This window comes from Neovison vison, chromosome 8 (assembly GCF_020171115.1).
Source record: "Neovison vison isolate M4711 chromosome 8, ASM_NN_V1, whole genome shotgun sequence".
NCBI classification, from domain to species: Eukaryota; Metazoa; Chordata; class Mammalia; order Carnivora; family Mustelidae; genus Neogale; species Neogale vison.
In genome coordinates this window covers 121,556,253-121,669,281 of record NC_058098.1, presented here as the reverse complement: position 1 = coordinate 121,669,281, position 113,029 = coordinate 121,556,253, and the positions used below count along the sequence as shown (strand labels likewise).

At 37.9% G+C, this 113,029-nt stretch overlaps 3 protein-coding genes and 3 non-coding genes across 6 annotated transcripts; 5 read left to right on the top strand and 1 right to left on the bottom strand.

Annotated features, from left to right (window-relative positions):
* The first annotated feature begins 3,787 nt into the window (after positions 1 to 3,787).
* Positions 3,788 to 30,788, top strand: SPDYA (speedy/RINGO cell cycle regulator family member A). The gene is made up of 6 exons (XM_044261840.1): positions 3,788 to 3,806; positions 9,609 to 9,861; positions 12,229 to 12,287; positions 14,624 to 14,709; positions 20,125 to 20,296; positions 30,483 to 30,788. Exons 2-6 carry the CDS (start codon positions 9,627 to 9,629, stop codon positions 30,786 to 30,788), a joined length of 858 nt encoding a protein of 285 aa, XP_044117775.1. The 5' UTR covers positions 3,788 to 3,806; positions 9,609 to 9,626.
* A 7,339-nt stretch (positions 30,789 to 38,127) lies between these two features.
* Positions 38,128 to 55,175, bottom strand: TRMT61B (tRNA methyltransferase 61B). Its single transcript, XM_044261839.1, has 7 exons — positions 54,452 to 55,175; positions 48,595 to 48,697; positions 45,432 to 45,622; positions 40,105 to 40,196; positions 39,424 to 39,650; positions 38,638 to 38,718; positions 38,128 to 38,554 (listed from the first exon to the last, which is right to left on the bottom strand). Exons 1-7 carry the CDS (start codon positions 55,160 to 55,162, stop codon positions 38,511 to 38,513), a joined length of 1,449 nt encoding a protein of 482 aa, XP_044117774.1. The 5' UTR covers positions 55,163 to 55,175; the 3' UTR covers positions 38,128 to 38,510.
* Positions 55,176 to 66,015: 10,840 nt separating this feature from the next.
* Positions 66,016 to 112,680, top strand: WDR43 (WD repeat domain 43). Its single transcript, XM_044261838.1, has 18 exons — positions 66,016 to 66,269; positions 74,332 to 74,469; positions 77,200 to 77,321; positions 81,769 to 81,889; positions 82,647 to 82,786; positions 87,640 to 87,742; positions 88,296 to 88,360; positions 90,275 to 90,446; positions 92,444 to 92,530; positions 93,424 to 93,555; positions 95,111 to 95,242; positions 102,840 to 102,926; positions 103,924 to 103,955; positions 105,201 to 105,264; positions 107,496 to 107,609; positions 108,165 to 108,234; positions 110,895 to 110,944; positions 111,047 to 112,680. Exons 1-18 carry the CDS (start codon positions 66,045 to 66,047, stop codon positions 111,239 to 111,241), a joined length of 2,049 nt encoding a protein of 682 aa, XP_044117773.1. The 5' UTR covers positions 66,016 to 66,044; the 3' UTR covers positions 111,242 to 112,680.
* Positions 82,256 to 82,340, top strand: LOC122916674. Its single transcript, XR_006386292.1, has one exon. It is a non-coding gene; the product is annotated as a small nucleolar RNA SNORD53/SNORD92 (small nucleolar RNA).
* LOC122916672 lies at positions 93,014 to 93,093 on the top strand. Its single transcript, XR_006386290.1, has one exon. It is a non-coding gene; the product is annotated as a small nucleolar RNA SNORD53/SNORD92 (small nucleolar RNA).
* Positions 93,857 to 93,932, top strand: LOC122916673. Its single transcript, XR_006386291.1, has one exon. It is a non-coding gene; the product is annotated as a small nucleolar RNA SNORD53/SNORD92 (small nucleolar RNA).
* Positions 112,681 to 113,029: the final 349 nt, after the last annotated feature.

The window sequence follows — 113,029 nt, the reverse complement described above, 5'->3', positions numbered from 1 at the left end:
TTAAAGAAAATCAATTATTCATTGTACAGCTCAATTAGTATATTGGACATTCCTTTAAGACTTTGTTGTATTTGGCCCTTAGACAATCAGTTTAATTGTGACCTGAATGTAAGCTTATACAGGCAAAGATTTTTTGTCTTTTTTTTTTTTTTCCTGCTGGTGTATCTCTAGCTTCTAGAGTAGTGCCTGGCCCATAGTAGGCATGCAAGCTTTTTTTTTTTTTTTTTTTTTTTTTACTGAATGCAAGTGAGTTTCAAAACTTGGTGTTTTGACACCTTGATCTTTTGGAGAAAAGAGCCCAAAAAGAAAAAACGCCCTGGAACTTGTTTTTAACAGTTCCAAATTTCATTTATCCTCAGTGTATTATCAAAACTATCATCTTCATTTGGTAAAATACTGGTAAATATGAGAAGTTGTGGGGCCACCTGGGTAGTTAAATTGGTTGGGTGTCCAGTATGATTTCAGCTCATGTCGTGATCTCAGGGTCGTGAGGTTGAGCCCCGTGTGGGGCTCTGCACTGAGTGTGGAGCCTGCTTAAGATTCTCTCCCTTGGGGCGCCTGGGTGGCTCAGTGGGTTAAGCCGCTGCCTTCGGCTCAGGTCATGATCTCAGGGTCCTGGGATCGAGTCCCGCATCGGGCTCTCTGCTCAGCAGGGAGCCTGCTTCCCTCTCTCTCTCTCTCTCTCTCTCTGCCTGCCTCTCCATCTACTTGTGATTTCTCTCTGTCAAATAAATAAAATCTTTAAAAAAAAAAAAAGATTCTCTCCCTTAACCTTCCTCTCCGTACAACTCACACGCTCTGTTTCTCAAAATAATAATAGTTAATTTTAAAAGCATGAGAAATTGTGTCCAGGTACTTAAAGAAATCCTTCCCAGGTAGCACCTGACAGGCATATTGGGGAAATTGCCTTTTTAAAAAAAAGATTTTATTTGTTTAACAGAGATCACAAGTAGGCAGAGGCAGGCAGAGAGAGAGGAGGAAGCAGGCTCCCCCCTGAGCAGAAAGCCTGATGCGGGGCTCAATTCCAGGATCCTGGGAACATGACCTGAGCTGAAGGCAGAGGCCTTTAACCCACTGAGCCATCCAGGTGCCCTGGGAAATTGCCTCTTGTTCAGAATCAAAATTGCCAAGATCTTTATGGCTCCTTTCTTGCCCCTCCCCCTTTCTGTAGTCTAGGTTCTCTGTTTAATTGACATTAGGGCCACCTTTGTTGTGAGCTACTTCAAATATTTTTAGAAAAGTGGTATAGTGTAACATTTTGTCTTTTAAAAATCCCCTAGTATTTATGAACACTTAAAATTAGGAATCTAAACTTGGAAGTGGAAAGGCTGTTGCCTCAATTTAACAAATAAGGATTGTATCATAGAAGCAAGTGTGGGGAAAGATATATTTTCAGTAAGGAACAAAAAATGAGGTACAGTGAAGAAATGTATTCTAGAGAAAAATTTAATGCAGTCCTTTTTTTAGATTGATTATTGTACCATCCTGATACTTCTCAGGAGTTGTATTGCTTCCAGTATAAGAGAGTAGTCAGCCACAATAAATTCTGGGTGCTAGTGTAAATTCCAGGAAGAAGATTTGACCCAGCTTGGATGAAAGGTGCTTATGACTCCCAACAACTGAAGAAGAGTGATGATACCGTATGAATACATATGCTATCCTTGCAGCCAAGTTGTTTGGGAGGTTGAGTAGAATATTTCCAGAAAAAGTGTGTTGAAAAGAAAATTCAAAGGTGTTCTCTATGGCATACTTTAAGAGATAATTTAGTCAGTCTGAAAATGCATAGTTGGCAAGATGTAGACCAATGGGAACTCTTAAAATTGGTACAACTGGGGACTCCTCGCTGGCTCAGTTGGTAGAGCCTGTGGCTCCGGATCTCAGGGTCATGCGTTTGAGCCCTATGTTGAACATATAGATTATTTATAAATAAAAATAATAAAATTTGTACAGCTACCTGGGAATTGAATTTAACATTTGTAATCTTGCAAATTGTATACCCTAAAACCCATCATTTTCACTTCAAAGCAATTATAGGAAAACTATATGCTGCATGCACCATGGGGCATGTACAAGCAGTAGTGGTTGAATATTTGAAACATGGGCACCAACCAGTCAGACCACCCAACTAATCAGAAACTGTACCAGCTATAACTAATGGGGTCTTACCGAAGCACAGCCACTGGTGACCAAGTCTGTGTACAAGAAGGCTCATAGTTTCCACAGTAGCAAAAAATGACCCAAATGACCATTGATGGGAGTATGGTGATAATTACAGTATATTCATAGAATTCTATACAACAATAAAAAAATTTTTACAATTTCTGCATTAGCATGTTAAAAATCTTAAACTATGAAGAATACTAAGTATTAAATTTACAAACAAAATCTGTGTTTAAAGATACCAGTAAATCTTAAGGGAATGGGAAAAACCAAAGTCCCCTCTTAAGGAAAGAAAGGGGAGGAGGAGGAACACACGGGATCTCATCAGTATTATGTTCTATTTCTTGGGTGTTAGGTCATCCTTTTTCAGTGGGTAGTGGCTTCTCCAGTTTTTGTTTTATGCTCTGCTGCCTGCATATATGTTACTATATATATTCTTTTGTATATATCAAACATTCCATTTTTTAAAGTATGTATCAACACCATTTATGTAAAATTGTATCCATGTGTACACATAATATTTTTATTAAAGAGCTGGTTAATAAGATTGCAAAAACCAGAGCTTTAGAAGGTGCTACAGGAATACAAGAATGGCACAGTCTTGCGCTAAGTACTCAGATGATGGGCAGAAGGCTTAAGTTGGGTCTTAAAGGATGGATATAAGATAGAAAATTTAAGTGAAGGTGAAGAAGAGCACCATATACCCCAGCTCAAAAAAGAAAGTTTAAGAGATGCTCTGAGAAAAGCAAGTATGTAAGTTTGGAGTAAAGAATTAGGTAGAACTGGAGAGATATATTTAGAATGAAAACAAGCGTTTACTAAACTTTACAAGCGTTTACTAAGCATCAGTTACATGCCAGGCACCTGGCCAAGGGCTACAATGAGACCAAAATGAAAAGTTTCCTGTAGAAGAATTTACAGCTTAGAACCGTAGATTCAATGAAATAGTGTAACACCACCGCTGCCACGGTATTCACACATTTCTTCGTTTAAGTGATTCTTCCTCTGTTCATACAGTTATTTAACGTAGCAGTAACTTTGGGCATTACAATTGCTGCCGCAAAGTTAATTTCTGATTCTTTGTCCTCCTACTATTGACGTTTCTCTTGATTGAGTATCTACTAGTGTGTGTGTGCAAGGCGCCCCGCTTGGTGCTGTGAGGTGGAAAGGAGCTGGGAAGACCTGAAGTCCCAGCCCCGCCGGGCCTCTCCATCCAACGGAAGGGAAGGGAAAAGGCTCAAATACAATCCTGGCTTTGATAAACGTTCAAGAGGAAAGGGCTAAATTAGGCGGCCAAAAGAGGTCTGGGAGGGTGGCGGCTTTCTGGCAGGACCGGGCCCAGAGGGTCCGCACCGCCAGGTAAGTCAGCTGGCAGCAGGGTCTCCGCACGCACCAGCCTCGCGGGAGGCGGAGTACTCCAGCTGGAGCTGGGCGGGGGAGCGCGGCGCGCGCAACCTCGGGTGGGCCCCGCCCCCGGCGGCGGTTCTGTGCGCTGATTGGCCTGCACGAGCTTCGCTCCCGGTTGGCGGGAGGTCTCGGAGTGGCCGCTGTGGAGCGAGTGGCGAGCAACCGCCTGAGGCCTCATAGCGTCCGGGGGAGGCTGTCCCGCAGCCCGGCGCCCTCTCCGCAGCCCCAGGCTTTCTCAGGTATCTTCCGCTCGCGCCCTGTCTTCGGGCCTCGCCGGCCACCCTCCAGTTGTGGCTGCGCCTGGTCCCTCCATCCCTCTGGCAGCGGGCCCTGCCGCCCACCGTGTGTGAGGACGGGGTGGCGTTGCGGCCCCTTTCCTACGCGCTTCCGCTCGTGAGTCCCCTCAGGCTCCCTCGCCGCGACGGGAACACGCCCTCCCAGCGTGCGGGGCCTGGGCTTGGGAGAGGGGCGGGGGGCGTCGAGGTCGGAGTTGGGCGGCGAGGGGAGGCGGCTACGAGCGGGGGCGTGGGCGAGCCGGCGCGGTCCCCTCGGGAGCTCGCCGGTCCCCTCCGTCGTTTGGGGGGGCTTCGCGAGCGCCGTGCCCTCGCGCGGGAGGCCGCGGGCCGGCTGCGCAACGGGAGCTACGGAGGGACGACGCGCTCCCACGTGCCGGGCGGTGGCCTCCCGCCGCGGGCCTGGACGGCTTGTCGCTGTCGGGCTCCCCCGGCGCGCGGCGTGACAGAGAGGCCCGGGGGTGGGGGGCGGGGACGGCCCCGGCCAACGTTATCCTCCGGGTGGACCAGTGTCATTCTGCGTCCGCCCCTTCTCCTTCGGCCGCCTTCATCACGTCTTCTTGCCCAGGCGCCACCGCACCGTAGTCGCGGGATCTGAGCGGCTGCATCTCCGTGCTCCGCCTGAGCCCTTCTCCCGGTTTCGCGGTGCCCTTTCCTGCCCGGTCCAGCACGGCTGCAGGCCAGCCAGCTTCGATTTTTAGAAAAGAAACTTGTGAAGTAATTGAACGCTTGAAGACCGAAAAACCCATGCTTTGTCAAAATTGAGATTCTGGGGGCACCTGGGTGGCTCAGTGGGTTAAGCCGCTGCCTTCAGCTCAGGTCATGGTCTCAGGGTCCTGGGATCGAGTCCCACACCGGGATCTCTGCTCAGCAGGGAGCCTGCTTCCCTCTCTCTCTGCCTGCCTCTCTGCCTACCTGTGATCTTTCTCTGTCAAATAAATAAATAAAATCTTTTTTAAAAATTGAGATTTTGCCTGTTAATTAATTTTATTCTCTAACAAAAACGCGTTTTACAATACCTATGGTCTCTGTCACCAATACAATTTTAACATTTAAATTATATTTATTACTGGAGATGAAATGCGGCTGTCATATTCTGACTCTTCTTTCCTTGAAAGGTCCGTTACCTATAAAAAAGATAAAATAATAGTACTGCTGTATTTCGAGTTTTTGCTAAGGGTTCAGCACTGTGCTAGGCACTATCCATATCGTTCCTTTGCTCATTAACCCTACTAAATGTGGATTATTAACAGTATCTAATAATTAATTTTTATTGAATACTAGTATGTACCAGGTTCTAAGAAAACAGGTGTTTCTAGTGTCATCATAAGTGAGGACATGGGTGTTCCCAGGAGTTGAATAACCTAAGGTCACATAGCTAGACAGAATCCAGTCTTAGTAAAGGTCTATTCTCCAGTATTTTAGCATATACTCTCAACTGGCTCCTCCTTCCTTTCTGCCTTCAGGCACACTTAAGAATCCTGTCTCTTGGGGCACCGGGGCCACTCACTCGGTTAAGCGGCTGCCTTCTGCTCAGGTCATGATCCCAGGGTCCTTGGATCAAAACCCCGCATTGGGCTCCCTGCTTGGGGAGCCTGCTTCTCCCTCTCCCTCTGCCTGCTGCTCCCCATGCTGTGCTCTCTCTCTCTCCCTCTCTCTGTCAGATAAAGAAATAAAATCTTAAAAAAAAATCCTGTCTTTAAAAGAAAAATTCTCCTTTGATTATTGTCCCTTCTAGCTGCTGTTCATTTTCTTCTTTCCAATGATTGCCACATTTAGAAAAGGGGAGGAGCGTATGTTCACACCTCCTGCACATCCTTTTGTAACACATCACCTGTCATCCTATTCAGTCGAGTTTCCATTTATTCCCACCACTTAATTGAAGTGTCTTGGTTTATTCACTAATGGGTTGGATTTCTAATCAGATATCAACTTATCGAAATGGCGGTGCTGTGTAATTTTACTAGACTATAGCACCTAGAGCTTGGCTGTGTCTAAAAGTATTCTATAACCATTAGGTGATAAATTAAATTAGAAAAAAAAATTTAAAACATAAGAATAATAGAGATTTTATAATAGCCCCACGAAAACATCCAGCAATTTTGCCAGAATATTTTTCTTCAATTTGCTATATTGTTTTTTAACAATTTAAGTTTTGTGGTTATGATAAGGAAAGATGCTATAGTCATTTCAATAAAGATTCTTTTCTAAGAATTATTTTAGCAAAACAGTGATAAACCCATCTTTCTCCCCTAAAACAATGGCTTATTTAACCACTAAGTCACAGTGTCACGTGCATATTTACAATGCAAATGCTAGACTTAAATTTTTATAAAGCAAAAGCTCATAAGCTGGCTTTGTGTCTTGGCAAGATGACAGTGAGTAGTATTAGACTGCTTATCATGTGTCAGGTGTTTTACACATGACTTCATTTAATTAAAAGGTTTTTAGTGGTTAAAGTATATGGGACTTTGGTGTCAAACAGTCCCAGATTCAAGTCCTAGTTTTACCACTCACTAAATATGTGTCCGTGGGCAATTTTCTTCTTCCCTAAGCCTCAAAGTTCTCATCTAGAAAATAAGGATAAATAATGCCCATTTTATAGAAAAGTTCTGAGGATTAAGTGAGAAAATGCATGTAAAGCTTTTAGCACATTGTCTGGCACATATTAAGTGCTTAGTGTGAGACTATAATTATAAGGAAGTTAAGTTTTCTCTGCCTGCCCTGAAATGCCATTGGATATTGCTCTTAGATTTTTCATATAGCCACACAAGTCCCCAAATACTACTACTATTGTATGGTTCTGTGAGCCACCACCCCTACCACTCTTTATATTACCCCCAGAGAAAAGAAATTATTTCAGTTGCTTAAGATTAACTGTGGTCTATTAAAAAAAATCCAAGATATCCTATTCAAGTGTGAATTCTGGTATGATTATTTTCATGTTGGTGGAGTCTATGTAAAAACTCATTAAAGGATTTTGTCATATGAGCATAGTTTCTCCTAGTTCCTCCTTCTTCCCTGTCTCTTAGCTTTTCCTGGTATGGCTCATATATTTTTTAAAGAGTTTTTTTTTATTTATTTGAGAGAGCACATGAGAGAGGCACAAGCTGAGGGAGTGGCAGAGAGAAGGGAGAAACAGGCTTCCCGCTGAACAGGCAGCCTGACACAGCCTGATCCCAGGACCCTGGGATCATGACCAGAGCCAAAGGCAGATGCTTATCTGTCTGAGCCACCCAGATACCCCCTGAAATGGCTCATATTTTTATTTGCCTTGCATTCTTTTCTTCTTGCCATGAGAACTCTATTCTCTCATTATATCTAAATAAAAAACAAAATTTAAAACTATCTAGGGGCACCTGGGTGGCTCAGTGGGTTAAACCTCTGCCTTCAGCCCGGGTCATGATCTCAGGGTCCTGGGATCGAGCCCCAGATTGGGCTCTCTGCTCCACGAGGAGCCTGCTTTCCCCTATCTCTGCATGCCTCTCTGCCTACTTGTGATCTCTCTCTCTCTCTCAAATATATAAATAAAAATTAAATTAAATTAAACTAAACTATCTCAAGGTGAAATTTGACCAGGAACGTACCATTGATAGCTTCTATCCTTAAGCTCCTCCATAACTTTCCAGCCCAGTGTTTGCTGATTAACTTCAATGAATCTCTGTTTGGGGAATTTCACACAGTTCTTTCTCCATTTCCTCAATTTTTATTTGAAGTATCCCAACACATACATAAGGGTTTAGTGGAATAGTATAAAGCTATACTGTGAACATATTTATTCGATTGACAGTATTTGCATTCTATTTCACAATATATCCATGGTTGTCCTAATATAACAGCACTATTTTAAGTTATTTACTTAATATTGAGTAAAACTTACCTCCTGGGAAATATACCGTAGTTATTCTATATTCTGGTACATTCCATTCCCAAGCCTAGCCCCTTCACCCCAGTTTGAAAAGCCCAAATTTAATTCTTTCTATCTAGTTGTAAGGCTGCTCTTACTTTAAAAAAAAAAGATGCAGATGAGACCTCCAGTTGTCTCCCCAGTGAGGTCAGTAGGAAAGAGCAGAGAGCTCTTATGCAAGTCTCAAGGTATAATTTATCACTCATTCCTTTTTCTGTGGAGTTTGTAGCACCCCCAACTCCATAATTGCCTTCAATTAGGTTGGCCCTTAGGATCTAAGAAGATAGATGAGGTGAGGGGAGGAGAGTGAAACAGAGGAAGGAGAAGTGATTATAGATCAATGGAATATAATTTCCTCTGCCTAGTTCTTCATTACCTAGCCCTTGCTGTCTAATATGTAGCTACTAGCTACATGTGGCTGTTGAGCAGTTGAAATGTGGATGGTGCAACTGAAGAATTTTTACTTTTATTTAATTACTGGAGGAGTATGAAATATTTTTCACTTACACACTATTGTTTTGGTAGGACTACATTTCACTCTAACTGTTGGAAATTTAGCAGCTAAATTGAAATACACTGTACGTGTAAATACATACCAGCTTTCAAAGAGTTGGTTTAAAAATAAAGTTTGTAAAATATCTCATTAATTTTTATATTGATTACACACTAAATTGATATTTTAGACATACTAGATTACATAAAATACTAAAATTCAGGCCATTTGCTTATTTATACAAATGGAATACAGCTTTAAAAAATAAAAAATTACATATGTGGCTCACATTATATTGGACATTGCTGATCTAGCCCTACTATATCCAATCTTACTTTCATTCCTTCCTTCAGCAGGGAAGTTTCTGAGGGTCAGGAAGGAGAATCTGTACCTAACTCCTTGAACACCAAGGGAGGCATGGCTGCCTGGGTCACTGTGAGTTATGGATTCAGAGGTTCTCATTAGGGTCTTAGAGTAGTTTCTTGCTTTGCCTATGCTTATCTGCATTTCCTATTCTATAAATACTTTGACCACAGAAGTAATACTAACTAGTAATTATGTGAACTGATTACCACCAAACATGGTAATGATTTTGCATATTGTTAAGTATTGATGAATTAACTTTGTTTCTAATTTTGTTGGATTATAACACTGTACATTCATGTACACTTATAATCAATCACTCAAATAATATGGTCATACACTTAAACTTTAAAAATTAGAGTGATCAATTTATGAGACTTCCTCAAAGCACATATACCCTACACTTCTTTGCTAGAAATGTTTAAACTTTTCAGTAAATACCAATAAATGCTTGTTGAATAAGTGAATTGTGTAACATCAAGGAATTAACCAATAAAAAAAAATATTTTGTGTGGGACTGCTTTCAATATAAGACTTGATATGATAATAATTTAGTTCTGGAAATAGTTTGCCATAAAAATTTTTAAGTGGCATATATAATAACCATATGATAAAATTATGTCAATAGAAGCAGATTTGTAAAATACTAAGAAAAAAGAATACCACAAATAGATTATAGACTCAGCATAGTTCCTATAATTAATTTTCAAATTTGGTTTTGGGGTCTCTAGCCATCAAAGAAAAATGGTATACAGGATCTTACTGTTGGGAAGAGAAGGTATATCAGTTACCCAAAGAAAGCATAGCATTTCTTAGCACTGAATTCTAAAAGCAATTTCTTACATGGGTCACTATCACAAATAACATTTTAGTAGCAAGTTCAGTAACACTTTATATGAATGCATCTGTAATGTCATCTGATTAGTTGTTTTTATATAGAAATGAACAAGAGTGTGGTAAATAATTATATGTTTTATTTTTACAGGAACTTTGGGAAACCAAAATGAGACATAATCAACTGTGTTGTGAGACACCACCTACTGTCACTGTTCATGTAAAATCAGGGTCAAATAGATCACATCAGCCTAAAAAACCCATTAATCTGAAGCGTCCTATTTTTAAAGATAATTGGCCAGCATCTGAAAAAAATGCACATAATAGCAACAAGTCTAAACGCCCCAAAGGACCCTGTCTCGTTATACAGCGTCAGGAAATGACTGCTTTCTTTAAGTTATTTGGTAGGTTTAAAATATTTTAATAGCGGTAATTGTAAAGTACTTAAAACTGAGAGAATCTAAAGGTCTACTTTACTGTTTTCATAATAATCAAAGAGGGTTATTTTCTATGTCATTTGTGTCTCCAGCCAGTTTGTTTTTGTTTTACTTAGGTCGTTTTTGTTTTTGTTTTAATGTTGGGTTTTTGTTATTTCAGATTGCTTTTGGTTTAGAAGTTCAGACTCATCTAGCTTCTGGACTACTTAAATCCAAGTGTCAAATGTGAATTCTGGGCAATTCAAGTTCATATTATGATTTTTGTGTGACCTAAGTAAAATAGCTACATGAAGTCTCAGATGAACCAATTGACCCAGTTTGATTAGGCCTGAGGTGTTTCGCAGGATTATCAGTGCTAAAACTGAGCAAAGGGGGAAGATTGGTCAACCTCAAGAAGCTTCAGTATTATATATAGGGAATATATATTTTTTAATATTTTATTTTTATTTAAGTATTCTCTTCACCCAACATGGGGCTCGAATTCATTCTCCAAGATCAAGAGTTGCATGTTCTTCCAACTGAACTAGCCAGGCACTTCACATAAGGGGATCTTGTTAAAAATTATGCTTTATCATCATACTCATGTAATGAAATTGAGTTTAAATTTATTTGCTCAGATCACGAGACAATACTACTTGTTAACAAATTTTTTAAAAAAGAAATTTCTTTATATTACTTCTATTAGCCAAGGAAGGGAAGATTTTTTAAGGTAAGGTGGTAAGATATACAGATTAAATAGTAGAATAGATGAATCTGGTAAATATCTGTAGGAATGAAGCAAGTCAAGTAGATACCATAGTCTATTAGATCCAGGTGACAGGCAGAAGTGTATAAGAGAATTAGGGACAAGAGTGTTTGCCCTACTCAGAAGACAAAAATCTTCAGAAAGAAAGGAAGGAAGGAAGGTGGGCAAGCTGGTTAAGATTTTAAAGAAAAGCAAAAAAAGAAGAAAAAATGTAAGTAGAAAAATGTTGAACTACCAGAATATTCCCTGTCAGGATCTAGAATGTTGTTAATATAAATTTCCCTCTCTCTCAGGGGCGCCTGGGTGGCTCAGTGGGTTAAGCTGCTGCCTTCAGCTCAGGTCATGATCCCCAGCGTCCTGGGATTGAGCCCCGCATCGGGCTCTCTGCTCTGTGGGGAGCCTGCTTCCTCCTCTCTCTCTGCCAGCCTCTCTGCCTACTTGTGATCTCTGTCTGTCAAATAAATAAAATCCTTAAAAAAAAAAAATTTCCCTTTCTCTTTAAGACTGGTGCAAAACCATTACCCACAAACGTTTTTATTATTCGTAACTGATCATGAGAAATAAGAGAAAATACCTGGCTCTACTGTAAGTAATCTAAGAAATAGTTGGGTGCCTGGTTGGCTCAGTCAGTAGAGCATGCAACTGACTCTTGATCTTTGGATCGTGAGTTAGATATAGAGCCCATGTTGGGCTTAGAGTTCACTTTTAAAAAATGAAATTAAGAAGAAATTAGTCTAAGAAAATGGTACTTATTCTTGGAATTTCCATATATTTGAGCATATTGATATTTCTAGGATGTAAAAATGAGTATAAAGAAGTATGTTTTGTTTGTTATTTAACTTAAAATGAAGGAGGTGAATGGGAAAAAGCAGATTTTCTCAGATTATATTCCGACAGCTACTCATATATTTAGGGAATATATGTTTTAGCCTTTTAAAATTGAGTGTTTCTGACCTAATTTTGCATATTTTTAAAAGTATTTTTATTAATCTTTTGTCATAATACTGTTTTTCCAAAATTACATGTTAATTATGAATAGCTAATAAATTATGAATCTTCTTTATATAGACATTTTCACTGGTATTTAGATAATAGATAATTGGGCAGAGATAAATAGGAGATGAAAAGAAGAATTCAAAACTAAAAATACCCTGAGATCTAATAGGAGAAAGTAGTAGAAAGAATAAAACAAGTAATATTCATTAAGTCATTATTTACTAAAGACTGAGTTATCTTTTGTCAGATTCCATTTCCACCAGTAAAGATAGATTTTGGGAAGTCATAAAGTGCTAATCTAGAGTTACCCAAGACATCTTTCTCAAAGAGCTATTGGGCAGCAAGAAATCAAACACTTCTAACACTTCCCCTCCAGTCTGAGCAAATCAGGTGGGAAACCCAAGAGTAAAGTAGTAGCTTTTCATACAGTGCTTGCCATGGTTACCAAAGAAATGCAAACTACATTTTAGACAACACTGGTCTGGCCATTTTTGTTTGCTTTCTAAGCACCATTTATAATCTTCTACCTAGAAGTTAATTCTTCAAAAGGATTCTGTTTTTAAAAGACAAGTCATAGCTATCTTTTGTTGTAGATGACGATTTAATTCAAGATTTCTTGTGGATGGACTGCTGCTGTAAAATTGCAGACAAGGTAAATTTGTTAACAGTGTAATCATTAACGGCATTATTATGTTACTAGACCATCAGAACTTTAAAAAAGCCTTATAAGAATTTTTCATCATATTAATTAAGGTTAGAAAAAGAACCTGCATTACTCCCTCAAAGTGAAACCCTTACACATTAATTTTTGAAAGTTTTGAAATTAGCATATGTCAGAGATTTACTTTATACTTGAGGAATTGTAGAATATTACTGATGAGATTTAAATGGCCTTAAGTCCATATTTGTTCTGTTGGAAATAAGAATGAGTATAGACTTAATATGTTTTGATCAGAATTACTGCCTTTTTTAAAGCTGTGGAGAAAGAATATTCTGATATTCATTCCACTAAGGAAGTCTGTTATACATTCTGATATTTTGTAGGTAACTTAGATAAAACAAATCCCAGTAATTTCATAGAGTAAAATTAGTTTATGTTCTTTAAGAATCAGTGTTTCATAAGAGATCATCATGATGCTAACTTACATACATAGGGACCATGATATTTCTATAGTCTTTAGATTTAGCTGAACAGTTATGATTTCAGCTTTGTAAATGCCATCTTAGACCAAGTAGTCATATCAGAAAATTCATTGTGACTCACATCACACTTAATTTTAATGTAACAACCAATGGGAAAGGGATGAATGGAAGACTAGCTTATGATTAAATACTTATTAAGTTAATACTGATGTAAACTTTTTTATTTCAAGCTTAAGGTAGCAAAGATAAAATTAGAGTTTGTTTTTTTAATTTCTAATTTTGGAAATTTAATTTTGGAAAATTTCAAACATATATATCTTGAGGTAGAGAAAATAGAGCAAAGACCCTCCATGTGCCCATCATGTAGCTACTGTGATCATCAGCTCATGGCTCTGCTTGTTTCTTACAATCCTTCCCAAAACTGGATTATTTTGAAGCGAATCTCAGACGTCCTAATATCTTGTCCATAAATTTTTCAAGATGATGTATTTCTAGAAAATGAAATCCTTTTAAACATATTCACAAAGTCACTAATATTTTTAAAAATTAGCAGTAATGCCTTCATATAAAATATCTATGTAGATGTGCATGTGGAGTTGTAGTTTTCAACAGTATGTGCATTACAGTAATTAAAGTTGCTGGACAGCAGGGGGCAGTGCTTTTAAAGTAACTAACTGGCATACCATATCAACACTATTTCAAGAGTTCTCTACTGAAAGTACCTTGAAAATTTGGAATAATCTTTGTAGTCAATCCTATGAAGATAGGATAAATAGGTATTTTATGAGAGGGAATATAATACATCGGTACTATAAGTTGTTTTTAATTTGGATAGATAGGACCTGGCATAGTGTCCTAATACCAGCCTAGACACTTCTTTCTAATAACAAATTTAAAACACTGTTTTCCAATGAAAATAGAGCCATGTATTCTAATTTCTGGTTAGAAGTTATTTTTTAAAGGTAATTTTAAAAAGTGAGTATATGAAATTGCTAAGAGAGTAGATCCTAAGTGTTTTTTTTTAAATTTATTTATTTTCAGAAAAACATTATTCATTATTTTTTCACCACACCCAGTGCTCCATGCAATCCGTGCCCTCTATAATACTCACCACCTGGTACCCCAACCTCCCAACCCCCGCCACTTCAAACCCCTCAGATTGTTTTTCAGAGTCCATAGTCTCTCATGGTTCACCTCCCCTAAGTGTTTTTAACAAAAAGGAAAAAAGATATATGAGGTGATGGATGTGTTGATTTACTTGACTTTGGTATTCATTTCATAATGTATATGTATATCAAATCATCACATTGTAAACTTTAAATATATACAACTTTTTCAGTTATACCTCAATTTAAAAATTGCCACCCTTCAATCAGTCATTCAGTCAACCAATAAATAAAAAGTATGGATGTCTGCAGTTAAGGAGTCAGGAAAAAGTTTTTGTATAGATATATGCATCAAGCCAATGTGGCAACATACTAACGATTGGTGAATCTATGCAAAGGATATATGGTTATTTGTTTTATTATTATTTCAACTTGTCTATGGATTTGAGATTTAAGGTAGGAAAAAATTGGCTTTTAGTTAAAAAAATACTGGCAATAATAAAATTTAGGAGTTCTTCCTAATCTTAATCATGATAAATGATTCAGAACTATTTATCACCATGTACATGGACTACAGAAGTCAAAAAGTAAGGACCCAAATAAGTAGGGAATTCTGTAATAAAAATAAGTCATGCTTTATTGTTTTTAGCTTATTATTCATCTCAAAGATAACTATTTTAAAGCCATTTTACTTATGAAAGCAAAACATTAATATTAACTTTTACTTTTTTCCTTATAGTATCTTTTGGCTATGACCTTTGTTTATTTCAAGAGAGCTAAATTTACTATAAATGAGCATACCAGGATAAATTTCTTTATTGCTCTGTAAGTATGCTTTCTACTAAGTGATTTTTGTGGTTCTTATTTGTAATATACGTGATACCTTATTTAAAACATGCTATTTTGGGGCAGTAGCTGGCTTGGTTGATAGAACATGCAACTCTTGATCTCTGGGTTGTGAGTTTGGGTACCACATTGGGCATAGAGCCTACTTAAAGAAATAACTAAATAAAGTTAACATTGTAACTCATAAAAAAATAAACAGAGGCTTTTTAAAACCTGATACATATCTTTGAACAGGCCCTTTATATATAGAAGACATACTTTTTTACTTCAATAGGATATTTTTATGTTCTTTTCACTGATCTTATCCTGCTAGATGCCTAAGTATTCCACTTAAGTTTGTTGTTTACCTTTTACATTTTTCAGAGTGCTCCATATAAATTATCCCAAATTTTCCTCTTTTGGATTTAGTTATGCTTTAAAAACAAAAATATTCTCTTTGAAATTTCCAGTAAATTCATAGTTAAAATCATCATTGTCCTTTTACATTAAACAGCTTGTGGAAATGCTATAGACATACTAATTGTAGATTTATGTCTATAACATAGAAGTTATTCATATCTGATACCTTTAGAAATGACTTAACTCTTTTACTTAAGACACTGAACTTTGACCAAGGAATATTGTTTGTTTTCCAGTTCTTCCATTGACTTTGTATTAGACAGTTCATACTAACTTTGTAGTCTATTAAATGGTTTTAATAACATGGCTTTCTGGGGCGCCTGGGTGGCTCAGTGGGTTAAGCCGCTGCCTTCGGCTCAGGTCATGATCTCAGGGTCCTGGGATCGAGTCCCACATCGGGCTCTCTGCTCAGCAGGGAGCCTGCTTCCTCCTCTCTCTCTCTCTGCCTGCCTCTCTGCCTACTTGTGATCTCTCTCTGTCAGATAAATAAATAAAATCTTTAAAAAAAAAATAAAATAACATGGCTTTCTGATCTATAGGTCAGAATTCTACTAGAAGCAATGTAATTTAAGAAAATCAATCTCAATCTCAAAACGTTTTCTACCTAAATATAATACTACAGTTGGAAATGTGTGATGTAATTAAAAGGACTTAACTAGTGAACTACATGTGAATACTTAAGGTGAATAGCACAACTGTTAGCACTGATGAGTGAGTTTTAATTCAAAGTCTTTAACTCAGACTCCAAGTGTGAATAGGACTTGAAGAAACTGATCTCTTGTGTTCAGAAGACATACTTCCCCAAGTGTGAGGAAAAATGAACTCTATAACATTTGGTGATGATTGCTAAATTGTGGGGATATAATAGTACTAGCTAATACTGAATGTTATATGCAAGATATCCCAAAAATGATTTTTATAAGCTCCTTGAATCTCCTCTATGAAATACATTATCTAATTATCTTCATTTTACAGATAGGGAAGTTGAGACTTAGGAAGATAAGTACTTTCCAATTTCACAAAAGTTAGTAGTGGCAGAGCTCAGGTGCAAATTCAGGTGTGACTTGCCAATGACCAAATTCAGTGATTAGCCACTGTTTACATATCTCTTTAGTATTATATCTATATGTTGATGCAATATCTATTTTGTAGTTTTTTCCCCACCTGAAAATTAAAAGCAAACCAGAAGAAGCTTTAGTTTTAATTCTTACCAGATTCCTGAAATTGGATTTGTTTGATGTTTTAGTAATCTTATAACCAGTAAAGCACTGTGTCAGTTTACACTATGTAGTAGTATATGCAGTTGCATTTTATGTTGTATAATAAGTTCCATGTTAAAAATAACATGGATTATTAATTTCCATTTTGTATCTAATCATAATTTTTATATAGCATGACTTAATAGTTCTCAGTAAATATTTTCTCAGTTAGCCACAGTTCTACTCGAGTTTTTTTCCCTTCTATGTATTCTTACAACACTCTGAACTTTTATTGTCATGATTCCATATTCTCTTGTACAGTTATTTGTTTCATACATAGTTGCCTCTTTTACTTGACTATAGGCTTCTTAAAGGCAAGGAATGTGTATCTTTTTTGGTTTTTTTTTTGCATCCTTAACATATGGATGTTCTTAATTCTTTATTTGGATAAACATAATTAACTATTATACCAAAAAAAAAAGGACTCTCCTCCAAGAAAATCTACTTCAAATTAGAAGACAACTTACATGTATAAAATACAGATATTTTATCACATTGAGCCTGAAAAGTTGTTAATCTAGAATAGAATTACAATGTAGACAGGATTTCATAGAACCATAGTACATTATAGATAGTCTATGTTTTGCTTAGTCAATAAGCATGAAAGGGGCCAACCTCTGGCTTCTATCTACCCTTGAATAAGAACTCTCAGGGATACTAAAATAAGGAATTACTTTATGTAATTTCAGAGGACATGTTTTTTTTTTTTTTAAAGATTTTATTTATTTACTTGACAGAGAGAGATTACAAGCAGGCAGAGAGGCAGGCAGAGAGAGAGGAGGAAGCAGGCTCCCTGCTGAGCAGAGAGCCCGATGCGGGCCTCGATCCCAGGACCCTGAGATCATGACCCGAGCCGAAGGCAGCGGCTTAACCCACTGAGCCACCCAGGCGCCCCAGAGGACATGTTTGACTCATATAACTGAATGGGTTTAACAATGAGGTGCTTTATATTAAGGTAATATATGTACAATTTTTGAAGGGAGGATAAAGTAATATGTTGGTGTGAATTTTATATTAATGTAACTAAATTGAATATGCGTATAGTTTTTTTAAGGACATAAGTGGATATACAATTAAAAGTAAGTCTTCCTCATATCTCAAGACCTTAGTATCCTTCCTCAAGGATAATAATTCATATGTATCTGTCTAGAAATAATTTTCTATACATGAACCAGTATATATATCACCCAAATAGAAGTGTACTATATACTTCTGTGCCTTTTGGAAATCTCTGATGTGAAATATCTACAAAAGGAGTGTATGAAGTGATATATGTATGTATGTTAAAAGAAAAAGCAAAACAAATACTCATGTACCCATGACTCAAGAAAAGAACATTGCAGAATCTTAGAAGCTCCCAGTGCAGTTTCCCAGATAGAGCCCCCTTCCTTCCACAGGTGGTAATTTTCTTGATTTTCTTTATTCCATGTATAAACCTCTAAATAATATATTGTTTAGTTTTTCCTAAACTACAATGACTATGTAGAACAGTCATGTTTTCTGTTCTTCTGTAACTTCCTTCTTTTGCTTTAGAATTTTGAGCTCCATTAATACTGATATGAGTAGCCCTGGTTCATTCATTTTGGCTGCAGAATGATACTCTATTGTTGCTTATATATTTGATTTTTTTTTTTACAATCTTGTCTTTATGTCCCACTTTTTCTGTTTCTTCCTTCCACTCCATTTTTACCTTCCTTTTGATTGAGATTTTTAAAATTTTTACTTTTTGATACCTTTTGTCCTCTATTTGTTAGGAAATTATGCAGCCTATATCTGTTCTTTTAACAGTTATCCCAGTTACTTATTTTTTTTTAACTTGCTAGATTACTGGTTTATTATAAAAGGATGTAACTCAGAAACAGCCAGATGGAAGAGATGCATAAGGCAGGGTATGGAAAAAGGGCATGGAGCTTCCATACCCTCTCAGCACATCTGATTTCCACATGTTCATCTACCAGGAAGTTCTATCCCATTTATTTTTAATCAAGAATCTTAAGTATTTTAACTCCAGTCACCCCCTTCTCAACTTATATTCTCATTTTGCAATTCTGTAGTTCTACATAAAGCCCTCCAAAAACTTAGACACATTATTATTGTTGTTGTTTTATACACTGAATATTTGTTTACATTAACCCACATGCTTACATCTTTGCTTACTGTTCCTTCTTGCATCTCAAACGTTCCACTTGGGATCATTTGTCTTCCTTTCTTACTGCTTTTAAGAACTTGTTTCCTTTGGTGTTTGTCTATTTCAGTATCTTCACACTTCAGGATCTGTTTCAGTTTATGGTGCCTTGTTCTCTTATGTATTTTGTAATTAACTTTCTTGGAAAGTCATCTATGGGGTTTTCATTGTTTCCAGTGAGAAATCTCTATCCTTATCTCTGTTTCTGTGTTATCTAAAATGTCTTTTTTGTTTGTTTGTTTGTTTGTTTGTTTTTTAAAACTTCCTGAGTCCTCTGGTTTTTTTTGTTTTTTAAGATTTTATTTATTTATTTGACAGAGAGAGATCACAAGTAGGCAGAGAGGCAGGCAGAGAGAGAGAGGAGGAAGCAGGCTCCCTGCCGAGCAGAGAGCCCCATGCGGGGCTCGATCCCAGGACCCTGAGACCATGACCCGAGCCGAAGGCAGCAGCTTAACCCACTGAGCCACCCAGGCGCCCCTGTTTGTTTGTTTGTTTGACCGCTTTTAAGATTTACTCTTTATCACTGGTTCTGAACAATTTGATTATGATGTGCATTGTTGTAATTTTCTTCATATTTTGTGCTTTGGGGTTCATTGAGCTTATTAATACTTTATAGCTTTCATCAAATCCCAAATTTTTCAGCCGTTTCTTCAAATTTTTTTTTGTCCAGCCAGTACCTGTTAGGGACTCCAGTTTCACCTCTATTATTTTTATTTCTTTTTCTGTGTGTGTCCATTTTGAATAGTTTATATTGCTGTCTTCAGTGCACAGATCTTTTCTTCTTCAATATTTAGTCTGTCAGTCCCACTCTATGTATTTTTCATTGTACATATAGTTTTCATCTCTAGAAGTGCAATGGATGTGTCTCCTTATCTTTTTGAACATCTGGAATAAATATAACTGCTTTAATGTCCTTGTCTGTTTCATGTCTATTATTTCTAACATGTTTCAGTTTTGACTGATGATTCTTTTTATTATGGGTCATGTTTTCCTGCTTCTGTGCATGCCTGATCACCCTCAAGTATTTAAGATGAGACAGATTCCCATATGTGTATAAGGAATCTACCTGGGTGTGGGGAAAGAGCATAATAAAAGATTAGAGGGAACAGTGCCTTACATTTACCCAGGGCTGAAAATAGTGCCTGTTCCCACCAGCCAGAATAAACTCATGATTCACAGGGTATTGAGTATAATACTCAGGAATGTCTTGGCTCAGTAGCGGGGAATAAGTAGCCCCAGTCTGAACATTGCTCCAGATCCACCTAACAAATCATAAAAGTAAGACCTGAAAGGATCAGACTGTTTCCAAGTAACTTAACTGCATCCCAGAACAAAGCTCAAGATTTATAGGAATACAAAAATATGCAGAACTCAACAAGGTAAAATTCACTCTATTTTTATTTTTGACCTACATTTCTTTAATTATGAGTAAGGTTGAATGTCTTTTATGTGTTTAGAAGTGATTGTGTGTGTGTCTGTCTGTCCATCTGTGAACTGCCTGTTCATGTCCTTTTCCCATTTCTTTTTTGAGTTGTTGGTCTTTTTTGTTAGGTATCTGGCTAATACAGTTGAAGAAGATGAAGAAGAATCCAAATATGAAATTTTTCCATGGGCTTTAGGGAAAAACTGGAGAAAATTGTTCCCTAATTTCTTAAAGTTAAGGGACCAACTCTGGGATAGAATTGACTATAGGGCTATTGTAAGCAGGCGATGCTGTGAGGAGGTAAGATTTTTTAAGTACTTTATATATGTAATCTCAGTTTTCTCTTTATGTAATTTCCCTTGTCTTGTTTTTTAATGTGCTTCTAATATTTCATTTTTCATATATGTGAGAGTAGACTGTTAACCCTGATGGTTACCATGAGAACAACTTGTATATTACAATGTTGATGTTTTAATTTTATACCACAATAATTAAAAATTGTCATTTGTTTTTCAGAGCAGCCTACTCCTGTAGTAAGTATTTTTGTTTGTGTTTCTATAGTCTAAAAGATCATAAATATATTGGGAAAGAGCAGTATGCACATTCCAAAATATGTCAATAACATTTGGAGTTGAATAATAGTTTCCATTAAATAACGTTTGTGAAATTTCAAGTTCCCAAAATTGAAATGCAAACTGCATGGTCTAAAATTTTTAAAAATTTAAATATGTTAAAAATCATATCTCTTTTCACATAGAATAATACATAAAGTATGTTTCTTTGGTGCCAGATTCTATTAAGATAAAACAGAAAGACACTAAAAATTAAATGATGGGTTATTTTGGGAAGCAAAAGCAAAAATGAACTACTGGGACTTGATCAAGATAAAAAGATTTTGCACAGCAAAGAAGATAGTCAACAAAACCAAAAGACAACTGACAGAATGGGAAAAGATATTTGCAAATGTCTTATCAAATAAAGGATTAGTATTCAAAATCTATAAAGAACTTAATAAAACTCAACACCCAAAGAACAAATAATCCAGTCAAGAAATGGGTAGAAGATATGAACAGACATTTCTTCAAAGAAGATATAAAAATGGCCAACAGACACATGAAAAAAATGCTGTCAACATCACCCAGCATCAAGGAAATACAAATCAAAACTACAGTGAGATCCTACCTCACACCACTCAGAATGGCTGAAATTAAGACGTCAGGAAACAACAAATGTTGGTGAAGATGTGGGAAAAGGGGATCCCTCTTATAGTGCTGGTGGGAATACAAGATGGTGCAGCCACTCTAGCAAACAATGTAATTAAAAAGTTAAAAATAAAGCTACCCTATGATCCAGCATTGTACTACTAGGTATTTACCCAAAAGGTACAAACATAGTGATCCAAAGAGTTATCTGCACCCCAATGTTTGTAGCAGCAATGTCCACAATAGCTAAACTATGGAAAGAGCCCAGATATCCATCAACAGATGAATGGATAAAGAAGATGTGGTATGGATGTGTATGTATATATGTATATATACATACAATGGAATATTACTCAGCCATCAAAAGATGAAATCTTTACTATTTACAATGACATGGATAGAACTAGAAGGTATTACACTAAGCAAAATAGGTCAATCAGAGAAAGACAATTATCATGATTTCACTCATATGTGGAGTTTAAGAAACAAAACAGGATCATAGGAGGAGGGAGGGAAAAATAAAACAAGATGAAACCAGAGAGGGAGACAAAAGACAAACCATAAGAGACTCAACTATAGGAACCAAATAGGGTTGCTGGGTGGGGGTGGGGCAGAGGTATAACTGGGGGATAGGCATTAAAGAGGGCACATGATATAATGAGCACTGGGTGTTATATACAACTGATGAATCACTGAACTCTACCTCTGAAACTAATATGTTAGTTAAGTGTATTTAAATAAAATTTTAAAAATAAAAACAAAAGATGGGTTATTTTATCTAACATTCTGTTTTCACTAAAGAAAAGAGTTAATGTTTCAAACTAAAGAATATTCTAGAGTAGAAAATTAAATGGAAGGCAGTGATCATTGTAAACCTATACTAGTTCAGTGAAGTTTGGTAAATGTGAATTAGATAATGTTATAATGAAATGAAGTCATATCCAGTTGATGATAGGCCAATTAATGGATTAGTGTCAAACTTCAGGGACTATTTTGGAGATGCATCATAGAACTCTTTCCAGAATTAACTTTCTTAATTATATTAATGAGATGAAGATATTAGAAAGCAAGCATAATTGTGGATCAGACTAAGAGGATTATTGAATGTTGGGGGAAATGAAAGGATTCAAAAATAACCAAGAAGACTGAGTAGCAGGCCAAGTTTTTTCAGAATTGAATTCAAAAGAAAAATAAGAAAAATCAGGTGTGTATACTTTCCCCATATTATTGGATCCTCACTAAAGGATTTAAACAACTCATTCCAATTACAGAGCAATGAAAGAGTCCTGTATTGCTGTTTTTTATCACTACCTCCCTAGAGGATAAATTGTGCACCTGTACCATCCTTGGACATGATAGTAGGCCTTATTTGAACACTCTGATTTTTCCAAAGTAAACAAGCCCCATGGTGTACCCAGCTAAGAGCATGGAGTGGGTATCAGAGGCAAGAGGCTGGGCTAGGTAATGCTCACCTCATGGCAGATTGCCCACCCGCTCCTAAGAACGACTTGCACTATAACTGCAGCAACTTAATTTACATGATTAGAGCTGGGGTTATTTCAGTTGCTGGCATCAGAGTGTTAAACAGCCAGAGAATGGTATGGCTTAATGGTGTATATGTAAAAGACTAAAAAGTTTTGGATTGCTGTAAACTCAGTTGTGTAATGAGATTTACAGAAAAGTTTAGTCTCTCAAGACTTCAACACTGACAACAGATCTTTTCCCTAAATCTAGATGTGCATATCAAATTCCCTATCTATATTTCATTATCTAGTAGATACCTCAGACTTGCTGAAAATCCAGTTTCTGATTCCCCCACATAGACCTCCAAACTTAACTCCTCCTATAAGCTTCCACATGTTAATAAATGGTAACTCGATCGTTCTAGTTGTTCAGTCCAAAAAAAAAAAAAGTGGTGTCCTTCACTTCCAACATCCATACCTTAAGAAAATAATCTAGCATCCTACCATTTCTCACCTCCTCTACCACTAAGCCCTACTTTTTTCCCTCTTGCCTCAGTTATTGCCATAACCTTCCAAGTAGTATCTCTTATAATCTTCCTCTCCTGTAGTCTATTTTCATACACCTGCCCGACTAAATCTTTTAGAACCAAGTCAAATCATGACTCCTCTACTCAAAATCCTCCAGAGGCTTCCCATCTCACATAAAGTAAAGGCAAAACCCTTATCATAGTTCTGCCTTGTCTGCCAACTCTCTTACTTACCTCTTTACTTCATCTCACTTCCCTCCAACTACACTGGCTTCCTTGCCATTCTTTAAACACATCAAGGACATTCCAAGCTCAGGATTTTTTTTTAAGGATTTTATTATTTGGAATACTTTTCCCCCAGATATCAGTGTACTTCTCTTCCTCCTTCATTCAAGATTCTACTTAAATATAATCTCAGAGAAACCTTTCCTTACCACCCTCTATCTAGTAGTATCTCCTGAAATGGAATAAAATTGAAGAGTCCAGAAATAAACCTTCATTTTTATGGTCAACTGAATTTTGACAAAGGTACCAAGAAAATTCAACGGGGAAACAATAGTCTTTTCAACAAATGGTGCTGGACAACTGGATATCCACATGCAAATGACTGCAGTTGGACCTCTATTTCACATCATATATAAAAGCTAACTCAAAATGGATCAAAGACCCACCTTTTTATAAAAGGTGTAGTGATAAATCTTCATTATCTTGCATTAGGTTTCTTAGAGATGATACCAAAAGTGCAAGCAACAAAAGAAAATAGAGATCATCATCAAAATTAAAAATTTTTGTCTTTCAAAGAACACCATAAAAAAAGTGAAGAGACAAGTTACAAAGTAGGGGAAAATTTTTCCCAATTATCTGTCCAATAAGGGATTGTATCTAGAATTTATAAAGAGCCCGAACAACTCAACAGTAAAAAGACAACTCAACTTTTTTTTTTTTTTTTTTTTATTTGACAGAGAGAGATCACAAATAGGCAGAGAGGCAGGCAGAGAGAGAGAGAGGAGGAAGCAGGCTCCCTGCAGAGCAGAGAGCCCGATGCGGGACTCGATCCCAGGACCCTGAGATCATGACCTGAGCCGAAGGCAGTGGCTTAACCCACTGAGCCACCCAGGCACCCAAGACAACTCAACTTTTAAAAGGGCAAGGATCCAAAAAGGCTTTTTGAAAGAAGATATACAAATAGGCAAAAAAGTACATGGAAAGATGCTCAACATCATTAACCATTAAGGAAGCATAAAATCAAAACCACAAGGACATATCACTTCACAACCCCTAGGATGGCTATCATGAAAAAGACAAATAGAACAAGTGTTGTAAGGATATGGAGAAAATGGAACCCTCATACATTTCTGGTGGGAATTTAAAATAGTGTGGTTGTTTCGGAAAACAGTGTGGCAGTTTCTCAAAAGGCTAAACAAAGGGTTACCATACAATGCAGCAATTCCAGTCCTAGTTATATACACATAAAAGAAATGAAAGCTATGTCCACACAATAACTTGTACATGAATATTCATAGCATTATTATAAAAGTCAAAAAGTAAAACTCAAATGTCCATCAACAAATGAATGGATAAACAATATTATATATCTATACAATGATATATCACTTGGCAAGTGAAAGGAATGAAGTAGTGATCTGTGTTAAAACATGAATGAACCCTGAAAACATTATGCTAAATGAAAGAAGCCAGTCACGAAGGACCACATATTGTATGATTCCATTTAGCTGAACTGTCTAAAATAGACAAAGCCATTAGAGAAACTAGATGAGAGGTTGCCAGAGGCTGAGGGGAGGGAAAAATGGGGTGTGATTTCTTTTTTTACGGAGTGATGAAAATACTCTAAAATTGACTGTGGTAATGGTTGTACAACTCTGAATATACTAAAAGCCACTGTATTCTTTAAGTGGGTGAATTGTACGGTATTTGAGTTTTAGCTCAATAAGGCTGCTAAAATAACAAGTAGTACCTCCCACTATTCCTCTATATTTCTTTTCCCAGTTTTCTTCATAGCACGTAACCATCATATAATATATTCCATTTCACCTATCTTGCTAATGTCTATTTACCCTTGCTAGAATATAAATTCCAAGAGGGCATGATCTTTATTTTCTTATTGTACTCCCCAGTCCCTAGATCAGTGTGTGGCATATAGTTGGTACTCAGTAAATACTGCTGACTGACAAAGTGAATGGAATGTAAAGCTTGCAATTCTTTTTCATACATTCTTATCTGTGTAGTAGGAAAACAATAAACTATAAAAGTTCTTCACTGGGCTGATTTAGCACTGCTTGTTACAACAGGGGCACATAGATAGGATTTCTTGCGGCTATTTCAACTAGGTCCAGTTGAATCATCGTTGTATATAGGAAAGGAAATTACCTGGACTTTATCCTGTTCTCTTAACTATTCATTTAACAGCTAAGTTAGGAGTAAGACTCAAGTTCAGTGTTGTGGGGGTTGTTATCAAGAAGTATTATATCATTCTTGCCCTGAGGTTTGATGCATTAAAGTGGCAAGACATGTTGTTAGAAATTTAGTTTAGTATTCTACGCATTTGTTAATGAGAGCTAGGTATTGACATTACTGCCAACCCATTTCTTTAGTCTCATCCTAAAGTAAACCCAAGTTATGATAGTATTTATAAACTGGCTTACAATAATTTACATCTGCATCATGCTGTACAAATTCACAAATATTTTCATATAAATTCTTATCCTCACAAAAATATCTGTGAGGGTTGTAGAATTCTCATTTGACATCTGATGAAACTGAGGACTGAGGAGGTTGAGGTTTACTCAAGATCATACGTCAGTTGAGTGGCAAACCGAGAACTTCATCTTTAATGAATTCCCAGTGTTGTTTTCTCTGACAGCTTGCTTCCCACTGCTTATATTGGTTAATTTGGAAAACACATTTATGTCTATTGTGTTATTTTATCTCAGGAATTAAATAGCATTTTTAAAAAGGACTGAAGTAGCATAAGTATTCTCTCTATTTTTCTGATGAAGAAACTAGGGCTTAGAAGGATTGTAACTTGTCCATGGTCATTCATTTAATAAGTGGTAGGGCCAGCTAGTACTTAAATTTGGCACTCTTATATACCACTATCAAAAAACTTATTTCCTCCTTTCAGATAGTATAGATTTTTTAATTCATATCTCTCTCTCTTTCTCTCTCTCTCTCTTTTTTTTACCTTGGTTGTTGCAAAGAAGCTAAGAGCCAAATTGTATACCTAACTACATTAATTCTATCAGTCTTTACTATGGGCATGTCTGCTTGCTCCCTTTAGCCAAAGTTTTCCTTTTGGATCCTAGTTTAATGATTTTTTTTTAACTTTTTGTCAGCTGCCTCAAGTCCTTTTTTGGAAAGAGATGAAGTATAATTATATTGAAAAATATATGTAGGCGTTCTCCAGAAAAGAGTAAAGACAACTTCCCTATTTATTCTGATCTTATTATCATCTTACAATTAGTTTACCTTTTTGGATATCAGCTCCTCTGAGGTGGAAATTATTTAGATTGATGATAGCTTAATTTCTAGATTGGTTCATAGATTATGGAATATGCCAATCTGATGAGAATAAGATTCCAATCCCAGTCAGTTTATGCATGATGGAAGGAAGCAGTTTTATCAAGAGGAAGCTTTTCTCTGTTCTTCTTTCTTTTTTTTTTTTTTAAAGATTTTATTTATTTATTTGTCTGAGAGAGAGAGGGAGAGCGAGCGAGCACAGGCAGACAGAATGGCAGGCAGAGGCAGAGGGAGAAGCAGGCTCCCTGCTGAGCAAGGAGCCCAATGTGGGACTCGATCCCAGGACGCTGGGATCATGACCTGAGCTGAAGGCAGTTGCTTAACCAACTGAGCCACCCAGGCGTCCCTCTCTGTTCTTCTTATGTTGTGATGTATTCTGTCCTAGATGGCACAGTATCATCAGAACTGATATGTCTGTCCGCTACTATTTGATTCCAGACTAGAATTTAGAAAGTAGAGATGTGCTATAAACAGAGTTTTGAACAAAATCCAGTGACCATATGTAGCAGAGACCCAATGAAGGGAAGGTACTGGAAACTGTTAAACTTGCTGTAGTTCAGGAAGAAAGGTATAAACCTACTGCTAAAGATAGTGATGCCAAAGAGAAGTCAGTTAAGAAATTATACTTGTCACTACTCGGTGACCAATTGAATAGAGGGCCCATGGGAGAGTGAGCTTTCAGAGTTATAAGTCCATAGAACAGAAAGGGTGATGGGTTCCATAATGGAAATAGGAATCACAAGAGAAAAAAACTGGTTTATTGGGAAAATAAGGTATTTGGTATCAGACATATGAATTTAAGGTGATATTTGGATAATCAATTTGAATGGTTAACACGTATGAGTAAAGTATGAATCATCACATATAAGTGATTTTTAAAGCTTGGTTGAGTAGATAAGAGATCAAGGTAAATGTAATGTTAATTCTTTGGGGGCACTTGTCAGGTACTGTTTTAGGTACTGCATGTATGTTAACTCTCACAACAATTCTTACAGCTAGCTAGATAACCCTAGAAGAGGAAACTGAGCCACAGAGGGGCTAAATGACTTCTCTAAGTTTACACAATTAGTCAAGCAGCACACTAGTATTCAAACCTAAGCAGTCTGATTCCAGAGTCAGTGTTTTTTGTTTTTTGTTTTTTTTTTTGGATTTTATTTATTTATCAGAGTGAGAGGGAGAGAGCGAGCACAGGCAGACAGAATGGCAGGCAGAGGCAGAGGGAGAAGCAGGCTCCCTGCTGAGCAAGGAGCCCGATGTGGGACTCGATCCCAGGACGCTGAGATCATGACCTGAGCCGAAGGCAGCTGCTTAACCAACTGAGCCACCCAGGCGTCCCACAGAGTCAGTGTTTTTAATACCTACACTATACTATCTTTTGAGAGCACAGAGAAGTAGAATATAGAGAGAAAAACAGGGCTAAGTACTAAATTTTGGAACATTCATCAAAGACACACACACAGAAAAAAATCACTAAGAATGACAAGAGTAAAGTAAAAACTAGGGTAACATTTCTAGTTACATTTCAAGTGCTATTAATGTATTAATGCTTCAAAGAAGTTACTTTCATAAATCACAGAATTTGAGGACTGTAAGTGACCTCTTTCTCATTATACAAAAGACACCTGTAGCCCAGATAATGTAATTTGCCCAAGGTCATAGAACTAATAAAATTAAGACTAAAATCCTGCTTTCTTGACACTCTTAGAGTTTTCCTGGCAATTTGCTTTTATCACAATAATATTCTAATATTTGTATGTATAAAATACGTGCAAACATATTGAAAAGTATACAAGTATGTGTGCATGCATTTTTCTGGCTGGGTTAGCATGCAGAGAGAATGATACCTAGTTTGTTATACAAAGAACGGTTTACAAAACCTGTTTTGTGCCCTTTGCTTCCTAAGTTTCTCTGCTCTTTTCTCACTAGAGTTTGCTATAGGATTCTTTAAAAAATTATGTTGTTGGAAGTTTATAATGTCAGTGGCTTCTAATTCTTAATTATTTTCATCTATCAATAATAAATACAGGATGACAACATAATATTGTGTGGAAGGCATTTGATAGAGAGGTGTATGAGACTAGTCCTGCTCAGAGGGCTTTCAGTAGATTAGTTACATTCATAAAAAAATGCTAAAAGTCCTAATGTAGCATTAACAATAAAACAGTACGATCTAAAAACTGGAGTTTTTAGAAAGGTGGGACTTATGCTCAGCATTGAAGGAAAAGCAATACTAAGATAAAAGAGAGAGGGCATTCCAAAAATGGGAAATGTAGATGTACAAGTGTTGAGGAAGAAATAGATAAATATGGAAGGAATAAGAAATTCTGATTTTCTACTTCCTCACTTCAGGTAGCTCTGAACCTAGTTTTATATTGTTATGGAAATACTGTTGAATTAATATTTTTATATCTACTTTTTAAAAAATATGTTATTTTATTACATGTTTGTTGAAAACTTTTTTGAAGGATTTAAGAAATGGATTATAAAATAAATTCAATCCTAAGATATACTTTAAAAATTAGCATAGCTAGCATTCTTTATGCCATTATTTGGGGGGAGGCCACAAGTACCCTGTTTTCTAAGTGGACTGGTCTCAGTCTGGGGGTTTTAAGGTTTCCATTTTTAACAACAAAAGCCTCCTTTCTTTCCAAGCGATATTTTATACACAATCCCTTAATTGAGGTTCTCAATTGGTGTTCCCATGGCACGTCCTGGGACTTCTAATACAGTCTGTGAAAACCCAGAGCTCCTGAAACAAGTTGAAAATCACCGGTTTAGGCATTAATAAGGCACCGCCTAATTAACAAATTCTACAATTCTCATTTACTTTGATCATTGATAACTCTAACTGAACAGTTTTGCTTAGAAGTAACATTCTAACACTCTGCTTAGAAATTTTAGACACCAAGTGGTCAAAATATGTAGGTATGTCTCCCTGCTTTGACTTCTTAAATGATGATCACTTGCCGACTGCTTACTATGTGATAGTGATAAGGATTTTACACATAACTAACCCTCCTATGAGGCAGATAGTATCCTTATTTTAAATATGAAGAAATTGAGCCACAGAAAGGTTAAGTAACTTACCCAATACTGCCAACAACTTAGCAAGTGGCAGAGCCAAGTTAAGGAACTAAGTCCATCCTGACTCAAAAGGCAATAATTTATCTATCCTTGAAGAATAATGCCCAACACGTAGCAATGAATATTAAGCGTTTTATAATTAATTCCTCATCTAATTCCTGCAAAACCCTCTAAAGGAGCCTCTATTATTCTCTCCATATTACAGATAAGGAAACTGAGGAACAGAGAGGTTAAGTAACTTGTCCATGTTCTTATTCACCATTTCCCTTGCCATAATTGCAAACATAAGATTAGCCTAACATACATAGTTAGAAAACTTAACAATGTTATTTTCAACCAAGTATATTCCAAAGTTAAGAATTACATCTTGTTTTGGACTAACTGTATTATCTATCCCAAACTTAGAATATTCAGAACTGAAAAACCTGGAAGGTTGAAATATTTGAAATAACTTAAGTACTTTGTATTTTCTTAAGGATCCTAGCAGTGAAATCACTTTTAGGTAAAACTGTCTTATCTGAAGATGCCTTCTTCTTCTTCTTTTTTAACATCAAGTAACTTGGGTTTTTAGATCTAGTTTTTAAAGATAGCTGCCTGTGAGTCATATTTTTGTACTTAATTTTACCAAATTTTAAAGTCTTATAAAATTCTAAAAGAAAGCTTTCCATCGTAGGTTATGGCTATTGCTCCAACCCATTATATATGGCAACGGGAACGCTCTGTGCATCACAGTGGAGCTGTTAGAAACTACAACAGAGATGAAGTTCAACTGCCCAGGGGACCTAGTGCCACACCAGTAGATTGTTCACTCTGTGGTAAAAAAGGAAGATATGTTAGACTGGGATTGTCTTCATCATCTTCATCCAGTGATACAGTAGAGGTGATGGAGAAACATTCTCAGGAATCACACAATTCCTTCTCAATGGACATAGTAATCGATCCTTCTCGAGCTTGTAGCTATTCTCAAGGTATGATTTAGTACTACATCAGAATTAGATTTATGTAAGTTATTAACAAATTCAAGTTATTTATTGACCTGTGGTCGGTCCTTACAGGCAGGGATACATAATAATTTTATATACTAGAACAATATGAGTTAAATTAGTGTTGAAAGTCTTCTCCTTTTCAGTTTCTTTTTGTCTTGTGTCCACATCTGTTTTTGTAGTAGCTTACCTACACTAAAAGATTTTTATTGTGACTTATGTTAAATTGAAGCCTAATATACCATGAATCTCAAGTATTTTAAAGTATTAAGTATTTGAAGAGCCTGAATCATTTTCTTTGAAATGTTTTATTGAATATAAGTTTCAAAAAGAAAATAAATTTATTCGTAATCTCACCAGCTTTATCAGTGATTAAGTATGGGTTTTCTGCTATACACTTTTTAAAATTGAGTAATTGATATATAATATTGTATTAGTTTTAGGTGTACAATGTAATGAATTGACATACTGTGAAAGGATTACCAGGATTACCACAATAAGTTAAAGTCTATCACCACACATAGTTTATTTTTTTTTGTGATGGGAACTTATATACTCTCTTAGTAACCTTCAAATATGCAATACAGTATTGTGAACGATAGTCACCATGTTGCTCATTGCATCCCAAGATTGATTTATATAACTGGAAGTTTGGATCTCTTGACCACTTCATCCATTTTGCCCACTGTGCATCCCCACCTCTGGCAAACACCCATCTGTTCTCTGTATCTGTGAGTTCATTTTTTTTGTTTTGCTTTGTTTTTAGATTCCATGTATAAGTGAGATCACACATTCTTTTCTGTCTAAAGTATTTCACTTAGCATAATAACCTCAAGGTCATCCATGTTGTCTCAGATGGCAGGACTTCCTTATTTTTTATGGGTGAATGATATTCCATTCCAATATTATATGGCTTAATGATAGTCTACACACACACGTGCATATATATATACACACACACACATTTTCTTTATCCATTCATCAGCAGATGAACACTTAGGTTGTTCCACGTTTTGACTATTGCCAAGTGCTACAACAAACAAGGGGGTGCAGAAACCTTCTTGAGATAGTGATTTTGTTTTCTTAGGATAGATACCTAGATGTGGAATTGGTGGATCATATGGTAGTTCTAATTTTAATTTTTTGAGGAAACTCTATGCTGTTTTTCCACAGTGACTGTAGCAACTAATATTACAACCAACAGTATACATGGGTTCCCTTTTCTCTAAATCCTCACCAACACTTGTTATTTCTTATCTTTTTGATAATAGCCATTCTAACAAGTATGAAATGATCTTTCATTGTGGTTTTGATTTGCATTTCCCTGATAATTGGTAATGTTGAACACCTTTTTGTGTAACTGCTGGCTTATATGTCCTCTTTGAAAAAAAAATCTATTCATTGGCTCTGCCCGTTTTGTAATTGTGATTTTTGGGGGTTTTTTCCCCCTCTTGAGTTGTAGGAGTTCTTTATGTATTTTGGACGTGAACCCCTTATTAGATATATGACTTGTAAGTATTTTCTCCCATCCATAGGCTGCTTTTTCTTTTTGCGGATGGTTTTCTTTGCTGTACAGAAGCTTTTTTTTTTTTTTAAGATTTTATTTATTTATTTGTTAGAGAGAGAGCGAGCGAAGAGCGAGCACAGGCAGACAGAGTGGAAGGCAGAGTCAGAGGGAGAAGCAGGCTCCCTGCAGAGCAAGGAGCCCGATGTGGGACTCGATCCCAGGATGCTGGGATCATGACCTGAGCCGAAGGCAGCTGCTTAACCAACTGAGCCACCCAGGCATCCCTGTACAGAAGCTTTTTAATTTGATGTAATCCCACTATTTATTTTTGCTTTGTTACCTTTGCTTTTAGTATGAAGTCCAAAAAGCCATTGGCAAGATGAATGTCTCCCATTTTGTTCTAGTTTTATGGTTTCAGATCTTACATTCAAGTCTTAAATCTATTGTGAGTTGATTTTTTGTGCATGGTATAACCACTTTTGTGCAGCGCTCTTCATTTCTTTTGCATGTGACTATCCAGTTTTCCAAACACCATTTACTGAAGAAACTATCTGTTCCTACTTCTTGGTTCTTTTGTCCTAAATTAATTAACCATATATGCATGAGTTTATTTCTGGGCTCTCTATACTGTTCGATTTCTCTGTGGGTCAGTTTTATGCAAATACCATCCTATTTTGATCATTATAGTTCTGTAATCCTATACACTTTTCTATCTTCTATTTTTTAAAAGTTAGAAGCATACTATATCTAGGCTTGCTTTTTTTCATTTTATCATAAAGCATTTCCCCATGTCATTAGTCTTAGGAAACCTGAATTTTATTCGTGACATGGTATAAGTATCATAATATATTTGCACATTTCATTTTTGTTGGGATTTATAAGACTTTGAACAATGGTATCTTAATTAGAAAATAACCATATGAACTAGAAATACTTTTAGTCAATCACACTGTAATTTTCATTCAAATTATATTTATAAAGGTAGAGTATTTCTGACACTTCTCAGTTCTCATTAATACTCTACTAGCAGTGATCCCTTTTACTTCTTATTAAGCCCTTCTAGATTTTCACCCATGTAAGATATAAGACTGAGATTTCTTACGGTTCTTCCTAAATTCTATAATGAGACCTGTGTTATTTCAAAATATCACATATTTATTTTTGTTGTATATTTATGAGATTAACAGTGGCTACTGAAGTTTTATTAAAAGAGAAACTAAACTCTTAAGACTCTTCAAGGTAGGAATCACATCTCAGTCATTGTTCCCCTTCTCTGGCCTTAGTAATCACTAAACAAATTTGACTGTCTTCCCTTGCAACACTTCCAAGCATAATTTTTATTGGTTCACTTGTATCTGAAGGTAAGTAGGATATACCATAAGCTAAATTATAAGATAAAAATTGCCTTTTAGCATCCTTCCCCTCTATCCCAGCAACTTTTACCTGTACTCTTTGACTCTTGTAAGATTTACTAGATGTTTAAAATGTTCCAGGCAATGTGTTAAACATTTTGCATTGATAATCTCACTTAATGTTCACAGCCAACCCTATGATAAATACTATTATCTCTACTTTGCAGATAAGGAGACTGAGGCTTAGAGAGGTTAAATCATTTGCCCAAAGTGGTGGAGCGACAATTGAACCCAGGTCTGTCTGACTCTAGACTACAGCCTGAATTCCTTTTATGCTCTACTGCCCCCTTTCATGAAATCCTTTGATGAAATCTTTTCACCTTTGGTGGTGAAAATAAGCTGCCACAGAAGTCCTTTAGTAGACTACTAAGAACTAAGGAGATGGTGAAAGTACTAAGAACCAAGTTCCTGATGAAAGACTGTATGGAGTGAATTGGGAGAAAATTCTAGGCTCAATTTGAACAGATATTTATAGAAAGCAGAACACGAGTAGTTATGGTTTACTCAGACTAGTGCCTGTAGATATCAAGAGTAGTAACACTATATTTTAGGCTTTGTATCTCAACAGGAAAGCACAGTGCACCCGGGGAAGAAGGGGCTCTGCCAGTCAGTTTGCTTTGAAAAAAAGAGCATGACTTTGAGGGACTGTGGATGAGAAGTGGAACACTTACGGGAGTTATAAATGGAATGTGCTTTTATCCTATCCCTGGTTTAGGATATATACAGATCCTGTACAGGAAGGAACAAGTATTTACTCAATCTTCTTTTGTTCAGAGTATTAAAGTTAAATGTAAAACTTTTGTTTCAGGATGACAGAGGGTAGACAAAATAGAGAAAAAATAATTGACCATACATACCCTTGACCAGTAAACATGTACATTCATTTTCCCTCAGTAGGCATAATTCAATGTGAGCTTTTTGGGGGTGTGGGGGCATTAAGGGTAACACAATCTTATCGGGAGCAGTGGTCAGCCTCTTATTGCCTCAGCAGCTACTGATTCCCAGTAGTGACCTTTGCAAGCAAAATTTTCTTCCTTCAGTCTATATGAGGTGGTTGGAATCACCTAATGGTTTGCAGTTGCAGAAAATTCAATTGATCATTCTACAAGAGACACAAAGAGCCGATGCGCTACTTCAGGCTTTTGTGCTAAAATATCAATGCTTCTGTCTTCAGACACAAGCAAGCAACTTCTTGCTTTTCAGGTAAAAACCTGTTTTTCTGCCTTTAAAAATTTCTCTCAGAACATGTTCAAAAAAAACAAGTTTTACATAAACGTGCTTATGACATTTATTAGGAACAAAACAGTTGTCATTTTGACAAGGTTGGGAGATAAATGAGGCATTCCTTATGAATTTATATACCTCACAATCACCAATCATGTACCAGGCATATTATAAAAGTAGTCTCATTTAACATTGAACACTCCACTCAAGAAGTCTTTAAGTGGCATCATGACGCACTTTTTAGTGACAAACTCAGAAAAGTCACAGTTGTAAGGTAAAACAAGAGCAACAACAAAAACAGCAAGATGGCTCCCAGTTCTATCTGAATATATAGCCTATTTTTATACTAAATGACACTTTCTCTTTACCTTATGCTGTTTTGAGCCTTATGACACTTAAATTAATCTGAACATGAATATGCAGAGGACGTCTCAGATTTTAGAGTGAAGCCAAAGGAGAAAAAGCATATGCCAAATCTTATTCCTGGATCACATAGGCAGGAATGGGACACTGCAACTGTTATATAATCTAAAACCAAGTAATTTTTCCTCAAAAAAAAAAAAAATCATTTTCTGAACTTATTTATTTCAATCACTACAAATGATGTAGTCATACAGGTTTAAAATCCTAATACTTAATGAAGGCATAATGAGGGCTTATAAATTAATGATGTAACGGGCAATGCTAATTACATGATCAACATTTAGGAACACAAAGATTCCAGAATTAATTTTGTAGGATGAGAGACTTGTTAAAGACTTTTTAGAGGAAGTAATATATGAGCTGAGCATTGACTAAGTCCTGCTTTGCCCAGCAAAGGAAGGGAAACGGCTTCTGAATAGCAGATAAAGCTTTGAAAATATATAGCTTCATTCTCTCTACATCCAACGAATCACCAGCACATCTGGTTATTCCTTCACAATACTTTTTACATCTCTGCCTTTCCCTCACCTTGATACTACCTATCAACTCATAATGTATACTATGTGTTACTGTGAAATTTCTAATTCACTTGTTTTTCCCTTCGTTCACATACTCAGATGCTGCTTACAAATTAACTTTTAAAAAAATACCTCCTTTCACATGACTGTAGAACCTTCAGGAGTCCCTACTGCCTCTAAAGTACAGAGTTCAAACTTCCAATTCTCCCATAGTCCATAAGCTATATGCCTAAATCTCTCCCTAGAACCAAAGCAACAAATAAAACAATGCATGATCAAGTATGGGCTTATAGCCATTAGCACACTTTTATTGACCATTTACTGAGTGGAAAAGGTAGAAACTCTGGAAGGTACTAGGAAGAGAGTTGAGTCAGTCACAAATCTGGAGGAGTTTACAGTATGATAGATGACAGCCAAATGTGAATTTAGAAAGCTAACTTTAGAAAACCTCATCTTTCCCATAAGTAAGACTACAAACATGCTTAATGTTCTAGTGGAGACATGGAGAAAGGGCTTAAGCTGAACTACAACCATGTAAATAAATGCTTATTTGCTTATATAGTGATTTTCAATTTAGCTTAATATTAGAATGGACACTGTTAAAGAAGACTTGTTCACCAACTATTGAGCACAGTGTACCAAACAGAAACATAATTCTACATGAAATAGGAATAGGATGGGGCACCTGGGTGGCTCGGATGGTTAAGTTTCTGACTCGATCTCAGCTCAGGTCTTGATCTCAGGGTCATGAGTTCAGGCTTCACGTTAGGCCCAGTGCCCAGCGTGGAGCCTACTTTAAAAGAAAAAAAAAAAAAAGGAAAAGAAATAGGAGTAGAAGGTACTTTTCTCTGCTCTTAACCCAGTCCCTTCTCCAAGTAGAACAACTACAGCTTGCATTCAAAACAATACATGAAGGACAGAATTTTATTACTGATTAAATAGAAGGGCAAAAGAAAGGGAGGTCTGTCCGTCCTTCCTTCCTTCCCTTCTCGTTTGACACAGGGAGAGAGAGGACAGGCAGGGGGTGCATGAGAGGGAGAAGCAGACTCCTCACTGAGCAGGGCTTGATCCCAGGACCCTGGGATAATGACCTGAGGCAAAGGCAGAAACTTAACCAACTATACCACTCAGGCACCCCAAAAGGGAAGTATTTGACAGAACTTAAAATGTACTTCAGAGCTTCTAGATATCTGGCAATGTAATGAAAACTATAAAGTCATTATTACTGTATGAGTGTTCATATAGTTACCATTAAGAAAATGACACCCTACGACTACTCTGCTTATGATTCAGTCAGTTCCTGAAATGCAACCAGAGTGATTTTTTTTTTCAAAACACAGATCTAAACATGTTACCCTTCACTTCACTAAATCATTCAGTGAGACTCTATTTTTCTTAACATGAATAAACTCCTTAAGAGGTCTACAAGATCCTGCATGGTCTGACCCCTACCTATTTTTTTGATCTCTTTCACTCAACCCCAGCATTGCTGGCTTTTTGTACTCATTTTCCGTTATAATTAACTTGTACTTACCATTCAGATTTCAGCTCAATTGTCACTTGCACAGGTAATTACTTAACCAGAGCAAAGTCCCTACAATATTACTCTGTACTTTTTTGGAGCATTTATAACAATTTTAGTTTTATATTTGTGTGATTATTTAATGTCTAGGTTTTTTTTTTTTTTGGACTATAGTCTAAAAAGTCAGAGCTTTTACATTAAAATTTTCCACATAATGAAAAACATGTAAAATATTATTTAGAATATATATATTATTTTAAATAGCTCCAGCCTAAGGGATAAACCCAGGAATAGCAACATTTATCCACCCAGGCACTACCCTTTAAAACCTATAAAACATCTATATTTAAACAATAACCTAACCACTCTTAAGTTTTTGTTTATCTGTAAAATATGGATAACCTTAAAGATGAACTACACATACTAAATGAAAAAATTTCATAAAGTTCTTAAAACAATGTAGGGCTCCTGGTAAATGCTAAATAACTGATATGAATAATAAACCCCTAATTAATTCTGATGTTTTTTCAAATGAGTTAAATTGAGAGATTTTTATCCTGAGAAGGATAAAAGAGATTCAAGAATTGTTACAACTTTCCTTATAATTTTTAAGATGGTTATATCATTATCAGTTTTCTTCCTATTACTTACTATAACCCAGATTTCTTTACTTTTTAAGATAGATAAGAGCCATTAAAATATGTACTTAAAATACACAGATACATAAAATTTATCTTAAAATGCATATTTTATTTTGGTAGCCAATGACCATCAATCAAAGAAAGAAAAGAAAACTAATGTTATGAAGAAAGACAAATCAATGGAGTGGTTTACAGGAAGTGAAGAATGAGATGGCTCATCTAAACCAACTTGGAATCATTAACTACAAAATGTCAAACTAACTACAAGACAAGTGTCAAAATGGGGACATTTAAACAGTTTTGAAATGTTACACATCTTCCTTTAGCTTTTGTTTTTCAAAATTATATGTAAAAGTTATACAAATAATAGTGATAGCTAATAATTCCAACTTATGAAAGTTGTGATTCACAATATAAAGTTCTATTTTGATACTTTTCCATCTTCAAATCACTTGCTGTCATCTGAGGTACTCAGTTATGTTGTGGTTTAAACTTCCTCAGCTTGACAAGAAAAGCTAATTTAAGGAGAGAAAAAAAGTAAGGTCATTACAAAATTAGAAGAAAACACCATTTAATATGGCTTGAAAACCTCACTCACCTGTATGACCAGTTTGCCAGTGTATAGGTCTTGCAATATAGGGAAATGATCCGTATGGAAAATCAGAATGTGATTCTTCTGCTGTAGAACAAAATATATATTACAAGCTATATAAAATATCTGAGAATTTGTTCATAAAATTGTTAAAATACAAATTACTGCCCCTTTTAAGTTTTTTCTCTCAGACATTTTTTTTTCAGCATTTGTTTTGGAGCTACTCTGCTAGTTATCTTACAGAAACAATTTGTCAAGGATTAAATGATAAACATACACGGTTTTATAACCAAATGGATAAGCTTATATATCATCAATCAATGGATATTTGAAAACTTGTTCATGGCCTATATAGTGTGTACACACAACAAAGACCTAAATTTAGCTCTTTGAGGAATTCCAGTAGCATCTTAGAAGTTGCTTTTTGGAATATTAGCTATTTGCATATCAGGTCCTATTAAATTCTTTCCCTTCGGTAATAATCACTGACCTAAATTTAAAATATCCTTTAATATATTTAAAGTATTTCATAAGCCAACCTCCTTGATACAAAAATATTAATACTGTAAGAAGTTCAATACTTCAAAGGTATCAGAGTTTTACATAAAAGGCAAAAAGAGTCATCATTCTGTCCCTTAGAGATTTTAATTTAACAGAATAAATACGTTTCAATTTCTCTACAGAAAAAGAACAAATCCCTGAGAAATAGTTTTATAATCATTGGTCAATACACTCAGAAACCTATTCTCCATTTATTATTACAAACATGTATGAAATAAAATTGAAGCTCACCAATGTCATCCTCTTGAAACATCTCACCTTCAATTCTGATTTTCTTTTGAGAATGTAATTGTAAATCTGTGTTGATTTTAGGTTCTATTTTTTGAGCTAAAGTTCCATTTTTCTGTTTTGCAAGGCAAACCAACCAATCTCTAACAATTACTTCACTTATCTTTTCACATGAGAGAGCAAGTTCACAGATGCGAATTCCATCTAAAAGTTCAATAACCTGTGTGATGCTTTTAGAAAAGTGAAAAAAAAGTACTTTAAATTTCTATTACAATAATAACTTGATACTTATTTTAAGTTCACTATACCTCTTAACCCAAATTTAAATGCTATTGTTAAACCAAGGGGGAAATATAAACATGCAAGTTAGAGCACAAACATGCAATTTCATAGAATACTAAGTAAAAAAATACAGAGACTATGATTTAACAGTATTGTTCACATTAAACTTTTAAAACTTTTTTTCTAAATTGTAAGAAATATGCATCTTATTTTACCATTCAGGTAAAGGGTAATTTAAACAGCAATATATATTAATTGGGACATACATCATTTCATAACAGTTTTACAAGATGACATATATACCTAATTCGGTTACAAAATGAACATTATAGTCAACTACTTGAGATAAAACAAAAGTGTGTTTAAAATCACAATACAAAGAAGAATATCCATATTACTCACTTTGCTAGATATACAGCACACACACCACCCTGTTTAAGATTTGGGTATAAAACAGGCAAAGCAACTTGAGGATTCAACATGTCCAAAGCTACCTGTCAGGGGGGAAAGCAAATCAGACTGAGTTTTGATTAAACAAAGTACAGGTCTTCTTTCTTACTGTGGTATATTGATACGCTTCTGGAAAGCAATTACCTAGTTAAAATCTTCATTTTTTTAAACTCTAATATTATTTGTTGCCATTTTGCTGCTCTCAAAAAGGCATCCTTATTATTATACAGTGTGTTATAGTACTTGACTACATGAAAATCATAATGGTGTGTCTTATACTTGGCAATATCAATAATACAGGAATCTTTCTTCAGCTATATCTAATATACATATATATATACAAATGTACATGTATATAACATGCTTTAGTTCAGCTTTTGGCAACAGAAATTCACATTATCTCAAATATGTATTTCTATGTTCAAAAGGAAAGTTATGAGTATTAATTTCAGAGATTCTAAAATGCAAGAATCCTGACCCTTAGTTCTTTATTTTTCATCCAACTGCAGAATACAGGGTTGTACTCATAAAAGATGCCAAATGAATACAATGAATAAATGAAACTTAAAAAACAAACTCATTTAAAACAAAAATAAATATGGTCAAAATAGGAAATCAAGTGGCTTTTATCGATGGATAACTCTAGAAAGCTAAGAGTAGTTGACACAACATATTCACTAAACTAGAAATTATTCCATTATTTATGTGTGTGGTTTTTTTTTAAGGTTTTGTTTATTTATTTATTTGACAGACAGAGATCACAAGTAGGCAGAGAGGCAGGTAGAGAGAGGAGGAAGCAGGCTCTCTGTCAAGCAGAGAGCCTGATGCGGGGCTCGATCCCAGGACTCTGGGATCATGACCTGAGCCGAAGGCCGAGGCTTTAACCCACTGAGCCACCCAGACGCCCCTAGGTGTTTTTTCAAATAGTATTAATGGGTCATCATTATTAATTCATTCACCAAATATTTATTGAGTACCTTCCATGTGCCAAGCATTTTGCTAAGTAGTAAGGATATAACAGGAGCTTATATTCTATTTCACTTCAAGGGAACATATATTCTAATAAAGGGACAGACATTAAATAAAAATCCAATAAATATGTAAGTCAGAGGATGATAAGTAACATGAAGAACTACAGAATTATAAAGCAGGATATGAAGGATAGAGAGTAATGGAAAGGAAGTGCTATTTTATACATAGGCTGGTCAGTGAAGAGACCTGAAGAAAATGATTAAGCTTACCCTATGGAAATTTAGGGGGGGGAGTATGCTCCAAATGGACAGAACAGCAAATACAAATGTTCTGAGGCTGTAGGATACTTGGAGAGTCTGAGAAGGCCACTGTCACTGCAGTGGAGACAAAAGGGGGAAAATGGTAAGAGATGAATTGTGAGTGTACAATTCAGTGGCATAAGTACATTCTGACTTATTTTTTAAATCTACACATAGAAAAGACCAGGAGAAGGCAAGGAAGGATGATGGTGACTTGCAATAGTAAAGAGCACTAGATGTGATAACCAGCGGGTATATATTTTGAAAAGATAGAGCCAATTAGAATTAGGATCGGTTGTTGGATACCAGAGAAAGAGAAGTCAGGATGAATCCAGTGTTTTTAGCCTAAGCCACTGAAAGAACATAGATGTCATTTTCTAATGAGGAAAATGGTGAAGACCATGGGAGGGGCAGGCTTGGCAGAAATAATCAAGAATTCAGGTTTGGGGGCGCCTGGGTGGCTCAGTGGGTTAAGCCGCTGCCTTCGGCTCAGGTCATGATCTCAGGGTCCTGGGATCGAGTCCCACATCGGGCTCTCTGCTCAGCAGGGAGCCTGCTTCCCTCTCTCTCTCTCTGCCTGCCTCTCCATCTACTTGTGATTTCTGTCAAATAAATAAATAAAATCTTAAAAAAAAAAAAAGAATTCAGGTTTGGACAGGAGTTTAAAATACCTATTAGATTTCAAGGAAAGATCTCAATGACTGAATCAAAGGTCTACAGGATAAACATAAATGGGCTTCTTCAGCTATAGTTCATGTTATTGACAAGGACCAAAAGTCACATAACCAAGAAACTTGCCAAAGCTCTTAAATACTCTGTTCTCCATTAATACTTCCATCCATCCAGTCACTCAAACGAGAAACTTGTTTGGAGTCATCATTTTCTTTACCTTGAATTCTCTTTTGAGAATCTGTGGGATTTTGTTGTTTCTGTTTGGATTAAAATTACTCAGGCCCACAAACCTACCTATTAAGTTTTTCTCAAATTTATCTTCTGCTAATGCCTTCTTAGATCAGGACCTCATTGTATCTTGTTGTAACATTACAGTAGGTCTCTACATAGACTCACAGCCTTATTCTTCCACCAGAATTACTCTAAAATGGAAGAATATACTTATCTTGATGAGTACTGAGCAATATATGGAATTGCTAAATCACTGTATTGTACACCTGATGAATTACTTTAAAATAGGAATCTGGACATTCTCCTCCCCCACTTGGGAACTCATCAGTAGTTCTCATTATTTATAAGAAAGTGTCTTGGGGCACCTGGGTGGCTCAGTTGGTTAAGCAGCTGCCTTCGGCTCAGGTCATGATCCCAAGGTCCTGGGATGCAGCCTTCCATCGGGCTCCCTACTCAGCAGGGAGTCTGCTTGTCCCTCTCCCTCTGCCTGCCTCTCTGCTTACTTGTGCTCTCTGTCAAATAAATAAAAATCTTAAAAAAAAAAAAAGAAGAAGAAAAGAAAATATCTCTATGCCCTAGCTTAATACACATACAAATGTTCTTCATTATGTAGCCCCTTAAGACTGCATTTGCAGCTTCATCTCATGATACTCAATTTCTACAGCCATGGTGTTCCATGCTTCAGAGTCTTTCCAGTAATTGTTTATATGTTTATTTTCTAACTGAAAGCTCCTTTAAATGTATAATTCACTTCTGTCTTAGCATAGTACATGGCACATAACAGGTCTTTAATGATTGTTGAATCAAGAAACAGTGGTTCCCTAATTCAGAAAATGAGGATAAACCCTGGTTAGATGAGTAAGGTACATTCTATTAAAGAGGTGATCTTTGATCTAAACTTTGAGGGGAAAATAGATTTTAAACAGGTAGAGAAAAGGAAAGAAATAATAATGATGAAAATCATAGCTAATATTTCCTTAATGCTTACTATACACCAGGTACTGTTCTATGTACTTTATATGAAGTATCTTATTTAATCCTTAACAACTCTATGAAATATGAACTATTATTATCATTCCTCTTTAATATGGGAGGGGACTGAGGCACAGAAAGATTAAGTAACTTATCTAAGATCATCTTGGCTTTTATGGGAGCCCAAGAGTAAACCAGACTGAATGGATGCCAAAACTTAGTTCCTCTTCTCTCCCTTTCTCTCCTCAGGTAATCACTGTCCTGTTTGCATAGTTTTAAATATTACATATGTGTGGCCATTCCATACATATTCTTTTTTTTTTTTAAAGATTTTATTTATTTATTTGACAGAGAGAGATCACAGTAGACAGAGAGGCAGGCAGAGAGAGAGAGAGGGAAGCAGACTCTCCGCTGAGCAGAGAGCCCGATGCGGGACTCGATCCCAGGACTCTGAGATCATGACCTGAGCTGAAGGCAGTGGTTTAACCCACTGAGCCACCCAGACGCCCCCCATACATATTCTTTTATAATGCCTTTTTTCACTAAGCACCATGTCTTTGAGATATACTGGTTTAGGTATAGTACATTTATTTCACTATGTTAAATAACACTATTTTTAAAGTATTCCATTTGTCCATTCATTCTTCTGATGGCTAGGCTTTTTAAATTTTGTTTAAAATATTTTATTAGGGGCGCCTGGGTGGCTCAGCGGGTTAAAGGCTCTGCCTTCGGCCCAGGTCATGATCCCAGGGTCCTGGGATCGAGCCCCGCATTGGGCTCTCTGCTCAGTGCAGAGCCTGCTTCTCTCTCTCTCTCTCTGCCAGCCTCTCTGCCTACTTGTGTTCTCTGTCAAATAAATAAAATATTTTATTAGCCATTTTTTCTCCTTTTGTTCTCTGTCTTTGTGGTTTAACACCTTATTTGTTCAATTTACCATCATTTTGGATGGTAGGAGTATGACTCCTCCCCCTCTAATTTCTCATACTGGCAATCATCTGACATTATTACTCAAGGCAGTCCATCATATAAATCTGGTAAGGAATATTCTTTTAGATCAGGGATGGTTCAACAGGTTTCTACAAAGCTTCAATGGTATCATTAAAATCCTTTGTGTGTTTCATGATCATCAAGCAAACTTCTGATGACAATTAACCTTCCAGATAACTATAACATTCTGAAGATGATCTATGTAAAGAAATTACTTTTTTTCTGGCCCTTACTGAGCTGTAATATGCAAGCCAAACAAGGATGAGGAAAAAGAACTGTGGTCTTTGTATCCAGGAATCTTGAGTCACCAAAACTATAGGAGCCAGTCCTGATCAAAAAAAGATCTCTTTGAACTTCATTTTTCAACTAGTTTCCCCATAAATGTCCTAAAGAAATCCTACTTTCCAACAGCCAATTAAAAAAAAGCATAGACAACCTAGATCTCAGTCTGTAGTGCTCTGAAATGATAATGGAATCATCAAGGATAAGGCAATTTACATTAGAATTCTGAGCCTCTGAAGCCAACTAAATACCTCCATGTCCCACATCACTACCATCACTGGTCAGCCTAAAATATTCCCTCATCATCTATCCTTTTATCTTCATACTACTCTATTTCTTCTCCCTAACTCAACCTCTCTCTGTTCCTCCTCCTCACAAATCTATCCACTCCACCTTCTGGAGCTATGCTCATAATGCATGCCTCCAACCTCAGTATCTTTAATGAACACTCATCTACATCCTCATGTTAACTGTCTGAAGATGCCTCTTGCCTGTTCCCCCACAAATGAGGACTATTTATTCCCTCAAATCTCATAACATGAGGTCAGGTACTGGGATATGCTCCCAAAGCTGCTCCTAAATTATTATTCCTTTATCCTAGAAATGCTGTGGTTCATGATGCTCAACTACTCCTCTTACTATCTGGTCATTACTCCACATTTATTAACAGCTTTGGCACCTGATTCAGCATATCTCTCTGCTCTAAATTGTACCATAATATTAAAGGAAAATATTCCTCCTACTCCTAGAGACAGAAATGGGGCAAATAATAAAGGAAGAGCATTCGCCACACAAAAGAAGTGTGATCCTTGTTTTCTACATGGTCAGTATTAAATATCATAGGACCCACTTTAGAAAACTTACCGCATCAAATGTTAAAGTTTTTATGTCTTCAGTTGCTCCTGAAATATCCTTATGAACAAAATTCACATTGTCTGGCCACTCATCTACATGACTCATTTTCCATGAATCACACCAGTTTTTATAATTCCTCTTAGCCAATTCATGGTGGTCTTTTCGTGCTTCAAAACTTATGACTCGTCCTTGTGATCCAACTTAATTTAAAAAAAGAATTTATGATATTTCACTGTATTGTATCATTTCATAAAAGAACATAAAAATATTCTGCAAAGGTATTACATTGATGTGAAAAAATAATTCAAATAGTTCAAGGTTAGAAAACTATCCTATCCCAGATCCTTAATCAATTTTCCTCTTCAGAGGAACCATATTACCAGGTATTTACTCTTCGCAAGATACCTAGTGCCAGTGACTTTCCCTGTTTTTAACACACATTGAAACATACATGCATTGTATATACTGTCCTATACTCCTTCCTACTTACCAGTGTTATTTCAGTGATTAATAATCTACTCCATTCCTTTTTTTTTTTTTATATGTTTTTTTTTTAAAGATTTTATTTATTTATTTGAGAGAGAGAGAGACAGTGAGAGAGAGCACGAGCGAGGAGAAGGTCAGAGAGCGAAGCAGACTCCCCATAGAGCTGGGAGCCCGATGCGGGACTCGATCCCGGGACTCCAGGATCACGCCCTGAGCCGAAGGCAGTCGTCCAACCAACTGAGCCACCCAGGCGTCCCTACTCCATTCCTTTTAAGAGCTATTATGTTCCATTGTATGGCTATACCATAGTTTATTTAACTGGTCATCTACTGATGAACATTCAGCTTGTTTCTAGTCTTATGCTACTAACAAACAATATTGCAATGAAAATTGTTGCCTACACCTTTGTATCCATGAAAAGACAAAGTCGTCAAAATGAAATAACAAGCTCAAGAGGTATGTGACTTTTTTTATTTTGAAATTGCCAAATTATCCTCCAAAAAAAAAAAACCAATTTATATTCTACAAACAATGTAGTAAAGTGCCTATTTCTCCATACTTTCTCCAACAAAGACTTTTCAAACTTTTAACCTGTGTCAATCTAAAAACTGAATATAGTTTTATCATTGTAGTTGTAATTTATGTTTCTTTTGTTGTGGATGAAACCCTAAATCCTAGCCCTAATCCTAACCCTTACCTATGTTACAGATCACTACACTTCTATCTTTAGGGTAAATTCCTAGTAGTGCAATTGCTGGGTTGTAGAGTAGCTCTATTTTCATTTCTTTTGTTATGGATGTTAATATGGATGTTAGGCATTTCATATATTCAAAAGATATTTGTACTTTTGTGTGTGTCTGAAGAACTTTTAAACTGTTTGGCATAGTAATAGTTTCTGCAGAAGACTATGCATTTTAATTAAAGGCGATTAATTTCCCACCCACCTCTGTTTGAGGTTATTTGATATCATTCAGAAGTTGTCCTAGATCAGTAAGTCTACAGTTTACTAATGAAAAATTTAAATTCTAGAATATATTTTGAAATATAACTCCAGCTGCAATTCATCATGTTCTGAAGGGACAGAATTTAATGTTAACAATAGCATACACTAAATAATTGGAAAAGAAAATTATGGAGGAAAAAAATCCATTGCAAAGGTAAATAGCAATAATTTTTTGATCGCTCATAGTTTGGGATTATTCATGCCATGACACTCTGACACTATAAATATTAGAAATATGGGCACTCCTGCTCTCTCACAGATTTTTATAAATGGATTTATTAAATTATATATAATATATAATTTAATATATATATATTATATATATAATTTATAAAATTATAAAATGTCAAATGCATTTAGAATTCAGTTACTGATTGCGAAGAAATGACTGCCTTTAACTATGTACAGAAAAGAATAAAAAAAGATTTGAGGAGGTCAGAATGAGTTTCCTGACCTAGAATAAACTGGATTATGATTGTATGTTATGCCATTAGGTGAAAGAGCAAAAAGTTTAATTCAGTATATTTCCATCGGTATTCTTTATACAAGCTACCCACATGCACCTATGACAGCTCTAACAAAGTTTATTATTTAAAAAAGAATGCATTAAAGAGAACATGAATGGTTTAAAAAAAAAAATCTACCCACAGAGAGTGCGGTCACTGCTCAGCGGTCCGTCACTAACCGAGGAAGAACAACTGCACCAGCAGCCAGAGCAGCCAAAGCAGTCCTGACACTCAGAGAAATTAAACAGTCAATGGGAGCAATAATCAATTAGATATTTATGTTTACTGTATACCTCTTGATTTTTGATAAGGTGCTGCCCTCAAGCAATACATTTAAAAAACTGACAATTTTTAGAGACTTTGCAGCTGAGCACCCTCTACATTTTATATTCTCTCCTAATGAATCTTCATCTGGAATTGTTATTAACAAAAACATGTACACATATGGACCAAAAGACAAATACAAGAATGTTTAGAGCAGCACTATTCATAATATTCAACTGAAACGCCCATCGACAGAATGGAAAAGCTATGATATGTTCATAAAATGGAGTAGCTACACAGCCACTAAAAGGGAAGAACTCCCGCTACACGCAATGGCTAAATCTCACAAACAGAATGTTGAAAGGAGCCACATTCAGGGAGTACATACTGTCCGATTCTTTTTATACAAGGTTCAAAGCAAGCAAAACTCATCAATGATGGTAAAAGGCAGAACAGTGGTTATCTTTAGGGAGAATCGATTATGACTAAGGAGACATGAGAACATTTCTGTGATGCAGCAGCAGTCCGTGTCTTGATCTGGGTGATAACTACTTGAGTATGGTTATTAATATTAAAAATTCTTTGAGGTCTACACACTTAGGATCTGTGCATGATAGCTATGTTATGTCCCAGTAAAAAGTTCAGTTAAAAAAAAAAGATGCCTTAAAACATATGGAGAGCACAAGAGAAAGCACAGAAAATGGAAAGAGGGTTAGAGAGAAAATGACTAGAAGAAATGTACAAGGTGGAAAGAAAAACAGTTGCCGGCATTTGGTTTCAAGGAGAATGCTCTCCATCACAGTTATGTGAATATTTTCTAAGACATCTTTATCCACTTAATTTTCTGTTATTATGAAAGACTGAATGTTTTCTTTGCCCATCTAAATTCAGCTCATTTCTCTCGGTCTCTTACCTGCTTTGGATAAAAATAAGCTCATTCCACCAGAGCCTGAGCCAGCTTCCAAAACAGTATCCCCTGGGTGGATATCCATCATCAACAGTATCATACTCATATCCTATGATTGAAACATAGTATGGTTGACTCAGTGTCCAATAAATATGTACTAAGCACAGACTCTTATCAAACACTATGTTAGACCTGGAAAAGAAAGGAGTTGAAAAATAGTATTAAAATCTGGCCCAGCCTACCCAAGAGTTGATATTTTACTTGACGAAATAAGAGATTCAGCAATCAGCAAATAAAGCAGCACTTCAGCATAATACCAAAATTATAGACAGTAAGTAGTAATAGAAGCCCAGAGAATAGTGTTATCAGCAGAAGGCCCTCGCTTAAAGACACAGAGAATTTAAGGAAACAATCACGAAGTAGAAGTGGTATTAAAGAAAACAGAGGTAGAATAAACACAGTTTCCTCATCTCAGAAGAAGAGAAAAGGAGAGAACTGAATGCCAGGCTAAAGCACTTGAACTTGACTTAGTCAGTAACTGGGGCATGTCACCAAGGTAATATGCATGGCATTTTATGAAGATTAATCTGACAGGGAAATGCAGGATATACTAGAGAAGAGAAAAATTAGACCCAGTAAGACCAGTTAGGAAGTATTACATAATCTCTGTATGAAAGAAAATGAACTTCTCATTTAGCATTAGAATACCAGTGATAGATAGGACCTATTTCACAAACACTATAATTGAATTGTTAACAGGAGTATCAGGGATAATAATAATAAGGGCTATTTATTGAAACTTTACCATGTGCCAGGCTTCTTTAAGAATACAAATTGCTTTCAGGACGCCTGGGTGGCTCAGAGGGTTAAAGCCTCTGCCTTCAGCTCAGGTCATGATCCCAGGGTCCTGGGATGGAGCCTCTGCTCAGCAGGGAGCCTGCTTCCTCCTCCCGCTCTCTCTGCCTGCCTCTGCCTATTTGTGATCTCTGTCTGTCAAATAAATAAATAAAATCTTTAAAAAAAAAAAAAAAGAATACAAATTGCTTTCGGGGCACCTGGGTGGCTCAGTGGGTTAAGCCACTGCCTCTGGCTCAGGTCATGATCTCGAGGTCCTGCGATCAAGTCCCGCATCGGGCTCTCTGCTCAGCAGGGAGCCTGCTTCCCTCTCTCTCTCTCTCTGCCTGCCTGTCTACTATGATCTTTCTCTGTCAAATAAATAAATAAAAACTTAAAAAAAAAAAAAGAATACAAATTGCTTTCATAAACTTATTTAATCAGGACAATAATTTGAGAAAACTATCATCATCCCCATTACAAAGACAAATCAAAGATGTTAAGTAATTTTCCCAAAGTCACACAGCCAGGAATTATCTGGACAAGTCAGGAGTAAAACGGATATTGAACTCACAGAGACCACGCTGTTGATCATTAACACTATACCACTTGTTATACAGAAAATTTTAAACATTAGCATGTATTTCAACACTACCCCATCTGAACCTTTGAAAATTGCTAATAAATAAGCAGCACATCTGGTAAGCTTTTACTAGCTTTTCCTTCTCTAGGAAAAGCTGCTGTGAAAATTCTTAAAGAGAAGATTTCTAGGATCCTGTCAAGTCATAAAACATTGTATATTAAATATAGGTTTGGTTGCATAAGAAAATGTTCAACAGGTAAAGTTGTCTATTAAAAGCCAAAATGTATTTTCTGAAATGCAGGGCTAAGGCTTGGGCCAAATGATACACAGACACGTAATTTTTAAGATGTATTAGTCCAAAAGTTTCATTCACAAATGCTGAGTTTTTCAGACATACATAATCTCTCCCACATACAAGGGTAGAGTGGGGAGGGAGTACAATTTCACACAGAAGTAGGAGCAGCTTGAGTAGTCTTAACAGTGGAATATCCTGCAGAAGGCGATTCTATTTTCCCGGATCACATAAAATAAAGAAACCAACTATTATGAAATAAAAACTTAAGCACACTTTAGTTTTTGCTTCCTGCTATTCAGGTTACATGGTATCAATGGGATGAGTTTTCTAGACTGGATTTCACTATATATATTCTAGCAATTTCAGTTCAAAACTTGGGGAGGGGAGACGTTAGCATTTAATCATTTCCCTACCTTTTCCCAAAAGGGATTTAAAGCTATTGGGAGAGTCCTCCAGGGTTACAAACTATCATTCTACTATTGAGTTTTCTGCATTTTTAAAAAATTTTATTAACATATAATGTATTATTTGCCTCAGGGGTACAGGTCTGTGAATCATCAGTCTTACACAATTCACAGCACTCACCATAGCACAGACCCTCCCAATGTCCGTCACCCAACCACCCTATCCCCCCCCCCACTACACCTCCCAGCAACCCTCTTAATCCTGAGATTGAGTCTCCTGTGGTTTTTCTCCCTCCCTGGTCCCATCTTGTTTCGTTTTTTTCCCTCCCTTCTCCCCATAACCCCTCACCCTGCCTCTCAAACTCCTCATATCAGAGAGATGATATGGTAATTGTCTTTCTCTGACTTATTTCGCTTAGCATAAACCCTCCAGTTCCATGTTGTTGCAAATGGCAAGATTTCATTTTTTGATGGCTGCATAGTATTCCATTATATATGCATATATATACACATATACGTATGTATATATATATATACACACATACACAAACACACACACACACACATCTTCTTTATCCATTCATCTGGTGATGGACATCTAGTTTGGCTACTGTGGACATTGCTGCTATAAACATTCGGGTATAGGTGCCCCTTCGGATCACTACACTTGTATCTTTAGGGTAAATACCCAGTGTGCGATCGCTGGGTTGTAGGGTAGCTCTATTTTCTACTTTTTAAGGAATCTCCATGCTGTTTTCCAGAGTGGACTTCAGGTAACAACAACCCTTTCAAACTTCCATTCTTTCCTCAACATGAATTCCAATCTCTTTCCTGATTAATTCAGTAATATAAATCTAACCCTCAGCCGAAAGATTTAGTAAGTAGGCTGCACTTAGGCTTCATTAAGTCGCAACAATTTCTACTCTCCCATTGTTCTTCTGTAAGTGCCACAATCATGCATATCAACAGAAAATATTAATTTTAAAAATTTGGGGAGTGGGAGCGTCTGGGTGCTTCCATCAGGTAACTGTCTTGACTCTTGGTTTCCCACCCAGGTCATGATCTCAGATTCCTGAGATCAACCCCATGTCAGGGTCTGGATTCAGCACTGCGTCTACTTGAGATTTTCTCCCTCTTTCTCTGCCCTTCCCACATGTGCACACTCTCTCTCAAATTAAATAAATAAGTATTTTAAAATTTAAAAAAATAAAAAATAAAATTTGGGGAATGTTTCCATTTATATTTCTACTCCAAACTTAAAAAGTGCTTGATACTGCCAATGTGAAATGTTGACATTTCACAAGTATCTGTTAGGAAGTTTACTTGAAATCACTCCCACAAAAAATAAATAAATAAATAACTCCACAGACCTACTTTTACTATTAAGACAAAGCTATGTAATTCTAACACAGAGACCAGCTTTCAAGTCAATTGAGGTACTCTCTCTCTTTTTTTAAAAGATTGATTTATTTGACACAGAGAGAGAGACATCACAAGAAGGCAGAGAGGCAGGCAGAGAGAGGGGGAAGCAGGCTCCCCACTTAGCAGAAAGTCCGATGCCAGGCTCGATCCCAGAACCCTGGGATCATGACCTGAGCCGAAGGCAGAGGCTTGAACCCACTGAGTCATGCAAGCACCCCTATGAGGTACTCTCTTAAAAAGCATTTCAAATTTGTAAAGGTTGAAGTCAAATTTCCTGTAGCCACCACTTGGGAAATAAAAAGAGAAGTCAACACCTAGAATATCCAGTATTTAAAGTCCTGTGTAAAGGGGGTACATGGGTGGTCAGTTAAGCATCTACCTTCAGCTCAGGTGGAGCCCCCCGCATCAGGCTCCTTGCTCAGCGGGGAGCCTGCTTCTCCCTCTCCTCTCCACTTGTGCTCTCTCAAAGAAATAAAATCTTTAAAATAAGTAAATACATACATACATACATAAATTCCTCCTTAGAATGGAGCACTGTGACTTTTATCTGTAACAAATGGAAAGGCAGAAAGTGCACTAAAGAGTCATCTTTATAACTTTATAAAATACAACTATTCTCTCAGTTTTGTCTAGTGAGAAGGAAAAAAGATGTGGGGAAGCAAGATGAAATTACGAAAGTCTTTTTTTTTTTTTTTTTTTGTAGCTAGATTGAACGGTCAGAAGAGGAAAAAGAAATTAAGAAATAAGAAAAAGTTTCTGTCAAGAGTTTATGGTACCTCCCTGGCCTAAAGCCTCAAAAGGTTTTCTTAGTCTCTTGGTAGATCTTTTAAAACATAAATTGGAGGGGCACCTGGGTGGCTCAGTGGGTTAAAGCCTCTGCCTTCGGCTCAGGTCATGATCCCAGGGTCCTGGGATCTGCTCAGCAGGGAGCCTGCTTCCCCCTCTCTGCCTGCCTCTCTGCCTCCTTGTGATCTCTGTCAAATAAACAAATAAAAATCTTTAAAAAAAATAAATTGGATTCCTACTTAGAACATTCCAGTGGTAGCCAATGCACATGGAATAACCACATGTCATACCACTCTCCCCCTCACCTAACTCACTCAAGCCATTATAGCATCTCCACACTACTCTTCCCTTTGTGAGAACCCTGGGCTCCAAGATCTTTGCATGGCTGGGTTCTCCTTATATTAGGTTTCTTATCATACCTCTTTTGAGACCTTCTCTAACCATCTGACATAAAGTATTCTCTTCCCCCAGGTCACCCAGCATGTCATTGTTAATCTATTTGTCTTCATGGCACTTAGCACTACGTGAAATTATCTCATCCTTTCATTTACTTGTGTGTTCTCTGTCACCCCTTCTAGGATGTAACATCCAGGTTGAGAGCAAGGACTGGGGCTCATCACCATACCTCCCCTATAATAGTACCCTGATTATAGAAAATAGGTAATTATTTGCTGAATACATGATGAATGACTCTTCATCTGGGGATAGGAATTGTTACAAAGGAATATTCTTCCCAAGGACTGTGACTGTGATTAAAAAACTGAAATAAGCCTAGCAATGGATGATTCATATGAAGTTGTAACAAGAAACTACGCAGTTAATTTATTATACAGAATATTTCTTGTATGTTCAGTGTTTAATGTTAGCTGTTTTAATAGAAAACTATTTTTTCCCTAAAGCGAAAAGCACAGTAACATATCTACCATTGATGAAACATACACCTAGTAACATGATTTAATTAAATGATGATTAAAATATTTCCATAATCGGGGGTGCTTGGGTGGCTCAGTGGGTTAAAGCCTCTGCCTTCGGCTCAGGTCATGGTCCCAGGGGTCCTGGCATTCAGCCCCACATTGGGCTCTCTGCTCAGCAGGGAGCCTGCTTCCTCCTCTTTCTTTCTCTGCCTGCCTCTCTGCCTGCTTGTGATCTCTTTCTGTCAAATAAATAAATAAATTCTTTAAAAAAATTTTTTTTTAAAATTTCCATAATGGTACCAAAGGGTTGAACATTCTCGAATCCTGAACTTGCAAACTTAAGGGTTATGGGGGACAAACATAAGTGCCTGATTAGCTCACATAACTCTATACATTAGGTCAATATTCTTTTCACTCTACAGATGAGAGAGTCAACACTCCCAGAATAAAAGTAAAAGGTGGCTGTTTCCTCCTAACATTCGCAATCATAACATATGTAAGTCCCATCCATTGTTGTTTTTTTTTAATCTGAGAATAAAAACTTTAAATGTTCTGAAATGTGCTTATCAGGACTGTAGCTGGGCTCTTTCTGGAACCAACACGCACCTAACTCCCACCGCATTACCTTAGGATACGTTATGGCAGGCCCTCTTTTCATCAGTAATACATAGTCTTCCAGTGCCGGCCTCCTCAGCATGAGCTGCTTACCAGAAGTCGTCGTCAGTATCTGGCCGGGAAACTTTCCCACGATCTCGCTGAATGGGACTCTCCCCCAGCTACTATTTAAGTGTCCGGCGTTACTCAACCTAAATAACTTTTTAAATTGGGTTTCTCTCTTCCCAGTCTCAGCTAAGATCAGCTCCCCAGCGCGAAAGGACCCCTCCCTGGAAGCTGGGCAGGAAGAGGAGCCGGGAAACTCTTCTACCCCAGTCACGGACTGGGCCATGGAGGCGGGCGAGGGACCCTCGGAACCCTGGTGGACGGGACCGGGCTGGCCCTGGTGTCCGCTCGAGTCTTCGCGCTCTCGAGAGGGTGACTCCTCTTGAGGCGTCGGCTGTCTGAGGACCTCCAGTGAGGAAAGACATCTGATCCCAGTGCCTCGGACGCGCAGAGGGAGAGATGGAGGCTCTGTGTTGGGGGCTTTCCTCCGTGACGCTTCGCGCCGTCCCTCTCCGTCTCGTGCGTCTCTAGGACAGGATTCGCAACACAGTGATCGGGCTGTCTCCAAGAGCTCTCGCTCAAGGCCCCGCAGGAACGGAGAAGCTCCGAGCCCTAGACACCTCCTGGGGCGCCGAAGCCCGAGGACGACCAGACCTCGCCTGCCGGCTGACAGCATGGTGTCCGGCGCAGGCGCCGTCGCACACAAGTGGCGTACCGCGCTGGACGCACTGACGCAGCCGTCAGGGTATCCACCGCTTTTTCGCCGGAAGAGCTCCGCAAACTGCGCATGCGTCCAGGGGGCGGGGTAGTCCTAATGTGGGGCGGGGCGCAAGAGCGGCGGGTGTCGCTGAGTAACTGTCCCAGGTGCGAGTCACACTCTGGGGCAGGAGCACATTTTCCTCTTCGGAATGCGGGCAGAGTAAACAGTTGGCCGCTGACACATCCCCACCAGCCTCACGCTGTGGACAGGAGGCTTAAGAGAGACAAAGCCTGTCAAAGTGCTGTGTAAACGGAAGTCCTGGACCAGGGTCGACTCGCCGGTCATCAGAAAGAGGAACGTGACACGATCACCTCAAGATGTAGGAGTTAAAAAGCCCAGAGATGCGTTGGACTGTCGCCTTTTGGAAGGGCCACCCGCTGATCCCCGTTCCTTTCCAACTGACTGCGAAGTTCTTTCCCCGCCAGCCTTAGCAAGTCCCTTCAATTGGACTCTGCTTGCCTGCCCCAGGCTTAGGGAGTCGAGGACGGCCGACTGAAGTTACTCACTGGGTTCTTATTTAGCAGAACTGTTTTCTGATAATTAAAATATAACAGTTAATTCTTTTACTACCCCTAAAACTCAACAGGATCTTCTTTAAGGGGGGAAAAGCCGTTGCTAAAACAGGGTTGTAGGGCAGAAGGGTATAGCTAAATTTAATCCCCTCAAGATTCATGCATTGAATTCATGCATGAATACACTCAGAATGTGACTGTATTGGGGAATAGGGTTAAAGAGGTAATTAAGTTAAAGTGAAGTCTTTAATGTGGGACCTAATTCACTATGATTGGTGTCCCTATAAGAAAAGGGGATTAGAACACAGTCATGCTCGGAAGATCGGCTAAAGACAGGCAGCAGATGTCCATCTACAAATCGAGACAGGCCTCAGAAGAAACCAAACCTGCAGACAACTTGATTTTGGACTTAACATGCTCCAAAACTGTGAGAAAATTAATTTGTTGTGTAAGAAAAAAAAAAGGGGGGTTATCTGCATTTTCTCTTTTTTTTAATGAATCTGTTTAAAAATCATTTATTCCAGGGATGCTTGGGTGGCTCAGTCGGTGAAGCACCTGACTGTTGCTTTCAGTTTAGGTCCTGATCTCAGGGTCTTGGGATTGAGCCCCTTATCAGTCTCCCTCTCCTCCCCTTCCCTCTCTTTCTGCTCTTCCCCTGCTATCTCTCTCTCTATGTATATACAAAAAAATAAATAAATACAATATATATATTTTTAAAATCACTTATTCCAGGTTTTGGTAGCCCAACCCAAAAGAGTTAAACAAAAACAAATTGATTTAATCCTAAAAATAAAACAAAACCAGAAAAAGTTATCTTTAGAGTCCAAAGTCTAATTTGACATTAAATATCACTAACCTGTTTAATAATAATTCACTTGGCAAAAGTTTATTGAGGGTTTGACAATACCAAGCACGATAGATACTTACACTTCATTTAAATTTATAACAACCCTGTGGTAGAAGTAAGTATTCCTGCTTCATGCATAAGAAAACTGACCCAGGGAGATTAAATGATTTTGGCAACCGCCCCTAGCTGACAAACAGCATGACGGGGTTTCTGATCTAGGTCAGTCTGTTCCAGCAGCCCATGCTCTTTGTACTACAACACCCCCTCCCAAAGGCCGGTTGACAGTACAACTGAATTTAGAGTTAAAGTCAAAATATGCTCAAAGGGCTATGGGCTCAGTTTAAATTTAATAAAATAAGTTTTGTTATCACTTTTGAAGACACAAATTAGTACTTTCTAATGTGCTCTCTAAAACATCAGTCACCACAAAAATCCATTATCAGGGTTTCTCTCTTTTCAGTTTTAAAAATGAATAAAGAAACTGTTCTTGCCTCCACTCCACCTGTAGGTCTCATTTCTGGTTTGGATTTTTTTAAAGAAAGTTTTTATGACCAATCTTTATTTTACTTTCAAATGAAGGCCTGAGTTGAACTTTCTGAATCCTAAGACCTATTAATGGTTTTAAAATTTATCATTCCTGGGACACCTGGGTGGCTTAGTTGGTTGAGTGGCTGCTTTCGGCTCAGGCCATGATCCCAGCATCCTGGGATCGAGTCCCACATCAGGCTCCTTGCTCGGCAGGGATCCTGCTTCTCCCTCTGCCTCTGCCTGTCATTCTGTCTGCCTGTGCTTGCTCTCTCTCCCTCTCACTCTGACAAATAAATAAATAAAATCTTTAAAAAATTTTTACCATTCCTACTTTATTATCTCTTAAAGATGATTAAATAATATTTGGCTATTATTTCAGAAGGAGTAGGACTTGGAAAGAAGAAGATATATTGACAAAATGGGAAAAAACTTACATCTCTTTGATTTCTAAGATAAACTATAAACAGTAAATGGCATCCCATTATATTGTTTGAATAAGACAGGATGTTATATTTTATCCTATACACATCTAACAGAATACGCTAACATATGTTGAAAAACATAATTATTCCTTATTTATTCATGATCTTTCAGAGCATTTAAGCTCTTTAAAAAAGGTCACTATATGGGCCTTTCTATTTTTGGCTATACTTTTCCTTTTCCTTCTGTCTTCCCTATGAAACAATCAGTCTGCACTCTGAAACTGTTATCTGACAGTATGAGGCAGCATATACTCATCATGTTTATGTTATAAGGTCAGAAGGACACTGTCTTCTAGTGGTATTTAGTTGAGCAATTACTTTAAAGCCCAAATAGCTGTCAAGAAGTACTATGGCTAATGACTGACATTTTAAAATCTCCATTCAAATTAGATCACTACTTCTAATTCCACAGATGTGCTCCTCTACCTCTTTGTGTGTGCTTCTTTCCTGTGTTTTGTGTAATTTTTCCCTCATCCTTCAGCTATCAGCCTCACTAGAATGGGAGCCTACAGTAAGTCCAAATCACTGGTAGAAGTGCCTCTCCTGTATGTCCTGTCTTCAGGCCAACCCTCCACAGTACATGTCAGATTAAATGAAATCACTTTATTTACCATTTTCCCAAATTGGAGGAAAAGATTGTGGAGAGGGCTGTGTCTAATTCATTAGTGTAATTCCATTGCCCGTCATAGTGCCTGGAACAAAATGTGCCCTCGATAAATATTTGTAATATTAAATAACAAATAAATATTTGTAATATTAATAAACGAATGAAGAAAGTAGGGAATGAGAAAAACAGTAGTCCTGATACCTAAGTGACTATGCTGAATAATTCAGCATGCAAATATGACCCAAATATATTTAATACTTGTGTATTTCATTGTATATCTTTACATGTATCTAAATTTTAATTTATTTTTTAAAAGATTTTGTTTATTTGAAAGAGAGAGAGAGCACACACAAGCAGCGTGGAGGGACAGAGGAAAGAGGAAGAAGTCGACTTCCCGCTGAGCAGGGAGCCCCATGCAGTACTCCATCCCAGGACCCTGAAATCATGACCTGAGCTGAAGGTAGACACTTAATGACTGAGCCACCCAGGCGTCCCCGGAATTTTTTTTTAAACTTTTAGTGAAAGAAAAAGTATTTAAATCTGAGAATATAACTGCTTTTCTCTTGCTTTTTCACTTGTTTCCCCAGTCACTGCTGAGCTTGAATCTGGCTTCTGTAGAACTCCTCCAGGATTTACTGTTGTATATTAGAAACCAAAGAAGTCAATTGAAGGAGGTCAAAAGGTACAGATTTCTAGTTATAAAATAAGTAAGTCCTGAGGATGTAATGTATAATGTGGTAATAATAGTTAATAATATTGTTTTTTAAAGATTTACTTATTTATTTATTTATGAGAGAGAGAGAGAGAGAGAGAGAGAGAATATGAGTGGGGGTGGGCGGGGGCAAAGGGAGAAGCAGACTCCCTGTTGAGCAGGGAGCCTGGAAAGGGCTCATTCCCAGGACTTCCGGATCATGACCTGAGCTGAAGGTAGGTGCTCAACCAACTGAACCTCCCAGGTGCCCCAACAATTATTAATATTGTGTTGCATGTTTGAAAGTTGCTAAGAGAGTACATCTTAAAATTTCTTACACTGCCTTGATACTGTAGCTTGTTTGTTTTGAAATCAGGTAGTATGAGGACACCAACTTTGTTCTTCTTTTAGATAATCATTTCACTTCGCATAAGAATTAATTTACCAGGGGCACCTGGGTGGCTCAGTGGGTTAAGCCACTGCCTTCCACTCAGGTCATGATCTCAGGGTCCTGGGATCGAGCCCCGCATCAGGCTCTCTGTTCAGCAGGGAGCCTCCTTCCCTTCCTCTCTGCCTGCTTGTGATCTCTCTCTCTCTGTCAAATAAATAAATAAAATCTTTTTAAAAAGCTAACTTCTGAAGGGGCACGTGCACCCGAATGTTTATAGCAGCAATGTCCACAATAGCCAAACTATGGAAAGAACCTAGATGTCCATCAACAGATGAATGGATAAAGAAGATGTGGTATATATACACAATGGAATACTATGCAGCCATCAAAAGAAATGAAATCTTGCCATTTGCAACAACATGGATGAAACTAGAGCGTATCATGCTTAGCGAAATAAGTCAAGTAGAGAAAGACAACTATCATATGATCTCCCTGATATGAGGAAGTTGTGATGCAACATGGGGGCTTAAGTGGGTAGGAGTAGAATAAATGAAACAAGATGGGATTGGGAGGGAGCCAAACCATAAGTGACTCTTAATCTCACAAAAAAAACCTGAGGGTTGCTGGGGGGAGGGGGGTTGGGAGAAGGGGGGTGGGGTTATGGACATTGGGGAGGGTATGTGCTTTGGTGAGTGCTGTGAAGTGTGTAAACCTGGCGATTCACAGACCTGTACCCCTGGGGATAAAAATATATGTTTATTTAAAAAAAAAAAAGCTAACTTCTGAAATTTCCTTTAAAAAAAAAAGAATTAATTCACCAGTTTCTACAAAAAGTCCTGCTAAGATTCTGAGAGGGATTGTTTTGAATTTGTAGAACAAACTGAGTAGAATCACTGTCTTGACAATATTGAGTTTATCAATTCATGAACATGCAATGTCTTTTCATTTATTTAGGTCTCCTTTAAGTTTTCTCTACAATGTTTTATACTTTTTAGAATACAAGTCTTGAACTTTTGTTAATTTTTTTCCCAAGTATTTTATTCTTTCTGGTACTGCTGTAGATGGAGTCATTCTCAATTTAATTTTGATTGTCCACCAATAGAATGAAGAAATATCATTGGTTTTATATATTAATCTTGTATCTTGAGACCTTGGTACATTAATTTATTAGGTTTAGAATTTTTGTGGATTTCTTCAAATTTTCTATAAGTCATCTGTGAATAAAAATACTTTTACTCCTTTCTCCACAATTTGGATGCTACCACCATCATCATCGTCATAATTATTTACTTTATTGCACTAACTGGAACCTTCAGTAAAATATTGAATAGAATTGATGAGACATTAATTTTCAATCTTAGGAGGAAAGCATCAATCTTTCACCATTAAGTATGAAGTGAGCTGGGGGTTTTTTGTAGAGTCCCTTTATCTGGTTGAAGATATTCCCTTTTGTCCCTGCTTTGTTAAAAGTTTGTTTGTCTATCTGAGAGAGAGGGACAGTACGAGTCAGAGGAGGAGTGGGGGGTGCTGGAGGGGAAAGAGGGGGGAGCATTCTCAGGCATACTCTGTGCCGAGCCTGGAAGTTGATGCGGCTTGAGCTCAGGACTCTGAGATCAGGACCTGAGCCACTGAGACACCCCCAAAATTTGTTTGTTTGGTTGTTTGTTTGTTTTTAATTATGAATGGGTGTTGGATTTTGTTAAAATCTTTTTCTTTATCTTTCAAAATTATCATGCATTTTTAGTCCTTTATTCCCTTAACATGGTACATTATAGTTTTTGAAGTTTGAATGTAAAACCAACCTTGCATTCCTGGGATAAATCCCAGTTGATCATGGTATTTAATCTTTTTTTTTTTTGTATATTGCTGACTTGATTTGCAAATATTTTGTTAAGGATTAGAGATTGTAGTATCTAATACCTTTTAGGATAAAAATCATTGGTTTTTATCTACAATTTTATCTACAGCAATAAAAAGTTGAATTGTTGGTAATTTGATGAGAGCTGGAATTGGGGCAGAGAGGGACCTGGGTGAGCCTAAATTATGCAAAAGAGAAGGACCCATGACAGGGATGATAAGGGCAGGAAACCAGAAGCAGATGAGGGTCTAATGAGTGATGTTGTTGGGGAGGCTGACAGGCACCAGCTTACAGATTGTTTTGTAATCCAAATATATTAAACAGCATAGAGTTTCTTTTATAGGTGCCAGCAAGATTGTGAAGTTTTTTTTTTAAGATTTATTTATTTTAGAGAGAGAGAGAGTGAGAGCATGGCAGGGAGGGGCAGAGGGAGAGAGAGTCTTAAGCAGACTCCTCACTGAGCATGGAGTCCAATGTGGGCATGATCTCAGGACCTTGAGAGCAGGACCTGAGCTGAAATCAAGAGTTGTACACTTAACCAACTGCACCAGCGAGGTGCCCCTGTGAAGAATTTTAAGTAGAGAAGTGGAGTGGTTAGATTAATATTTTACAAAGATCATACTACCAGACTGGCATGGAGAAAGGGAGTCCAATACAAGCATTGGTGGCAGTTCCGGTGAGAGTGACAAGGCACAATAAGAACAGACATGGTTAGAACTGGATGGAGGTGAGGAAATTGAATAGAGAATTATTTAAGAGATAAAAACAGAATCTGGTGATTGATCAGATGTGAGTTATGTGTTTGGGCAGAAGTGAGATATGGGATTGGTTAATAGGGCTTATTTCTGGCTTTCTCAAGGGGCTAACTGGATGGTTGGTGGGATCACCAACTGAGGCAAAGGATATAAAATAATGAGCACAATTTGGTTCATCTGTGTGTAACATCACCCAAAATACTGTAGTTTAAACAACAGGGATATTTATTTTCTCTTGTATAAAAGAGGTCCGAGGCCCTGGTGCAGGACTTACATCATGTTTCAGGGTCTCTAGTTTCTTCTGTCTTGCTGCTCTACTATTCTCACCATGTTATTTTCTCCCCAAAGTCCATCATGGATGCTCTAGCTTTTGGCTATAACATTTGAGTTCCAGGAATTAAGAAGAAAAAAGCAATGAAGAACAGCATACCTTTAAAAAGGACATTTTTGTATTGGCTGCTAGTCAGATGGCCTCACAATTTGTAGAGAAAGCTGGAAAATGTACAGTCTTCATTCTGGAAAGTCCCTTGCCCAAGTAGAGAAGTTCCCTAAGCTACCCTGATGTTAGAGAGTAAGAGATAAGGAAGAACCAAAAGAGAAGACTGAGAAGAAGAACCAGAGAAATAAGAGGCAAGCCAGAAAGGTGTGAAGTCATGGAAGGCAGGCACGCTAATGACAAGTCACATGAGAGGCAGACTTAGAAAGACACATATTTAGCAACATAGAGGTTAGAGGTGGCCCTACTGGGAATTTTGGGGTAGTGGTGGGTTGGGATGAAAGTCCCATTGGAGGAGAGAGTTTAAGAAAATTAGACTGCTGGGGTGCCAGGGTGGCTCAGTGGGTCATGAATCTGTCTTCAGCTCAGGTCATGATCCCAGGGTCCTGGGATCAAGCCTATGTTTGGACTCTCTGCTCATTGGGGAGCCTGCTTCTCCTTCTCCTTCTGCCTACTTCTCTGCCTACTTATGCATGTGCTCTCTATTTCTCTGTCAAATAAATAAATAAAATCTTTAAAAAAAGAAAATTAGACTACCTTTTTTTTAAGGAAGGAAAAGATTGGGAGAGTGACTATAGGGGGAAGTAAGATAAAGGAAATATTATTTTTTAGGAAGAAAGAAAAAACCAGTATGTTTATATGTTAATGAGAAGGATTAAGCTGAGAAGTAAAACTGATGCTTGTAGATAGAGGAAAGACTTTTTGGAATAATGGGATCTAGAACTTATGTGGAAGGGTCGCCTTTTCTAGGAGCATGGAAAATCCATCTGGAGTGGCAGGAGTGACGGAGTACAGTTTGGTTAAAGTTCATGGTACTGGAAGCTTGTGGAAGTTCTCTTGTGATGGCTTCTATTTTCTCAAGAAATAGGAAGCACAGTCATTCACTGAGAGCAGGGAGAGAGGGATAGGTTTGAAGTGGTAGGAGAAGAAAGATACGAATCAGTATCTAGGAGAAGAATGGAAGTATGAATGGGCCAGGGAACAACTGATAACTTGGCAGCATTGACTTCCACATGAAGTTTGTGACCATGAATTTAAAGTAGATAAGAGTCATAATAGGAAGCTGTGACTTTTTTCTCATTGCTTTCAGCTGCTTCTGGGCAGAGGGTTAGATTTGACCAGGCTTACACTTTTACCACAGAAGGACAATGACGTGGGAAAGAGGCAAGGGATTTGAGGGTTGTAATGATCGAGATTAAGATAAATTTAGAGGCAAGAGCAGCCATCAAGGAGGAGGGGTGAGGGTAGGCGAAAAGGCTAGGATCAGTGGTTTGACAGTTAGGTGGGATAGAAGGATTGCCTGGAGCCTTGAAGTTGGCGGGAGCAAGCTGGAAAGACAGGAATCAGTGATTATAGTGGTGTGGGAAAACTGAGACTATGAGGGAGTGCAGCTATTGTAATGATAATGTCTGAGATATGACCATGGGAATAAGTGGCTGGTGTAGGGTAGAGGCCGAGATCATTGAAAGGAAGGAGGTCAAGGAATGACATTTTGGGTATTGAAGGGTCATCTACGGTGAACTCTATATAGTTTCATTGGGTCAAGTTGTCATACCCAGAGATGACTTCAGTTAGAAATCCAGCTCCTCCTCCACTGCTCAGCTCTATACCTCAGTTTTGTTATCTGAAGAATGGAGATAGTCATAGTTTCTACATCCCAGGGCTATTGTGAGGACTAAATGGATTAACGGACATAAAACACAGAGAACAGTACCAGACACACCGTGAGTGCAATAAGCTTTTATTTTATTTATGACTACTTTATAACTCTAGCTCAGACTTTTCTTCATACAGACTCATATATGCTCCATTGTAACAGAAATCCTTGAAAACTTTTCTGAAAATCCCTTTTCTGTACTTTCTCACATCCCTTTTTCTCTTCCACTTTCCATAGTAAGTCCCCCACCCCAAATGCTTTTGTTTTGCTTTTTGTGTGTGTTAAGATTTTATTTTTAAATAATCTCCATACCCAGTGTGGGGCTTGAATTTATAACCCGAGTTTAAGAGTTGGCTCTGCCTTCTGAGCCAGTCAGGTGCCCCTAAAGTGCTTTTGAAGAGTCACCAATGACCTTGATGTTGCCAAATCCTGCTTCATGCTTGGTCTTCATCTTACAGCATTTGACATGGCTTTGATCAAGTTTTCCTTCCTGAATCCTTATAAAGAGTTGGTTTCCAGGACATCTCACTCTCCTGGGCTTTCATCCTACCCATTTTGAATCTTCTTTGCTGGATCTTCCCCTCCTCCTGACCTCTAAAGGTTGCACAGTTTGGGGCTAAGCTTTCTTTTCTATCTATACTTGCATCCAACATGATCTGGCTAGTCCCGCAATTCAAATAGCATCTGTATGCTAGTGCATCCAAATTTACATCTTTGTGATCTTCTTCTGTAGCCAACTCCAGTCCCCCAGGACCTCACTGTCACCTGCCCCCTCCCTTTATGGTCGCAGCCCCCACCACTCTGGGGAGCAAGGGAGCCCATAGCCAGTAGGGGCCAGTGAGGGTCCTGAGGGAGGGGTGGTAGCACAGGCTGCCCCCAGCTCCCTCACTTGACATGGATTTCAGCATACTCATACTTAACTGTCCAAAACAGTATTCTTGATTTCCACTCCAACCAAACCCATTTCCCCAATCTAGCTAATGGTATCACCATTCATGAGTTTGCTCAGGCCTTGGAGTCATCCTTCACTTGTCTTTTTCTCACCCTTTGCAATCATTTAGCAAACCCTGTTGACTTTTAACTTCAGATTCTATCTGAAGTCTGGGTGCTTCTCCCCACCTTTACTGCTTGCATCTGAGTCTGACCCAGCACTCTCCTATATTGTGTCAGTTTTCCTTCTTGCCTCTTTACCATCTCCGTGGAGTCCAGGAGGCCTTTTAAACATGTACATGTTTGTCATTACAAATAATCTAAAACACAAATGTTACCGTGGCACTCCCTGGCTGTAAAAGTTTTAGTCTCCCCATATCCCTGAGGGTGGCGTTTTTTGTCTTTCTTGTTGGGCAATAAACTGTGGGCAGAATAAAATTAATCTGACACTTCTTGAATCACAATGCATAGTTTTCGTGAAATATGGCGTCCAAATTATCTATTTGATGTAGTAACGGGATTAATCCTGACGAAATGGGGAGTGGGAGGACAGTAGATCCCACCGTTACTTTCACACTACTATGACTGAATAAATTGTTATATGTATACATGATTACAGCCTGGAAGTGGTTAAGAAAAATGTAAACAGTTGCCACAATCACGGCGCTATAAGTGATTGTCTCTTAAACATTTAGTTCAATCATGTTATTAAAAAAACAAAACAAAATCCAACCTTTTTCCTTCTTTATTTCTCTTCTTTTTTTCTTTTTCTTTTTTTTTTTTCTTTCAAAGTAACGGGCCTGCTCTCCAGTCTGCAGTCACTTCCCCTCTACACGTCTCCTCCTCCAACCAGTACAAATTAGCACTGAGCCCTCCAAGCCACCGTCCACAGGTTGGGCCTGCCCAGCGCCGGCTAGAGACGCGACGAGCCACTCCTTCGGGTCTCTGCTATCCCTCCGCCCCACTTCCTCCCTCTAGGCCCCGCCCCACGCCGGTGCGCAGGCGCACAGACGAACACGTGGCTGCCGCGGAGCCAGGGCAGCAATGGCGGCGGGTGGCCGTGGTGTTGCCGACCCCCTGTCCCCGGCAGGGCTTCCGTGCGCTTTCTCCCCGCTGAACCAGGCCTACTTCGCTTTGGCGTCTGCCGACGGTCAGTTGCGAGTGTGGGAGACCGCCAACAATAGGCTGCACCAAGAGTACGTGCCTTCCGCGCACCTCAGCGGTACCTGCACCTGCCTGGCCTGGGCGCCAGCGCGACTGCAGGCCAAGGTAAAGCAGGCGGGACGGCGGGGGGCGGGCATGCGCCCAGACTCGGACTCAGCGCACCCCCGGTCAGACGGCGCGTGGCCCGGCATCTCGCGCGGCCCTCCGAGGCCCCGGGTGAGGAGGCACGGAGTGCGGCGGCGGCGGCGCGGACTCGGTCCACTTCGTCAGTCCCGCGTGCGGCCTGCCCGCAGAGTAGCGAAAGAGGGCGCGGCCCTATTGGACGGGCCGTAGGCTGGAGCCCTCCTGACTGACTCCATGCGGTCTGCGCCCCGCGCCCCGCTGTCGCCGGGGCCGCCATGTTCGCGTAGGCCCCCAGCTTCCCAGGGCGGCTTCTTTCTGCGAAGCCTGGCGCAGCAACATGTGCTCTTCAGCGTCCTGGATTTTGACAGAGCCCCTTCTTGGGGCTGGAGTACCCTATTCCGATTTCTCTAGCTCATCGTTTTTGCCTTAGGAGATTGGAATGAATAAGTCTGTTTCCTTGCTTCCGGACAACCCCCCCCCCCACCTCCGAACCCTTGGGTGCAGGCTCACCACGTGTTCTCTTCCACGTCCAGTGAGTGGTATTCTCACTCTTGAAACTCTGGACTTTCTCAGGCTCGTTTCCATTCTCAGTCATTTGAAACTTTATGCTTTTTTTTTTTTTTCTTCTTAAATCTCTGCTCAGTTCCCTTTTATACACCTCCTTTTAGCCAAGTCTAAAGTCTGCATTAGGATGTGGAGGTAAAATGAAGTAGCCAGTTTAATGTAATGAAGGTGAGTTCAGGTGAGGTTTCTCTGAGACAGGACATTGCCGTGTTAGGGCCCCATCTAAGGTAAGATGTCATTCACTGTGGAGTCACTCGACCACGTCTGCTCTAACGCAGTTGCACGTGGGTACCACAGGTATAGGGTAGGCAATCGAATCAGTCTAATGTGATTTGGAAGAACGTGAGTGTTTAGCTGACACTATGTGTAAAACTTAAAAGTCTATTGTTCAAGACAGATTTTTAACTCCCATCCGACTACAGTGCGGTAAATGTGTGCTAAATTTTGGGGTTGAAAGTAGGGGTACATCTAACTATGCTTTGGGTGAGTATGTTTAGGTATTTTCCGGATCTTAAGATAGTTTCTTAGTTTCTAGATGAAGTGACTTTAGTTAATAAATTAAAGAAACCTTTAAAAGTGCTCTTAAGTCAAGGCGAACTTGGACTTTGGAAAAAGAAAAACCATAGCCATTGTTAAAAGTTACAGCAGTCTGCCAATTTTTCTTATTTAAAATTGTTTTCTGTGTTTCTATTTAACAGTCCTGTAAAGAGATGATAAGACTGATGCTGGGGGAATACGTGGAGCAAAGATTAGATGCATGGATCCAAGCTCTGCTGCTTCCATTTTTATCTAGGTTTGGCTTCATAGTGGTGATTGTACTTCTGGTTTCTCGTTTGTAGAACAGGGAGGGGTGATAGTATCCACCTCAGAGTGGTTGTGAAGGTGAACGTGGTTAGTAACGTAGAAACATTTATTAGTGTATGTAAGTGCTGCAAGTGTTGTTATTAGTATCTCAAGATTTGTATGGTTAGTCCTTGCAGGTAGATAAAGGCTAACTTCTTGCCTTGTTTGTGAAGAAGAAACTGAGACTCTGGAAAATTAGTCAGCTTGCATAAAAACCATAAATAGAACCAGGACTAGAACTCAAGTATTTAGAGCTTTGTGCTCCGTTATCTACAACAAATAATAATTAATATTAGGATAGTAAAAATTTGTTGCCCCCTACCCCTTTGCTTTTCTGTTGACTTAAGTCACATGATATGCCTCAGGAATAAAACTTTGACCTAATCTTAAATTTTCTGTTTAAAGTCAGAGTTTGAATTATGTATGCCACTCTGAAATAGTAGAAAAATATCTGAATTTGGTTTCATGTCCAGGACTCAACTCAAACTTGCTTTTGTCACAATGAGCAAGTTACTAATTTGGAGGGCCTCATTGAAAAATGAGAATTTGGCTACTTAAAAAAAGTTTGTATAGGTTTCAGTATTCTTTTAGCTGCATGTTTTCATTTAGCCACGCAGCTCTATGAAATGTCTTGAAATAAAATTTTTTAAAAACCGAGAGTCAGAGCTAAGGAAGTTCCAGGTGACTTCACCAAATCTTTAGTATCCAGTAAAGAGACTGTGACCATTAGAATCAAGGTCCTCTGACTCCTGGTCCACTGTTCTTACACTGTAATCCTAGATCTTGAGTCACAGAATTGAAAGCTGGGAGGAATGGAGAGAGGACATTTTGATCCTCCTTATATTGGGGATGTATCCATCTAGAGCATCAATTTTAGTTGGAGATTAGAGGGAGAAGTGGTTCTCTTAAATATGCACATTTATTACAGGATAAAATTATAAAGTCACGTGATTTTTTTAAAAAGCTAAATAATGAAGAGCGACGTGTAGCAGCTGCTTCAGTCCCTGGGTTAGGATCCTTGCCACGGAAGTTTTAAGATGCCCTCATTTTATTAAACCTATTTATTTTAAATCTTTGAGGATTAGAGTATGAGTCTTGGTAAGGATGTTATTCTGAAGCCCGTGTTCCCAACAAGTTAAGATTTTTGTTACTCAAACATGAAGTAGAGATTATGCTACCCATCTTTCATGGTCCTTTGAGAATTAAATGAGGCAGTGTATATGACTGGTGTAGTAAGTGAGTAGTAAATGTTAGGTGTTATTATTGAATGATACAGTGAGCATTCTCTTTGGGCTCTTTTTATAATTTATTGCTACATTCCTCAGTGTAAATCATTTTGTAAGAGTATCCTGTATCTGGTTCAGTAATTGGCAGTTTGCCACCCAAGGACAAAGTTTGGTGAACATTACTCCTGTGAGTGGAATAAAATGAATTAGTGCTGGGTTACTTGGGTAATAAGAGTTAAAGTAGAGGTTCCTGGATGTTTAGAAAAATCATATTGTTTTCTTGGCCAAGAATGATCATAATACCTCACATTTATGCCACAGTAGTTTTTGGAGGGTTTTTGTACATATTAAATAGCTGAGTATTTCATTTGGTGGATGGAGCCCGGTGGGGAGAAGAGGACCTCAGATGGTAAGAAGAGTGCAAGGAGACACATGGGTGGACTAGAGATGGATGCTGTTTTTAAAGCTTCTCAGGTATGTGTGTGTAAACTGAGGCTGAGCTGTTAAATGATATGCCAAAGCCACAAAATAAGTGCCCTTGCCCCACCTAGTAACTGGCCCTATTTTGTTGCCCCCTAAAATCTCTCAAAACTTTTCTACTTTCCTTCCCTAGCTGGTGTATAGCCCTGAAGAAACAGACTTTGTCTCCGCTCAGCTACCATGCTGCTTTGCTGTCACTGCAATTAAAATGATCTCACACAGCTTAGTTCTTGTTAAACGAAGCACATGGCATTTCAGACATGAGACAAGGCAAGCCCAGTAGCATTAAGAATGTTTCTTGGAAGAATCTAACTTGAGTATCCCCATTCCTATCCTTTGGAGATATGGTGCAATCTCTTTGTATTCCTGAATGTATGGTGCTGTATCTTAGGGTCTCTCCAGTATGTAGACTTCAAAACAAGGAAGAGTGTGCAGAGTAGATCCTGTTGTCAGGAATTGAAGGTCCTGGTATTAGAATTTGTTTTTGATATAAATATTATGTAATTACATGTGAAATGCACACATTTTGTTCATTGTTACCCATGACTTAAACATTTGCCAGAGAACTGACAGTAAGGTGGGCCAAGAAAAGGCATAGGAGACTAACTTGCAGAATGAAACTTGAAACTTGGGCATAATTTCCAGTGTCTAGAGGTCAGGATTTTTCAAAGTTAGGTTTTGATCATTATGAAACAGATTTAGTGGGTTGTGATAGAGTTAAAAAAATGAGTATAAAAAAAGTGAGTATATTTTGCATGGAAATGATAAGTTTTTTTGTGGAGCTGGTTTCAGTTATATGTACATATATTTTTATGAGTGTATGTACTAGCTCTCAATGTAAACTTTTCTTCCTTGGGATCTCAGTCTAAAAAGTCATTACTTGATCAGATTCAGACTGCTCAGCACTTTCCCTTTTTTCTTTTTGTCTTTACCACATCTGCTCTATGTCTTGCTTCTGTAAATCATGCACTTAACCCCTTGAGACGCACTCAGCCTTCTGATTGCCTTGTGGATCAGATGCTGATAAACTTTTTCAGACTGGTGCTACTTTTTTTTTTTTTTTTTTCTTTTAAGATTTTATTTATTTATTTGAGAGAGATACAGCAAGAGAGGGAGAAGCAGTATTCCCACCAAGCAGGGAGTCTGGAGCCTGATGCGGGGCTTGATTCCAGGACCCTGGGATCATGACCTGAACCAAAGGCAGCTGGTTAACGACTGACCCACCCATGTGCCCCATGGTGCTACTCTTTATTGCTTAGCCTAATCCAATTTTCATACTGAAAAAAACTCTTGAAAGAAATCACATTTTTGGGGTCTTCACTCCTGGTACCTCTAGAAACTCCAGTTTTTTAGTCACAGATACGAACTAAAGTTTTAGCCTACCCTTTTCATTATTTGGTGTATTTACATGTATAATGAGTGTGTTCATAACCTTGTGCTAGGAGGTAAAACGGAGTGTGATTGAGACACATCAAAGAAGAAGTGGACAGTTCAGATATACCATGTCTGTAATGCAGAGCACGGTATGATGTGTGTCTTAAGAGAAAGAAGAGGGGGTGCCTGGGTGGCTCATTTGGTTGAGCCTCTGCCTTCAGCTCAGGTCAGGATCTCAGGGTCCTGGGATAGAGTCCTGCATTGGTCTCTCTGCTAAGTGGGGTCTGCTTCCCTCTCTGCCAATCCCATTCCCCATTGTGCACTCTCTAAAATAAGGTCTTTACATAAAAATGTAGAAGAGGTTTTTGTAGAGGGATGAGAATTGGGGTGGACCTTGAAGCATGGATAGATTTTTAACCAAAAGGAAGTTGAGGGAAAAGCAGTTCCCAAGTTGAGGGGAAAAGCAGAAGCAAAATGGGAAGATGTTAGTGATTAGGGAATGTCATGTAAAGATGGAAATTGGAAATAAGGTTGGGAAAGGTGGTCTGGAGGCAAATTGCAGATGCCAGTACAATGATTTTTCCCTGGGGAGTCATTGAAATTTTTGATCACAGGAGCAACAGATTCTGAAAGAAAATGCTGACAGAGGTCTGTCATAATCTGTAATTATCAGCACTAAATTCTTGGTTTCAGAAATACTTGGTAAGGGGTAATATTTAAAACAGATTTTACTAAAATGCACATTGCTTATATAAACTTATCTGGGTGACCTGTTCAGACAGGCTCATCCTGCTCCCTGGGGAGTGATTTTTAAAAAGATGGTCCAGCTCTGCAAAAATATGCTTGAGTCAGTAGTTACTTGAGTTGCATTAATTGTATTATTATTTAGGCTTGGACCACTGATCCTCAAAATTGGGCATTAGTTCTGTGGATGCTCCTCCACTTGCCTCTGCTTGCTTCTCCCAAAATACACAGATCTTGTAGATAGGGAAATTAGGGTTTGAATATGTTAATGATTAATATAGGAAGTTTTAAAGTGCTTTTTATTTTTTAATTTTTCAAAATTTTAAGAAATCTCCTTAGCCAGTGTGGGGCTTGAACTGATAACCCAAGATCAAGAGTTGGTGCTTTTCCCACTGAGCCAGTCAAGTGCCCCTTTTTGTGCCCCCACCCTTTTTTTTTTTTTAAGATTTCATTTATTTATTTGTCAGAGAGAGAGCACATAAGCAGGGGGGAGCGACAGGCAAAGGGAGAAGCATGTTCCCTTCTGAGCAGGGAGCCCTATGAGAGACTCTATCCCAGGACCCTGGAATCATGACCTGAGCCAAAGACAGATGCATTTGTATCTGCAGAAAAGCGTACACGTATTTGGAGCAGCCTATGTTTCACACATTAGAAACGTCAGTGTGAAATGATTTTAACTTGATTTGGTAAAACCAGGAGTTGGAGAAAAAATTTCTAGAATCTTTCAGAGAAGAGTTTTCTGCTGAAATGTAGTAAGAGGTTGGTACACATTCCCCTACTGCCCTTGCCTGAGATGGGTGTTTGTGTTCATAACCTTGTGCTGAAACCCTGTCTGCCTGTGGGATCATTCAGAGGTGGCATTAGACGTTCATTGAATTGATGGTGGGACCTAGGACATTGCTTGTGCTAAGGTTTCACTGTTTCAGGGAAATTAAGGGTTACTGATAAGACCATCGGATTTTTTAATACTTTTTTTTTTAAGATTTTATTTATTTATTTGACACAGAGGGAGATTGATCACAAGGAGGCAGAGAGGCAGGCAGAGAGAGGAAGGGAAGCAGGCTCCCTGCTGAGCAGAGAGCACAATGTGGGGCTCGAACCCAGGACTCTGAAATCATGACCTGAACTGAAAGCAGACACTTAACTGAGCCATCCAGGTGCCTCTCATACTTTGGCTTTTAATCATAACTTCTCTTTGGGGTTTATTAATGTAGATATATTTCTTAAGACTTGCAAAATGTGTAATTTTCTTTGTATAAAAGTTACTTTTTTTGTTAAATATTTTCACTTTTTGTTGACCTTAATGTGTCAAGTGAATAAAATTTTTCAAATGTAACATCTCCATAAGATAAACTAAATGAAAACAAAATGGAAAATGCTTTCTAAATCTACTTGTTGTTATTCTTTTTTTTTTAATTTTTAAAAATATTTTATTTATTTATTTATTTGACAGACAGAGATCACAAGCAGGCAGAGAGAGAAGAGGCTCCCCACTGAGCAGAGAGCCCGATGCGGGGCTCGATCCCAGAACCCTGGGATCGTGACCTGAGCTGAAGGCAGAGGCTTTAAGCCACCCAGGCACCCCAATATTCTTTTTATAAAATAGTGTTTTGTTTTGTTTTGTTTTTTTTAAAGATTTTATTTATCTGTCAGAGAGCACACATAAGCAGGGGGAGCAGCAGGCAGAGGGAGAAGCAGGCTCTCCGCTGAGCAGGGATCCCAGTGCGGGACGCTCCGGCTCAGGATGCTGAGCCTAAGGTAGACGCTTAACAGACTGAGCCACCCAGGCATCTCTACTCCTTCATACTCTTTTTTATACACTTGTAACATCATAGTTTTCATTGTGTGTTTTGGATTAGGCAAAGTTTTACGTATCCTGGGCTTCTGCTTTGTGCTGTAGAGCAAAGATCCTGCACAAATGAGAAAATGTTCTTTTTCCTGTGATAATGGTCAATTTTATGTTAAAAGAATGGATATCTCAGAGCTTTATGCTAAAGCACAGGCTGGCAAGCTTTAATTAAAAAAATATCATGTAAAGAAATTCTTAAATTATATGTTTTCAGTATTGTAAACTTTGATGTAATATCCTGAAGTCGTGATCATTGATTGTCTTTGGACTGTAAGTAAGCTTCAGTGCTGTTTTTGAAGCAAAGCAAAGCAGTCTTGTGGCATTTGACACTAGTTTGGAACTTGTGCCTCTTAAGTGATTAGGATCACTAAGACCGCATGGAACTTTCAGACTAACCCGTAATTCTCACACACTAGGGCAACTTCTACTGTACTCTATTAGTTCCAACTGTTTTTTGACGGAGACTGAAATAAATATGTGTTTATAAAAACAAGTTTGAGTCCCCTTTCCTGAGAATGAAGCTAGAGCACAGGAGAGATGAGGAGGAAAAGGGGGAAATGTTGGTTACTTGGCTATGGATCTGTAGTCTCTGCTTGGGAATGGAGACTTCACTTGGCCCTGTCACAGGTGGCTCATTTCTGAGACTTAGAAGCAGCATGAGGCTGCTTGGATCTTTTAAGAGAATACCAGGAGCATGTCCTATTTGTTCCGTTCCTTCCAGAGAGGTAGGGGACGGGGACAGAGAATTATAAGCACTTCTTTTCCATTGGGGTGATTTCCCCCCCCAAATAGTGAAAAAGAAAGCATTTGAGAGTGAGTTATCTGTCCCCCCCCCCATCTTTAAGTTAAGTGTCTTTTGGTAGCAGTCACATTTCATTTGTGGGTTAGTGGGCATTTGTATTTATGCATTAATGATGTCTTGTGTTTGAAATACAAAATGAACCTTTTTTTTTTCCTCCCCCAGGAAAGTCCCCAGAGGAAAAAAAGGAAATCAGAAGCTATAGAAACGAGTAACCAAATTGACTTGTTGGCTATTGGTACAGCAGTTGGTAGTATTTTATTATACAGTACAGTAAAAGGAGAATTACACAGTAAATTGATAGTAAGTATAGGTGTGTGTGTGTGTGTGTGTGTGTGTGTATTGTATATAAAAGAAAAGGGGAAACTGATCATTAGAGATTTAAAAACAAAACAGAATAGTGTTGTAGGATCTTTATTACAGGGGCATTTTTTTGCCCCCACATTTAAAATTGCGAACAGTAATATTGTTAAAAGCTATAATAGGTAACATAATCCTTGTTACAGGTGAGAATATGAAGAACTGTTGGCTAGATTTAAAATAAAGGGTAGAAAGAGTTCTAAGTACCACAAACTGACTGCAGGAAGGAGCTCAGCACCTCCAGGGAGCAAATGAGGGAGGTGGGATTACTGCTGAAATGCAAACCTTTGAGGACCAGATGTTGTTCTCTTTGCTTGCGGTCCCTTGTGGAAGAGTGGCCCCATGGGCTTGGGGGCCAGACCTCTGAGGACAGAGTTCTTAATTGACTGCTGGAGTCCTGGAAGGAAGGGGAGACTTGTTCCTCAGGTGTTGGAGGAACAGTTGCATATTGGGTTCAGCTTCTACCAAAAGGATTGCTCTGCTGGGATGAAGAAATGCTGGGCTGATGCACACTAGGAGACAGGATGAACAAGCCCCTCGTTCCTCTTCCAGCCTTGTCTGTCTCTAGCACCCCTTATTGACGTTGCCTACTGGCCATCTAGCTGGCAAAGCAGGAGTGTGGTCTGTGGAGTCTAGCCCCAGCATCACAGAGCAGAGTGAGAGCTTGGCATTCCAGGGCAGTGATTTAACTTAGCATAATTTGTTTCGGACATTGTCTGTTACATTACGTGTTTGGTGTTCACTGAACTTCTGTCTTTGTATAGGAATACTTCTGTATATATGAATCAATGTTTTCTGTTTTAAGTAACATTTTCCATAGATAATTTGAAACTACATTAATGTTGAAAAGGGGAAAAATTATTCTTATATCACCAAGAGATGTTTAATAGAGTGTGTATTTCATTATGCATATGTTTAACTGAATTCTCATCTATTTTGTATCCTGGTGTTTTCCATCAAATTACAACATGAGCAGTTTTCGTATTTGTCAAGAACTAGTTACAAACATTTTCAATGACTGCCTAAAGTCCACTAAATTGGATAGTTCCTTGGTGATTTAACTATTACTGACCATTAAGGAGCTTTCCAGTTTTTTGTTGTTACACATTTTGTTTGCTGTTTACATGGATTCCCAAAATTACTGACCTGTAATTAGTGAAAGGGTTTTAATGTTAAGGCTTTTTATGCATGGTATTCAAATAGTTACTGAAAATTTTCCTAATTTTATGTGTCACTAATGGAAAGAGTACCTGTATTCCAATGGCATTATTTCCGCCATTGGATATACCCATTAAAACAGCAATAACGTTAACAAAAGCCCAGTTGATTTGATATATGAAAAATTTTACCTGATTTTAAATCTGCATTTCAGAGTATGTTACTTATTTTCATGTTAAATATTATAAAAATACAACTGTAAAGTGAATTAAAGCATTTAGAGGTATAGATAGTAAGGGAATTTCTCTTATTTCCTCCCTCCTCTCCAAGTCAAGTGTTGTCCTCATGCAGGCTTTTACCCCACTGTAGCTGGGAGCCCATCCTTTGATTTGATCAGTCTTTTGTGGTGAACAGGTACCTACAATCCATGCAGTGTGATAGCTGCTTTACTGACCTACTGTGGATGTGGACATAATGCTAACGAAACCTGGAACTCCTTTTTAAAGTTTTTTTGTTTGTTTGTTTGTTTTAATTTGACAGATGGCAAGAGAGGGAATAGAAGCAGGGGGCGTGGTAGAGGGAGAAGCAGGCTTCCTGTGGAGCAGAGAGGATCCTTAGGATCCTTGGATCATGACCTGAGCCAAAGGCGGACACTTAGTTACTGAGCCACCCAGGCGCCTCTTGAACTCCTTTTTAGATTTTGGTACTTCATGGGATTATACATAAATCTTTAATAGGGAATGAGTGTATTAAAAAATAGCAAGAAGATTAGAATAAGGGATGTTGGGATTATGATTGGGGAAGTAGAAGGGGATCAGGCTTTGGAGCTGAGGTTACATCCTGAGGTTGACTCCTTCTAGTTATGTGGTCATGGGTAAGTAGCTGAACTTCTCATTTCTTGAATGGGTATTCTATAACCTACCTTGTATGCTTTTTAGGGATTTAGATGTAATAGTATATTGTAAATCACAGACTTTGGCCACTGTCTTGTCTTAGTGCTGGCATACCTGTCAAAAGCAAGTGGCATTTAGAATTAGCATCCTTTGGGGCACCTGGGTGGTTCAGTTGATAAGAGGCTGCCTTTGGTTCAGTTCATCTGGGATAGAGCTCCACATTGGGCTCCCTGCTCAGTGTGAGGGCTGCTTCTCTCTGAGTCCCCCTGCCTATGTTCCCTCCCTCACTGTCTCTCTCTCTCTCTCTCTCTCTCTCTCTCTCTGTCAAATAAATAAATAAATAAAATCGTTAAAAAACAAACAAACAAAACTAGCATCCTTTGACTTGTGATGTGGAAGTGTATTTTTTTGGCGGAGAAGAGAAAGTTAACATTTGATGAATTTATAGATGATTTATTTCAGTTTTGATATTAGAAATGGATAGATGTAGGTTAGGGTGTTTTTAGTTAGGTTAAAGCCTGACTTTTTTGTTAACTGTTAGTAATGATTCTGGGATGTGTAATTATGTTATATCAGGCTGGTTTTTTTCTTTTAATCTTTTTTTTTTTTTTTAAATCTGTAGAGTGGTGGACATGACAACAAGGTTAATTGCATACAGTGGCATCAAGACAATGGCTGTTTGTATAGTTGTTCAGATGATAAATATATTGTGGAGTGGAACACACAGACATGCAAAGTAAAGTGGTGAGTAATGTTGATGGTTCCATGGTACTGGAGGGGTTACTTGGTTATTGTTGGAAACACATTAGAGTTGGACAAATCGACTGTTCTTGGCAGTAGGTCAAGTTTGATACTGAACGCGGAGAGGAATGTAGATACTAAAGAGGTTATAGACTTCAGGGAATTTTTAATCAAATCAGGCATCCAAGATTTTAATACATGAATGTTAAGTAATGATACAAGAGTAAATAATTGCACAAGAGATACCGTAAGATAGCATGCGAGTACTGGCCGAATGAGTTGGATAGCATTGGCAAGGCCTGGTGGAAGAAAAGAGATTTCACTTGGGCCTTCTAGGAGAGGTAAGATTTGGATAAAGAGGGTGGGAGAATCCTTTTGAGTTGGGGGGAAGGGTAGTGGGGAGATGGCAAGACTAAAGGCTAGGAGAAAGCGAAGTAAAATATTTAGAGGATTTACATACTAGGGAATAATGGCTGGTAGAGGATAAGGGCCAAAGTATTTTAAGAGTCTGGCCTTAACTGTCACAGATAAAAATCTCAGACTACTCTTCTGGTTCAAGCACTTAATCCTGTGATAAGCTTTATAGTAGCTGTTCAGTGAATGTTGAATTGGTTGAACTTAGGCAGATGAGGATGGATAGGAAGGATAGGATGATACTAGGAAGGATAATGATACTCACGGTCTTACAGCTAATAAGTGGCAGGGAAGAAGTTCTTTCATACTATCTTGACTTCTGGTACAGTGTTTTTCTACTGCATTAAAACTTTTCTTGGAGTTTTAGATTCTATGTCATAAGCAGGAGAGCACCACTGAAGGTAATGTCTAAGGAATAAAGTCTCCAAGATAATGCTTCAGGAAAAGGTGCTCTGCCAGTGTTGTGTACAGTAAATGGAAAGGAGCTGATTCAAAGGCAGAGGAGTCATTAAACAAAACAAAACAAGGCAGAGAGGCCAGATTCCAGGTGGTTGTAGTAGTTCAGGTGTGGGATGATAAGAGTAGGAAGTGAGAATGAAGATACCAACTAAGAACATTTGGGTAGCATGGAAGGGGAGGTATTAAGTAACAGAAATAAGTTAAATGTAGCTCTTCATTTTCAGCTTTGTGAACTTCCTAGGTGAATAGAGTTAAAGTTCAGAACAAAATGGTTTTGAGTTTTCAGAGAAGTTGAATTTGAAATAATACCTGAAAGGCAAGACCCAGTAGATGCGGTGGTGATAGAGGCTTAGAATTTGAAGGGGTTTGGGGCAGGAAGTGCGGATGAGCAGGTCATCTGCCTAGAGTTTCGGTAAGTGTGTGTCTCAGTTTACCTGTGGCAGTAGTTTCCCAGTGATGACTGTCAGAGATACCCTTGCCGATTCTCCCCCACTGGTTCTGGGGTGGGCCCTTAGAACTGTATTTTTTTTTTAAAGATTTTATTTATTTATTTGACGGAGAGAGATCATAAGTAGGCAGAGAGGCAGGCAGAGAGAGAGAGAGAACTGTATTTTTAAAATGCTGTCTGGATGATAGTTCATAATGTCAGGTCCTTCACATAGGGGCTACCAGTGTTCAAGGCTCTGTTCACTTTGTACACAGTGTTGGATTTAATTGTAATGCTGTGTGGTGGGCTCTACAGTTGAGAAATAGGTTGGATCCGAGCCTCAGCTCTCATCCACGGTACAGTCCCATACGGTATTGCTTCCTTCTTGGCATTCTTATGCTGCTGTTAATGGAGTCTGTGTTCCATCTTAGGTACTATGTGTTGACTTCCTGCTGTGGAAGATGAGGATTTAGCTCTTGGCCGCTAGCCTCTCCCCTCTCTGTTCTCCGAGTATTGGTACATTACAGTTTTCGATGAAGGGCTAGTCATTGTTCGCATTAAATATTATTATAGATGAGCCTTGTACTCTACCAGGTTTATATTATTTCTGGGCATAAAACTCTTATTTTCGTGGGGGTGTATAATTACCTTTTGTTCATTGCTTAGTTTCCTATATACTTATCATTAGCTCCACTCTCACAGTTACATGTTATTTTGGGGCACATCCGTTAATCAGTTACATTTATTTTTTGACAGCTTCCCTCCAGTTTTATCTGTTTCTTGGAGGACTTCTTCACTTTCCTCCAGGATCTGCTGAACAGTGATGATCCTGGGATATTCTTTCATTATCATCCTGAAAATTCTCTTGTCAGATGGAGCCTCTATTACTTGGATCCCATTTTTCTCTTTGTTGGGTTACTCTCCTCTTTTTTGTAAAACATACCAGTCAGTAGCTTCTGAAGAAAAGTATGCAGATAGTAAATTTCGTGAGATTTTGCTTGTCTATCAGCACCGTTATTGTATCCTCATGGTTGATTTATAGTTTGAAGATAATTATAGGTTGGAAATAATTCTCTCTCAGGATTTTGAAGCATTGGTTTATTGGTTTATTTTTATTTATTGTTTTTTTATTTGTTTTTGGTTCATTGGTTTTTAGCTGTCAGTACTAGTTGTCCTTATGTTTAGTCAATGAGTTACATTGGCACTCAAGGGACCATTTAGCCCGGGAGTTTGTGTTCTTTTTATTTTAGTATGTGTTTGACCATTTCATCCCTCTGTTGTCTTTATTCTTTCTCTAAGTGCAACCTGTTGCTACTTAGATGTTTTATCCTGGGCTAATCCCTCAAGTTTATTCCCTCTTATTTTCTTTTTTGTCCTTTTCTTTTGTTACTGGGAAGATGGCCTCAGTTTCATCTTCCAAATCTAGGGAATTTTTACATTTCTCTAACCATATTTTTAACTTCTGGGAGCTTTGTTTTTGTTCTCCGTTTTCTTTTTATTGCACCATGTTTCTTTCATGGATCTAATATTTTCTAACTCTCTGAAGATAATAATTATAGGATTTAAAGTATTTTTCTTTTATTCCTTATATCATCTCTCTCTTGTTTTTTGTTTTTGTGTTTTGATTTTTATTTGATTTTAACTTCTGTCTTTTGTTTAAGGCATTCTTCGAATGACTGAGGATGGCTGCCTGTCACTATTTGAAAATGAAACATTAAAAAGCTGATTGGAAGGCCCATGTGGGTGGGTGGCTCAATTGCCGAGCTTCATTTGTAGAGTGATGGGGAAGCCTTCCAATGTCAGTATGTGTGGGTTTTCACTTTGGCACCAGTCATATTTCCGAGAGGAATCTTCTAATCTAGAGCTTCTCAGGCTCTGGTGTGCATGTGAATTATTTGTGCAGATAGAGCTGATTCAGTGGGTCCAGTTGGGGTTTGGGAATTGGAAGTCTAGTAAGTCTCCAGGTGATGCCAGTGTAGGAGGTTCCACTGTAAGTTGCACAGTTCTTAATGGGGGATAGGAGGGAGCTGTGGCAGTGGTGTTAGTTCTGTCCCGGCATTTTAGTGCTGATTGGGGAGGTGGATTCAGGGAAGCTTGTCAGGTGATGATCCTGTCTTTTTTTTAAAAATATATATGTTAAGTGAATAGGTGTGGAATAGGGAATATAAAACGTGGAAGCTCTGGGAATTGATGAGAAATTGTCAAAAGTGTTAGGAGCTGGAAAGGGTAAGGGAAAAAGTCTACGCTATTGCTGCATCTCCTTGATTACTAGTGAGGTTGAGTGTTTTCATGTTTATTGACAATTTGAATTTCTTGTATGAATTGCCTGTTTATATCTTTTGTGTTTTTTTGAGTTTTTTTTTTTTAACTTGAGCTAGTTCTTGAATATAGAGTTTATGTGTTCTGAATATTAATCCTTTTCTTAAAGTATATATTTTTGGTATTTTCTAGCCTTTTGCTAGAAAGTTTTTTGTTTTTACTTATTTTTAAAGATTTTATTTATTTGAGTTAGAGAGCTCAAGGGGGTGGAGCAGGAGGGGGAGAGGAAGAGAGAGAAACATATTTCCTGCTGATCAGGGAGCCTGATGCGGGGCTTGATACCAGGAGCCTGAGATCATGAACTGAGCCAAAGGCAGACACTAAACCAACTGAGCCACGCAGGTGCCCTTAGCCTTCTGCTTTTAGATTTATGACTTATTTTATGGTCCAGAAGTTTTATTTATTTAAATCAGGTTATTTTTGCCATTATGATTTGTGGTTTGTAACTGCTTTAGAAGTCCTTTCCAAAGGGATGCAATGGACTTGTGGTCCTGGTACACAGCCTGATAGTTCCCGGGGTATTAAAATCTACCTCATATGTAGATATGTGGTAGATGTACATATACCTCACAGGACAGACGACTTTTTTACATTCTTAAAACTCTTATTACTCTTCCATTTTCTGGAACCTCTTGAGAATCTCTGTTTTATTGGTCAGGCTTTACCTTAGTGCCCATGGTTAGTCACTTGACTCAGGCTTTTAAGGAAGGCAGTGTGGCATAGAACTTTAAGTGATATTTTTAATGCCTGATTTGCTTTTTGCTATCCTTTTGCTCTCAGTAAAGTTTTCTCCCTATTCATTGAGACCTTTTTTTTCTCTTCACAAAACAGCAAATGGAAAGGCGACAATAGCAGTGTCAGCTCCCTGTGTATCAGCCCAGATGGAAAGATGTTGCTTTCAGCTGGTCGAACAATCAAACTGTGGGTTTTGGAGACCAAAGAAATCTACAGAGTGAGTGAATCAAATTAGTTGTAAACCTAACAGTCATCTAGATTAAGTATGGAGCAGGGCAGGAAGTCTGAACTGTAGCATATTGTTTAAGGATCCAGATTTGTTTTCAGGCATATCAAATAATAGAATCAGTAGATAAAAGTTAGTCTCCAAACCTGGTTTGTTGATACTAAATAAGTTAGATGTGTTCATTTCACATGCATTTGAGTAGAACAAATAAGTAGAATTTGAATTAAAAATATTTTATTCTGTGTGTAATGATAATAGTTTTGGTTTCTAGCTTACCTCCAGCATGTAGTACATTTACAGTATTTGACTATGGAGATGTAGTGTTACGTTTTGAGTGTGCTCAGGGGTGTACTTTCGGTGCTGTGATGATGCCCTAAAATTGTGGTTTCAACTCACTGAGAGTAAAATGAGGACCTACAATTCCTTGGCTGTGTCTGAGCACCCAGGCACCCCTTTAAATATGGATAAAATTGAGGGGATTTTTAATGCAAAAATTGAAGAAAAAGATTGTGGGTAGGACCCTAAGAGAAAAACATTGTGATTTTTCAGTATTTTCAGATGGCGTTTTTAAAGGTGAGAGGAATGTAGCACAAATAGCCTCAGTTGCTTAGAATTAAATTTAGCTGTTACCTTTATCTGGAGTTTTAATTTCAGATATGGATCATATATATTGCTTATAGTCCACATGGACTCTCTAATTTTTTTACTGCATTGTGCCCTCTCCTAAATGAGATTTAACTTTCTCCAGCACTTCACAGGCCACGCAACACCAGTTTCGACACTCATCTTCACTACTATCAGACCTCCTAATGAGAGCCAGCCCTTTGATGGAATCACTGGTCTTTATTTCCTGTCTGGAGCAGTACATGACCGGTTACTCAATGTCTGGTATGTAGTCTTTTGGGTCTGGGAGGTAGCGTTGCCTTGAAAGAATGTGTTAACTTGTATGGTTAATACAAGTGATGGATGTGAGTCTTATTTTATTGTATTTAGTATTAGATTTACCTTGACTGGTAATGAAGAATTGAGCCTGCCTAAAAAACCGATCTATATAAGAAAAATTTAAGAACATTATATGATAGAACCTCCTCTTTGCTTGTTTAGAGGTAGAACAGTCTGAATATTTTTGTGACTGGGCAAATTATAAATAACCTTTAAAAAATTTGGGATAATCTCTGATTTTGTTGGAGAAGATAGGACTTCTGGGTTAGTGCAGTAATGTCTACTTACTGATGTTTTACTGAGGATATTTAATTCCTTGGCTTTGTATGAAAATCCTCAGTTAGCACCCCCCCCCTTTTTGTTTTTGCTTTTTGCAGTGGTTGCTATTCCTAATTTTCCTTGGAACTCCCTTTTTTATAATTTTTTTTTTTTTTTTAGATTTTAAGTAGTTGACAACCAATGTGGGGCTTGAATTTACAACCCCAAAATCAGGAGTCATGTGCTCTATTGACTGAGTCAGCCAGGCACCCTTGGCACTACTTATTTAAATTCAATTAACCAACTTACAGTACTTCGTTTTTGATAAGATTTATTAGTTGTGTAATAACACCCAATGCTCATTATATCACATGCCCTCCTTAGTGCCCCTCACCCAGTTGCCCCATACCCCTGACACCTCCCTTTCCACAACCTTTTTTTTCCTGGAATTAAGTGTCTCATGGTTTGTCTCCCTCTCTGATTTCTTCCCATTTAGTTTTCCCTCCCTTCCCCTGTTGTCCTCTGCTCTGTTCCTTATATTCCACATATGAGTGAAACTTGACACTACTGTTAAAAGTAAAAATTAACTTGGTATTAAACAGCTATCAGAAAGTTTTTAATTTTAAGAAAAATAAGAGGTTTTTTTTTTGAAAAATAAGAGTTTTCTTAGATTTTATAAGATCTGATGGTGAAGGTTTTGCTGTTTTTTTTTTTTAATAAATGGAGATTTAAAAAACATGTAGTTTCTCATCTTAGTAATCATTTGAGGATGTTCTTGACCATATAAAGTTACTATGAATTTACACAAAATAATATTCATATAGAAGTGGGCCTTATCAGATATATAATCCTGACATAGTTGGGTGGGGACAGGTTCATGAGGCCCAGTGTGGACCTCTGTTTACCTTCAAATTATCATCTGAGCCATAGTTCCTAATTCTGCCTATGATAATCACATCGTGTTGGTTTTCTGTCCTGTGTTTGGATTTTGAGATGTGCCTATTGGGGTGATTCTTTTTAGTTCTATGTATTAGTGAAGCCAGAAAGTTAAAATACACCACCAATGCCTCCTGATATTACTCAGGTGTTTCAGTCTTTTATTCTTTTAAATTTTATTTTTCATTTATTAGAGTGTGTATGTGCATGCGCACAAGTCAGGGGTGGACAGAGGGAGAGGGAGGAGGAAACTCCCTGCTGAGCAAGGGAGCCCGTTGTGGGGCTCAGTCCCCGGACCCTGGCAAGAACGTTTTAATATTTATTTTCTTAGTAACTTTGAAGTATATAATACAGTATTGTTAATGATAATCACCATGTTGTACATTAGATCTCCAGATCTTATTCATTTTATAATTGAAAGTTTGTACCATTTCACCAACAGCCTCTCTCCATTGCCCTTGCTCTGTAGGACCTGGGGTCCACCATTCTCCTGTTTCTAGGGGTTATGAATAAATAGCACATATTCAAAGTATACAGTCTGATAAAGTTTAACATATGTATATATCCATAAATTGTTACCACAATTGACAGTGACCAGGTGCATTGCTCCTGAGAGTTTCTTCATATCCCTTTACAATCCTCATCCCACTCCGGTCGCCAGGCTTACTGACATGTTTGGGACATTACAAATAAAGGGACATTTGTGTAGAAATCTTTGTATAGACATAGGATTCACTTTTCTTGGGTAAATAAATACATAGGAGTGCAGTGGGGGGGGAGGGGAATCATATGATAGGTGTATATGTAACTTTTTAAGAAATTGCCAAATTTGGGCACCCGGCTGTCTCGGTCAGAACACATCACTCTTGATTTTAGGGTTGTGACTTCAAGCCCCACTTTGAGCATAGGGCCTATGAAAAAAGAAATTGTCAAGTTTTTTCAAAGTGATTATACCATTTTATATTCTAACTAGCTGTGTTTAAGAGTGTGAATTCATACTCTCACCAATACTTGATATGCTCATTTAATTTTAGCCATTTTAATAGGTGTGTACCCTAGTGTGGTTTTAATTTGTATTTCCCTAATGGCCACTGATGTTGAGAATCTCTATGTGCCTATTTGCTGTCTGGATATGTTTTTGTTTTTGTTTTTTAAAGATTTTTATTTATTTATTTGATAGACAGAGAGAGATCACAAGTAGGCAGAGAGGCAGGCAGAGAGAGAGGGGGAAGCAGGCTCCCCGCTGAGCAGAGAGCCCGATGTGGGGCTCGATCCCAGGACCCTAGGATCATGACCTGAGCTGAAGCCAGAGGCTTAAACCACTGAGCCACCCAGGCACCCCTGGATATGTTTTTTGATGAAGTTTGGTCTGTTATTGGGTTTGTTTTCTTACTGAGTTTTGAGAATTGTGTGTATATTCTGAGTATGAACCCATTAATCAGGTATGCTCTTTGCAAATATTTCTCCTAGTATATAGCCTTATCTTTTTGAAGAGAAGAAGTTTTTTAATTTTGATGAAGTCCAGATCATGTTTAGAGATCTTTGTCTAATCCAGGGTCACAAAGGTTTTCTCCTGAAAGTTTCAGTTTTAAGTCTTACATTTGGTTTTGTGGTCTGTTTTATTTTCTGTATATGGTGCAAGGATGCATAGCTTTTTTTTTTTTTTTGAAGTTTTATCTGAATTCCAGTGTGTATGTAGTTAACATGCAGTGTAATACTAATTTCTGGTATACAATATTCTGACTCAACACTTCCATATGGCACCTGGTGCTCATCACAAGTGTACTCCTTTTTTTTTTTTCCCTGAGAGAGCAGTGTGTGGCAGGGGGTGGGTGCAGGGCAGAGAGAGAATCTTAAGCAGGCTCCACCCATGTCATTGCAAATGGCAAGATTTCATTCTTTTTCATGGCTGAGTAGTGTGTGTGTGTGTGTATCACATCTTTGTCCATTGATCAATCGATGGACATTTGGGCTGTTTGCATAATTTGGCTACTGTAGATATTTGTTATTATAAAAATATCAGGGTGCATGTATCCCTTTGAATTCATATTTTTGTATTCTTTGGGTAAATACCTTATAGTGCGATTACTGGGATCACTTTTTGAGGGACCTGCATGCTGTTTTCCAGTATGGCTACACAAGTGTGCATTCCCAAGGAATCAAAGGAAATGTGTTTTGGTATTGAAACTATCCAGTGGTCCCAGTACCATTTTTTGAAAAGACTATTTACAGTGAACTGATTTTGCATATATACATGGGTATTCACATACAGTCTTCATTATTTGCAGTAGTTATGTTGTATAAAATCCTCATGAGTACTGAGTTGGTGATACTGAACTATTTATTCATCTGGGAAATACAGGGTTAGGTTTCTGCAAGCATCGGTCACATCTTTGTCATCTAATCAATATGTAACCTTGTTTTATGTGTTTCTGTTTAAAAATACTTCATTTTATACACACACCCACCCACCCACACACAACTTGCTGTGTATAACTATATACCCATACTATAATGTACATATACACAACACAGTAATTTTATATATAAAATTATTATAAATTATATATATATTTATATATATAAATTATTGTGTTGTGTATATGTATATTATAGTATGGGTATATAGTTATACATCTGTATATATATATCTATATATCATAGTTCATTAATTCATGTCAGAGCAGAGTTTACCTAGCTGTTTTCCATAAGGAATATCAGCTTTTTTCTCTTAAGTACACTAGACAGCACTTCAGCACTATACTTGGGGGTTGTTTTAAACAGTGAAATCAACAAAAAACATAAAAGCAAAAAAAGTGGCACTAGAAAGAATCTTTTAAGTATTCTAAGTAATACTTATAATACTTACTACTATATAGTATGAGAGCTGAAATAAGAGCATATAGCCTTGTTTAACATTGTTGGCAACTTTTAATTTCACTGCTCTGAACATATCTGTTAAAGACCTTGGAAGTTCCACAAATACTGCTTTGGGGGTTTATAAATAAATTTTAGCAAGTAGACAAATTCTCAAACAAGGAATCAACAAATAGGATCATTTGGGTAAATATATTTGTGAGTCTCTTTCTGGACTCTGTGTGCTATGATATAAATTCTCAGATTAATCTATAGATTCAGTGTGAACAGTCAGAATCTTAGAATTTTGACTCTTGTAGACATTGACAGTCTAATTTTAAAATTCAGATGTAAATGCAAAGAACCTAGAAGAACTTTTAAAACAACATTGAAAAAGCAGAAAAAAGTTAGAGGGCTCACATTGCCTGATTTCCTGACTTAATAAGCTACAATAAAGGATATAGTATGGTATTGGCATCAATCTAGGCAGATAGATTCATGAAAAAGAATAGAGAACATTACTCATTGTTTAAATTTGCATAAATGCATTAGTGCTTTTTCTTTTCCCTACAGCCATGTTAAATGGCGGTGACACAGATGGGTCACTGAGTTTGATCTGTAGTCCCCTTACTTGGCTTTGAAGATGCAAAAGCCGTGGCGAATCTAATGCTGTGACTCCCCATAGGTGCTCATCTTTTTTTTTTTTTTTTTTAATTGCTTTTTATCTAATCATTGATTTTGTTATCTAGGCAGGTCCGGTCAGAAAACAAAGAAAAGAATGCAGTGATGTCTTTTACAGTTACAGATGAACCTGTCTATATTGATCTGACTTTGTCAGAAAATAAGGAAGAGGTAAATGACTTGATTTTTGAGAATTTGTTTTTTGGATTTCACAAATTGTATTATTATAAAATTAGTGTTTTGATGATTTAATGATTTGGGAAAGAAGGGGACATGAGGGAGGGAGAAGAAAATAGAACAAAAATCTTAGACTGCTCAGAGTGAGCGTTTAGTCATCAGGGTGCACTTGTGAGGGGAGGGGTCAGCGTGCAGAGGCATTTTCAGCGATCCTGACTGCTCTGCTGTGCAGGACCTGCCAGGTCCCTTTTGTCAGTCTCCGCACTTGGTAGAGTGACTTTGCTCCTCTGACTTGCAGACTGTTCTCTTCTTCCCCTAAACTTTTATTTCTAAGCTTTACAACAATAGCTCCGGTTGTCATTTTGATGACAGTATAATTTTTAAATGCAGGAGTTATGCAACCTTGGTGTTCTAACTTTCTCTTTGGTTATTTAAAGTAGGGGGGTAAGAATAGTTGAAGTTTGGTTAAGTTTCTAAAGCAGTTATCCATTAGAGTAGGTTGAAGTATATTAACCCATTAGAGTAATCAGTTAAATTTTTCTTTTAGCCTGTCAAGTTAGCTGTTGTTTGCAGAGATGGTCAAGTTCATCTTTTTGAACACATACTAAATGGGTAAGAAATTTCTCAAGTCAAGTTTATTTTCTTTTCCTAATTTGTTACTCCTTTTTATTCCCACCTCAATATTTTTTGCATTATATTATATTCCTTTTCAGTTAGATTATTTTGAAAGCATTATTCTTTATTCGTATGAGTATATACATTCCCAGTAAGAACTCGAGTTTTTGGAGTCATGGACCATTTCTTCATATTTGTGGTTAGTAAAGTAGTTTTACAATACATGCTTTCGTAAATGTTGGCCGTTCTAATAATACGTTTAAAAAGAAAGTGGTTCATTTGGAAAACTTAGCTTGTGATCTTGGTAAGACCTTAGTTTCTAACTTTGATAATACGTATGTGGATCAGTGAAGCACGGTAATGCTAGTGTTTTGGTGAATAGAAGGGAATGTTGCTGCTGGGATGTGTCGTAGTCATAGACCAAGGCTCAGTAAATTTTGATCTGTGGGTGAAATCAGCCTGACCATATGTGGCCCCCCAAAATTAAAATATCTGCTCTCTATAGAAAGTTTTCCAATCTTTGCTATACTCTATAAACATGATCTAAGACTCAGTCATGTAAATTTTAAAATGGTTTCAACTTTTTGTGAAGTTGGTATCCTCCTTTTACAGTCCTAGTGTAGCAATTTATTTAAATATAAAATAGTTACAAAAGCATAAAACATTATTTTAAAACATTTGGTTGTATAGGCAGTTGATTATAAAGCCTAATTCTCCCTTCATTGATTTCTGCTCTGTAGAGGTTACTGTGAACAGTTTGTAACACTTGAGGCCTTTAATTACATAATTATGTGTATGTGGAATATACACTTGGGCCCAGAAGTAGTGGGCTGCGGTGAGGACTTGGGCCCCTCTCCTTGGGCAGTAGTAGTAAGCTGTTGCTTTTATGCAGAAGATTGATGAGGTTTAACCTAAGTGTTAAGGCATTAAGGCTTAAGTCATTCTGTCTGATGTGTTGAGAATAGACAACAGAGGGATCAGAGGCCAAAACGGAGGCCAGAAGTCCTGGATAGAGATGATTGTGGAGTCCGGAAAACTAAGGGGAGTGAGTTGGAAAGATAGGGATAGTGCGGTGTACTTACTGGTGATAAGATGTGTATGGTGTGAGTGGCCATGGTTGTTGGAGGTGGGAAGGGTTCAGAACTGGGAGGATAGTATGTCAGAAAGATAATCAACCTGTGTGATGGATATGGAGACCACTTAAAATATTGGACAGAATGACAGTGGAGCCACAAGAATCTCAGAAATAAGGGGGGGAGTAACCCAGAAATCACTGGATGACAGCAGGAGAGGGGGATAGCTGGTATCTGGTGACAACACTTTCCAAGGTTATAGAGGTGCAAGAGGGAGACTGCTTGTCTTAAAATATTCGTGAAGAACAAGGAACACACTTAAATCATGTCTGAGGTTTCTGACACAAAGAGTATGGAGGGAAAACAGCTGCAACTTGGGAGACCTGCCCTGATGAGATAGCGTAGAGCGAGAAGGTGAAGAAAACCCTTAGAGAAGAAATTGAGGATGAGATTCTGTTGATTATGTTTTGCTGATAATTTTGCTCCTCAAACTGTATTGCAGAGATCATAGTGAGGCTTTTGGGGATTGGAAACAATTGGGGATGGGGCTGATTGGAACACATGTAGAGAGTCATCTAGGGTTCAAGCTCAAGACAGCAAGAGAGCACTTGGAGCTTGGGCCTCTTTTGGGGCTTGACAGTGGGATAGAAGGATACGTGGTCTCCAGGCAGATATTGATAGTGAGGTCTTGACAGCAACACTGCTGCTGTGGTGACCCTGGTCACCATTATAGTGTGGAGGCCACAGGAAGGTTACATTTCCTGACTTGATGCCAACTTCAAAGCATTCTTGTGAGGTATTACTTCAAATTTTCTAATTAATTTTTTTTCACTTGTAGATACTGCAAAAAGCCTTTGACATCAAACTGCACAATTCAGATAGCAACACCTGGGAAAGGCAAGAAATCAACACCAAAACCCATCCCTATTCTAGCAGCTGGTTTTTGCTCAGACAAAATGTCACTGTTGCTTGTATATGGCAATTGGTTTCAGCCCGTCATTGAGCGAGTGGTACGTAAATGCTACGCTGGCGTAGAGCAATGTAGCATCAGCAAGGCCATGGGGAAAAAAATGATTTCAAAATGATTCATTGGTCTGCTTATTGGAATCCTTAAAAAGAAGTCATGTATTTTCCCATAACTGAAGGACCTTTCATTGAGTAGTTTATTTTAGTTTGTGAGAGCTATGTATTTAATTTTACTTAGCCCAGTGTATCCAAAATATTTTAATCCTGAGTCAGTATGAAAAATTATTTGAGATATTTTATTTCTCTCCTTTATTTGGTATTACGTCTTTGATATTTGGTGTATATTTTCACGTACAAGCACATTTCAGTTTGGAATAGCCACATTTCAAGTGCTCAGTAGCTCCACGTCCCTAGTGGCAAATACTCTGATCAGCATAGGTATGAGTGGATTTTGCCTGGTTACCCAAAAGCTAAATCTTAATGAAAGAGCCCTTAGTAACAGTACTCATTGAATTTTCTCTGTGGAAATGTAATGGGTCATTTTAGTCACTTAACTTTTTGATTACAGAAATTTTCTTTGAAGACTTCCAGTGAGTTTGAGCATGTCCAATAGGTGATTTCTTCAGCTTGTGTTTGTGCTTTTACTCAGTAAGGCCCTCTGGGAGATGATGAGTGGAATAGTACATGCCCAGGCAAACCCCTGTTGAGTTTAATTTAAACTCGCATTTAATTAAAACTGAAATTTAAGCTCTTGTTGAGTTAAACTATTCGTGTTTTGAAAATTTAATACCTGGTTATGGTTTAATAAAAAAAGGAGACAGGCTTGTTAAGCTGTACACCCAAGTCCTCTTGTCTTATGTGGATTCCCTAAGCCTTCTCTGCCCATAAAGCCATTGTTTACTGCTTGTTCTGTGTCCTTCCAGATATGGATTTGTTATATGGTTATAGAGAATTACGTATAACCTTAAAGCCTCAGGGGTATGGGTATCATGTACTTTGCTGTGTCTGATTGTCCCCCGTTTAGTACCACATCAGGATGTAGAGGTCCTCCCTAGAGCATTTTGGCTCTTTAGCAGTGCTGTGTTTGACCTGCTTGTGAAAAGTATAGCAGTAGGAAGTTTTAGGGTAGGGCCATTCTTTTTTAGCCTAGACTGCTCTTTTTTTTTAAAGATTTTACTTACTTATTTGACAGAGATCAGAGGCAGGCAAAGAGGCAGGCAGAGAGAGAGGGGAAAGTAGGCTCCACACCGAGCAGAGAGCCCTATGCGGGGCTCGATTTTAGGACGCTGAGATCAAGACCCGAGCTGAAGGCAGAGGCTTTAACCCCCTGAGCCACCCAGGCATCCTGTAGCCTAGATTGTTATTTACAGGGGTGACAGATGGGAATGTTTTCTTTAAAATCTGTTACCTTTTTTTTTTTTTTTTAAATAAAGATTTTATTTATTTTTTTGACAGAGTGAGAGAGAGCACAGGAGGCAGAGCAGCAGAGTGAGAGGGAGAAGCAGGCTCCCCACTGAGCAGGGAGCCCAGTATGGGGCTTGATCCCAGGACTCCGGGATCATGACTTGAGCCAAACTGAGCCACCAGGCACCCCTAAAATGTGCTACATTTTAAAAGCCTGTTGATCTTTTTTTTTTTTTTTAAAGATTTTATTTATTTATTTGACAGAGATCACAAGTAGACGAAGAGGCAGGCAGAGAGAGAGATAGAGGGAAGCAGGCTCCTTGCTGAGCAGAGAGCCCGACGCGGGATACATGTGAAAAATTTGAGCAGCTCATAACTGAAGAAAGTACACATTATGCTTAATATCTTCAGAGTTTTTCCACTTTTCTCTGCTGCCATCATTGGTCTGAATGGTGATCAGTCTTAGTGGCTCAGTTTTGGGGAAAAAAGCTTTGGGGAACCTTTCTGCACTTTTTTGTATTTTTATAAAAATGGATGAGTAGGAATTTGCTTTTCATGTTATTCCCAGTTGCTTTGTTTGACATTCCTTTTTTTTTTCTTCCTTGTCGCCTTCCCCCCTTTAAAATTATATTCCCAGGCTTTAAATTCCAAAGAATCTCATATGTGTTTAGTAAGAGATATTTCAAACTGCTGGGCCCCCAAAGTAGAAACAGCCGTAACAAAGGTGAGTGCATTTCATATTAGAAGTTGAGAAAAAAGAGATTTGAGTAAATTGAATTAAAATATAACATTATGTTTAGACTCTTTAATATCCTCTTTATAATCTTGACAGATTGGTGGGAATCGTTTTCGGGTAACGAGATTATAAAATCACTTTGTTTCTGTGCTTTTGATATATTGAATACATACATGAATGAATAGACAACAAGTAGAAGTTTAAGGCCTTGGAGTTAGCCCCTACCCCCATGTGTGATCATTAAATAAATATCACCTTTATCAATAAATTATTTTACTGATGTCACTATTTAAAGGATCATAGTTTTGAGAGGAATCTTATATTTAAGGGTGGAATAAAGCTTAGAATTAGGGGTCTGGAATTGAACACTGTATAAGATGATTATCTTGATACTTTATTTTGAATATAACATGGTATCAACATGTAGATATCATATGTTTGGCAGTTTAATGAGAAAAGGAAAGCCAAGACATGCTATGATGACATCCATATATGGTTTCACTTCTGGCTGAATTCCAGCGATGACACTTTTCTCTTGGCTGTCTGAGCATTTCTGGCCTAGCTGGATTCCTGGAGGTGGTCATAAAATGTACAACTTCACTCTAACATTTTTAAGTAATCTGTAATCTGTAATCTGTAAATGTTCCTGGTTTTTACTCTTACTTGGTATTGAAAACTTTAAAATTATGAACTTTCAGATTATAATTTAAAAATTTACTTGCCAACATTCAGTTAAAATTTATCTTTAATTCATAACATACTAAGTTATATTAGATTTTTCCAGTAGAAAAGCCTTTTAGATGCTGTTTTCTCATTGGGGCTCAATTTTGCCAGGACTAAGACATTTTTTTGGTCATATCCCTGCTGTTCGTGTTCAACAGGTGAGAACACCAGTGGTGAATTCTGAAGCAAAAGTTCTGGTGCCAGGGGTACCTGGTCATCATGCAGCTATCAAGCCTGCTCCTCCACAAATTGAGGAAGTAGAGAACAAGAGGAAATTGGGGGAAAATGAGGTAATGCAATCACTTTTACAATTTTTGAGTTTGAAATTTAAGATGACTTGTGAGACTCTAGCAGATATATTGGATAGAGCCAAACTTGGAACTTCAGGAACTCACTGAGATTGCTGCTGCTATCCTCTTTCTCATCCCCAGCAGCATAGGTTCTGAAATTCCAGATTGTAGCCTGTGAGACGTTTACTTGGTCGCTTCTGAGGCTAAGGGAGAAGACAGACTTGCACTAACCACAGAGGGTGCTGTTTGGCCATTGTCAGTGGTCAGCTGGACCTCATAATTGAATACATGAAGCCAGGACTTGCTGTGATGATTTCCATTGGGTTTCGCATGTTGCTGACTATCAGTGATGCCTCTTCTCTTGGCTGTCTGAGCAATCCTGGCTAGTTTAGTGATAGTTGATCTTTAGAAGTGGTCATTATAACCTCTTGAAGTGCAAATAAATTTCATTTTTTCTCAACTCCCTAAACCTTCCTTCCTGTGGTTACTGTACTTGTCTCTGCAGCCCTTCATGTGTGTCACCCTAGATGATCTAGAGCTTTAACTGTTCTATCTTTAGAGAAAGAGTGTTCTATTTCTTGATGAAATTTTAAATGTCTTTATTGGCTGGGGGGTTTGGGCTGAATAGCTTCATAAAAATTATTTCTAAATAGCATGATACCTGTATTTAAAAATAATGTGCCAACTTTTTTAGCTTGGCCTAGATCCAATTCTTTAATTTCCTCCTGCTTTTTTTGATAAGATAACCCAAATAGGAACCTTTGCCAAAGCCTATCTCTTTGGTTTGGTAGTTGTAGAACATTTGTATTGTAATCTGAGAGGCTGGCAGAACATGGTTATTTTGTTTTAATAAGAGATCAGTTCCCTACAATTGAGGGTTTTGTTTTTTTTTAAGATTTTAATTATTAAAGAGCCCACACATGCATATGCGCATGGGGTGGCAGAGAAGGGGTAGAGGAAGAGGGAGAGAGAGTCTTAAGTGGCCTGCGCTGAGTGCAGAGTCTGATGCTGGGCTCAGTCTCACGACCCTGAGATCAGCACCTGAGCTGAAACCAAATGTCAGATGCTTAACTGACTTCACCACCCTGGCACCCCTGCAATGGAGTTTTTGTGTAGCAAATTGAATCATGTTTACTTATACTTAAATTTTAGGTATTTATGAAGGAAACTTAGTTGTAGTAGAGCACCTTCTAGAAAATAAGTCACCATTTGGAACTGACTAATAAAACAACATAGTTGTCTTTATTTTTAATTTCCTTTTGATAATACTTGTTTCCTTTTTGCAGATCTGAGGCTGATGACAAAGCTTCTTCCATAATAGGTCTTTTCTTGTGTTTTAGTAATAGATGCCAGGTGCTTGCCTTTTTTGAATCTTATATAGCTATGTTTATGAATTACATTTTTAAATCATGGTTTCTTCGGCAGTTGTTTTTTTCACTAGAATCTGGAAACTTGGATTGGGAATCACCGATATGGGAACTACCTAGTTACCCCTTGACTAAACAACTTTAGGCCTTGTCTGGTTTAACATTAATAGATTGTTTCTGTTCCGCAGATTAGCATTGAAGAGCGCTTGGGAGCACTGGATATAGATACAAAGAAAGAAAAGGATGACCTTCCACAGACAAATAGCTTTCCAGTTCTTCTCACACAGGGTTTAGAAAGTAATGATTTCGAAATACTAAATGTAAGTATTCTGGCAATTTTAAAAATGAATTAACACAGTTAATTTTTCTTAGAAAGTGATTGACATAGCATACTCAGAGTGATAGTCACGTGATGTAGCTGTTTTGAATTTAATATTTTGTGAGTCTATTCAAACATTTATCACTTGGTGGCACTATACAGACAGTCACCAACCTACAAAGGCATTGTATTAAATTATTTTGAACCTGGAATGCATTTTCTCATAGAAATACTGTTATGAATTGTTATTAGGTTTTAGGCTTTAGTTCACAAAAGCCTTTATAAACATAGTGTAGCTGAACTATAATACTCAGCATTCTAGATCACAATTTATATTTTTTTCTGTAGGAAAATGCGTTCCTGAGTTTTTACTCTGGATTCCAGAAACTTATGTCCCCCTGGCCGTGAGAGGGGGCGGTGAGGTGGAACCTTGGCAATGGGTAGGAGGTTTGGGGGAAAAATTCAGGAGGGTTGGGGGTTATGTTGTGAAGTATTTAGAGGTTAAAAATACTAGAAATTTTTATAAAGGAGGCATTTATTATTTCTGTGTTTGTAAGTTGGTGACTGCTTGTATGAAGTTACTTAATTAGTCCTCTTAGACTCTAGAATTTAATAGTGGTCTGTAGGAAAAAAAATAAGTGTAAAAATTGGATTTAATCATTTCCTGATTAGATTAAAACAGTTTACATTTTCTTAAGTGCATATTCTCAGTGATTCAGTGATGTTATGGTGCCACTTAGGATTGATGTGACTTTATTCATACGTTACTTTTTCAGGTAACCTATGAATAGTGTCTTTCTGATTTATATTTTGATCTAAATGGGAATATTTGTGTCTAAGGTGATTTTTCAAAATGAGAAGGGAAATCAGCACATTCTAAAATTACTTTTAAAATTACTTATAAAGTAGTTTGTGAGTGTATGTAATTTGGAAAGTGGTTTTTGGTTAACATGGCATAGAAACCTAGGTGAAAAATAAGCTATGGAAAACAATGGACAATGTTTTTAAAATGTAATATGACTTATCTGCTGTTATCTCCTTAACGGTCCTTTCTCAGTAGTACAAAATCTTTCTCAGTAGTACAACTAAATTAGCTACCAATTTTTTTGCTTTTTAAAGAATCATTTCAAAAAGTTTAAAAATTACTAGAGTGGAACCCCATGAACTCATCACTCAGTTTCAGAAATTATCAACACTAGCCATGTATTTCTGTCCTTGTGTCATCTATCTGCCCACATGCCTCCTCAGGTTATAGTGAAGCATAGGGACATTGATTTTATCCATAAATAAATCTGTTTAACTCTCACAATAACATCCCCTTCTGAAAACAACCGCAATACATTATCACACCTACAAATAAACAGTAATTCTCAGAATCGTCAAATATACAGTTAGTGTGTTTACATTTCCCTGATTGTCTCATAAACTTAAGTTTTTATGTTTGCTTTCTTCAAAACATATCTCCATGAAGTCCACACAGTATGGGGGAGAGAGGTCTCTTCTATCTTTCGTAGCTGATTTTTTGGAGAAACTAAGTTACTTGCCCTATAGAGATTCTCACATTCTGGATTTTGCTTCCCACAAAACTCCCATTTTGTTGGGTCATTTAATTTAATCTGATAAATGGTATCATTTAACATGTTCCTCTGACATATTTCTTATACACTGGTAGTTGGCTCTAGAAGCTTGTAGAGATTCAGGTTAAAATCTTTTGGCACTTCAAAGGTGACCATGTGTCATCAGGTGTCACAGAGTTGTTGGAAGAAAAATGAAATGATCTTTATGGAAGCACTTCTTAAATTGTATTCTACATGTAAGACTTTTTCATTATTAAGGATCTTTAGGTGATATATTGTTTTATTTCAGTAGAAGTAATTGGAAACTAGAATCCTGGAAAAAACCTGTAAAAGTTATAGTTAAGGGTTTCAGATAATGCTATAAAAAATAAATACGGAGATTTTCCCATAGTATTTTAGCCTAGGAGATGATGCACTCATATTCTGTACATCTCTCTTAAAAAAAGAGAGAGAGGGACAGGTTAAAAAAATGCATATATTTTTTCTCCTAAAAATAGTATTCCCCTTTCCCAAAAATTACTTTATGGGGATACATGAAATTTAGTAGGAGGACAACAAGAATGAAGGACGTGAGCAGTGGCAGAGATACACCATACTACTAGAAGTGAGGATAAGAATCCCTGCATAGAAACTTGACATTAAATTTGTGGCGTTAGGGGGCACCTGGGTGGCTCAGTGGGTTGGGCCTCTGCCTTCAGCTCAGGTCATGATCCTAGGGTCCTGGGATCGAGCCCCGCATCAGGCTCTCTGCTCAGCAGGAAGCCTGCTTCCTCCTCTCTCTCTGCCTGCCTCTCTGCCTACTTGTGATCTCTGTCAAATAAATAAATAAAATCTTTTAAAAAAAAATTTGTGGCGTTAGGAAGATGGAAATTTGACTCAAAGAAAATGTCTATAGCTTATGAGAAGAAGAGAAGAGAGGCCTAGTCATTTATGTAATTTATGGCATCTACAGAAGACAGATATTATTAAGATTTTTTTTTTAAGATTTTATTTATTTATTTGACAGAGAGAGAGATCACAAGTAGGCAGAGAGAGAGAGGAGGAAGCAGGCTCCCTGCTGAGCAGAGAGCCCGATGTGGGACTCGATCCCAGGACCCTGAGATCATGACCTGAGCCAAAGGCAGCGACTTAACCCACTGAGTCACCCAGGCGCCCAGATATTATTAAGATTTTTAAAAATTTATTTAAATTTCTGTGCCATTTATAGTAGTACCAAAAAGTTAGAATAAATCTATAAAAGATGCCTCTCCCTCTACATTGATAATTACAAAAAATTATAAGAAATTAACAAAGATTGAGTATATAGTGATGTAAAACACCTTTATGTGTTGAAAGATTCAGTACTGTTAAAATGAGGGGAATTCTCCCCTTATTTATCTGTATATTCAGCACATTCCCAATTACATTTCAGTAGCATCAGTAGTAGTAAAATTGGAGGGTTTAGCCTACTTGATTTCAAGGTAGTTTTAGTAATCAAAGTAGTTTGATATTAGTGAGAAAAGAAATACAGATTAAGGAACCAAAATTGGGAGTCCAGAAATAGACCACTCACAATTGGTTTTTAGTAAAGGTACTTAGTTGAGTTAATGGAGAATGTAAAATCTTACCAACAATTAGTTGTGAACCAACCACATATCCATATGGGAGAAAATGCATCTCAGCCCTTCACAAGAGTTGACTGAAAACAGATAAATGTAAAGCCCAAACCTAAAAAAACTTCTAGAAGAAAACAGGATAAAATCTATGCAAACGTTAGCGGATGAAGTCTTCTTAGATGGCATCACAAAAAGTATTACACACTTCAGGGAAAAAGTGGTCATTTGGACTTAATGAAAGTTGAAATCTTTTGCTCTTGAAATGATAGTGTTTGTGATTTCTGAGTGACTTCCTACAGTGTTGGTTCCTCCTTCCAGGTGGGGAGGTGAAAACCACCATCCCAGGAATTCTCAATAAATTTCTGTTACTTAAAAAAAAAAAAGAAAAAGAAAAGAAACAACACTGTTGGGGCACCTGGGTGGCTCAGTGGGTTAAAGCCTCTGCCTTTGGCTCAGGTCTGGGATTGAGCCCCACATTAGGCTCTCTGCTCAGCAGGGAGCCTGCTTCCCCTTCTCTCTCTGCCTGCCTCTCTATCTACTTCTGATCTCTCTCTCTCTGTCAAATAAATAAATAAAATCTTAAAAAAAAAAAAAAGAAAAGAAACAGCACTGTTAAGAGAGTGGAAAGGCAAACTGCAGGCTGGGAGAATATTTTTAATTTCTACATCAGACAAAGGATTCATATCCAGAAGATACAAAAAACTTTTAAGAAGGAGACTCAAATAAAAAGCAGTTGGTAAAGGTGTGAACAGATACTTCATAAAAGAATTCAAATGGCCAATAAGTGCATGTAAAGTTATTATACATCACTGATCATCACAATTGCAAATTAAAATGACAGTGAGCTAACACTGTATTCCCAGTATGGATTGATTAAAATTGAAAAGACTATTCCATCTGTTGGCGAGAATGTGGTGCAACTGGAACCTCCTATCTTGTTGGTTGGGAAAATAAAATGGTACAGCTACTTTGGGAAACAATTTGGCAGTTTCTTTAAAGTTAAGGATTCATCTGCTTTAAGACCCAGCCTTTTTCCTGCTACGTATTTACCTGGGAGAATCAGAAACATAGTCATATAAAGCCTGGTACATGAATGGTTATAGCAACTTTATTTTTTTAATAGCCAGAACCTGGAGAGCACCCATGTGATCCTCCTCATAGGAACAGATAAACAAATTCTTTATCTGGCAATGTAAGGAATGTATTATTGATACATCAACAACATGGATGAATCTCACACTTAATGCTGTGAGAAAGGAGCCAGGCAAAGAGTGCATGCCCTCTGTGATTCTCCTTATGTACAGTGCTAGGAAATGCAGACCAGTATGTAGTTCAGTGCTTGCCTGAGGGTGGGGGTGGAGGAATAGAACGTTAAGGGACCCAAGGAGACTTGAGGGTGATGGAATGTTTATCACAGTGTTAGTTTCATGGACAAATGTTTATGTCAGACTGATTAAATAGTGTACTTCAAGTGTGTACAGTTTATTATGCTTCATTTATAGTGTAGACTTGTAAAAAAAAAAAAAAACCTTTAGTATCTTCTTGCTAGTTACAACTGTGGTTTATAGGGTTGTTTTTTAAATACATTTTCAATGGAAGTTAATGTTAACTTCTGTATCCATTAACGCTTCACTTTGTTTTGGGATAATTTATTTTTACTTGTTTATTTTAAATTTGAAAATTATCATAGAGCCTGTTAGTTGGCATAAGAATTTCTTGAGAGGTTGTTAAAAACTTATGCCCTTCAGTTTGATTTAACTTCTGAATAGCTAGGCCATAGGTTCTCTCTCCGTCTCTTTTTTTTTTTTTTTTTTTAAAGAGAGAGGGAGGGAAGATGGAAGATGAGGATGGGCAGAGGGAAAAGGAGAGAAAGAATCTTAAGCAGGCTTCCTGTCCAGTGTGGAGCCAATGCTGTCAGGGCTCCATCTCACAACACGGTGAGACCATGACCTGACCTGAAATCAAGAGTTGGACTCTTAACCAGCTCTACCCAAGCGCCCTAGGCTATAGGTACTCTTATTTGCCTTTGATAGTTCTGGTTTATACCTTTTTTCTTGATACAGTAATTACTAGTGACTTCTTTTGTTGTTACAGATATCCAGTTCAGACAACAGATTTTATGATCACTTTGCATTTAGGGTACCAGGAGATTTCATAAACTATGTATTTTTTAAACCCTCATTCCTACATTGTTTTATAACTAAGCTTCATAGAAATAATGTGCAGCAGCGGTTCAAGTTAGTATTTCTTGACCTGAAGGGCAGTTGCCCTACTTGACCAGTTAAGACAGTGAAACCTGATGGGTTGGTGGACATCCTGCGAAAATGCAGGATCTTAACAAGGGCATGTCTTACATCAAACACTAATTTATAGACTAGTTCAGACACATTGTTCCCTATAACCTGTACATTGTTGGAACTTTGTGATAACTAATAGTTACAATAAATGAGGTGATTTGAGGAATGTTTAGTATCGTCACACACCTTCCGAATAGCTGTAGAAGTTCTAATCAACATATTTTGCTTTGAGTCCTGTATTCTGATTATTTGAAAATACAAATTTAGGTTAATTGGGACTGTTAAATAAGGACATTCCATCCCTCATTTCTTCAGTGATTATGTATAAAAAGTTTTATTTCTTTTGCATGAGAAACTAGATAGTTATGCCAGTGGTAGTTTTTTATATAGTTCCTGATGGATTTATTAGAAGGGCTTTGTGTAAAGATATTTTTATAAGCAAATGAAATTCATAGGGAATTCTGAAAGGATGCTGTTAAAATAGGCTGTAAACCAGTTTCTATATTTTGTTTGTTCTTTGGTACTTCCACTCTTTGTATCTTAGGCATGACTTTTGTAGTACCAACCACCTCCAAAACCGTATGCGCCCATCATCAGGGAAGTTACTCTGGGAATTAAGCCCTTTGGAAAGAATAAATATATAGAAGTATTCAAGAGGAATGGGGTGATCAAGGTTTTGAGACCTGAAAAGCCTTGTATTTCCCATCCTTTCCTGTAGATGAAGCATTTGGGGTTTGAGATATGGAAAGGCCTGCCAGGATTAGGACTCATCTCTCCTTTTCTGTCCTCTGCGGTGGAGACTGGGTTTCTCTAGTTGATGCACCCTCCCAGGATTTTGACTCAAGCACTCATTATATATGATCTTTTGATTGGCTTGAAGTTTTATCAAAAAGTTGTCAGTTTTGAAAGATTTGTTGCTGAGTGTGGTATTAGTGTGTTTTGCTCATTCTCATATGGATATGTCTCTGATTTCATAAAATAACAGTTTGACAGCTTCTCTACAGTGGCATATACTGTATTTACATGTCTAGAGGTATTTTATATAAAAATTTGTTGATAAAGATTAGAATCTGTAGGAAAGTAACCCATTTATCAAAGTAAATGTCCTGATTCCTGAAGATAATACTTTCCTGATAGCCAAAGACATTAACATAACATTGTCTAGTTAGTCCCTCCAACCTAAAATCCAGTTGGTAGTTTATTGTTTGGTTTTTTAAAACAGACGTGTGAAAAAATGCTTAGCATCACTCAGCGTCAGGGAAGTACAAATCAAAACCACAATGAGATATCACCTCACACCTGTCAAAATGGCTAAAATTAAGTCAGAAAACAACAGATGTTGGCAAGGATGCGGAGAAAGGGGATCCCTCCTACACTGTTGTTGGGAATGCAAGCTGATGCAGCCACTCTGGAAAACAGTACGGAGGTTCCTCAGAAGTTAAAAATAGAATTACCCTATGACCCAGCAATTACACTACTAAGTATTTATCCAGAGGATGCAAACATAGTGATTTGAAGCGGCACCCGAATGTTTTTTAGCAGTAATATCCACAATAGCCAAAATACAAAATTCTAAATGTCCGTTGATAACATGAATGGATAAAGATGATGTGTGTATGTACACCCAAGCACACACACGGGAATATTACTCAGCTATCAAAAAGAATGAAATCTTGCCATTTTCAATGATGTGAAGGGAACTAGAGCTATTATGTTAAGCGAAATAAATCAGAGAAAGACAGATACCATGATTTCACTCCTGTGTGGAATTTAAGAAACAAAACAGATGAACATAGTGGCGAGGGAGGGATAATAAAATAAGACAAAAACAGGGAGACAAACCATAAGAGACTCCTAACTATGGGAAATAAATTGGGGTTTCTGGAGGGGAGATGGGAAGAAGGTTGAGGTAATCAGGTGATGGGCATTAAGGAGGGTACTTGATGGAGTGAGCACTGGGTGTTTTAGGCAACTAATGAATCATTGAATTCTTCCCCTGAAACTAGTAATACATCGTATGTTGACTGAATAGATTTTAAATTAATAAAAAATCATTTTTTACTGTTTTTCCTCTAGTGTCTTTAGCTTCTGCATATGCTTATCTTCATGTTTCCTTTATTTTCTCACAGAAAGTACTTCAAACTAGGAATTTAAACCTAATTAAGAGGACTGTATTAAGGATGCCCCTGCATGCTGTTATCCCATTGTTGCAAGAGGTAACTGAATACTCTTTTCATTTTAAGGTCCTAACACTGTGAGTTAAAGAGAAAATCTCTTGTTTAGAGAAGCAGATTTGCAGTGTATAAGCAAGCAAGGTATTTACAGTAGATAATAGATCTACTAAAAATTTATCTAGTCTACATTTTTTAATGTATTTTTTATTGAGATAAAATTCACATACCATAAAATATACTCTGTTTAAATGTATATAATTCAGTATTTTTTCATATATTCACAGGTTGTGCAGTTGTCACACCAAAAAATATCATGTACCAGTTAGCTTCTCCCCATTCTCCTTTACCCCTAGTTTCTGGCAACCAGAGATTATTTTCTGTCCCTGGATTTGCCTGTTCTAAATTTTCATTCATATAAATTATAACCTAGATTTTTATCAGGTAATTATTCTTCATGTGGGAATGTGTTCCTAAATTATGATACATTGGTTGAACATTGAGGAATTAGGAAATTTAGGAATCCTTTAGGAATAGTGATTTCCTAAGTCTTTTTTTTTTAAAGATTTTATTTATTTATTTGACAGAGAGAAATCCCAAGTAGATGGAGAGGCAGGCAGAGAGAGAGAGGGAAGCAGGCTCCCTACTGAGCAGAGAGCCCGATGCGGGACTCGATCCCAGGACCCTGAGATCATGACCTGAGCCGAAGGCAGCGGCTTAACCCACTGAGCCACCCAGGCGCCCTTCCTAAGTCTTTTTTGGGGAGAGGGGCAGAGGGAGGAGGAGAGAGAATCTTAAGCAGGTTCCCCACCCAGCGCAGAGCCCCAGTTTGGGACTTGATTTGATGACCTTGAGGGCTTTGCGCCGTTATGACCTGCGCCGAAATGAAGAGTTGGGTGCTTAACCAACTGAGCCACCAGGCACCCCTTTAAATATTTTTTCTGTATTTTCTTCGTTCTCCTGGATGTGTGTATGGTGGGAATTGGTGCATATGGGCTGCCTCTGAAGTGCGGTCGCTAATATAGTTTTTTTCCTCCCTCAGCTTACGAAGAGATTGCAGGGACATCCTAATAGGTAAGATATTTAGGTGACTTAAATTGCTTTGATTTTATCAATATTTTAGAGGCGATTGTTTAAAAAAAAAACCAGTTTTTGGCTTGAAATTACATAGTGGGCAGCTCCACATTCTTAATTGGTAAGACTGTATATCTGTAAGTTCAGATACTGCTCTTCCCTCTTCTGTAAGTTGAATAACTTTTATTCCTAAGATTTTAGTACAGTTTTCCCCTTTCTTTTAGGAAAATCCTGTGTAGTTTTTCTAGCTTCGTTGTCAGGTCTTGTAATGAATTTAGTCTTATGTAATGATTTAGCCCTGATCAGGTAAAATTGCCATTTGTCCAACTCCCCAAACCTCTAGTAGTTGGTAAGACACTGTAAGGAAATGTTTTATAGGGCTGAATTTTTGTGAGTCTTTTTTGTTAATAATTTGATGATTAAGTATTTGAATAGGGAGTTGGTATCTCAGAGATCCTAAGCTGACAGTATAGTATTCTCAGTGCTACAGTATGTAGTTGGTTTTTGTTTTTGTTTCTGTTTTTAAGATGTTACTTATTTGAGAGAGAGTATGAGTGGGGTGGGGGGGTGTTGGAGTACAGAGGGAGAAGCAGACTCCCTGCTCAGCAGGGAGCCCAACTCAGAACTGGATCTCAGGATCTTGAGATCATGACCTGAGCTGCCAAGGCAGATGTTTAACCGACTGAGCCACCCTGGTGTCCCCTTTTCCAAGTTTTTCCCCCAGATAGACTGCATTCGTGTTTGGAGCTCACAAAGAAAAGCCAACGAATTCATTGATTAAGCCCAGCTTCCACATTCTTGGTCTATATTTGTCTGTGAATGTGGCATGGAAATCTTATGCTGTGTGTGCTCTTTGTGCTATGCTATTTATGCTATTATGCTATTGATGGCGAGTAGATGATGGGTGTAAAAATGTAGTCAGTTGAGCCCAGTTTACTGCCTTGGTATCAGTTTGGAGTAAAGCATGTGCTTTATTCTTGAATTATTTTAGAGGAAGAGTTTTGTCCGGTTCAGTTGATGTTACTCTCCCCTCCTCCCCAAGAGATGATTCTGTTTCACAGATCTCAGATAGACTCACGGAGGGACGAGAAGATCATCAAAGTCAGTGGTTATTTAGTAGGGTTGTTTTTTACTGGGCACAATTTACAGATCTTGGTCTGAGTTTATCTAATATTATCACTCCATTGTATTTAATTTTGAAATCATGAATATTCATTTACTTGGATTTTTCTTATATTTTTTCAGTGCTGTTTTAATGGTTCAGTGGCTAAAATGTGTGTTAACGGTCCATGCATCCTACTTATCCACAGTAAGTCTTCAGCTGTAGTTGCTGAATAGTTTGGCTTTAATAAGGATTATAAACTGATGTGTTAATGAAACCATCCTCCTTCCACCTGCCCTTCAACCTTCAACCATCAGCTGCTCACTTTTAAAGACTTGATTTTACCCCAGGTGCAGTGTAATAATGTCATCATCGTTGCCTTTTGAAAACTGGCCCTTTTTTTGCCCTGGATTTTAAAAGTAATACACATTTTATAGAGAACTTTGAGAAATAAAGAAAGGAGAAAAGTAACATACTGTCATGTTAGCCTTCAGGTGTTTTTTTATGTGTATAACCTGTTTAGCAAAATTATTTTTACAATGTATGTACCTCTCCATTGTTCTACCTTGTCCCAGGACAATAGAAGATAGCTTGTGGTAAAAATGAAATTAAATATTAAATGGTTGTCATTTTGTGGGGCTGCTGTCAGCTCTATTACAAATGGAAGAGAGGGAACATTAAATTTTAATCAATACCAGAAAACATAAATTTTATAATACACATATTTACATACATTTCATAATATGAATTGGGTTCTTTGCTCATTAAATCAGTTACATTTTAAGTTAGAAATAAAATTACACAGTTCCCGTTTTTCTTTTTCTTTAATTTTAATACCTAGCACCTTTTAATAGATTTTTTGAAAAGGTTATAATGGATAGTTGAAAAAAATTCGTAATTGCTCTTCTTTCTTAACACAGTTTCACCCAGCCCTGCCTGGTTGCTGTCCCTTGTCTTGTCTCAGGCTCATTTTGCCTTCAGTAGTTTGAAATAGGGGAAACAAGTGGATAACCTGCTTTGAGGCCAGCAGTTTGTTCTTTCTGTGTCTGGGGAGAACTCTGCCAGGATGTTAGAATGAGAGGAGCTATAAGACACTAAGAGTGGCTGTGGGGTTTCCTAAGTTTGGAATCTTGGGATCAATTGAGGGCGGTGGTAAGCGGAGTGGCTGAGTGGTGGGCGATGGGCACTAGAAGATTCCCACAAGCATCAGGACTTGGGGTGAACAGGACAGCACTTCTTTTATAACCTCATTCATTTGCTTAAAAGTGAAAAGAGCCCTAGATGGCCTTGTAGAGAAATCCCTTCTGGAGCCAAGGGTGAACTGCTGGGGTAGCAGTTGTGTAAAGTTCATAGTCATGGCACAGTAGACCAAAGAAGGATGGTGTGGAGAGGACTCCACGGCCTGTGGGAATTCTCTTCTCAGAGAGCAGTGCTGTTTCCTTCACCTTCCTTTGGTTCCTCCTCCTTATCAGGTGTCCTTACCTTCTCCAAGCTGAGGGACTGCTAGGCACGGGGCTTAAGGAATGGACAAGATAATGTGGTCCCCCTGTTCCTGGAGCTTACTGTGTGAATATGGACAGATAAAAAAAGAGATGATGGCAATTGATATGTGATCACCTTAAACTTTGTTTTATGCATTTTTATGTGTTTGCTGTTTAAAGTTTAACATTTGAATGAAACTCTTATTTATGCTAAATTGTCAGCAGTCAGAGGGCAAGTAAAGGCTACTTAAAGGGCAAAGAGTGGGGTTCTTTTTTTGTCCCTCTGGAGGGACAAATTTCAGGCTTTACTTAAGTATTGTTCAGAGAGTTCTTTAACAGGATGTATGTTTGAAATACTGTATGGTCAGCTTTGTACTCTGTTGCTCTGTTTTCTGGTCTCTGGAAGCTGTGCAAAGCTCTCTTTAGCTTGCTTATGGTAGAGGTAGATCATGTGATACTATCAAAGAGTAAGTTTCAGAAGAAACCCTCTTTAGCCCGGAGATAGGTGGTGATGGTGTTTTTTATTTAGTGTTTCAATTTACATTGACCTCTCAATATTTTATTTAAAAAAATTTTTTTTTATTATTTACTTTTTTAAGTAGGCTCAGGGCTTGAACTCTCTACCCTGAGATCAAGACCTGAGCTGAGCTCAAGAGTCAGATGCTTAACTGACTGAGCCACCCAAGCCTCTTCCTCCTGCCTGTATCATTATTTTAAAAAGCACACAAGTTTTTGCCATTAGGACATTAAAGGTCAGCTTGTGAAAGTTTTGAAGATGTTACTGGGGTGTGTCCCAAGCAGCCACTGCCACAGGAGGTGTAAGCAGATGTTTGTAGTGTGGTGGCTAGATACTTGGTTGTATCTGAGCATGATTTGTATGTCTGTTGTCTGTACTTTGTATATATGTCTGTTGTCTGTACTTTGTCATGATAGTGTGATAATCTTTTTCCCCCCTAGTTGCCTGATCTCGTACCCCAGCTGGGAACACTGTATCAGTTAATGGAAAGCAGAGTAAAAACTTTTCAGAAACTCTCCCACCTTCATGGAAAGCTTATTCTTCTAATCACTCAAGTGAGTAAATCAAGATTGTTTTGTGCTAAGCTTTGGATGTGATAGGAATAGAGAGGAATAAGGATTGTTTACCTGAACAGCGAAAGCCCCATGTTTCAGCAAGAAATTGATAAATCAGGGTCCAGTCTTTAACTGGAAGTAAACTTCCTTGTGATTCAGCTTTTCCTCAAAGGTTCTCACTGTCCTGTTTCAGTTGTTATTACAGTTAGGATGGCTGTGCTACTATGAATAGCAAGGTACAGGATATTTATAACTTACATATATTAAAACATATATATAATAACTTATATATATTATAACTTAATATAGGATATTGTTGCAGTTTTGGAAACAAGTTCTGATCACCTTAAAAGGTTTTCAGCTTTTACAGAGTAACTATATTCTTGTATTTGACAAGTTTGTTTTTTGCCCTGTATTTGATCTGTGTCGTATTGAGGTCATCCATCATACTGGTTGAGGACGAGTTTACTGTTGGGGAAGGTGGAGCGTAGCGGTGGCTGCATACTTGAGATGACCTTGTACTCCGCTTCATGAAAATACTTGGTTATGTTTCAGGTTACAGCATCTGAAAAAACAAAGGGAATGACTTGTCCTGCACAAAAGGCAAAATTGGTGTACGAGGAAGGTAAGGCTTGAGGTTTCTGAAGATCTAGAATTGGAATATTCATTTTTTAACATTGAGTTCTGTTACCTTATTTTGTAGAACATGACTAAGATCATACTGTGGCACATCAGATTTTCTATTAAAGTGGACAAGCCTGTGGCAAAAATACGATCCAGTAAGGAAAGAGAAGGTGCAAATACCGTGCAGTTAAATGAGAAAGGGCACTAGGTATGGAAGAGATTTAAGTAGGAGAACACTATGAACAAACTTTTATGCCAGCACAATAAAACCCTAGATAATAAGAGATAATATCTTAGGAAACATGATTGACCAAAAGACTTAGAGGGGCACCTGGGTGGCTCAGTTGGTTAAACGCATCTGCCTTTGGCTCAGGTCCTGATCCCAGGGGTCCTGGGACTGAGCCCTGGCATCAGGCTCTCTGCTCATTGGGGAGCCTGGCTTCTCCCTCTCCCTCTGCCCTTCTCCCTGCTCATGCTCTCTCTCTGTCAAATAAATAAATAAAATCTTTAATTAAAAAAAACAAAAACAAATACAAACTTTGAATAAGCTAGTGGCTTTGAATTGATTTAATCAAAACCTTTGCTCAGAGATACCAGGCAGCGAGTTTTTATAGGTGAATTTCATCAGTCTTTCAAGGAACAAGTCAGTTTTGTCATATATTCATATATAACAGTTCAGGCATTTTATGAGTCAAAACCAGATAAGGACAGTTAAGAATGTCATTTTAGAATGCCTTTAAATATCCTGAGTAGCAAGTTAATACTACAGAAGTACTTAAGTAGGATAATATTTCATTACCGAGTAGAATTTATTTAAAGATTGTATGGTGATTTAGCATCAAGAAATCTGTTTAATTACCATAAACAGATTAACATAGAACAATATATATTAATAAATGCAGAAAAAGAATTCAGTAAAATTCAGTCTGTATTTCATTATTGATAATATGAGTAACCTACAAATTTAAAGGAGTTCCTTAATCTCTATCAGACAAAAGTTGAGAAGCATTCCCATAAAGTCAGCAACTAGGCAACAATGTACCTTTTATTGCTTCTGGATAGCCTGCCTAGTATTATATGAAAGAAGTGAATTCTAGAACCTTGGCTGTGGCAGTTGTTATCCTTTTCAACTTAGAAAATGTAGGAGAATCTACAGTTAATGAGATAGGACGTAAGTAAGTTTACTGGACACCAAGATCAGCAGAAAGGAATCAATAGCATTATTGTCTCAGTAATGTATTGTGTGTCTATTGATGTGTGTCCTGGTCAGAAAATGTATTAGGAAAAAAAGATTTCATTCACACCAGCAGTCAAAGCTATGAAGTACCTAGATACATACCTAATATCTAAAAAATGAAATAAAACCTTTATAGAGAAAATAATAAAACATAATTGAAGGACGTAAAAGCATGCCTGGGTTATTACTTAGACCTCTTTGTTTTCCAGTTTTACTGAGATATAATTTGGGTTATAATTACATACAACATTTTTTTAGGTGTACAACTTAACGATTTGATGATCTATATATATATATATATATTGTGAACTGATCACCAGTATATGTTTATTTAATGGCCATCACCATACATAGTTGCTCAGAGAACTTCTTTTACTCTCTTAACAGCTTTCAGAGGATTCTTTTTTTTTTTTAAAGATTTTATTTATTTTTTTTGACAGAGATCACAAGTAGGTAGAGCAGCAGAGAGAAAGAGGGGGGGAAGCAGGCTCCCCGCTGAGCACAGAGCCTGATGTGGGGGCTCAATCCCAGGACCCTGAGACCATGACCTGAGCCAAAGGCAGAGGCTTAACCCACCGAGCTACCCACGCGCGCATCTCTTAACAGCCTTCAGATATATAGTATGATATTGTTAAGTACGTTAAATTCCCAAGACTGACTTCTCTTATAATTGGGAGTTTGTACCTTTTGATTTTTCATCATTTCCCCCACTCACCACACCTCTTGCAACCATCAGTCTATTCTCTCTGTCTGTTGGCTTGTTGTTTTTAGGTTGCACATCTGAGTACGATCATGCAGTACTTACTGTTCTCTGTCAGACTTAACACACCTGACACAGTGCCCTCAAGGCCAATCTGTGTTGTCACAGATGGGAGGATTTCCTTTTTTTAATAGCTGAATGGAATTTAATGGCTGAATGTAGTTACCACATTTTCTTTAACCATCTGTCCAGTCCGTTGGCGGACTTCGAAGTTGTTCCCATGTCTTGGCTGTTGTAGGTGATACTGCGGTGAACCTGGGTGCGTGTATCCCTTTGAGATCCTGATTTTGTTTCCTTTGACATACACCCAGTAGTGGGATTGGTGGAACATCGGGTAGCTTTCTTTGTAATTTCTTGGGGAGCGTTCGTACTGTTTGCAATAGTGATTGGCCAACTTACATTTCTATGAGCATTACCATAAGGGTTCCCTTTGCTCCACATGGGTTTTGTTAGGTTTTTGGTACTTTGTCCTAATCAGTGAGATCTTGATGGAAGAACATAATAAATGAACTTTTATGCGGGTAAGAATATTAATGTTACTGCTTAGGTGGATGATAGCTGAATGCAGTCTTTCTAAAAGTAAATTCAGGAATCTGTTTAGTTGTTAGGGCTCTGCCCTCTGCTTGTTGATTACAAACTTAAGGCTGGGCTTTTCCCCTTGCAGAATCTTCTGAAGAGGAGTCAGATGATGAAATTGCAGAGAAGGACTCTGATGTGAGTACCTTGTTTCCTGGTGCATGAATCTGCCTTTATGCCCTTGCAGTCTACAAATGAGTCCTTAATGAGTGCTTTCCGTGCTTCCTCTGTTCGTACCAGGATAACTGGGATGAAGATGAGGAAGAGAAAGAAAGTGAAAAAGACGAGGATGTTGATGACGAGAACGAAGAGGAAGAGGAAGATGTCGAAGAGAAAGATGAGGAGAACGGGGAGGAGGACAGGGATGTGGCCAGTGAGAAAGAATTAAATGGAGATTCTGACTTAGATCCTGAAAATGAAAGTGAAGAAGAATGAGGACGGAGAACAAGCTGACGGAGCTGTCACCTCCGGCGCGCCTTCCCCAGTGCTGCCGAGTTCTCCTGGGAAGGGTTGTCTCTGGGACAGGCGCCAGGGACCGTTGCACATTTCCAGATTCCTCGTGGTGGTTCCCATGCCATCTCGCTGTCCTGAGCACCCCAGACTTCACTGTGTAAATAAGAGTGTTTCCTTCAAATGTTAATAAACTTTACACAGCAAATAGACACATTTTCTGCAATGTACTGACATAAGTGTCTGATATATGGTATATTTTTATAATATAATATTCCAGTATGGTTGGTTATAGCAAGAATTGACGTAAGTGAAGACACAGACATTTCCCATGTAGGGTTTCAAGACCTGGACTTTGTGAAGGAGTCAGCTCTTATCTCAGGTTGGTATCTTTCATCAGATCCAGACACGAAGCGGCACTAGTAAAAACAGTTTCTAATTTGGTACATTTTCATAAAATATGAAGTGGTAACTAAAGATTGAGAGTAAAAATGGTTGGGATATAAAAACTTAAATACCAGTATCCCTAGCTTGTCTGTTACTGGTGGTGATCTGATTTGAGTCAGGTTGACTATTTGGAGTGCTTCCCCCAAACAGCCACTTATTTTTTAAGCTGTCATGTGGAATATTTTTTTAAAACACACAAAAAATTATGGTAATTAAAAAACTAAAGAATTAGCCATATTAAGGATTTTTCTTGACTGCAAGTTGCCTGTAAAGAATCATCAGTGTATAGATTTAGAAGTACTCATTATCTGCAACTTTTTAAAAAATTCAGTTATAGCTGCTTTTGGAGAGGTTTTCATTTTTATTTAAATTACTAATGGATCAAAGAACAACTGTTTATTTTTTCTCTTTGGTTTTAGATATTAATGATAACCTTGTTGGAATTTTTTTCCAAAGAAAATATTTTTATAATTCAGTAATTTAATGTTTTCCTTCCTTTTCATTACCCACTCTTGGCAGTGTTAGGGTATCTGTTTACCTTTAAAATAATAAATCTGACTCGAGACTTTTTATGTATGTATAAATAAGTATTTTGGTGTGCTACAAAAGCCTTTTCAAATTATCAGTAATTTTTTTTTTTTTTTAAATTAAAAGAATGAGCCAGTATTTGTTTAGTGCTCTCTAGGGAACATGCAGATGGAAGCTCAACTCTAAGGGAGGGCTGGGGAGATGGGTTTATTTTTACCACCTGTGAATATGTGTAACACAAAACCATTATCTCTGAGGGACTTTTTAAGCTTAATGGCAGAACAGAGATTTCTGTGCTCAGCTCACAGAGCTGGAGCCACACAAGCATCTTGGGAAGACAAGTTTGAGCCGCTACTGGTGTAATGTACAGTTATATTTGTCTATAAATGGAACTGTTTATGGCAATTTAATACCATTCTCTTTGTAAAGTGAATAAATATTCATCTTTACCCGGTGCTCGTCTTGTGGTATATGTAGAGGAACATAGCCATGTTTGGGCTCGTGTGCATGCGTCAAAGTGATCTTACTCCACTAGCATTAAAGGTTAAAAATTGCTCTCAGGGTTTGTTGGAAAGCCTAGAATTTGCAAAGCAGTGAAAGAACCAGGAACTTTGAGTTTAGATGCAGCCCCGTGTGGCTGGATGGTGCTTCCGCTGGCCCAGGCTGCAGTGGTGTCGCTGGGGCCAGGCCGAGAGCGCTCATCCCCTGGGTTCTGCCTCGCCTGTGTCTCACTTCCCGACTCTCATGAGGGAGCCACGGACTGCAGTGTGTAGTGATGGCTTACTCATTATTTTTTGG

Excerpts from the sequence above, each read along its gene's own strand:
- WDR43 (XM_044261838.1), top strand. The coding sequence starts at position 66,045 with ATGGCGGCGGGTGGCCGTGGTGTTGCCGACCCCCTGTCCCCGGCAGGG. Across the intron at positions 87,743-88,295 it reads TGTCAGAAAATAAGGAAGAG|CCTGTCAAGTTAGCTGTTGT; the intron begins GTAAATGACTTG and ends TTTTTCTTTTAG. Across the intron at positions 107,610-108,164 it reads TTATTCTTCTAATCACTCAA|GTTACAGCATCTGAAAAAAC; the intron begins GTGAGTAAATCA and ends GTTATGTTTCAG.
- TRMT61B (XM_044261839.1), bottom strand. The coding sequence starts at position 55,162 with ATGCTGTCAGCCGGCAGGCGAGGTCTGGTCGTCCTCGGGCTTCGGCGC. Across the intron at positions 45,623-48,594 it reads CTTATTTTTATCCAAAGCAG|TTGGATCACAAGGACGAGTC; the intron begins GTAAGAGACCGA and ends TTTTAAATTAAG. Across the intron at positions 40,197-45,431 it reads AAACTTTAACATTTGATGCG|GTAGCTTTGGACATGTTGAA; the intron begins GTAAGTTTTCTA and ends CCCCCCTGACAG.
- SPDYA (XM_044261840.1), top strand. The coding sequence starts at position 9,627 with ATGAGACATAATCAACTGTGTTGTGAGACACCACCTACTGTCACTGTT. Across the intron at positions 9,862-12,228 it reads TGCTTTCTTTAAGTTATTTG|ATGACGATTTAATTCAAGAT; the intron begins GTAGGTTTAAAA and ends CTTTTGTTGTAG. Across the intron at positions 12,288-14,623 it reads GCTGTAAAATTGCAGACAAG|TATCTTTTGGCTATGACCTT; the intron begins GTAAATTTGTTA and ends TTTTCCTTATAG.